Source organism: Pseudopipra pipra, chromosome Z, assembly GCF_036250125.1.
Source record: "Pseudopipra pipra isolate bDixPip1 chromosome Z, bDixPip1.hap1, whole genome shotgun sequence".
In the NCBI taxonomy this organism is placed as follows: domain Eukaryota; kingdom Metazoa; phylum Chordata; class Aves; order Passeriformes; family Pipridae; genus Pseudopipra; species Pseudopipra pipra.
Window position 1 is genome coordinate 38,336,277 of NC_087581.1, and position 109,412 is coordinate 38,445,688.

The 109,412-nt window shown below is 40.8% G+C and overlaps 5 protein-coding genes across 15 annotated transcripts; 2 read left to right on the forward strand and 3 right to left on the reverse strand.

Annotated features, from left to right (window-relative positions):
• Window positions 1-9,629: 9,629 nt before the first annotated feature.
• On the reverse strand, window positions 9,630-25,376 carry LOC135406546 (fructose-1,6-bisphosphatase isozyme 2). 2 transcript variants are annotated; one of them, XM_064640862.1, is made up of 7 exons: window positions 25,088-25,375; window positions 22,316-22,478; window positions 21,324-21,416; window positions 15,657-15,797; window positions 14,305-14,442; window positions 11,558-11,677; window positions 9,630-9,940 (listed from the first exon to the last, which is right to left on the reverse strand). In XM_064640862.1, the coding sequence occupies exons 1-7, from the start codon at window positions 25,366-25,368 to the stop codon at window positions 9,746-9,748; spliced, it is 1,131 nt and encodes a 376-aa protein (XP_064496932.1). In that variant the 5' UTR covers window positions 25,369-25,375; the 3' UTR covers window positions 9,630-9,745. The 2 variants fall into 2 exon arrangements, with proteins under 2 accessions (XP_064496932.1, XP_064496933.1); XM_064640863.1 differs by having other exon boundaries at window positions 9,722-9,940; window positions 11,652-11,677; window positions 25,088-25,376.
• A 4,483-nt stretch (window positions 25,377-29,859) lies between these two features.
• On the reverse strand, window positions 29,860-39,672 carry LOC135407878 (fructose-1,6-bisphosphatase 1-like). Its single transcript, XM_064643295.1, has 7 exons — window positions 39,453-39,672; window positions 36,905-37,067; window positions 35,147-35,239; window positions 33,982-34,125; window positions 32,556-32,693; window positions 31,258-31,377; window positions 29,860-30,283 (listed from the first exon to the last, which is right to left on the reverse strand). Exons 1-7 carry the CDS (start codon window positions 39,620-39,622, stop codon window positions 30,092-30,094), a joined length of 1,020 nt encoding a protein of 339 aa, XP_064499365.1. The 5' UTR covers window positions 39,623-39,672; the 3' UTR covers window positions 29,860-30,091.
• Window positions 39,673-62,212: 22,540 nt separating this feature from the next.
• On the forward strand, window positions 62,213-88,089 carry ZFYVE16 (zinc finger FYVE-type containing 16). Of its 6 annotated transcripts, none has more exons than XM_064642932.1 (18): window positions 62,213-62,334; window positions 67,711-67,819; window positions 67,992-70,144; window positions 73,307-73,403; window positions 74,224-74,397; window positions 75,221-75,372; window positions 78,298-78,676; window positions 79,404-79,526; window positions 79,608-79,763; window positions 80,335-80,559; window positions 81,436-81,518; window positions 83,382-83,486; window positions 83,897-84,047; window positions 84,234-84,314; window positions 84,833-84,995; window positions 85,332-85,437; window positions 85,852-86,016; window positions 86,266-88,089. In XM_064642932.1, exons 2-18 carry the CDS (start codon window positions 67,750-67,752, stop codon window positions 86,425-86,427), a joined length of 4,545 nt encoding a protein of 1,514 aa, XP_064499002.1. In that variant the 5' UTR covers window positions 62,213-62,334; window positions 67,711-67,749; the 3' UTR covers window positions 86,428-88,089. The 6 variants fall into 6 exon arrangements, with proteins under 6 accessions (XP_064499002.1, XP_064498998.1, XP_064499003.1 ...); XM_064642928.1 differs by having other exon boundaries at window positions 62,218-62,453; XM_064642933.1 differs by having other exon boundaries at window positions 62,219-62,375.
• A 1,034-nt stretch (window positions 88,090-89,123) lies between these two features.
• On the forward strand, window positions 89,124-98,041 carry FAM151B (family with sequence similarity 151 member B). The gene is made up of 6 exons (XM_064642947.1): window positions 89,124-89,221; window positions 89,438-89,563; window positions 90,688-90,853; window positions 93,072-93,289; window positions 94,824-94,959; window positions 95,927-98,041. The coding sequence occupies exons 1-6, from the start codon at window positions 89,203-89,205 to the stop codon at window positions 96,078-96,080; spliced, it is 819 nt and encodes a 272-aa protein (XP_064499017.1). The 5' UTR covers window positions 89,124-89,202; the 3' UTR covers window positions 96,081-98,041.
• Window positions 98,042-101,411: 3,370 nt separating this feature from the next.
• On the reverse strand, window positions 101,412-106,567 carry ANKRD34B (ankyrin repeat domain 34B). Of its 5 annotated transcripts, none has more exons than XM_064642945.1 (3): window positions 106,469-106,567; window positions 104,815-105,037; window positions 101,412-103,487 (listed from the first exon to the last, which is right to left on the reverse strand). In XM_064642945.1, exon 3 carries the CDS (start codon window positions 103,452-103,454, stop codon window positions 101,949-101,951), a length of 1,506 nt encoding a protein of 501 aa, XP_064499015.1. In that variant the 5' UTR covers window positions 103,455-103,487; window positions 104,815-105,037; window positions 106,469-106,567; the 3' UTR covers window positions 101,412-101,948. The 5 variants fall into 5 exon arrangements, with proteins under 5 accessions (XP_064499015.1, XP_064499016.1, XP_064499014.1 ...); XM_064642946.1 differs by lacking the exon at window positions 106,469-106,567 and adding an exon at window positions 106,349-106,462; XM_064642944.1 differs by lacking the exon at window positions 106,469-106,567 and adding an exon at window positions 105,930-106,462.
• Between the last annotated feature and the right edge of the window lie 2,845 nt (window positions 106,568-109,412).

The window sequence follows — 109,412 nt, forward strand, 5'->3', positions numbered from 1 at the left end:
CTGCTCCCAAAACAATTGTCTAGACTGTGCAGGTTGCTGCAGATTCCATTATATTGCATTGAGCTATAAATCAGGGCATGAGTGCTGCCTGTTTGCATGTAATACTGACTGAAAAATTCTGTAGCCTGTATGTTTCCTTAATAGCATGCAGTTTGGCAATGTTATATAACAGAAGAAACATTTTTTTTTTTTACTATATGTCTTTTGTCAGTTTTACATCTTTTTTATCATGTTTTAAAAATATTGTAGCAATATGTAAGCTTCTAACTTTTAGTGTTATGGAAATTTGTTCGGTCATGGAACTTTGTAGCAGTTAAACGTTTCTGTGACATGAAGATGAAGTTAAGCATATTTAAACTGGGAATGATGAACAGTAAAAACTCTAATAGGACAAATAGGGAGTTAGTTTACCCAGTTATAGTTGGTAGGTAGTGTCCTTCTGACAGTGTCATTATATCCAGATCAGAAGTCTTTGAGTATTTTGTCTCAGAACTTACTGACTTGATGTAGAAACTTCCAGAATATCTATGCATCTCTTACAAAGGCCAGACTAGGTAATCACAAACAGAACTTCCAAGTTGGGAATTCAGATTGCCTATTTGTTTTTATTGTATTTATTCTTGACATTTTATATTAAACATAGAGGAAATCTTACAGTATTTATTACTAATGACTTTCATTAAAGAGCTTGACTATGTAGACAGTGTTCATTTCAGCCAATAGCTTTTTTTTTTTAAGACATAAGGAAACTTTTGAAGATCTGTCCAGGACAATGATGACATTTTAAGAGACAACAGTCCAAGGTTTTCAACTTGAATGACATCAGTGAGGGCTCCAATCCAGAGGTTATCCAAGAAAAGATAAGAAATGGTCAGAAGTTCCACAAAAATTAACGTCTTTCCTCAGCTTAATTCTCTTGTATTTCTACCTCAGAACTTAGCTCTAAATTCCTATTCATGTTTCTGAAAGCACACATTAACAAATTAGTGTTACTGTGTTCATACTTTTAATTTGATTTCTAAAAGAAGCAAATTCATCATTTGGTCTCAGAGCCTATTGCTACAAGCAATATTCCTTTCCAGCTGAGCCACAGCTAACATAGATTTTGTTCTTTTTGTGTCTCTTATATCGCTTTAGTGTGCTCTTCCATGTGTTGCAAAGAAAGTACAGATGATGAAATGCTTTGGGTCATGCAACATTGTCAGTTAATCCTTCTGTGAGCTGTGGTGCCAGCTAATCCCCATTTTTTGATTTCTGGTGTGTTCTGTGTAATAACTTTTTTGTTGTTTAATTATTATGCCTGAAATAAAGAATAACTGTTAACAGCAAAAGTCAAAGGAATTGAGTCAAATCTTTCTTCCACAGACATCAGTGCACTTAATTGGCACCACTAATACAAAAAAGATTAGCAAAAAGAAAAAACTTACCCACTGTTTTACACAATGATAAAGTCTTTACAAATATGAGAAATAAAGCTACATGAGACAGCTACAGAATATACAGAAGAGTACATGCCCCAAACAGATGTTCAAATGTACTTGGTGGGTATTACAGTACAAATAAGGAAAGAAGCAGTTAGTTACAGAGAGGCAAGCAATATTAATAGGGATGTAGGATGTAGGTACATGGTATTGTAGTAAATGTTCTAAAGCATTCTTTTAGCCCAATATTAATTGTATGGAGAATACTAATCTGGGGGAAGAATATGAGGAGGAAACTGTTCACCTCACTTAATAGTAGCACTGGTGAAGTAACCCAATTAGAATAAAACAGTAAAATTACTAAAACAGATATGCAAGTTCCTGATATTGGGCTGCATCCAGATACTGAGCTTTCCAAAACACAGCTTGATAATGAAAGGTGAGATTCTATGCATTTCAAAGGCATAACCATACAGAAGCTGAGCTTTTTCACAATGAACAGTGTCGTCTTTTGGGGTTTTTTTGCTACCAGATATGGTGGGCAGTGGGTGGTTGTCCTAGTTAGAACAGCTGGGACCAGTTCATTACTGGATGGGTGTAACCCAAAACTGTTTATTCTATAGCCTTCCATGCCATTTCCCAGAAACTGTTATCAATGAACCATTTACACCATCTGCACATAGAGCCTGACTCCTCAGGCTATAAACTGGGTGTTAAGAGGCCTGCGAGATAGAAGGTTGCCCTTGTCCTCACACCCATTAAGGAGCCCCCCACCTTGAGAGAGGTACTGAGCATTCCTGCCTGAACTGGAGGATATATAATCTTGGAGTCTTGGGACTTTTTTAACCACTCGTGGGATCCAGAGGAAGACTGCAGCTCACCGCTCTCAACCTGACTGCAGACCACCACTCTCGACTGGACTACAACCACCACTTTTCAACCAGAATAACCAATGCCACGAGAAATGAACTGCTAATTGTTCCTGCTGTTTTAACCAAAACTGCCCAAGGTGCAGATCTTCAGTTTGTTTCAGGAAGGATCCAACGACCACAATTCTGGACTTGCCATGGAAAAGATAACACAGCAAAAAAGCTCTACACAGGTGACACAGCTCGAGGTAAAAAACATTTGTATTTACACGAGTTGCAGAAACCTCAGAAGGCTACCAGTTGCTTAAAACCAGTTTTAGCCATAAACAGAGGGAACCTACAACCTCTCTTTGTGTTGCTAGGGGAGAACTCCAACTTAAAGTCTGACAAATTGTTGATTATAGAGGCAAACCAAAAATTAGAGAATTATACCGAGGTAATGAAAAGCAAACAAAACAGGGGAGATCCTGAAAAGCAAATCTGCCTAGTTTTTGTTTCCAGCAGGTATGAAGCATTGCAGCTTTGTTTCAGTGGGATCAAACTGAGAGAAGCCTGCTGTTGGTTCTAAAACAGCCTTTTCAGTCATACCCCACCACCTAAATCTGTGTAAGTTGCTATTGAGTTTGTAAGCTTGTCATTTAGGGCAGACCACGACTGAAGATCTGGACGGAAGAAATCCTGCCTTTACCAACATTCCAGCTTTGAAAGGACAATTTGGATAGGATGACAGCTGAGGACGCTGGATTTCAAGATGCCCTGGCAAGTTTTGGTGGTAATATTTTAATCCATCTCCTTAAGCACAGATTGTGACAGAAATCAACAGTTTACCTTTAAAGGCCACACCAGATGCAAAACTGAACCAATGAAAGGCCTCAGAGCCTTCACATATGCATCTAGGAAAACACAATATGCTGCAATAGACTTAAATAAATCCTGCCACGGAACAGTGAGAAAACTACAAGCCATGAACTAAGCTTCTGTATAGTTCTGGACTGATTGTCATTTCCTTGAGAAAATTTTAAAACAATCCTTTGATGTTATAATTGTGCTTATTATACTATGAGGTTGATAATCTGTTTTGAAAGTTAATTTCCTTGAGATATTGTTAACCCTTACCTGTTTTTTGAAATGCGTTCTGGTTGGTTCCTGTGAGTTACAAAAGGTATGATTTGTATACAAATGCACGCAAAATCACATCCTGACCTGCCACAGCCAATGACTGACAGAAACTGAAAAGCTGCTAAAGCAGAAATGTTTAACACTATACCCAGAGTTTTAAAGCAAGCAACTGCTTCATTCATTCTCCATCAGAATACAGGTTCTCTAAGAGACCATTCAAATAACAATCAATAAAGCTACATCATCAAAGTATGCCACACTGTCAAAAAACCACCCTAGAGAGTTAAATGCAAATGAGGCTTGGCGATCAGAGATATACATTTTGAATTGAACATATTGAAATTGTACATGCAAATAGATATACATTCACAAAACATAACTGCTACTACATTCACTAGACAAAACACAAAGGTGTAAAACACATGAGTTAGTTGCTTAGCAAACCTTTGGTACTCTAAAATGGATTAACATTAAAATTAAGCAGTTACTTCCTATGAAATAGGAAAATTCTCATGTCAAGCATTTCACACTGATCCATAAAACAGTAAAAACACATATTGAAAAACGTGCTAAGTTTAAACAAAAGGGGGGAGAACTGGTGTAACCTGTAAGAACATCTGTATAAAACCATGTATGTTATCAATTTTTGAGTTGTGACAGTGCTGAAAGAAGCAGGTCTGAAAAGCAGCACGCACCTCAGGCGTTTGTTTCTCCTAAGTTACTAATCATAGTAAGATTTGATTTCAGGACGATGGATGAAATACCTAGGTTTGTGACATGGAGAGAAAGCTATGCCTAAAAGTTATAGAAAAGAACTCAAGCAGGTTTCTTCCAGGTGTGTAAAACCCTATTTAATTATGTGACCACAGCAACAGGAACCAGAGCAACGCAGAAGTTTGGAAAAGAGTTATGTTATGTTTTCAAGTTTACATTAGGAAATGACCAATGTGGTGAAAAGCAATCTCTGGAATGTGTGTGTGTGTGTGTTCATGTGTGTGTTCAGTACGGTGGCCACCGATGTATGATATGAGTGTGTGAATGAAAATGGTTGTGTGATTGGTCAAATAATAAAAACCAAACACCTCACAAATAACATTACCTCAGCCACAGGTCGCTTTTGAGAAATTGTAGTTTGCTAAGATTACCCTGTTCTTAAATAAAGTTTGAAATCCCCAGTTATAAAAACCCTCAGATTAAAAAGTTATAAGTTTATAGACAGTTAAGATAAGCCCCAAGTTAATAAAGTAATTATCCAAGTTGCACTACCCTATAGGAATATAAGAAAGTTTTAAAAGGTTTACATTAGAGTTAAGCAACTGAGCAAGCAATGTGCCGGATCACTGCGAAGCTTAGTAGTTTTATAATGTTTTGATTGTTAAAATTGTTGTTTGCATTGTTGTTTGCATTTTTGTTCATACTGTTTTTGTGACTTCTTAATATAATTAAAAGAGGGGATGTGTAGGGGCGGGCCAGAGGTGGCACAGAGGATGTGCCAGGTACAGAGCCCAAGGAGCATGCCCCAGAGTTAGTAAACTGGTTGGTTAAGAAAGTCACATGATCTGTAAGGATAAAAGGGCGCGCGAGTTTGAATTAAACCTCTTTGTCTCACCACCGCACGAGGAGCATCACTTATTCCTTGTTATACAAGGGTCACATGCTACAAAGCTGAGCTTTTTCACAATGAACAGTGTCGTCTTTTGGGGTTTTTTTGCTACCAGATATGGTGGGCAGTGGGTGGTTGTCCTAGTTAGAACAGCTGGGACCAGTTCATTACTGGATGGGTGTAACCCAAAACTGTTTATTCTATAGCCTTCCATGCCATTTCCCAGAAACTGTTATCAATGAACCATTTACACCATCTGCACATAGAGCCTGACTCCTCAGGCTATAAACTGGGTGTTAAGAGGCCTGCGAGATAGAAGGTTGCCCTTGTCCTCACACCCATTAAGGAGCCCCCCACCTTGAGAGAGGTACTGAGCATTCCTGCCTGAACTGGAGGATATATAATCTTGGAGTCTTGGGACTTTTTTAACCACTCGTGGGATCCAGAGGAAGACTGCAGCTCACCGCTCTCAACCTGACTGCAGACCACCACTCTCGACTGGACTACAACCACCACTTTTCAACCAGACTGCAACAGCACTCTCACCAACAGGTTTTTCCTCTCTCCTTTTCCCTTGGACTCAGGGGGCCCAAAGAACACCACTCTGTTCATACCCCAGGGTGCTGGGTTATACATTTGGGTTTTGTGGGTTAATATTCTCTCTTCTGAGTTGAGTTCATTTCCTCTGCTGGTTTACCTTTAAACCAGCACAGTGGTGTTGAATCAGGGTATTTCTCCCAACGCTGCTTAGGTCAATCCAAACAGCTTGCTCCTACTGAGATGAGATTTTGTTTCTTCCATTTGCACCCACACACACATACAACCACATGCAGCTGCTTCTATCCCTTATCCTGCATCAGCTCTGAAGCTTGCTAGACTCCTTGTCTGAGCAGATTTATCTTATTAATCAAGTGATTAAAACTGTATATATAACTTTTTGATAAATTGGGAGATTAATCAATACATAGACAGAGCCTCTCAGTGCACAGAAACATCACAAAAACATCTTAAGGCACCTGGTGTGAACAGAAGAGTATGTGACATCTCTCATTTTCAATAGTGATCAGTTCAAGCCACCACCGGTTACATGGTTCTCTTTGTCCCATTGGTTGTAATCTGCATTCTTCTGTTAGTATAACCTTTCATTTGTTTTTCTCTTAAACTTTTTTACGAAGCTTAAAAATCAAGCACTTTTTTGAGTAATTTCTCTTCCAATTAGAGGAGTTAAACTACCTGGGCAATATGGAGGATATTGTTAGGAAATATGATTAATGGAAAGAGTTTCATCCCCTACAACCACAACTAAGCAAAAGGAAGCTAAATTGTGTTCTACCTGTAGGATGTGCCTCTCTGCTTTCTAGTATTAAAAGACATTCTAGGGATGGATACATTCTTTAGAAAAAGTACTGCTAACAGTATTCAGCTTTTTTTTCCTTCCCTTTTTTTGGTGTTCTTTCTGAGAGAGATGTCACATGAAAACACTTTGAATTTATATAGAAATTAAATGAGCTGCTGTGATCTTCCCTAATATCCTACAACCACAGCATTCTTAGTTTCCCTGTAAAATTGTTGTAACTATTCCTACATAGTAACAGTTACTGTATCCTGCAAAATTGTTGCTTATTTGCAGTAGCATCCACCAAAGATCTTGGTAAGCCAAAGGAAAAAAGAGAAAGGGGAAAAAAAGAAACGCAAACAGACAGGATGCTGACAAGGCACTGATAACATTGAGTATACCCTATAAGCCCTCATAAGACTTAAACAAATTATTTCAGGACCTTGCCCCAGCATTTCCAGAAGGGACTGCCTTCCCCTACTCCAAGGTGAAATGAAACACAAGTTAGGTCTGACAACTATGGCAACCAGCTCTCGTGAGTGTCACTACTGGACATGCTTCAGATTTATAGTAGTCATCACACTACAGTAATTGGTGACGTAAGAGCAAATGGCAGAATGTGTAGTTTACGGTTTAGGAACCTGTGAAACAGTCTACTCCAGTGTGTTGGCATGAAGGGAGAGAGAGAGAGGGAGGTGGGGAGTGAGAGAAGGAGGGTAGGATAAGGGAGGGAGGGAGGGAGAGAGGGAGAATTAAGAGAGAGAGGGAGGGGGACAGGGGAGGGAGGGAGGATTAAGAGAGGGAGGGAGAGTGGGATTAAGGGATTAAAGGAGGGAGGAAGGGAGGGACGGAGATAGGGAGGGAGGGGGAGGGGGGACCGAGGGGGAAGGAGGGCAAAGGAGGGAGGGAGATTAAGGGGGGGAGGGATGGGGGGGAAGGAGGAGGGAGAGGGACAGGGAGGGAGGGTGGGATTAAGGGATTAATGATGGGGAGGAGGGGTAGAAGGTGAGATTAAGGGAGGGTTGGAGAGTGGGAAGGGGAGGCAGGGGGAGAGGGTAGGAGGGTGGGATTAAGGCAGGGAGGAAGGTTGGATTAAGGGAGAGAGGGAGGATGAAGGGAATAAGGGATTAAGAGACTAAGGGATTAAGGAAGGGTGGGAGAGAGGGAGGGAGGACGGGTGGTAAACACCCGCAGAAAGAGTGGTTTGATACCTGAAGCAGTACTGAAATCACATCCCTACACCTGGCATAACAATAACTAAGGGTAAATACTCACCCTGAATAATTTTCTCTCCACATAAATTCAGCCTGCCTCTTCTTTGTGAATAATAGAACACAGCTGGAAGTTAAAAATAACTATTGGAGTTTCTTGGCAGGAGTATTTTTAATTCCTCTCTATGTCCTAATGTAATTCCTAATGTGTTCTTAATAAAGTCTTGTACCAGCACAGCTGAGAGCGTGGAGCAGGTGTGAAAACGAGCAGAGGGCATAAGAGTTGCTTACATTAAGGAGATCGCCTAAGAAAGTTCATATAACAGGACAGGAGGGTTATAAATGTGTCTAATATTTAAAGTGACTTAAAGCCCAATTTTCACATCCTTATCACTTAATGTAATCACACATTCCTTTTAATTGCTAATTTTTGCTCTTATTGGTCAATGAATGCCTGCTAGTTTCAGAGGTGATTTCTGATCTCCTTAGGCAATGTCAAGTCTGAGATATAGCACCAGAGGACCAACAGGATGGGTGGCTGTAGAGGATGTCAAAATCATAGAATCATTAGGCTTGGAAGGGACCTCTGGAGATCGTCTAGTCCAACCCCACCGCTAAAGCAGGATCATCTAGAGCAAGATACCCAGGAACATGTCCAGGTGAGTTTTGAATGTCTCCCGAGGGGGAGAGTCCATGACTGTGGTGCCAAGCAAGGACTGTTGGTAATAACAACAAAGGATTGTTGGTAATAAAAGGATTGTTGGCAATAACACAACGTGAGAAAGAGCAGGATGTAGCTGAGCTGGAGAAGGGGGCCATACAGAGGTAGAGGGACACTTTTCCAGGGCAAACGTCCTTGTTGTGGCTCCTGTAGATAAGCACAACACAGTGCAGGAATGAGGCTGAGAAGTGGGCATGGACTGTAGGGCGAACCAAGACCAACAAGACACCCAAAGCCCTATGACCCATTTCCAGAAAGGTCTAGAAGAAAGGACTGCACATGATAACAAATTTGCATAGAAAGCAAGAAACTTATCTCCGAGGCAAGGAAAGTCTTTCTACAAAAAGGTATCCCCACAAAGCCCAGGCACATGTGAGCCCTCAGGACCCTGGATTCCCCCTCAGCTGGATCAATGCTGGAGCTAGGACTCTCTCTCCCTCTCCCTCCCCCTCCTCTTTAATTCACTCCTCTCTCTCTTTCTCCTCTTTCACCCTACCTCTTTACCTGTGTGTTTATACTGGGTGATCAGGGACTAACTTGTACCAGTTTCCATGCCAAGTGTGTAATTTACTAATAAAACTTTGTAAGTTTTTGTGGACTATTTGACTTCTGTTGTTTCTTTTGACCATGAGCATCTATGAATCTTGGGTGTTTCCTTCCCCTTAAGGGTGGGACATCACAGCAGTATGATGTGTGTAAAAGGGCAAGCTTCAATCTGAAACAAGAACCTTTCAAAGTAAAAGAAAGTGGACATGTAAATGGCTTTGTATCATCTTCAGTTGCAGAGAACAATGGATTTACAGGGAAAAGGCATGGTTTGAGTGTCACATTGATAGCAATGGTTTATTGTAATTTGCACCATTGAAAGTTGCCTGTCTGTAAATAACACAAGATATTTCCTGTGCTTATGAGAAATGAAATACCTTGGCAACACTGCAGCCTTTTCATCTCTATTCATTACCTAAGGCACATATAATTTGGAGCTTAAAATGCCTCTGTTTCAGACAGCATGAGACTTTTGCTCTTCTTAGGGCTGTCAAAATAAAAAGGATCAGCAAGAAAGCCTCTGGCAGAAAATCCAGATAAGGGCATTGCAAATATTGATGAGGAAATCCTGTTTCAAATTACACCATCCATGCAATGTCAGATGTAAAGCTTCAGATCAAATGGGGATACTGACACAATTCACTTCCTTTTATTACTATTATATAAATTAGTTTCTGTTTGGAATCAGGACTCCGCCTCTACATTTGCACTGCATAAATCAGAGTAAAAGGATTTCTACATTTTCCTGCAAGGAGAAATTAAATTTTTGCTTTTTTCCCCATCAACTATTTTCACTGTTTTTCTTGTTCGCATAAAATGGGACTTTCACTGTGTTAATTGCTAGAATCCACTATCTTGAAATGTATGGCTTTTCCTGTAGACTGAAAATGGACGATCAAGGTCTGATGTGGAAAAGCCTTTAGCTGCTCTTCTTGTGTTTCTGTACACAAGCAAGGTATTCTTGCACATCATCTGGAGACCCAAGTATAAGAGGAACTCTCTGATGAATATTCTCAGGTTTCACATCCAACACTGCTTCGGTCCCTGTAGTTGCCATCCCACCCGCTTGCTCAATGATGAAAGCCATAGGGTTGCATTCATAGAGAAGTCGGAGCTAGAAAGAAAGAGGAAACACATGATTGCCTTTGGGGGAAATTATATCAACAGACTTATCAAAACCCAGCCTTCCTTTTGTGATTTTGGAAAATTTTGTACCAAACTTCAGTTGACCTACGTAGCAGTGTCTCTCAAGCCAGGCCCTTCTTCTTTACTCTTCTCTTCTCACCTTATACCAACCCTGCATCCAAGCACCACCACTCTTGTTTCCAAGCTGACATACTGATATGCAGCACCAGTGAAACTGCATTTTGTCAAAAATGTCAAAAGTAACTGGCCCACAGACATCAGGAAAACAGTTAAGCCAGCTAAGTTAATAGTACTGGGGAAAAAAAAGCCAAAATATCTTCCTTTATGTGCTACCTCAGAGCTTGGGACAATTGTGTTATGTTTGGTCAGGATATTTTAGAGTTTGAAACTTGATGCTCCCAGCTTCAAATTTCAGGTATTGATTGCTTCTCTTCAGAAATATGCATAGATCTTAGTGACCTGAACTCACCCAGATGGTGGCTATGTTTTCAGAAGTAAATGTAGTTATTATTAAAAGCAAATTTCCCCTTTTAGTTTGGACCCTGATATCTGTTTACATTTTCTAAAATATTACCTCTTGGGATGACTGTGCTCTGGTGGAATGAAAACTGATTTGGGACATATGCCAAAAGTTTCTGTATTTAAATGGGCCTAGATGATAGCTGGTCATTTTTTGAGACATTATTTCTATAGGTTTATTTGTGAAGTGCTCATGTAGAACTATTAGTACACATTTTGTTTAAAGGGCTCTTCATATGTGCAAAAGAGAGAATGTTTTCTGGGGAAAAGGAAGTGCGACAGAATGTAACTCTATCAAGACAGAGAAATGGGTTGAACACAGGATTTCACTACCCATCATGTCTTTAGCACACTGTAATAAAACCATAATATACCACTTAAAGCTTAAATAGTGTCAAGGTGAGATTGACTATGGTTCATGGCCCACTCAGGGACTCACTGCATTGCATTGCACCTCATTAAGTCACAGTGTGTTTTGTACAGATGTTCAAATGGGAAACCACCTTTTACCAAAATACTGATATCAGCATGCATGAAACCCATCTTCCAATGACAGAGTTTTTCTGAGCAGGTATTAGAAGCCTGCATTTGCAGAGGTGGTGATAGTAAGCTCAGTGCCCTTCGGAAACATTACGTAGGAAAACTTGGTTTCCCACCACTGGACAAAACCCTCTCTGGAGTTCAGCATATCCCACTCTTTCATGGGATAATTTCAGTTGCCAGTTTAAAGTGCAGAGGTCTTCCTTAGATCTGTCTTGTATCTGCCAGTTATGCACAGATATGTCAGTGGTTTTCTATGATGTTTATCTTTAGAAAAATTGAAGTCCTTGGTTGCAGTGAAAACCACTTGAGTAGTTCGTAATATAAAAGTACACAGGAAGATTTATGGCCTAAATTGGCAATTGCCTAAATTTCTTGCCTAGATTGGATTGCTGACCATCATATACATTAATAATTTTTTTCAGAGATGGAAAATTATTATCTGTTAATTTACCTAAACTATTCTTTTACACCTCTGGTAGTACCAGAGTTATTAGGCTGGCAGAACGGAAGTATAACTATATACCTTTCCTTTAGGACTCTTCTTATTAGCAGGATACATGAAGATCCCACCATACATCAATGTACGGTGAACATCAGCTACCATGGAGCCCACGTACCTGGCACCATATGGGGAACTGCCATCCTGAAAAACATAAAGTAAAACATTATATTTACCAGGCTAGACAGCTAGTAGCGTGGCAAAATGTCATTTTTTTTTTTATGGAACAGAAAGAAAAACTGCTTAAATCAGTGGCTGCTTACAGATACTGTGAATACTAAAACCAGCCTGAAGTGTAGCCTTTTGTAAGATGTAGTGATCATCTACAGGGTTCTCAAATAAGTGTTTTGAAAAGCTGCATTCACAGTGTGCAAACTGGGGTGCCTGTAATTTGAGTGCACAATTTAGAATCAACCCCCAGTCTGTGAAAAAAAAGGGAGTGAAAACTACTTCACATTAACAGCACAAGGTACATATTTGATTTTTGATTCTTCACTGGTTCCTAAGCCAGAGCATGAAGAGGGATGCCACTTTTTACTACATGTCCAGACAATTTCCAGAGGACTCCAGCTTTTACCTTCTAGCTTATTTGATAATGGTGAAATTGGTCATAGCATTCATTCTACAGTTTAGCTTGAGAAATAGCAATTTATTCATGAATGTAGTTTTCCTTGCTCTTAGCTCAGATATCGATGTTGTTGAAGGACAGGTCATTCTAGCAAGAGCTATCAGGGAAGCATTCATGTCAGTCTCAGGTTTGCTGGTCATAAGAATGATAAGGTAGGAAATGTAGAAGACAAGCAAGGTGTCTTGAACAAATAGAAGCACATACAGTAGACCAAATGCACATTTAATACACATGTATATTTATGTACTGCAATGCTAAAAGTTTGAAAAGATATCTGCATGGGTTTTTTTGTCTGGATCAGTTTTCTAATAAAAGATCTTAGTGCTTTCTAGAAAGTTCAGCCTGTGCTGATACTGGGTCCAGAGAAGCACTTGTTCAGCAATGCCAGCTCCAAGACCTTCAGATATCATGTTACTCACACTTCTCCCAAAAAATCACAAGGTTAGCTGGTAGAAAAAACACCTTGGAGGAAAACACATAAATAGGACAAAAAATTGTTCTATTTTAAAATCACTTTTCCAAATTGTTCTATGCAATTGTGAAGTTTTGATAATTACTCTCTTTTAAAATGGGAAGAGATTCTCATGAAATCACACATTATAATGCAACAGAACACTAGGAAGTTGAGTCTTAAGATGCTTAATCATATAACTCAGGTATTTCATATAGCTGATAGTAAAAGTGGAAGACAGACCTCTTCCAGCCTGTGTAATAACATAGGAGAATATTAGGAGAACTATAAAAAATTCAGAAGAAAATAATACAAACTGTGGAAGACGCGATGGATAAGACACAGCCTGGAGCTTTTATACTGAGTTTTGTTTAAATCTGGTCCTGTTACTTTAAGGCACAAATGAACAATACTTTTAAGTGTTTGCTCCCTTGTTTTTCATAGCTTACACTCAAAAAATTGCATATTTAGACTTCAAATGATAGCTTCTCCATCACACTGTTTGCATTTGTGACACTACAATTGTGAAAATTTTACATCAGAAGAAAACAACACCTTACAACATATTAAAGAGAGATCTAAGCACGTTTGCCGTTAAAGTCTGGGAAAGATGTGATTACAGTCTCAAAATAACTTGAAAAATACTATCAAAAGAAGAACTCTCTTTTATAGTTTCAAAAGGTAATGAACGAAGTCTTAAAAAAAGTTTGTTTAACGTTAAGAAAAGTCATAACGTATCAACAATAAGCAGCCCCTGAAACAGATCGCTAAGGATTGCTTCTATGACATTATCAAATAAGGAGTCTGCAACTCACAGTTATAAAATTTACTGAGCATGAGCTGCACAGCTGTTCCACCTGTGTACAAATCATCAGACATGTTTGGAACATAGCAGATTTCCTATTCACGTGCAGATTATTTACACAATTTAAGTGTGAACATGGGCAGTATTGTGTGAAAGACCCTTTGTGGGTCCCCTTCAAACTCAGGACATTCTAAGTTAATGCAATACCACTGACAATTTTAGTTGCTTCTTGCCCTGACAGAGACACACTTTCTTAAAACACACTACTGAGACTGTGATGAGAAAAAGATACAAGACAAATTTCTCCATTCTGTTAAGGTTATTGCTTGACCCACAGAATGAAATAAGATTTTTTAGTTCTCTTGGCTTCTAGTGGCCAGAGGAATATAGGGTGAGTGACCTGTCTGAATAAGAATGTATTGTCCCATGCCCTATACGTCAATTCCTCTTCAAGTCCCATGCAGGGTTGTGATGCCACCCAAATTGCTGCAATCACCTTCTAGGCAGTACGTGGAATCTAGCCCTAAGTGCCCAGGTGCACACGACTGAACTGCATATTCATATAAAGCTAGAAAACAACCATACACTCTAACTTGGCTAGCACAGTTTCAGAGCTTTGTTGAAAAATCTAGTTCTTCAGTACATTTTTTTTCACACATTGATGAACAAGCTATGATTTTATTTACTGAAATATAAGTCACAAAAGATGTCAGGACACCAAAAAAAAAAAATTAGATATATACCCAAAATTAATTTGATGGCATGAAAGGGTTAAATGGGTCTGAACTCAGGGAGGCCTTCAAATCTTTTCCCATCAGCCAAGACTGCATGGAATGCAGTGCTTGCCAGTGCACAGTACATTGGGTACAATGCTAATATTTTCTTACCTCAGGGAATTTCTTCTTTTGTAAATATTCTGTCATTGCAGGATCAAAATACTTTGCATAACCTTCATTGAGACTGTATACCTTCCCCTTCTTCTTGATTTTAACATCTCTGTCCACTAAAATAAATTCACCAAGGGCCTGCAGGACAGGATAGATGAGGTATTAGCAAGCAGCAGAAAATTTCGTTGACTTTCTGTAGCAGTTGTCACACTGGATGAGATAGAAATGCTAGAACAGCTTGGTCCTTCCAGCACCAGGCTGGTGTATAATCCCACAGTATTTCAAAAAGAGCAGAAAGCAAAATATCTGCATTAAGTTAATGAAAACTTGTCACATTAGTACTACAAACAAAAAGCAAACTGACTGTAATAGTTAGCATATCAAAGAAACACCAGTCAGCTCTCAGAGTGGATGGATCATGAATCTCTGTCTACAATTCATAAGGCTGCAAATTAAGAAATTACACTGTCTTGTGATTTTTTAACTCCTCTTGCCTGTCTTGTCTAAATATCTTGAAGTGAATGTGGTCAGCTACCTCCAGGTGGTGCTGTCTGCAGTTCGAGTTCAACATCCATGTTCTCTTTCTCTGTCTCTTACCAGAACAGTTCAGCTCCCAGTTCTTTCCACTCGGAATGAGACTATTTATGAAGGTTAAAAGAAGTTTTGATAATAATGCATCCTTTTACATAAAAAAAACCCAAACCCCAACCCTCCTACGTTGTTGTCCACATCTAATGCTGGTTTTACAAATGAATGATCTTCCTGTACTCCCACAGTAATACTCGTTTGGCTCCTGGGCTGGGCACCAAGGAGCGGCACATGTCCAATTGTATAGGCATGGTTGTGCTTTTGCAAATTTTGGGACATGCAGCTTAGGTGACAGCGATAGAACTAAACTGCATTCAAGAAATCAAACATCACTGTAAATGAACTATATAAAAAAATGGCCCTTGCCTCAGGCTAAATAGTGAACATACTGATGTTTTTCATCAGACAGAAAAATCAAGAAAAAGGTAAAAGTGGAGTACTTTAAGTAGAGGCAAAGGCACTCTTCAGATTAAATTTTCTTAAGTGTTGTTTTGAATGAACAGGGTTTCAAATGCTTAACTAAGAATTTAACTTAATTTGCCCTCTATTGAGTGGAAAAAAAACAAATGGGTATTGCAACCAACATGGTCATTCATGTATTATTAAATAAATACTTGTAAGGAGGAGATGAGATGCTCCAGGGCATGAAAAAAGAATTGCACAGAGTGTGTAGATTACAGAGACCAGGACTAACAAAAATAAGTAAAGCCAAGCACAGAAAACTCTAAAAGATAGTGGCAATGTGATTAACACCACGACTGTACCGGATCAAGCATGAAGCAGTCCACTCCTTGCCCTGTGGAGAGGGCAACCAGTGTAGCACTACCATACAGGGCATAGCCTGCAGCAACAGTATTCCGTCCGGGCTGTAAAGCATCTTTTTCAGAGGGCTCATCATCTGTTTCCTGAGGAAAAATTACCATTGGACTGAAGGTTAAATTCTGATGATGAACACTAAAAACAATATTTCAACAATAATATGACAGATTTCCTTTTCGTGTCTATGCAGGCCTTTGAAACAACAAAACAGAGATTGTTCCCACTAGTTCAGAGCAAGTTTGATACAAGTACATGTGCATGCTGTGACAGGACGTTTAGAGTTTGTTACTTTATACATGTCACACAATCAATACGTCATCTGCAAGAAAGTTGACACCTTAGCATTACAGCCCAGGCTAATAATTCAAGATCATCAGAAATCTGAGACCAAACAGAGGTACTAATTTTCTGTAAATATAACATAAGCTATCATACTGATGCGCCTCAGAGGGAATTACTGAGAGATAAATATTGTAATTAACATTACAGACAAAATGTTTCAAATAATACAGAATAAAAAGGTAGATGGTGCAACATGATGAAACAAAGTTTGTGTACTGGTCTCTGCTAATGAAGAGATAGTTAACTGAAGGGATATAAATGTTCATATTGTATATGAAATAGCGAAAGTATTTGATGATGTGAAGTGTGCATGTGTGGAGATATGCATATATGACTCTATGTAGAACATACATTGCATTTTACTTCACACTTTTATTCAATTTCCAACACTCACATTTGGATTTGGCTCTTTGGTTATCACTGAACACCAGTAGCCCAAGCAGACCTGGTGCAAGTATTTCCAGCCAGCTCTAGGGTTGTGCCTCAGCTACAGCTTGAAAGAGTTTGTCTGGCAGGGTAAGGAGAACAGCCAAGAGTACTTGGGAAGGCTGGTTTCAGCCTTCACCTCCTGCAACCACAAAGTGGGTATGCTTCATATTAATATTTACTTAAAACTTTGCCAGTTGTGGTGGGTTTTCTGTGTGTGTTTTGATGGTGGTTCATGAGGAATTAAAATGAGAATCTCTCCTCTTTCTTCAGACCCTGGTTTAGTATTTTATTATCCCAAACTCAGATAGTTTCTCAGTGATTGCATGGGCTTAATTAGATTGAGTAGCAGCTCAACAGAAATGGCAGGCCTAGCCCAGAATATCCGCCTAAAAAAATAAAAAAAAAATAAAAATCAGTGAAGACTGTCTTGTGTACAAAATAAAATATTTGATGAATATTGAGTAAATTCTTTAAAAAAACAAGAATGCCTTCCATAGATATTTTTCAAAAGAAAATACCTCTCCTTCTACAGAGAAATTCTCTGGTGTGCCCTATAGTGAGGAGCTATCAGGGTGCCCATCAGGGCAAGGTGATCCCATTCATTGTTATATGCCAACATGTAGGGGAAAACTGAAATGTAGGATGCTGAAACTACATCTTTCTTGGCATATGAAAACAGTAATTTCACATCAAAATGTTTTTGTTTTCAGCTGAAAGATTTTGCTAGTTTTGTTACTTCACTTACAATTTTTAGCTGTATTTTTCTAAAATCTTTTTGTTATTATTGTTTGCAAGTTCTTCTGTGGAAAAAAAAATCCAGTTGCCAACCAGCACTTCATGAGAGCTGAAATACAGCTTCTATAAATACATGTGGTACAGTCACTTGAAATTATGTCAGGCTGCTTATTCAGAGAGGTTGTAATGCACATAGTGAAGGAAGACTACTTAAAACTTTTTCTTGTATACTTCAGAGCTTTGAATATTGATGGATAGTGGCTAATACTTTGCTAAACAATCTTTACAGAAAAAACTATTATGCCCTACATCTCTTTCAAAAATACATCCCCATGGCACATACATCCCAACATCAAAAAAAATGGTTGTATAGTAGACAAATTATTTGCACCATTAAATGCAGAATTAAACATATATTCACACAACTAGTTGCAAACCTATTATGGTTGTCATAGATTTCTGTATACTTTTCTCATTAAATAAAAAATAATTCTATATAAATGCAGCAAAGAGGTTTGTTTTCTAGAACATGGTACATATACAATATATGTAGCTTTTGTTTATATATGATATTCATTTAAAACGTTTATATGGCTGAAAAAGTATGTATTTGTTGACTATCCTGAAAAAAACCAGAGGAATCCTCCTTCAGGAGATAGGCAGTTGGGCAGAATTCGCTTGTTATTTTATTCTTATTCACAACTGTATTTCCAAGACCTAGCTTCCAAAAAGTAGGAAAAAATTTCACTCTGAAACAAACATTTTGCAAAGGTTGTTAATATGAAAAAACTACAGATCAGCTGATATATCGTTAGGACTGTAGGAGCTGATATATCATTGTTAGGACTGTAGGAGTCCTGTCCTGCCAAGTACTGTGAAACAAACCAGGGGATTAAGCTGGCCAGTCCACTCTGAGAGCTGCTGAGTGTTTTCACTTCCTTCAGGTGCTCAGATGGATTTCCTTTCTATTATGTTTTGACTATGATGGCGGTAGTAAATGTCTTTGAAGGTCTTTATGCAAAGCACTGAAATAGGCAGATGGACTGCAGAAAAGCTCTGACAAGCATTGACACAGTCACTTTCACTCATTATTGATGTGAAGCAGATGAAACAAGGTCTGCAGAGTTTGACTATAGGGATACCCTCAGGTGATATCTGAGTTTGAAATTTTTGCATGTATGGTTTGTCCAACATCTCGTGAAGGAGTTCTCATCAGCACTGGGAGACCTTGGTTTCCAGGTCTCCATTTGTATCATGTGTTTTGTGAATATCCTTTGCGTTTACACTGAATTCTTATACCTTCTCTGTAAGGGACCACATGAAGGGGAGGACATTGTCCTCGTGACAATGAAGGGTAGCAAATAAAATACAACAGAGGCACTGGGAAAAGTTCCAAATTAAAACCAGGATGAAATAAAGCAAAAAAGTTTCACAGCATATTCATACAGCATGAATTAAGAGTTGTAGATTCAGCTCAGTGGCATGAAAATCTGGGAAGAATCCAAGCAAAAAACACTTATTATCACCACACCCCGACACTCCAGCAACTGAGAGGCCCTCAGTGGCAGCGACCATCAAGGACTTATCCCTTGCTGGTTCAGCAAGGCTTCTCCCTCAGCCCCACTTTTTGATGTTTCTCATCTTTTTAACACCACCACCTATGTTTCCAAAAGCAAAAGCCAGGTGAAAAATTAAATAAGCCTGAGATGGCATTTATTTCTTAGTGGCTTTCTCTAAGAAACTGATGCAGTGCTTTTCTGACAGGAGGGAATGGTACCTTCCACCATGGTGGATGTTCTGGATTGGGAGCAGCCAGCGAACTGGTTTCACCTCTAAATGTTTTGGCCAGGTCTGGCCTTTGTATAAAAATGCTTATTACCTTTTTTTTTCCCCCCCCCTAAAATGAGCCAAAAGTTTCACTTCTGAGGAGTGTGCCTTTGGAAACGAAGGTAAGGTAAGACATGGTAGAAAATCAGTCACGCACTCCTCTGAAAATTGGCAGGTGCCAAATATCAGATAGGTGCTAAGGTTCATCCTTTGGAATTACAATTGTTCTAGCTTTTCCAAAATGTTGTTCGTGAACCTTAAATGGCCTGAGATTATGATTTCTGTCTTAAGTGATTCTTATCCACAAGGATAAATATATCACTTTTATACTTTTCACACTAGCCTTTAGTAACAATCAATAGAGCACTTATTATTATTTAATAATTTCAAAGCTTTTGAATTTACTAGTGTTTAAAGGTAATCATGTTGCTATGATTTTATGTTGTCTGAGATGAAGGCACATTAATTAAGACCTACTTTGTAATTAGCATTCTAATGGAAAGTGTTATGCAAGTGAAAGCCAGGAAATTCAACATTGTTTTTAACTTTCCAGGGAAAACTGAAAGTTTTCTTGTAGGATTGTTCTTATAATTGACAAATTGCTTCGTCCTAACAGCAGCATTTTCATTTGGATATGAACTATTTGTACAAAGCAATGTAATTTCCTTTTTAGGAAGCACTGAAAAGTATCCACCCACATGGAAACCAGTAACTTAGAAACAGTATTTACAGGAAGTATGTTAACATGTAATACAATTGTGAAAGGATCAGAAAATCATTGGAAATCTTGAGAATTTGGAAGTTTGGCAAATGCTCCTATTTTGAAGCAGAATCTTAGGGAACCTGGGCAGTCCATAGTCTTTTCACATATTATAGGTGAGTTCAAGGTGACAGAGAAATTTAATCTGTATTTCAACCTTCTAAGCTGTATTAATCACTGGAGAATTGCCTTTGCAGTTACATAGAGTAAGTTAACACAATATTTCTAAAGAGAAAAATAGTATTTAGTATTTGTAAGATGGTTCTTACCACCCTTAAAATAGTGGACAATGCAGCTACTGCCTACTGTAAATGTAGGGAGCTGCTGTTGTCATTTGGGTTATCTCTTGAGAGATAAATGAAAAGGGTGGGGGCCCCTTTGCTTACCAAAAGAGCATGTTTCATGGATTGCATCCACACAGATAAGCTTTCTTCCCTGCAAGAAGCAAGATACTGGATGGTACTGCAGGTAGTCTGTAGACTGTTCTTTCCACAAACCATACCTAGACATCCTCTTAGTGTTGTCTGGCCTGTGTTGCATGTGTGGTGTGGGTTTGCACTAACCATTAACAGTGTGGACAGCCATATGCCAGGGCTTGCCATATGCCAGAACTTGGTTGGTGCCACTACCCTCTTGTCCCTACTTGATTCCCTAGTATATGTATATTCTCAACAGTGATGACTAGTGTATTGCCTAAAAGAAAGGTAAAAACCAAGGACTAGCCAGTTGCAAATTATGAGTTAGTAGATGAGACAGACTTTAAAAACATATCTTCATTTGTTTGAAGTGTAGCGTTGAGGTCTGCGAAGACTTCTTTGAAGTCACAAGTATTGTAAAATGTTATTTCACAACAGTAATGGCTGAGGACCTCCCATAGTCATAAGACCATGAGCTCAGCCTTTGGGAAAAACACCAACTGCTGGGAGATTAGCAAACAAATCACAAGACTTGGCATGACTGTAACTATTAACATTTGTAATTGGCTGCACAGCTGATGTTCTGTGCAGCCCCATGGGAGCAAACGTGCCGGCAGGGCCCCGATGAATGCAGGTGTTTGCTTGCTTCAGCCTCCATCACTACCATGCTTATAAATTCCCATCCATAACAGGCTTAGCAGCTTATGCTGGGAGGTCACCACACTGCTAACCATGATATGGTCCAGAGCTGCCAGCCCTCTCCAGTCAGTGTCCAGGAGGACAAATACTGTGATTCATCAGCACCAAAACAGCGAGTCAAGGATCACTGAAGCTAACCAGATGTCCTGGTGGAGAGAGGGTTTGGTGCCTGTGTGATTGGAGGAAGGAAGTGCTGCCACCTAACAATTTTGTGGGGCTGAGTGTCCCCTTCCTGGGAATTCAGGCAGCATTTTAGCACTCACAAATCTCAAGTGTTACCTCTTCCACTGTTTTCCCAGAGACATATAAAGGACCTAGGAAAGAAACTAGGCAAGGTGATGAACCCAAGACATTTTGCTTTCACCAAGTGTATCATGCCATGTGTGCTTCATCCATCCTCTTACCTTTTTGTAGATAGCAAATATAGTTCCTACTGGTGCCAAGCAGTCTATATTGGATGAACCATCAAGAGGGTCAAAGCAAACCACATATTTGCCCTAAGACAGAAGTGGCAAGGAAAGCATTAAATGATGTGTTGTTTTGCATTATTATTTCCTTTTACTTGACAAATCCCATGTCTTTATGGCTGCATTTAGTCCTGATACAGCTCATCAGAGAACTCCGCACTGCTGACTCAGCTGGTTCTGCAGTACAATACTGACTCCCTGAGGGCCTGCCAAAGAAACAGGAGAAGACATATTTCTGCTCAGACAGCACAAAATCAGATGATAGAAAGGAGCAATCCTCTGCTGCCAAGCAGTGCAAGAAACCGTTTGAAAGCAAAAGGACTGACGCATTCTGGAAGTATGTAACTTCCTCAAGCAAATATGTTTTGTTTTGTTACTTTTAGTTCCAAATGAAAGGATTTCCCTGTGTTGTGAAGTTTGAGGGAAAGAAGGCAGAAAGAAAAAGTCTTCGGGAAAGGGTAGGTTACATCAGCATGAGCAGTATCCTGCTGCAATAGAATCCCCTCCTGGGGGAAGCCTGACGAAGCAGTCAGGTGTTTCCTTTGGACATGTAACATAAAACCCAGTTCTGCCAGCCTGTCATCTGATTTTATCTTGCCTAAGTACTAATGTAATCCAAAACCAGGTCAGGCATTGTAATAGTACATTTACACCTGGAATGTGGGATTTGTTAACAAGCTCAAAAAAAATTATTCTCCCTGCTTTGCAAAACTTTAATAATAATTTTATCCTCCACATGTCTTTTAGTTGTTGAAACCATGCCATCCACCACAGTTATTAATCAAAACAACACAGAAATTATGCAAATTTTCTGAATTCCCCCGGGAAGGGTTGGTTTTGGGGCCAAGCCCAGGTTTCATACTTGAAGCAAGACTGCCACCTGCTGCTGCCTGAGCCCATAACCCCCCTGAACGTCGGATTGCACAGACCTGCTTGTCTTTCGGGGTGAGGATGGCCTCTTTGTTCTCCTCTGTGACGAGGACGCATGTGCTGTAGGAGGACTGGAGCATATTAATCACCAAGGAGTTGGATAATACATCCAGCTTCTTCACTTCATCACCGGTTACGTTTACAGTGCCAGCTATACCAAACCTACAGAATAGTAAAAATGTCAAGAAACCTGAGGGAGGCCAACATTACGGGTTTTTAGGAAAAAAACCAAAACAAGTCAGGGTGGCTCCTTCTTCTCATCTTCCCACACCTTTACCTAATCTGTGGATTAAACTACTAAGGTGCATTATAAGACTGTTGCTGCTGCTAGAAAATAAAGCATGCATGAGAAAGAGAAAGGGCGACGGTATTATTTTGGGGCTTTACCTGGGTCCTTTTGCTTCTGCTTGGATGTTCTCCAGGCCAGAAGCAGAGCATACAGCCCAACAAGCAGGGGTCAGGCTTCCCTAGCAGCCCCACAAAGCAGTCAGCACCAGCTTTGAGGAAGCAGAAGGGGCCGTTGGCATCTGCATTATTTTCTGCTGCTGGCTGCTCAGAGCTCTGTCTCCTTTAACCCACATTCACTCAGTCCCCAGCCAGCCCAAAATCAGAGACTTTAAAGATATCCCCAGGTAATTTGCCATACAGAACTGTATCTCAGGATCAAGGTCTTTTACATTTTAGCAATGTGCATATTTTAGCAACATGCTAATGGCACAGAAAACAGTGTATATGTTTCTGAGATTTCCAATTGACGAAGCACTGCTTAGACCTAATGTGCATAATCTGGGCATCTTAGAAATACAAAAACCATGCAGGGAATAGATAGAGCTTTTTTATTCATTAGGGAAAAAAAAAAAAAAAAAAAGAAAAAAAAAGAGAAGGAGAAAGGGACAAGTGATTAGTCCCTAGGATGATGCTGGTGAGTGGTAGGCCTTAGCTGGGACCAGGGTAGATGTTTTGTCTTACTCAAAGCTGCTTGAGCTTTTCAGAAGTATTCCATGTTTTGAATACTTCTCTACACTCTATTTTTGAGTGCCAAATTTAGGGTACTAGAAAGGACCATGATTGCCAGGGAGTACTAAGTACATATTCTTCAGTCTGTGTGTTTTCAGGCACAATTTCAGCTCAGATCTATGACTTTTGAATTGAAAATTTGTTAAAAATTCATGTTGAACTCTATAACATTAAAGAAGACACATCACAGGAGGGGCTAGAAAAACCAGATTTCTTTAACTGCACAAATGCAGATGGATGCAAATCAGTTACCTATGGTGAAAGTTTGCCAAGGGAACTTCTGAAATTTCATAGTTAGTTTCAGTAATTTAAACAGTGCAAGTTACTTGTTTGTGGTTTGGATACTTTAGATATTTTTGATTCAACATCTGAAGCTTTTGTTTATAGAAAGAAACATTTGCTTCTAAACATAATGGATGGGTTTTTTTCTGACTGGAAGAAGGCTATGTGACTATTCTACCCCTAGTCTACCAAATAGTTTCTCTGTACTTACTAAATACTTCAGACATTGCCTACTGAAAGATAGAAATGATATAAAAGCAACTGTTCTTCTAAGACAGGGAGGTAAAACAGTTGCAACTAGCAAGGACTAAAGCACAGTATAACGGTAAGGGTATAGGAGCCTAATGCTGCTGTTAATTCTGGGTATGTCTCATGTCCTCTCTACTTATTATGATCTATGCCTGTAAAGTCAGGGTGATAGTGCTGACATTGAATTCATGATTTGCAAAGAGCATTGAGGACTTGGACCGTATAATCAACAGGAGCACAAAAAAGAAAAAAAACCCAGAGTGTCAGGCATTTTGGTGTTTCCAGGGGAAGGAAAAAAAAAAAAAAAAACCAACCCAGAACAAATTACAAATGTTGCCTTTCTTTTACAAATATGTTCCTTATTTCTTTCATGCATGCATGTATATGTACATACTCAGGCATGCCAAGAAACATATCTTTCAATACATATCAAAACCTTTCTATTTTAAATACATAACTTTATCAGGACATTCCATATCTCTGAAGAACTTCAGATAGATCACCATTAAAAAACTCAGACTGATGTCTATTTCACCTGGCTGTGAGGAACAGCTCAGAACATTCCAGGCTTTGCTTAGGCAGTTCTTTATTCCATTTGCTACAGAACTAGATGACAGTGGTTACATTGTTTTTCGTATAGGGCCCATTAAGACTCCCTGCCGGTAACCCTGATTGAGGGATATTGCTTGAGGAAGGAAGGAGAAATGCATGGCAGCAGAGGGCGTTTCTCACAGGGCTATTGCTTTAGACCATTGCATATACAGCAGACAGGTAGAAAATCAGCTAAGATATAAGACAAGTTCTAATTTGCACAGTTCAGCAGAGGACTTGGATCCTAGCAGAAAATATCACAGTGAGATATTCTACATTAAAAATATCATGGTCTGATTTTCAGCAAATTCACAGTAGATTTTAAAACAGTTCAATATCAACAAGTACAAGAGATAACAAGGTGAGCAGTACATTGAAGTTCTGACTTCCATTTTTAGAGTAAAATATTACAGAACAGCAGTTAGTTTAAATGTCTATCTTGTGCCCAATATTAAAAAGCTTCAGAGAGATCTCCTGCTTCCCACTCTTGATAATCCAGGCTCTGACCTCACTCAGCTTAAAAAAAGACACTTCCAAAGTATTTGTGAATTGCTGCCCACTCCCCAGCCTTGTTGTGCAAGTAGCTGTCTCTCTATCTCCTCTTCCTCCCTGTATCTCAAGGTAGGACTCACATGTGGGCAAGGCCTGCCTTTCTGACAGCAGAGGAAATGGCCTTTATGGCAGTCAGCATGGAGTTGAGCAGTTGTGTCAGCTCTCCTGTTGCTCCTTTTACACGGCGTCCCTTCTCCATAACAAATCGCGTGAGAGTCAGCATATCCGTTTCGAAGGGGGTTTTGTCAGTCATTTTTACCAGGTAGCAGAGTTCCTGTCTGCTCAGCCAGACAAGATGCTCTTTTGCTGTGTTGAGATCCCGGGGAGCTGTTTTATTTTGAGGCAAAGCTCTTGGCTGCATTGCTGGTCAGAATTTATTAAGATGCTTCTGAGACCATGTGATTGAGTGCTCAGAATAACAGCACCCCAGGCAGGCTCCATGGCTCCACTGAGATGCAGAAAAGGAGCCTGAGATGGGACTACAGCTTAGCAGCCACTGCTTGCATGGTCTCCCCACACACTGAAAGTAGCTATGTGCAGATCTAGTTACATATTCTTGTTGTATGTTAGACTGATTATAATGCAAAACTCTTGCTGGCTGCTTAGCTGGAAATGGCTTTCCTGCAGATGCTGCTCAGCAATGGGCTCAGCATAACCAAGGCAATGTGCACAATTTGCAAGGCATCAGAAATGAGGGCAGTGGAGCTCCCTTACCATAATCCCTGCTTCTTCACCCTCTTTTGGCTGCTAACAAAAAGGAGAGGGGTTTGAAGGGGTATTGCACATCCCAGGGCAATCAATGGGAAGTTCAGGATGCATCTAGGCATGCATTTATTAAAGACGGTTTATGTTTCTAGTTGGTCTGCTGCAATCCCTTTTTAACAATTTCATTCCTAGTCTGATCTGCTTGTAATTATATTATAGAGTTTGGAAGAACAAGAATTATTGGTGAGCAGTGGCTCAACTAGTTACAAAGTAATTATGTCATCAATAATTTACAAATTAGGCTTCTCTGATAAAAACATGTCAGTGTCATAACTCACAAAATGAAATTTTATGTCGGCTTTCATATTGTAGTGCACCATGTAAATATAGGTATGTCCAAATTTGCAATTATGCTGCCAGTAACTCCTCACAAGCAATATACTTGGAGCACATGAAGCTAATGCGAAGTTAGATAGAAATGTCAGTGAACTAGATACATGCTATCTGGAATGCTGGAATTATGGGATTTAATGACAGCACTGTCTTCCCATTCAGATAAGGCAGGAAGATTTTTTAGCAGAAGATCTGGAAACCCGTAAGGCAAACCAAGAAATTCTGGAATTACAGATGAAAAGTTTGAGTTTCCTTGTTATCATTCCTTTAACCCAAATTACTGCACTAAAATCATGCAGGAGAAAAAGCAGAAACAAAATTCAATAACAAAACATATAACTAATTTTTTTTTGTCAATAGGAACTGCAGGTGAAGGCAAAGAGTCTTTTGATTTCCTTTTGCATTCCTTTTTTAATCTTTAGTACTTCTTTGAATTTTTCTAAAAGTGTCTGTTCACCTATTAACAATACATTACTTGTAAAGTTTCAAAGGAATTTGAATGCTAAGGTTTTCTACTTTAAAATTAGCCTCAAATAAAGGTTTTAGAGACTGACAGCACTGAACACTAGCCACAAGGAGGAAGACACAGTTCAGTGCTTCCTGTATGGTTAGCTTTGGGGATGTTTTCTCAATCCTGTTTTAAGATGGAGGAAGGACTGGTGAGCAGAGCTGCTCAGGTGAAGCAACAGGCAGGTTTTGCACTACATCTCTAAGGCAATGTTGGAAGAAGAAAGCAATCTTGAAGATTTTTCTACCACTGTGATCTAGTTAAAAGTATATGACACCACCCACATCACAGGACAAATATTCCAGAGCAATTTTGCCTTGTTAGGAGACTTTCTTTGAACAGATTTTACAAAAAAACCTATATTTAGGGAGCTGTGGGATAGCACATGGTGCAATTAATAAAGGAAAGAGACGGGATTCACATTATGCATGCAAAGAGATTTGCTGCCTAACGTAAAACTATTACATTCTGCACATTAATTTTATTATCATGGTAGCTGTCAGCCTGACCAGTACTCCTAATGAGTACTAAAATGCTTTTAATGCAAAATCTCTCTTCTGTGTAGCTAGAATATCATAAGCATACCAAAACAAACTAGTAAATAAGAAATGGGGGGGGGAGGGTGTTGGCCTATGGCTTCTAACATTTATTAAAACATCACATGTAGATCTTCTGTTGGTTCCAAGTGATCTTTTACATCAGTCAAAAAGACAAAGTTCAAATTATCTTCTAACAGAAGGTTTGTTTTAGAGTTAGTGGTTCAAAGGGTGTTTTTCTCAGAGCTAGTCAGTCTACTATTTGCCTTCTTTTTTTTTAACTGAAAATTCCCCAAATGTTTTTTACTGGATTTTTTTAGTATATATAAAGGACAATGCTTTGAGCTGCTCTCAAATAACACTCCTTCAGTAAGAAATTAACCTACTTACACTAATATGTAAAGGACCCAGACTCTACAACCAAGCTTTCCTTAAATATCACAGTGTACAAAGATAAATGAAAGAATAAAACATGGATAAAAGCACGTGATTGGATTGCATGAAAACTTCACCCTGTTTTGATAAATACTGTGATCCCACTGAATGATAAAAACCTGAACAATTATACTCAATGATTAAGCTATATAAATAATTACCATTTTGGGGAGAGGGGAGAAATCATATTGTTTCAAAAACGTGTGATGAGTCCCTATAAGTCTGAGAACCCCTCAGTGCAATGGATTGGAACAGCATAGAAAGGTTAAAAAAATAAAAACCTCAATTTGACAGATCTCTGGGAGATTTGCCTTCTAATATAAATATTATACAAAAGCTCTTGGGGATGATTCACACTTCCACTTGTGTATAGGCCAGTCCTGTGTCTTAAAGGTGACACCTTTTCTAACAGATATGAAATGTTAGTCACTTGGATGGCACCAGCTGAAATTGGAGCCATTGACCTTTCACCAAAGGCCATAGTGCAGCCTCTGAGCAGGGCAGCAGGAAGTACTGCCACAGGGGCTGGTAGCGGACACTGTGGCAAACTGACCCTCCTGCCCCGCGCTGATGGTCAGGGAGAGCTCTAGGAGGGGGGATGTGGAAGCAGATTACTGAATACTTCTCCCCATTGGTGGCCAGGGATATTGTTCACATGTGGGCTTAAATATTCCTGATTGGAAGAAAAACCATCTGACAATGTGAAAAATGCTAACTATAAAAGTCAGCCTGAAGGCAAAACCAAAACACTGGGAACTGACCTAGCAAATACGGGCAGTATTAACTTTCCTCCTATAACCTTTACCTCCTGCCAGCACAGTGTATTAAAAATAAATATATGCAGTCCAGGGATTCTTGTCAAGCTTGAGGGCAGAATACAGACAAGGAATTACTGTAATTAGACAAAAATGGCTGCTGTGGATACTGTCTGCCAAGTCATGCTAACACACTATTGAGGCACTGTAGTTCAAACTGACTATGGCCAGCACTGTCACAGTCCTTTAAGGGGCTCAGGTCCCTGAAAGCTCTGTCTTCACAAGTAAAACCTCATCAGAAACATTTTCTGCAGAAACTAGGCCATTCAGTCCCTGTCAGAAACATCTTGTCCCTTGTCAATTTGGAGATGCATTTATTCAGCTGTCTAAGGTTTGACAATATGCTTCCAAATGTCTCAAGGGACCTGTCAGAACAAGGGTCCCAGTTTTTTTTCTGTGTGAGCCCTCACAGAGCATGCCTTTGGCACCATAGACTCCAGGTTCCCCCACACTCCCTTCTTGTTTTACAAGAAGAACCAGGCTCAGTCAGGCTATTTGCACTGATGTATGCGAGATCCTCAAGAAGACAGGTTTACAGCTCATGGCACTCACAGACAAGGCCTCCCAGACCATGGATTGAGTCAGTGTTTGCTGCCAGTCTACCCACAGAAACGTCCACATGTCCCTTAATTTGAGTTTGGCGAAGGTAAGTGGGCAGTGAGAAATATCAAAGGTTTGCAGATTTCAATTAATTCAAAAAGCTTGTGAGTAACAGCCATAAACTGTATCCAGACAGGTGGACAGGCATCTGGCTTCCAAGCACTAGAGTTCTGTTCCCAGCAGCATGCTCTGAATCAGCGTATTGAATGTCAGTACACTTTGTGGTTATTTCGAACCTTCCTGCTGCTTGCATGGCAGAATCCTTTTCCATGGTAATCCACAATCCCAAAATAATACAAAGAACAGCTGGGAGGGAGGGGGGGGGGGGGTGTTCTAGCAACACATGGATTCATGTTTTCATCAAGTAAGCAGGTTAATTTCTGGCAAAGATAGCCAGCTCACCACAGCAGACTCTATGTACAAGCTGTCTACACATACTCCTTATCCAATTAACCCCCCCACGTCCCCCAACATAGTATTTTCCATCCTTGTGTAACCAGATCTGATAGAGTGACAACTGTCAATATTAACAGTATGTGTCAGAAATAACATATACTAATGCACATGTTTCACAACTTCCTGGTCAGAGCAAACTGAGACTAAAGTACACTGAGCAACTTCTGGGATCTAGACATCAGCCCAGAAAAGGTCACTCACTGTAAGAGGCTGCTGACTGTTCCTCACAAGATTTTTAGAAGAGGACAGTCTCAAGAGGACAGAGTCAGATACACTGGCGATAGTCTGTAACTTGTCTGAGAAAGTGGAGTCTTTTCCCCCTAGTTATTGAATGCAACACACTATTTCCTTGCAACACAGTGGCTCTCATGTAATCACAAGTGACAAATGAAAAAGAAAACATATTTTTTCATTGCTTTAACCTTTAATGCTTTATTTATTGCAATCTTTCAATGCTTTCCATTGCATAATGTAATTACACAAGATTTCACTTTAAAAAAATCTTATGAAAATATGGCTTATTTGCTCTTTTGCTATAGAGGTCAGACAGTTCAACTTCACAGTGCTGCAGTGTGTTCTTTGGTTCAGCTATAAGACATTTCTTCCCCTCTGCACAGTGACTCCAGCAAGCTTTCTTTACTTAGCTGAATGCTTCTTGACTATTTCAAGGTACTCCTTTACATCATCAGGAGATCCCAAGACAACAGGCACTCTCTGGTGGATATCCTCAGGCACTATATCTAATATTGCTTGGTGTCCAGTTGTTGCTATTCCTCCAGCCTTCTCAATAACAAAAGCCATAGGATTGCATTCGTAGAGCAGTCTCAGCTAGAAGACAAAAGTCAAATTGGCAGTAGTCAGCCCAGACAACATTGAAAATCATGAAATGTAAATATATTTAGCATTTGATTTTAAATCAATCAATGTTACAAGCATTCTTTATTTCATATAAACTTTGACTCAAGAATGAAACTGTGTCAATTTTTCTGTTAAACAAAACACAGCGAATGCTGGATTTGCCCAATTTGAGTTCTTTCTTCATAGCTCATGTTTGCACTACGCTATTTACAGAGAGATAAAGTTTGCAAGTTCAACACAGCCATTAACAAGGCAGCAGACCACACAGGACTGTGCGAAAAGAAAGGAAAACACTGGCCCTGAGTGTGCCACTAGGTTTCTCTAATGAATAACTGCATATTATCTGCAACCTGAAGCAATAATTTACGGACAATTACAAAACAGATGAAAGGTCTTTGCTGAATAAACAGTGCCCCTGTCAGCCTGTAAGCATGCGATTTTCCCTGACTGACCATCAGACTGACCTGCTGCAGAGGAAGCCAGGCACAGTTCCTCCAGATGAGGCCCTCTTACCAAGTACAATATGCAGATGGTTTTCTCTTTGGCAGACCTTCTCCTAATGGCCAACTACATTTAGGCTTCTTACAAAATATCTTGTAACAGGAATCTCAGGGTTATATGGATTGTTTGCTTTGTAATGTTCTGCTTGATTGGGGCCAGCACATTTTCAGCTGAGATGGTACAGAGAAGCCTGTTCGAACAGCGCATCTCCTGGTATGTTCCATAATCCAGATATGTTTGCAGATAAAGAAAAGTCAGTGCAGCTGAAACAGGTTAGCAGTGGCCTTAAAATATGTGTCTGACAAGTGACAGTGTGCAAAGGGGGGCCATATCCACACACAAGAAATGCAAGCTACCAGTTATTAAACACAGGTTCTGCAATAAAAATATTGATCTTGATAGTGAAATGTCTATATAATGTAACTGGGTTTATTCAGGTTTACCTTTCCTTTGGGACTTTTGGAGTTAGCAGGATACAGAAAGATTCCTCCATACACCAGTGTGCGATGCACATCAGCCACCATAGATCCTATGTACCTCCCACCATATGGTGAACTGCCATCCTACAGAAAGACATTTAAAGAAAAGTAACTTTTGAGCATACCAAGTTAATCTCTCCCCTTTAGCAATCCTAACATCTAATTTCTCCATACTGTGCTTGATTGATAATATTCGAAGTAGTTTCGGAGAATATGTCAGTATCCTCTTCACTTTCTAACTAAGAAAATCCAAGGAAAAGGACTGACAGAAGAATTCAGCATAGATGAGCAGTAATGTCAACAACAGAAAATGCATCTCAGCTCTCACCCTTGGAAAATGCTGGATTTACAGTAGCAAAAAAAATCAAGTGCTAGGAATTGATGTTGGGTTTTTGTCTTTTACAGCAGAAAAAATATCAAAGAGCAAAAGATGTGATCTTTCCTACTTTTTCCAACCATTTTTGCAGGCTTCTACAACTTCTTGTTGAGAAAAAGTTAATAGTTGACTACCAGTATTATACTCCAGAGAGTAATTTAATTTCTAAATAAACAACATCTTAAGCCTGGAAAAATATTAGATGAAAACACCAGTCTTTTTCCAAAGCAAGATCAGGAAGTTAGGAAGGGATACTACCACTTAACAGTAGGAAGTGTCAAAGTAATAACTCCAGTGATGACATAAGTAAGGCATGAGAGCAGACATGCTTGTATGGGCACTCCTTGGAGCTTTGGGACTCTTGACACCAGGAAGCTGCACAATCACAAAGCAGGCCTCAAAACTACACTAGATTTCCAAGTGAGAGGCACCCTTAGGACCCAGTTTGAGTTACCACTGAGCAATGACCCACTGTCATCTCCACTTGGTTCTCCATGTACTCGGATGTTGCTGTGAGGAAGCAGCAATCTAACATGTCAATAAACCTTCTTCATCATCAGATGAGCCTTCCTCTCTGTTTGATTACCAAATGCCCAGTTTTGCCCCCAGTACCATTACTTGGGCCCCCTCCAGGAAGGAAGATTAAAAAAAAGAAAAAAGAAAGAAAGGGAAAAAAAGATGTAAAAAAGGTGCAGTGCAGTACTAAGAAATAGTGAAATATCTGGCCACATCAACTACTCCTGTCATTATCAGTCAGGTTACATTATAAACAGACAGCAAAGGAAAACAAGCTCTGAACAGTGCATGAGAGAGTGATTGATCATAAAGTTGGAACTCATGAAAGTTGCTTGTCATCAGAAAATTTCTCTGAAACAGTATCTTTTACCTCAGGGAATTTTTTCTTTTTGAGATACTCTGTGACTGCAGGATCAAAATATTTAGCATAGCCTTCATTGAGACTGTAGATATTTCCCTTCTTTTTTATTTTCACATCCCTTTCCACCAAAATGAATTCTCCAATCGCCTAATGATAAGAAAGAAAAACTATTTGTTAACATTAATTGCTCATTTATTTACAAACCAAGGCAAAACCCAATAATACACATAATTTAATAAAAATCTACTAAAACTGCCAATTTTTAAAAATAATTTGGTACCTACAAAAACATGGTCTTTGCAATCCACATGCATAAAACACAGACAGAGCACGAATCCTGGGCTCATGCAAGCTTCTTCATTCTACCATTCCAAGCTATCTATTCTTTTTCTATGCCAAAAAATTGCTGCCATCTGTAAATTTGTTTAGCTGTCCACTCATTTGTTAGACTTATAATAAATGTACAGTTCTGAGGAGTTTGGAAACTGAGAGTGCTTGGTGAACCAATGCATAAGCATCTTCAAATAGCTGTAGATATAAAAAAATTCCAGTTCATTTTAGCTTGGAAGCCTGTGGTCAAGAAAGCCAATCTCTATGACCAAGGGCTGGTCTGTTTAGTTTTCTCTATAGTAAATTTCTAAGTCAGTGCTAAGAGTAAACAAAATAACATGCATGCATGCTCAAAGTTAAATCTGTTACCTGAATATAGACACAAATACATGCATCTGCTTAAGCTGCTACTAAACAAAGAGCACCAAGTTATATTTCCTGCAGCTTGACCTCTGTGGGTTATAAAAATTCAAGACCAGCAGGTGGCACAGCCTGACTGATTACAAACAAAAAAGGTCACTAAAGCAAGGTCACTTTCTGCTGTGATCAGCATAACTTTTATTTTAAAACTCATATAGTAAACGCATGCTAGAATGTCAAATGCACCTACACACATCACTTACTCTTTTACACATCATAGTGGGATCTGAAAACACAAGAAAAGGTTAAATATTTCTGACTCTTTTACACATCATAGTGGGATCTGAAAACACAAGAAAAGGTTAAATATTTCTGCTCCTCTGGTTTATTAAGGTCTTAGCATTAAGGAAAAGACAAATAAGGCTTAAAGGGCATTCTGCACTGCAGAAACCAGCTCATTTTCAGTATCACATGATTATACACGCTGTGTATTTGCCCCGCTGGCTTTGCTGTCTTCCTGTTGTTGAGTCACACATAGCAGTACTGCAGTGGGCCGGCACAATGTAAGTCTCTTGACATTATTGTTGATGGGTTATAAGTACAAGCACAAGCACACTTATACTTCATTGCTTCATGTTAGCCTGAAAATTGCTCCTTTGTTTGATTTTGTTGGGGACAAAAACTTCTTATAGACAGTACCTTGTTACCTCTAATACAGAAACAAAGAAACAGATGACATTCTCACCGGATCCAGCATGAAGCAGTTGACACCTCCAGTAGAAGTGGCCAGTACCAGCATTGTGGCACTCCCATAGAGAGCATAACCAGCTGCCACAAGATTACGCCCAGGTTGTAAAGCATCTTTCCCAGAAGGTTCAGAAGGGGAGGCCTAGAATAAGAAGGAGCATAGTCCATTTTACTTCATTTCGATTGCTGGTACATAACTAGACTACCTGTGATAGGGACCAGTCTTGTACTCCACATCTATACACGAGGTAGCACAAATGCTTCCATGAGCCACAACTGAGATTCCTATTGGATGCACTAATACAAATTATATCGAGGATACAAACACATTGATAGAGAAATGCTCTTGTATAAGTCTAGCTGGAATGCAGGAAGCAGGAAAGGATTAAGGAGATAATAAAGAGCTGTGTACCTCCTTGTAGGTGATGATGAACACAGCTCAGAGGAAAACTCTGACGCACAGTTGAAAAGCAAGAAATGAAACATGACTCACTGAGTTCAAAGCAAACAGAAAGTACTTTGTTTTCTTTTGCTTCATACAAAAATGAAGCTGAAAAATAGCTACTCTGGGATATATGACAACATACAAAAGATAATTGAAATGGACAATTGAGTGTGTTTTATCTGACTTAATTTTTACCCCATGTTGTGACCTGTTAAGTCTGGTATTTCAAGCTCCTCCAGACAAGGTTCTGCCTTTCAGATTGAATTAGACACTTCAAATGCACACAACGTGTTTCAGCTCTGGTCTGTGTTTGAAGCCTCTCCTCAGGCTAACAGGACTATTAATAGAGAGAACAAGAAAACCTGAAAGCACATTCCCCAAGTGGATGACAACTACATGGTATTTTGTCTCAAGACAAATACTCATGGAACCTAAGCTGTGATCTGTTTGCAAGGGGTAATTGCTTTAGCTGGATAATTAAATATCAGCTAGGCTTCTATGTACATATAGGTATTTAATCTTCTAAGAGACTAATGCAAATCCTTCACAAATGTTTTATACAAGTGTCTGTGAAATAGTAGATTTAACTTAAAGCTGACTCTGAAAGTCTCTTTTACAAACAAGTCTAGTTAGATTTTATTAAGTCTTCCCACACAATTATATTTCATCAAAAGATGCACAGTAACAGTTTTTCCTATCTTACATGAAAGCATTTTACCTTTCTATAGATTGCAAAGATGGTCCCAATGGAAACAAGACAGTCAATGTTTGAAGAACCATCTAGAGGATCTATGCAGACTATGTATTTACCCTAGAAAATACAAGAGAGTGAACTATATTAGTGACATTATTTACCCACTTTCCCCAAATAAAAACATTCCAGGAGATAAATTTTCTCAAAGACTTACACAGCACTACAAGCTAAAATGCTTTTATAGATTATAAAGGAACTGAATTTAACTGTTAGGAATTCTTTGGCTCCAATTTCATTCTTGATTATAACTGTGATTTGTAACAAAGCAGAGGCTGAGAAATTTTTAAAGTACCTAGCAGATGATGACACAGGAAAGGTGAAGTTTTCCAACACAATTTTTAATATGAAGTAAAAAAATGGGAATACTTTTAAATTATTAGTTTAGCTTCATCTATGCAATTAAAGCCAATCCATTTTAATAGACATCCTGTAAAATCTATCATCTAAGCTAAGCTGCACTTGCTCTTCTGTAACAACATGGCTTTCTGAACCATAAGGAAAAAGACAAATGAAGATCAGCCTTTTTCAAATAGAGCTAAAAATCAGAGATATTAAAAAGGCCTTTAACAGGTGACATGCCTAAACTATACATTTCACTTTATCTGTGCTCTGAAGCACATGTGGTCAGAAATTACCTTAGTCAGGCTGGTCTTGCTCTGGCTTTTGGGGACTCAAAAGAAATGGTCCCTGCCTATTGTTGGATTAAGGATTCCTGTAGGTATAGGAAATTGCCAGTACAGGGAAAAAAGTTGAATTAACTGTACCTTTTAAGTATCTTGTTCCCCCCTCCTTATTTTATTCACAGTCGTGTTAATAATAATGTATAACAAGAGTGTTTATTCACTTTTCATTTGAATTTATCCTGCATGCCAGAAATTTATTTAAGTCCAGCAATGCTTTACTCTGCAAGTAGGAATTCTGGGTAGGAATTGATAAAAGCACCATATTAGCTCATATTTAATTTAGAAAAGCAGTAACACTGAGCCTCCCTCAGTGATCTTTGAGAATCGTTGATAATATTTGTTCAGACCTAAGGCAATCTGTGTTCATGCAATGCCTATAAAATCAACTTTGAAGGTTTCTCAACAGGAAGAGAAAGAAAGAACTGCTTTTCAAATTATGCTTTAATCATTTATTTTTACTAATTTTTTACTCAAATTTTTACATGATCACATCAAAATATTAGATAGGAAAAAGGAACTACCCCTTAAGAAATGCATGCAGATTTGTCAACATAAATAATAAATATGCAAAAATTACTTTTTTTTCATTGTTTGTAAGTCTTTCAGGGGCTTCAAGGAGAATTTGTATGAATTAAAGACCTCAACATTTGTCCTGCATAGAACAGCTCCTCAGTGTCCTACTGACAAAGTGACTTTACAACAGGGCTTGACTGACTCAGAGCATAGTTCCAGAGATCAGATGGGGTACAAAGAAACATTTCTTCCACAACAAGTAAAAGGTGGGAAAAAAAGGAAGGTGGGGAGGAACAACAGAGAAAAAAAATGAAAACAACAAACATCAGTCTGGAGAGCTGAAATGATAGAAAGGACAGGTGTTGACTCACACCCTCTCCACCTACCTGCTCCACCTTCATTTGCCAATATAGGAAAGTACCTGTTTTCTGAAACTTTTAGCAGGTTTTACTTTCTCAGATCTGAAGCAACACAGCTTTAAAGGCTGATCTGAAATCAAGCAGGGAGAACTTTTAAAGCTACTAACCTGTTTTTCAGTTTCCACTATCACAGCATCTTTGTTTTCTTCTGACACAATAACACATGTACTGAAGGATGACTTGAGCATGTTAATCACCAGGTCATTGGAAAGAATATCCAACTTTTTTACTTGATCTCCTGTCACATTAGTAGACCCAGCAATTCCATAGCTAGAGCAACAGCAAGAGAGAGCATTTCATGAGAACAGAGCACTGTCTTCCAAAGTGTGCTGTTTCTGGCAAACATATACTTGTAAAGCCTCTGTAAAATATAGAGCACTTTTGGATGATACCTCAGCCCTCTAAGCCTGCTTTTTATTTACTGTCCAGTGAACTCTTGCTGAGACCTGTTAACTTTAGCTGTGGTGGCAAATCTAGAAGCTGCTGAATGTGAGGAATACAAAACAAAGAATCACTTTTCAGTAGTTTGTAAACTAGGGGCAAACACAACTGGAGCAGGCTGTGAAGGCTGAATTACAATTGTGTTTCTTAATGACCTCTTAACTTCAAGACTTAAATACTGTCCCTGAATCCTAGGCTCCTAAGACTTCATTAGAAAACTTATACTTAAAAGTATTATATATATATATAATATATATATATATATGAATATATGTGTGAATCTTATGACACAAGTTATGCTATAACTTCTGTATGTAATATACATACAGACTCCTGATTAGCAATATGATGTGCAAATTGCAGCAGAAAAACTTTGCTCACAGATAAATCAGCTTTTTTATGGTTCATTGTTTTCAGTTTTGATTTTAAGTAGTAAACATTTCCTTGGGAAAAGAATGGAAAAATACAAATAAGAAACACAAATAAAACACTATGAGCTAACCAGAATCAAACCATCTGGCATCTGGAAGTACCAAAGACCATATGACAGGTGATTTTGAAAGCATGCAAAACCAAGAAAGGGGAAGTTTAATTCTTAGAAGAGAAAAACAATAGCCAGCATACATTCAGATGACTCTTATGCCCTTCAGCTGTGGTTCATTGATTACACTGAACACTGGTATTTCAGGGTTTTTTTAATAACACCTAACACATTACTTTAGGAATGCATTGCATTTCTTCAGTTTAATGTGTGAGACGAAGAAAAATTCTGTCTTTTTCTCTCTCTCTTTGTTACAGTGGCTTGAACATTTTCCTGCAATTGTGAAAGTGCTTTTAGAAAAAAAATGTACTCTGAACACCGTGCTTTAGGAATGGAGGCACAGCAGCAGCTACAGCTCTCACATCTTGCCTGTTGGGGACTCCCGGGTGGGGAAGGCAGAGTGTCCATTGTGGGGCCTGAAGCTGGGAAGGGTCTGTACGTCTTCCCCAGCTGTTCTGCACCTTCCCTGCTGGGCAGCTCTAAGCATATAGTTGAGCCTGGATCCAAAGAAATGGATTCCAGTGATCCCTATTTGTTCACATTCCCCAACAGCAAAGCAACGTCCTGGTTATAAAACGCAGTCCCACAGTGGGAGATGCACTGCTCAAGGAGGCTTATGAGTTTGAAGCCTGGCACCTCAGCACTGCTGGAGAGTCAAACCCACTGCATATGATAAGGCAAGTCTATTTGCACAGGTATTGAACCTGTGGGCAGCTGTCAAGAGACACACATGTAGGACGCAAAAGGAATGGGACCTTAGACTTACAAATCAGGTTACAGATAGGAAACCCTGGTCTTTACCAATAGTCATGAAAGGGCTAGCACATAACAATTAAAAATTATCACAGTTACATGATATCTGAAGTCAAAATAGAAATATAGTTCAAACATGCATAAAGTGGAGGATTTTTGCCTTTTTCTTATATTTTCCACTGCATGGCTTGTAGAGGCAAAATCATTTTGTCTTTACAGTTTCCAATAAGTGCTGAAGCTGCCCATGTCTGATGCCCTGATCAACAGACAACTGGGCATACGAACAATAAGTAAAATACTTAGGAGGATTAGTTACCTACAACCAGTTTCAGTTATTTCACATTTCAAGAGTTCTAATTTCCTAATGATGCATCTCCAGAGCAACTTCCCTCTGGCTGGCTGACTACAGACACTACTATTCCTAACCAGTGCACTTTCTAAAAGCCTTAGACATCCAAAGTTTCACAGAGAAACTCTGCTTGCTGTGATGTAATAGGAAAAAAGCCACACTGAATTTGATAAACACCTCAAAGCATAAAATGGTGCTTTGATACTAAGCAATATGCAATGAGCAATAATTCAGCTATATTTTGACAGGCTTTGTATTTCAGTCTCTTTGTTTGGTCTTATGGTTCAAAGCACCCGAACTTGCTGAAGGTTTGCATGAAGTTCTATTACTGGGAGACATCGCTCAAAGACTGCATGCCTAATGCTATTAAAAAGTCATAGGAAATGTATTACTTGAGAAAATCAAGAAACCAAGATGCTAATGGAGTTACAACTGGGTGGGCTGATGCAACCCCACTCACAGACCTTCCTGGTAACCCTCATCCCCACTCCCATCCCCATCCCCGCCACCCCGGAGGCACTCCTGGACCCGCGGGGATGCGGGAAGGTGCGGGGCGCATCCCGGGACTCACAGGTTGGCAATGCCCGCTTTACGGACGGCGGTGGAGATGGCTTTAATGGCCGTGCAGAGGGCGTTGAGGAGCTGCGTGAACTCCCCGGTGCTTTTCGCCCGCCTGCCCTCCTCCATCACGAAGCGGGTCATGGTGATGACATTGGTATCGAAGGTAGAGCGGTCCGTCATGGTGGCGGCGGGCGACACTGCGGACGAGGCCGCCGCCGCCGCCACTTGCCCCAGCGGGGCGGGGCGGGGACACGGGCGAGGCCATGGGCGGGGAGCGGCCCCGGCCCCACCACCCCCCACACCGCTGGGCTGCAGGAAGGCGGGGACGGGGGTGGGAATGACAAGCGGGAGCCCATCTCATCATCCCCCCGGTTCTCTAAAATATCGGGGAATAGCGGCGGGGAAACCCCAATCCCCGCAAGTATACCTTTTTTTTTTTTTTTTTTTTTTTTTTTTTTTTTTTTTCTTTTTTTTTTTTTTTTTTAAACCTAGTCTTATCTCACTCTTTTACATTGTGGGGGTAGAGGTGGGGGAAGGATGCTTTGGGCATCCGTTATGTGAGCGGCACAGAAAGTCAATCGAGACAGGGGTACTGGTAGCTCTTAGTGTTTGCAATGGTCACGCTTCAATGCTAACGCTCTTGGAAGCGTGCCCAAAAATTCAGAAGTCCGCTTCTTTCATCACTTGATTGCAAAACTGCATGTGGCATGTGGGTTATGGTGAACTGCACACAATCTACAAAGTAAGGTTAGTATTTTCTGCCTCACAGGAATGTTCTTATCCTGACCCATCAGCACAGGAAAAACACACATTTAGTAACCGATTCCATCAAGTATTAACTTATTCTGTGTACAGAGATCATGCTAATCCCATGTGCCCCAAAATATCCCACACTATAAAAAAGCTGCAAGGAAACAGCCGCTGGCAGCTGGACTCAATGAGATTTTTATAACAAATTCTCCAAGTCTGTTCAATAGAAAGATGTAGGTGGAGTTCCACTTCAAAAGTCAGAAATCAATGCCCCTCATACAAATACTGCTGCAAGGGCATCTAGACCCTCCTTAGTCTCTTTTGATTCCAGACTAGCTGTTTTTGCTGCAAAATCAAGTAATATGTTTTGCTGCTAATATTTGATCAGAAAAATCCAAGCACTAGTGTGGGAAACCAAGCTCACCCAACACCTGACCCTAGATCCACCTTTTCACACAATAACTTGACAAACACAAATCTGAATATGGGTGATTTACTCTATACAGTGCAGATTTGTTGTACTAGCCATTGTTTTATATTTCCACTATCTAAGGAGATCAATAACTAAAAATCTTAATTTTTTTCAGTAGAATACATCCATGAATTGAATGAGCACAGTCTCAAATTCTAAATGGAAATCTCAGACTGAAGTCTTTCCAGGCTGTGTCAAACACAGGGCAAAAATCTTCTAAAAGGCACACCTCTTTGCATATACATACATTCTATCTTCATCCAAAGCACATTGCACATCTACACATTACATACTTCAAAGGTATGCATAAATGTCTTCTCCTTAAAGCCATGCCCAGAATTACAGAATGTCCTAAAGACATCAGGTATGAGTACTTGAAATGCTCTTCTGAATGGGATATTTCAGTCTTTGGCAAGTGGTTACCAGCCCAGTAGGATAAAAATGCTCTTGGAGTGGCAGGTGGATTTTGGAAAATTTATGAAACATTGAAGTTAGCTCTTTTTTTAAGGGTAAACAATGCTTTACAACGATCTACAGCAGCTACTTCAGTCTTAATAGTTGAGAACAACTAATAGCAAAAATCCCATAAAATTTTGGATGAGTGCATTTAAACTGGGTAGAAGCAAGTAGACAGAACAGCCTGGGAATATGTGAGTCATGGTAACAGACTCCAGAATTTCTGATTAGGGACAATTCATCTTAAATGTGAAGACTCTAGCGAATACATCAGTAATCTGCAGGAAGAGCTGTACTTCAGTATCAAATAGTCAAGGTCAGTTCAAAATGGACACAACCTAAAGTTTTAATACCCATGCCTGAGGATAAACTCTTTCATTTTACTCACAGAGCTATGCATACTCTCCTTGAGTTCTAAGATGAAACCTCAGCTGAGAATTTTGGAGTTTGTGAGATGAGCGGGACAAGAGTTTTACTCCTCCGTTCCTGCCATGGAAGCCAGGTAGAAACGAGTAAACTGTGAACTGAAATAGAAATCCTTTGAAAGGATTCTGGTTTCTTACAAATCCATCCAGATCAGCATTTTCTACTGTGGGAGCAGAATAATTATTTTTAGCATATAGAGCATGTTCTTAATCTTCTGTACTCAAGGCAACTTGTTGTACTATAGATTAACCCATTTCCACACCCCTTGCCTTAGAATATATGCACACACTGGTAATTTCTGGAATTCCACCATAGTGTAGAAAGTTGACTTTGCATTAAATAATTAATACTTTATGGTAGAGTGTAGACAAGCTGTGCAGCCTTACAGCAATCATGCTGTGTGGTAACAATAAAATCAGTGTAAGATTAAAAGTAGGTTCTACATGTCCCTTTAGAAAACAGTAGTTAAACATTTATTGAAAATGAATTTGTGGATTTGAGAAGGTCAGTGCTGGTTGACTAAACATTGCTGAAACAGCTCACTTCTATATAGAAGAAAACGCGATCTTATTTGCGCACAGGTGACGTCAACCAAACAACACGGTTCACAGCAGTTTTAGAACTCTAAGCTTCCAAAGCCATGTAACTCCTTTGGAACAAACTTTTCACCCAGCACATAAAATCCCAAATGTGTAATTATTTTGAAACTAAGACAAATGTTGATGAGAAATCCCCAGGTATTCTGTTATGAACGTTGCACCTTGTAGATTTAAATGACAGCCAAAAAGACAATGGCTGTGAAACTCCTTCTCAAAGGTCTTTTTTCCCCCCTGAAGTAAAAGTGCCCATGTGGGAAAGGCAGCTTTGGATACCACTTTTTCTGAAGAAGAATCTTCTTTTTGCAAAGGTCTCAAAACAGCAGAAGTTGTGTGCTGCCTGGGCAGAGAAGAGGGTAAGATCCAGCAAGTCACACTGAAATCATTTGCAAGGCCATGTCACTTCACCAGATACTCTCTATCTTCCAATGCTATGATGATTAGGGCTGGAACAGTGCATCCTGCCTGCTGCAATACCTGTATGAGGAGGAAATAATCAGCCTGATTTCTAGATGAACAATCAATATTTTGTCTTCATTGCTTCAGAAAGTGTTTCCTTTCATCTGTGTGAATTTCTGGGACAGTATGCACACATAGGAGATAGAATAGAACATTTATTTATGACTATGATAGCAAATCACTCCACATCTCTGAACACGAGTGAAAGATACCAGATGCCACAAACTGATGTCTGAATTCCGGTAATTATGAGTACAAACTGGCTAAAAAATAATTTCTCCATGTAGCAGATGTAAAATGGGCTTTATTTGATACTATGCACTATATGACTCTGACTGAGTAATAAGTAGAATTAAACTGCAAGGTTGAATTTAACTAACGTGAAGGGATTTTCCCCTGCCGTGTTCGCCTGGTGCCCTCTTGTGGGAGTGGGAACACTGACAGCATTCCTTTGTGAGACCAGCTCTGGGAGTGTACCTTTGCAGTTTTCTGTAGGGTGACAAAGCACCTAATGTGCAAACAGTAGATCTCGGAAAAGAAGTCTACATGCCTCTGAAATACAAATATAAATATTGAACCATAATTTTAAAATCTTTGTATTTTCTTCTTATCCACAAGATTCTGGTAAGCAGAGCAAAGAGTATGCTACCTCAATATTGCATTTGCTACCACTTCTCATCTTGTAAAATGCATAAGTTAAAAGTTTTTTAAGTAATCACTCCAAGTTTGTGTCAAAAAAATTAAAAAAAAACCAAATAAACAACAAACAGAAACAAAATGCAAAATTACTGTTAAAAACACAGAGATTTCAATGCACTCAATACTAGGCTAAGAAGGTAAGCAAGATGTAGTTAAAATTTTTAACAGTTCATTTTGCAGAAATAAATAACCTCTGTCAACACTGAGTGACATGTCATGATTACGATACAATTTGTCAGTGTAACAACCAAGTAAAGAAAAAAAGAAAAAAAGATTGTTTTTTGCATTTAAACTGGGAACCTGCAAAATTCAAGATTGACAGAGGAAGAATGGTTGGTATAAACAGTCAAACTCCATTCTCAAACCTTGATCATAGGTTGGATTGCCAGGACAGGTCTTCCATTAACGTCCTTGCAGATTTATTTGCTGGCTCAAATACCTGTTTATATTGCTATAATTCCAAGTACAGTCTGTCCAGACTTTTCTTCAGGTTGAGTTACATGGACAGTGCCACAGAGGTTCAGCTGTGAAGATCCAACTCAGTATTTTTCAGCTATGTCAATTTCAACTGTATATGATCCAATTCAGAATTTCTAGATAATCTCAAATGTTTATCAGCACAATTAAAAGTATCTTCTTCCATAAGGTTTGATGCCTTTGAATTGTTATGATTTTTAGCTTTTTGTAGATTTTAAAGTAGCTGTGTAGTAAATATAGATTTTTAGTATAGCTGCGTAATCTGTCACACTTTAGAACAGTAGTTATACACTTACCAAACCCTATACCCCCATTTCATATTGAATTTTCTAAACTCTTTAAGTTTGTTAAGACTCCTTTCAAGGCAGGCCTTCATTCTGTTTAAGAACATTTGTACCCCAGGCCTGAACAACAAAATACCATCATAGTCAAAGCAACCTTCAAGCCCAGAACCTTGGAGAAGCTCCAAAGACTGTACATGCCATGAAGAAGAGGAAGATGAGGAAGAAAGGGGTCTTAGGACCTCCTGACTCAATTCCAAAGAGACATGTGAGGGAGAGGATCTGAGGATTGGTTAGTTCTGGGATTGGATGGATAATACTATATATTGTGGAACCCCTGGACATGGGGGTGCACACCTTTTTCTGTACTCCTGTGGCCAGAAGGCCTTCATTAAAGACCTGCTCTCTTATCTTATCTCTATATTCAATTTGCTTGGAGTTTTTTCTGCTCCCGATCTTTAGGCAACAAGTTACAGAAGAAAGAGTGGTTTGATTTTCCAGCTGTATTGACAGTGTGAAGATCTGAACTTTCCCGATAGTGAGATACATACTATAGCATGATGTAGAAATGCAACATTATATTCACAAAAGACTTTTTGTATAAGCCTCTGAAAAATACGGCCAATAAATCAGTCTGAGTGACTATTTATATGGTTGTTCCCTGTTGATCTTTACCTTGAGTATTCTGCTCCATGTCAGAAGTACAGGCAATAAACCTATTTAAAATTGCTGATAATATCACATTTTTAAAATTCATTTTATCCATAGTTTGCATAGTTTGTCACAGCTTCTGCTTTCTGACTAAGCATTAGCTAATCATTATAATTGTTTGTGATGTAGGCAGGCAAGTAAACAAAATCAAACAAAAAAACTTCATCCTGGGTCACAGAGGAAATTTGTGCCAGCATGAAAAGCTGACTGATTACTTTGGGAATTAACACAGTTTGAGAAAGAAAATAGGAAATTAAGCATTTAACACAAATAAACATGTAAATGCAATAAGAATTGCATTTACATGTATTTTCTTTTGCTATACTAGTTTGGTATTTCTTTGATGTGGACAGTACAGAAGTGGAAAAGGGGCATACCAAGTACATACTGGGTAAGCTCTGGAGAACTGAAAAGAAAGTTTAACACATACAGCTAGAACACCACTGCAAGATGGTATGACTTTAAAAACAGGAATGAGAGGTGAGTAGAAAGAAATTTATACTTTAGGTAGTTATAGAGTCCATTTGATTGTGGTAGGATTAATAGATAATAGCTCAAAATCCTCTTCCATTAACTGGTTATTGAGATAACTATAAAATCCAGTTCTAAAGTCACATTTCATCTTAAAACTTCCTATCATTGTTGCAAGTAGACTTTCCTTACTGATGGCAGTAGTAGCAAAAACATATCCTTTGGTAATGACAGTATCACACATGCATGGGCATTTAGTGCTTTCTTTGTACAGTCTCTAGTATGTGAGGGATCTAGTCCACAACCGAACCTTGTAGGCCATAGTGCAATACAGAAAAGGCAGTCATCAGTCTTGCTTCAGATGCATGTTGATCAACTTTATCTTAACATTATATGCTTTTGTTCTGATTAAAAAATCTATTGTAAAAGTAAATTCACCCGCACATGAGTCCACGAGAAAAGGATCATTTTTAAGACTGCTTGAGAATTTAATTTCATGACTCAGGCAAGTGTGAAAGGGTTCTGTAGGCTAAACCCCAGCCCTTGCCTTTTGAATGTGCTAGAACAGGTCCCAGTGCCAGTTCATCATACAACATAGAGCTGATACCCAAAACACAGTATGTGTTAAGACAGGGAGGAACCAGTCTAGATGTCAATGCCAGAATCAGGTTTTTGATCACTGGGAAAAATATTTCTGTTTGCTTACCCTCCTGTATCCAGGAGTACTGGTTCCCAGTTGATTTCAGAACTGAGCGGCATATCTAGCCCAGGGTCCACCTCCTGCAGTAGCAGCTTAGAAGAGCGTCTGAACCTGGCCTGTATCCTTTACCCTCCTACTCCGTTCATACGTAACTGGACTAGGGGTGATAGAAGGTGCATCCCTGTCTGTTGCTTTACTGTTCACTGTCCAGGTATTTTTCTGATCAATAACCTAACAGGAAACCATAACCCAAACGCTGGTGTATTGCAAAGCATGGTCCTACCACCCTAGGAGCCTGATATTATTGTTAGGCAGGTTTCTGGGAATCTGAGAAAAGCAGCGTGAACACACAGAGAAGTTGGCAAGGATACCAAGGATATGGCTGGAGAAGCACTTCTTTAGTGTGACTCTGAGGAGATCACAGAATCACAAAATGGGTGAGTTTGGAAAGGACCACAGTTGGTCATGTGGTCCAACCTTCCTGCTCATGCAGAAGCACATTGCATAGGATAGTGACCAAATGGTTCCTGAATATCTCCAGTGAGAGAGACTCCACAACCTCTCTAAGCAATCTGTTCAGTGCTCAGTCACCACACAGCAAAGAAGTTCTTGCTCATGTTCAGGTGGAACTGTGCATCAGTTTCTGCCAGTTATCTCTTGCCCTATTGCTTGGCACCACCTAGAAGAGACTGGCTCCATCATCTTGGCACCTTCCTTTCAGATACTTATAGGCATTGATGAGGTCCCCTCTCAGTCATCTATTCTTGAGGCTGAACAGGTCCAGCTTCCTCAGCCTTTCCTCATAGGACAGTCCCTTAATCATCTTTGTTGCCCTCTGCTGGATTCTGTCCAGGAGGAGTACAGAGGAGTACAGAACTGGACACAGTACTCCAGATGAGGCCTCCACCATTTCTTCTGCCCCTAGAAACAGCTTACAACACGTAGTAAAATGTCAAAGCCAGCATCCGAAGTAATGATGGAGTGAGGCTTTTAGAGTCCATAGCACTGAACAGAAATTTTGTAGTGGAAGTGGTATTCAAGACTGCTCATTGCTGCCTGTGGCATTCTCAGCATGGACAGGAGAGACCAAAAGGGGTTGCTAGCCCATTGCCTCAGAACACAGACATGTTATCATTGTGGAGTTAGGGTTTTCAGTGTAGAAGCATTAAAGTGATCTCTTTCATGCTTCTTAAATCCTGCTTAGTTCAGGAAAACAGGATTCTCATAATGAGAAAATCACTGTATAATGGTTTCAGAAAAAAAAACTAAAATCAGATGTTTAGCCATAGACATTTCATCTGTGAAAAAGTCACCTGCTCTAGTGTCAGCTTTCTCCAGGCAGAGAGTCACTCTGCAGTACCAAGGCTCTGTCATCAGATGGCAATGCTTGTTTATGCCAAACTTGTTTACGCAGAACTAGAGCCTGGCAGGTCTTTGGAGGCAGAAGCTTGTCTGGGCAGCCTCATGTGTGTTTCCCTTCAAAAGAAGTGGTGAAGCTCTTAGCATTGATGATGACTAAGTAAACAGGAGAACTGAAAGGTTTGCTCTCTTCTGTACCTGCTCTATTTCTGTTTCTACTGCTAATGAAAATCATAATTTAAATTCTACTGGAAACAGTGTATTCATTACCCCAAGGTCTCTGCTCACACTCATCAAATACTTTACTCCCACATTTGCGTCAGTCCTCCTCGTTTGGTTGCTCCCAGACAGTTTCCAGTGGTTTATCAGTAGAGAATTAGACCTTCTGCATTTGACAACCCTAAGTACTGCTGTTGCAATAGCTTTGATTATTAGTTTTAGTATGGTTCTTGTTTAGGATGAAGAGCATGATTTTGTAGCCTAGAAGTAATTATTGACAGTGTACAGACAGAGAAATAACAGTCCTTGCCCTACCCAGTCCACAGTCTGAGAATAAGAGGAAAACAGACCAAAACAGGCATATAAGGATGTCCCTGGTTTTACAGACGAGCTGCTGCAATACTTGTATGGACAAAACTTCCATTGCCATTCAAAACTTCACTGTCAGTTATTCATCTTTTCCTCTTTGCATATTGCTGTCTAATGTTGCTCTGTGAATGGCATTTTGCTTGTGTATGCTGAATATGCCACCTTCAGAAGAAAAATAATTTAAAAAAATAAAAGTATTGGGGAAAAAAAATAACCTGCAAGAATATCGTCTATTGAGTTGGAAATAACAATTTTCAGTGCTCAAATTGATTGAGGTTGCCAAGTAACACATCCCTAACTCTTCCAGCTTACATAGAGAAAGGATGGCAGACTCTCCTTGTGCATTCAGGGCTTCCTTCCTTTTGTAAGCCCAGATTACAGGTTCAGCCATTTACAGGCTGAATACCAAAACCAATTAAATAGGTCCTATGTGTGTTTTGTGACATGAAACCCTTATCAGACAGCAGGAGTCAAAATATCATGCCCTCACCTTCCACTGTGTCTTAATCGCAAAGGATGAGCAAGAACTGCAAAACCAGGCACAGCTGGAAGTTGATTTAGTTTGTTTTTGTAGGGTAAAGAAGATATTTGCTTTTATCATGGCTAATAGGATTGATTGCTCATTCATACCACAAAGACTGGCCTAAGTAGAGGATTATACATGTATTTTATTCATTATAGATGTAACACCTTCAAAGTGCTCAAGGTGAGCTATATGGTCTAGAGCAGAGGTCTCTGAACATGTTTTTCATTGTGCATCCCCATCAGTGAAAAATTCTTCAATATGCACTCCAGTATAAGTATGCTTATTTATAAATTACATACATGGAATACTATATTAATGTTAGGTACACTAATAAAATATATACAAAATAGAAATTTTTAAAAGTATGACATAAACAATATTTTTTATTTTATTTTATTATTTATTAGTAGAAATATACTTCCTGCACCCCAGTGGATTGTCTTGAGTACCCCCTGGGGTGCAGGAACCCCAATTTGTAGGCAACTGCTCTACAGACCAAAGCTGTGAGGTCTAATATCCACTGTCTCATATCCAGCCAAATGGATACTTCTGTTCTGATTTACACAAGATATGAGGTGTCTCTCCATATCCATTTAACCTGCTAAATTATCTTATCAGCAAATGTGCGTGCCCTGATTTTACATTAATTGCACAAATATTTAGCAAGTGTATTCTTGCTTCCCACTGAACTCCTTTTGTTTGAATGCTTTTTATAAAAGCATTTTATAAAAAGCTTTTAGAAAAAAGCCTTTATAAAAGCTATGTAAAAGTGGCTTGGGGAATGTACGACATTACTTTTTAAAGAAAAGAGACTGGGCATTCTAAAGGAGGAACTGAAACTCTGGTGTGCCACCTTTGTTGACGGTCTCATGAAGAGTCTTACATAGTTGACTAGTACTCAGTGGACAAAACTGGCAGGAGAATGAATGCAGCGTTGCTGCACAACACTGTTCACACTTCTTTAGCCTGTGTTCCCTGAGCTCCTTATCTTCCGATCCTGGTCACAACTGCCCTTTCATTCTTGAAACCAAGCTGGGAATGATTCATAGAGGCAGACAGAGTTTGAATAACCAAGTACTGATATGTTGGCAGAGCATTGCAACAGGGAAAAGGCAAAGGGTTTGGTTTACTGATGGTCTGAATTAAAAAGAGCTCTGAAGAGATTTGAAGTAAGAAAGGAGGATCTACAAAGAAAAATAGAATGTTTCTCTAAAATAAGGACAGTGTTTGTAGACCTATGTAGAACATAGGTTAGTGAAATGTTGGGAATTTCACTCTTATTGAATGCCAGGCCACCTCTGTACTAGAATGAATTTAAAGATCTGGCTGTGAACACTTCTTTTGGAAATATAACTCTCTATTGTCTAGATATGAGCTTTGATAGCAGACATCCACTGCAACTGTTGGGAATACTCTTACTAATTTTTTGAATGAGCTTCACTGTATTGCTGGCTAAATAGCCCTTGTGTTATATATAGTCTCTCCTCTTTCTTCTCTGCCAAGAAAATCTGGCAAGTTATTGTCTTTGCCTTTGACACACTGTAATTTTGTACAGTCACTGAAGATCTTGCAGTTATATTTGTCCGAGGTGACAAGTGTCTCAGAAAATCTCACTGCCATTCAGTTTTTACTTTGGTTTCTGTTTCAGATGGGTGTTTGTTTGTTTGCTTGTGGTTGTGGAGTGTTTTTCTTACACTGCCAGCCCTGTAAGTTCATTCTGCTACCTAAGCTGTGTTCTTACGTCACTATTTATAAGGAAGACTCCACAGTTCACACTCTGTTAACATCTCTGCAAACTGGGGAAAAAGATAGGATGCTTGGTCTTCCTCTTTGCTGGGAAAAGTAATTTTATCTACAAAGCTAAGTAGGTGGACTTATAGGAAAAAAGGAAAGTATAACCTTGATGAATGAGTGGTTACTGCTTTGGCATTTTTCCTTTTTTGGAACTTGTAATTCTATTTTCAGTCTGTTAATTTCAGTCTGCACAACAAAATAAAGACAGAAGATTGTTGGAAATATCAATTGCTTTCAAGAAACAGAGTAGAGTTATAGCCAAGATAAATGTGCTTTAATAAACATGCAGAGTAAGAGCTATCTGGTGGCTATAATCAACACATGGACTAAGGTAAATAGTGGCACATTTTGAGTTCTACCACACTACAGGAACTTTGGGACTTGTTATGTATGAGCATGAAATAAAAAATTATATACTTTAATGTGAAGCCATGGGCTTTGAAATGAGAAATTGTAACACCTCATAAATCAGGGACTCATGGTTACCATGAATAATATTAGTGTAAGATATTTGAATGAGTTAGTGGTCAGGCCTCCACAAATGTTGTTTTGTTTCTCTGTATTCAGTGTAAGTCAAACCAGCAAATTATTGGCGGAAAGCTCCACACTCTACGGTAATCGAAAAGCCAAAGGCCACTGTATGACTGACTGCTAGGAATATCCCCTGAGCAGTCCGTTTCACATTTAAGCTTCCACTAGAATTAAAAATGAAGAAAAATGGAAGCAACAGTTAGGCAAAACATGCCAGTATGCTATGTTATTACAATTTTTCTTTTTTCTTACACAATTATTGCACTCAAAAGATCAGACTACAAAATGCCAAGAACATCCCCATGGCTGATATGTTAATCTTGGGAATGCTTAACAAGGACTGCATGGGCAGTCATAAGGTTTTAAAGAGCTACGGTAAATCTCTGCAAATACTGCCTTCATTTTTACGGTGAACTAGTTAAGCGAAACAGAAACAGGTCACTCATCTCCAGTGAGGAAGCCGTTTAGGCTGTAATAGTACACCTTATTTTAATCTCTCTCTTCCAATGCTTTTTGACTTCCCAGTGGTATCTCGGAAAGCACAGCTGCTTAACGTGCCAGTTCAGAGGTCTCTTACTAAAACTCAGCTACAACTCCTCTTTGGTTGACCAAACCCGATACTTATGTGCTAAGCAAGAAGTGTAGTTCATATATAACACAAAACATGGAAATGAAAACTAGGAGAAATAGTGTCATCATATTCTCCTTGAATTATAACTGAGATCTCACATGCAAAATAACAATTACATTTACAAGAACAGGCAAAAGATTGAGTGATGTTTTTCCACTGAAAAAGGTGCTCTTAAGCAACACTCTTTTTGTGGTTAAACTTTTAAGAATAACTAATTGTGAATGAAATTGCACAAAATTGCTGTCAGCTGTTACCTTTTCTTTAGAAAAATACAAATGCGTAACAAGAAGGTTTCTTCTAGGACTTCCATTGCTTCTCAGGTTATTTGGGAGTTTCAGCTCCCTCCCCAACATTAGTGATATAGATTTATATAGGTATATGAACTGAGACAAGATGGCTCCCTTTTCCTTAGCATTTACAGTCTTTGCCACTTGTTCTGCAGTCAGATCCATAGGAACTGATTTTTATACAGAAGCATGATTCAAATTCTGAATGTACAGCATGGCTGTATGCTGACCTAAAAAGACAAACATCAGTATGTACCAGATGTATCCAATTATGGGCCCTGGGTGTAAAGAGAAACCCAAAGTAAAGTACTTTCCCAGCTAGATTTCAATACTGAAAAGGACTCTGCCTGAGTGATCAAATTCAATTTCCTCACAGCTACACACCACATTTAACAGTTATCAAATGCAGAACCATCCACAAATACCTGCTCTGAACCAACCTTCATCATGTGCTCATTTCTAGCTTTCAACAGAAAGATGAGGTTGGCAATTGGCACAGATGTTGTGCTGTGCGCATGCAACAGCAGAGGTCTGGGTAGGCAAAAACACTCTTCTCGCCTCAATGCAGACCTGCTGTGGAGAGGTACAAGGTAGCCCATCTGACTCCCACTGGGATATGGACAGCAGTGAAAAGAGTGTATGAGAGAAAGATAAAAAGTCCAAACATAATGTCACTTGACTGAACGCAGAAAATTCAGGAGCTTAAACATAACAGAGACGTCAGTTTCACTAATTCCCTCACATATTGGAGAATGTATCTCACGAAGTGCACTAAGCAGCGGAAAAACAGAGGGGCAGGAAGTGTTGTTAGGTGCCAAGGCTGGATATGAATCCAACCCACCATTAACTTCAGTGTTTGCAATGATTCACTGCTGATAACAATGTACATTCAGAGGGTTGCAGGATAAAGAATCTTGTCATTCTGATCCTGTGCTGCTTGTCAGCTTCATTCTTTACCTTTGGTCAAGTTCCTATCCCATTAAAGCCAACAGAAATTATGAGAGGAAACACATCAGGAAAAGCTCTCTATACCTTTTCCAGTGACTTTTTTCTTATTTGCATAGGGGAGAAAAAAAAAGGCCACCAAAAGTCCAAGGTGTTGTCCAGTTCAAGAGGAGACAGATCTTTCTTTCTGCTAGAGAAACATGGAGGTGATCATCAGAGAAATATGAACTCAGAGAAGGATATCTGTTAAATGTTATGGGGGAGTTCACAAAACTCAGTTTTGAATTTTGTTTGCAGATGGAAAGTTTTGAAACGTTCTTTTTTAAAGTAATCTGTTAAATTCACTTCCATTAATGAAAGAATTATCCCACAGATATCTGTGGGGTTTGTTTTACAAAAAAATCCAATATAAAGGAAAGATAAAGGGAAGGAGGAAATAAAGAGATTATTAGTGTCTTTGTTCATGGAAAGAGGACAGATGAAAAAATAAATAAATGTTATGGCAATAAAGAAGAAGCAAACACGGCAATTTTAAGTTATTATGACAAGCACCAGTTTTGTGAATACTTCTGTGTTATGACACATGTGGGTGATCCCATGAAGAACTACTGGTAAAATGATAAGTTCTCAGTATTTGACAGTTGTCATTTGCTAATATAAGAGCAACAGAACAAATTCACCACAGATGTAAGCATACATTCAGAGCTATAAATCTGAGGTTTCCAGAGCTGTGCTTTACTGTATCAGGTTAATTTGGACACAGCCAAGTGATTATAATTCTTTCTGGAATAAATATGTAGAAAATTTGCATAAGATAAACCTGATTTTGAGGCTTTGCTCTCTTACTTTCTTAATACTTGCAGCAGAGTAACGCTGCTTTACTGCAAAATACGTATTATTTTAATCCATTTGTTTATATCTTCCCTCTTACAGGAATTAAAACCAGTTCAATACTTGCATTATAGTCACACAGCATTTGTGAGCTTTCTGCCCCCTTGAAAGATAAACGTCTAGAAAGAGCTGGAAAGGCACCGTCCTTCTGTAGTTTGAGTCTCAGCATGACACTGCAATATGAATATTTAATAATAAATTAGAAGTTTCAGAGTTGCCATGACTGCTATTGCCTGGACACAGTACTGCCTGTGGCTTTATGCAGATTGCTATTCGAGTTAGCATTTAACGAAAGCATTACAGATGAAGGTAATGTGCTCTCCCAATATTAGTCTTTTAGAATACATTAGTTAGCTCATGACTAGACAACAAGATTTTTAGTGTACAGTTCTAATAGTTTAAGGCAATGTTGTAAAACAGCTTGAGTTATTTTAGGATTTGTAGGTCTTAAGTTGTACTTGACTATATTTACTATAAATATACATGCTTATATACAGATTTAAAAGTGCTATTAATTGTGCGTATGTGTAATATAAACATGGTTTCTATAGATAGGGAATTAACTTTTAAATAGAGAAGGATGGGAAATTTATTTAACAGACATTATGACATAATAATTTCAGACACAGATGTAACATCAGTGAATTTATGATTAGCATGTGAAAATTAAACCTTGAGTGACCTACATCATGGCCCTCAATAAATTAAATTATCAGCATTGCCTTTCTTCATTGTGTATTTTATTTATCTCAAATAAAATATTACTTTTTGCGCCTTTTTCCTTTTTATTAGATTTTGTTTTCCTACATCCTTAGGCAACTTACTTAATAAAACTACTTGATTATTCTGCTGTCTTCAAGTCAAAATGTTGGTCCTTACTTTTACATTGGCGTAGGTTTTCCTAAAATATTAAATTTTACTTGCATTTCCTGAACAGCAGAAGCTCAAGGACTAATCAAGGTTCATTTCCTCAAAGATTTAACATTCCCAAAGATAGTATATATGCAAAAATAGTCTCCTTCCCCACTGAAGGTTTTTTACAAGTTGCTATTGACCATGATTGCAAACCTGAACATATTCAACTCCATATTTGGCTGGGATCTAGAAATGTTGCCTGTGATGTCATTTCCTAGTGCCAAACTTAAAAATCAGTCACCTCACTGTTGCCACATAGTGAGCTAAGTCACCTCTTCCCTCAAGTACAAACTGGCAGCAACAAACCACTACGCAGAGAAGATGAGTCTGCTTACCTAACACCTCCGGACTCACGACATTCCCACAAGCAGCAAGTTCTTTCATGAGCTCTGACTAGTGAAACAATATGTTTGGTAAGCAAAGTGCCTAGGAAAAATATAAAATTCTCAAGGATAATCTTCACATGCATTCAGATCATAAAAAAGCTTTAAAAACCCTTCTTATATGCAGCTGCATCTACTGCATGTCAATAAAGTACAACTACATCAATTTGCTTAAGACATGCAGAGGCATTACAGAGATTTCTCAAAGCATCCCAGATTCTCCACAAAATATGCTTATGTAGCCTACTTTATCCTTAAAACAGATCTTGTGGGAACAACAGAAAACTTCCTCCAAGATAAAATTATATCACTGGGACTGCTCACTGATTCAAAAGGGGACACTGAGTTTTATCTACTACCTAAAGAGCTGGACCCCATCCTACACAGGCAGTGAAGTCCAGTGGGAAATACCTACCATCCTTGAGAAGTGAGGCAACCAGGTCCTCTATCAAAAAGGCAAATTGTCAGAAATCATTGAAAGAATATCAGAGACTAAAAAAAGCCTGTATGTCAAGAACACTTAACAAATGACACCCACTTTCCACCTTTCTTTCGTTTGGTAAGATTGTTGAAAGCTTGAATTCTTGCAATATCACCATAGTCATGCAGATTGGCCAATCATGCTTTTCACCCATGCATGCACAAATATAGTCTCAGGAACCAGTAGTCCTGTGACTTCCATGAGAAATAAACATGCTTCTTTGGTGATACTTTCAGATATCTCTGCAGCCATTATTGTATGGTATTGGTGGCAAATATATACTTCACCTGCAGAATAAACAAGACAACACAACACACAGAATTCATTAATTGTTAAAATATAGGTTTCAGAGAGTCATTATGGTCACCTTCTCCCTGCAAAAATTTTCATTTCCCAAGTTTACACCATCCTATATTTACATATGATTGACAGTCTCTTCACAACAGCAAACTGCAGAGAAGAAGTTGTGAATTGCAAATTAGCTTTGGGACAGAGATTGAAGTCTTTTTTCTGACTCATCAAATTTAGCCACAGAAACTTAGAGTCAAAGAAACACAAGGCTTGTAAACGAAGCAAAACATGAGCAAGTGATAATTCCAATTACACTTACTGTTCTCTCAGACAAGCCACAATAAGCTGAGCTATCTTAAAATTGCCCCTACTTTTAAATAGTGCTAGCCACTGTTGTGTTGACTTTGGTTGCTGAAAAGTTACAATCTTAAAATAATCTCAAAAATTAATTTATTTTTTAAATCAAGATGGAATTGTTTTCATTTTTTTTTCAAAGGAAAATATAAAATATTTGTCCTTATTTTCTGTCTTTACATCTGACCTTTTTCCTCCATTTCTCTTCTTCAGCTGTGAGCACTGTATGTGAAGTTAGTATTTATGTGTGAAGTTAGTATTTATGTATTTCTTAAATCTGTTTATTAGGTCCAGATGAAAAAAAAAAAAAACCACAAGGATGAAAATTCACTTCTGCATTTTATTGGTTTTCAGATTAAAGCAAATTCTCATTTTTTTTCTTCAGATATTACAGTATATCCTATTAATCCTACAGAATCTAATACCGAAGAGTCAAATGAAGAACTAAAGCAATAACTTCAGGAAGCCCTAGAGGTTGATAATGGTGCTGAAGGTGCCGCTCTCCAAATCTGCATTTCCTTTTAATGTACCAAGAGGATATTTGCATATTCAGAGACTTGGATGAATCCAGGTTCTTGAAATTAGAGTGGTAGTGGGAACCCTCATTTAATTTTATGGCAGGAAATCACAGTGTGAGGTGCCGTTTATACTCTGGGGTTTTGTTGGTTTTTTGGGGTTTTTGTTTGGTTTTTTGGGGGTTTTTTTTGAGGGGGTGAGGAAGGTTTTTTTAAAGAACTGGAGAATATTGGAAGTATACTTTTTTAGCAGGTGTTATTTTATTAAGCTTGGGGCCTGAAAATCTGAAGTGCAAACAATCTTTGGCTTTTTAGTCTGCATTTCTGTTGAGAAATGGTTAACTCCTCCATTTTGGTTTTACTGTGGTTAAATGTGTTGGTAACGAGGTTTGGCGGGGTGGAAGCAGGGGTCCAGGTGCTTGTGCTCAAACCCAAACAAGCCCAGAAACACTCAGCCACCACTGACACAAACTTGGGTGTTTTAAAGCCATAAGGGATAGCACAAATAGTGTAAAGTTTGTGATGCTTGTGTATTGGGTCTGCCTGAGCTGGAGTTCATTTCCTCACAGCAGCCCTCACAGTGCTGTACTTTGCATTGGTAGCTAGAAGGGTATTGATAACACATTGGTATTTTGGCTACTGCTGAGCACAGCATCAGCACTGTAACATTCCTTCCTCAGTTGAGGGCAAGATCCTGGGAGGGGATTCAACTGACCCAAACTAACAAAAAGGGGTATTCCATACCATATGATGTCAGCTCAGATATAAAAGCTAAGGCAAGGAGCAGGAAGGCAGGCAGTCATTGTCTAATGGCTGCCTGCTGAGGAACCGTCACGTATGCTGAAGCCCTGCTGCTCGGGAGTGTCTGACCATCGCTGCTGATGGGAAGTAGAGAATGAACCATGTTATCTTTCACTTTGTTTTGCACACATAAGCTTCCCCTTTGCTTTTTGCTTTAAATAAACTGCCTTATCCCAACCCATGAGTTGTTTTTCCACCTTACTCTGTCCCCTGTTCGTCTGGGAAGGGGAGTGATAGAGTGGCTGGGTGAGCACCTGGTGTCCAGCCAAGGTCAGCCCACCACAGGTTGTAATGCCCTAATTTTTGCTGGTAGAAAAATTGTAATTATGTCTATTCGGCTTTACTAGTAAGAAAAAAAACCACAAAAAATTATCTTTCGCATTCTTTTTCCTTATTTTTGTATTTTTTCTAAAAGGAAAACACACCCTAAGCGTATGCACTCCATAAATGTACATACTAAGTGTGTGGACTGCCCCTGACTCTTTTCCTTTCTTCCTTCCTTGGCATCCCCCTCCTCCCTTGGGTTGGCATCAGCACCCACAGCTATATCAGGAAGCTGATCTTGCTGGAAAATATGTATTTACCTCAGATTTAAATCAATAACATGACTTTCAAGCTCTTAATTTAAAAAAAAAAAAACAAATTAGTTAAATTCTCTGAATTTAGAATTTTTCTTTTAATTTGTATTTGACTCTGGAAATGTGGAAACCATTCTTGTGGTCCTGCTGCAGAAGTTCCTGTTGACTTACTGGTTTTCAAAATAAGGACTGTCCTGTTCCTTTTGTATCAACATAGGTTCCTTTTTCATCAACACAGGTTCCTTTTTCTTTGCTCCTTTTTCCCCCTCAATCTCTTCTGCATGTGCTGAGATGAACAGAGACAAATAGACAGAGATGATTGTCTGTGTAGATGGCTGGTGGTTTGTGCATATGTACAGTAAGGATTTAATACATGTCAAAATATATTTTCTGAACATGTCAGGAAAACTTTTCATCTGGTTCCTACTACTTCCTTGATCATATTTATTTTACAAGCTTGATATGCATTTTAAATCTGCTTTTGCTTCCAAGTTGCTCAAAGTACTTTAAAGGTCTCCACCCACATTCGTTACAAGCGCGCTGGTGATACAGGGCTTTGCAAATGCAGGTAAGGCCTTCTAGCCTGCACAGTGGATTTTTTAGGTGAGACACAGTGTGCACTGAACTGAGCCCACCCTTTAATCCTAAGGTTCATCTGTCGGGGCTGGCCAAGCTCGGACGGTGGCAGCGAGGTCCTCAGGACGTAGGTTTGTTTAGAGTGACCTTCTCTTAGATGGATGGCCTTACAGGGCTGACGAGCTCCATCTGCCCGGGTTTAGAGTTGTCCTTCTCTTCTGTGTGTTCCAGGGCTCCCCTCTCATCTCCCACAATGGCACTGTCCGCACAGGCGAAGCTCCCATTTTCTCGCTCCGTTCCGCGCCCGGGGCTGCCCGAGGCCGGGCCCCAGCGCCTGCAGCCAGGCTCCTGAAGACAAGTAAGGATGAAGCATTTCTCATGGTAGATGCCTTCAGAATTGCCTTTGAGCAGCAGCTGATGCAGAGGAAGCACTAGGCCCTGAGGCTTGCAGAGGGGATAAAATTGAAGAAGGAAACTAAATTTGAGAACTGGAAGTGTCTGAGGGGCACTGGTACCTGGGCAAGTAAAGGGTCTGGGGGGGCTGGCTGGAAAAGGAGCGAGCATGTGGCTTGAGCACCTTCTTACTGTGTGAAATATGTGGCTGCGGCTCAGCTGCTGACTGGGGTTTATGAAGAGTCAAGAAACAAAAAACCTATGTCAAAGCTGTGAATACACAGTGTAATATTAAATAGTGTGTTTTGTAATTGAGGAATTTTACATGTGAAATGCAGAGTGTGCGTGTGTGTAAATGGAATATACAGGTCCTGTAGGACACTGGAGCACCCAGTCCAGGCCTTTACAGCACCCTGTTTTAAATTACACATGCATGAACTCTACTACCTGACTGAAAACATGCTGGAAGAAATAAGCTGTTACATGGGATGATAATAATATTCTGGATATTAAAGATATTTGTTATAACAACAGCAGAGAAAAGACAAGAACCGACCATTTTAAATGTCACCAGCAGCTTACGTTCTGGGTGTTATTCTTTGCAAATGAGCTCTATGAAAGAATTAGGGAAGGAGGAAAAATGAAAAAATATATAAAATATATATAAATATATAGATACTGGGATTTTTTAGCCTGGATGGGGCGCTGAGCAGCCTGGTCTAGTGGAAGGGGGTGGGACTGGATGAACTTTAAGGTTTCTGGGGGATTTTTTTAGTGTTTTTTTGTTGTTGTTGATAGGGGAGTTTGTTGTTGTTTTGGTTTTTTTTTTAAAAAACATTTCTAGCTTTTCATTTTGCTTTTTATTATTATTCTTACACTTCATATGTAACAGAGTTACAAAGCCCTCTGCAAAAGAGGAAGAATTCGAATCTGTAAAACAGGACAAATTGTAATAATCCTTCTATTCTTTAAAAAAAGGGTTAAGTTCTCATGTCCTGGTCAAAACCATCATAGAATTTAGGAATGGGACATCAGGATATATTTGTATTGGTAATTGAGCTGGAGCTGCCAGGATTAGAAGTTTGGGGGTCTCCCAGATTCCTTGAGCACTCTAGGGATGTGGTACTACAAGAGCAAACACCGACTTCTGCTATAGCAACATCATTGCTTTCAAGCTCTGTAACCTGGTGCATATGCCCCAAAATTTTAACATATTTTAATATTTTTAGAAATCTTACAAATGGCCTGTGTCAGAGAATCTTTGGTTTTTTTCAGGCTACTTACTGTTTAAAAACTAATTACCATGAATTCCACAGTTCATGTACTTTTGTTTTCCTTAGAGTGTGTCAAGTTAAAAGGGAATGAGAATAATCTGGAGCAGAAGCTGTCCAGCTTGCTCTCATTGGGTGGGGCCTGCAGGATGGTTGAGGCGCTGGACAATCCCCTCAAGATCCTGAAGATGTTTATAGATTTGGTCAGTATTTTGTTCATCACAAACCCTTGTAGGAGCACATGCAGACGTCGGTTTACAAACAGTGCCTTGTTGTGAGATGATGAATGTCTTTCTCTCCTTTCTGCGTTCAACAACCCCGAGGTGAATGACAAGGAGTTGTCCCTGGCCCACCAGAGGAAGGTCAGCTACATGTTGGCCCATGCCATGGAGTCGAAGGAGGATGTTTTGGGACAGGATGAAGGGAAGGGGCTGTCAGGCCTCACTCACACTTGCTGCCACAGCCCCCCTCCCAAGAACAGTGTCCCCTCAGTTCCCAGCACAGAAACACACAGAAATCCAGAAAACTCCCTGCAAAAGTCACTGTCCTGGCCCTTGGGTGGTGCCAGGGGGACAGTGGGGCTGACAGTGGATTTTGTAAAAAAGAAACACTTTGTGGAAGCACCAGAAGCCGCCCTGTGATTGCATCACTGCTGTGATGGGCCCATTGACCATCGCTGTGCTGAGAGGGACAGGGTTGGTCAATTTAATGGTGATTTAAAACTGGATGGAGCATCTGTGGGCTGCCTGAGCTCTCCCCTGCCCTTCCCCAGCCCTACATGGTGACAGAGTAAGAGTGGTGTCACTGTGGGGTGGGCATGTGCTGTCATGAGGATGAGGGGGGCTGATGGAGTGAGAGGGCCAATTGTGTCTAAACACACAGAGTCAGGTTTAGAAAGGAGATATTGTTTATTCTGCACAGAGTGGAAGGTGGATGTTTCCACAAATCCAGCATACCGACTGTCAAAATCTTTTGCTGTTTATACACTTCAGCAAACACAGGTGTTAATGTCCATGGGCTACAAGTTACATAGTTCTCTTATTAATTACAGAATTAATTACAGACTCAATTAGTTTGGAAAAGACCTCTGAGATCACCGAGTCCAACCTATGACCCAACACCACATTGTCAACAGACCATGGCACTGAGTGCCACATCCAGTCTCTTCTTAAAAACCTCCAGGGATGGTGACCCCACCACCTCTCTGGGCAGCCCATTCCAATGCCCAATCACTCTTTCCTTATAGTTATATTTTATATTCTGTTGGTTAGTGACTCTATCACTTCTCATGCTAATTGATCCCATGCTCAGTCATTCTCTTCCTTTGGGTTGGGGAGTTTCTGGGTTCAGCGGTCACACCCTGCCCCTACTGGAATCACCCTGTATCCAGTGGCAGCTGATTCAGTCCAGGTCCTGAGCTGCCTTTGTTACTTCCTTCTTCATCTTGGGAGTTCTGTCCTTGTGGCCCATAAATGCTGCATTCCCTGTGCCCACTCTTAGTGCAAATCCTTCCCCCAAGCCCAGGGCTCAGATCACTGAGACACATCCAGTCCTAAACCTTAACAAGGGCAAGAAGGGCCTCTCTCCCTTCTTGGGCTTGAAAGTTACATAGATCAACCACAGAACAGCCTTTCTTAGCAAAACTTTGACACATTCCACGTTTTGCAGCAATCAGGCAGGATCCTGACCCAGCAACCCCCTCTCATTCCCCCTAACTCTCTGGACAAACTGTTAATCGTTTCTGACTCTATCTGACACATCCACGTCACCACAGGTTGGGGGGGGGGGTGTGACATCACGAGACCCGGCAGGGAGCTGACGGACGGGAGTGACGTCACCGCGAGGTGAGGGGGTGTGAACGCCACGATAACCGGCGGGGTGCTCACGGACAGCAGAGGTGTCGCCGCATGGAGCCCGTGTGTGACGTCCAGCGACGGCGCGGGCTGCCCCTCCGCGGGAGCGGGAGCGCGCGCAGCGGTGAGCTGCCCCGTCAATCACACTGCCGGCCCCGCCCCCTCCCCAGCCTCCATCCCCCGCGCTGTCAGTCACTACGCCGGTCACGCCCCCTCGCGTCGGCTCCGCCCCAGTGGCTGTGGCGGGAAGTGGCGCCGCTGCGCACGCGCAGGGTGGGCACAGCTGGTCACGGTGACATCACGCCTTTCGTACCCGCGCATGCGCAGCGCTCACGGAGCAGGGCCGGAGCCGCCGGCCGGGCCGGGGCGGCCCTGAGGAGACACGGCCCTGAGGAGACACGGCCCTGAGCCGACACGGCCCTGAGCCGCCGGTGAGGAGGGACACGGCGCGGTGCGATCTGCAGCTGCTTCAGTGGGTTAACTGCCCCCGGAGGTTTGAGCGTATCGGTGGTGTTTTTGCTTACTGCTCTTCCGCTTATTTATATATAAGGTATATAGAGTATATATAGGATATGTAGAGTATAATATATAGAGAGAATGTTATGTAGGGTATGTAGTGAATAATATGGAGGCTGTTATATACGGTGTATAGAGTATGATATATATTCAGACAGTATTATGTAGGATATATATAGGGTAGATAGAATATAATATATATATATAGAGAGAGAGTATCATATAGGTTATATAGAGTATATATAGGGTAGATTTATACAGTATATAGAGTATAATAGAAAGAGATGATTATATAGGGTATATAAAGCGTAATGGACAATCTTACCCCTACACTTCCAGGCATTAAAAGGTTGCCAGACATTCTGTATTTCCATGGAGTAGGGTCTGGGTCCAGCAGAGCACCCCACTCAGTGCCAGGGCTGTCTCATGAGCATCTGCTCATTAACAGTGTAAATCACAGGAGATGGGAATGCTGAAGGAATGTGCCAGGCCTGGTGCAATCCCATTCTCATGGCTCATTTTCTAAGGCTGAGTAATAAGTGCTCACAATAACTATGAGATAATAACTGGCAGGTGGTGGGGGTGGTGCCCTGGGCAGTGTGTGGGGGCTGTGTCTACGCAGCTGAGACCGTGGGTCACTCACTGGTGGACTGGCTACTGCTGGTGGCACTGAAGGACTGCTGACAGTCCATAACTGCTTTCTGAACCTGCTGCATTGTGTCCAGATCTGGGCTCCTCAGGATAAGAAAGACAAGGACCTGCTAGAGAGGGTCCAACAGAGACCACAGAGGTGGTGAGGGATCTGGAGCATCTCCCTGGTGAGCAGAGACTGTGTGAGCTGGGCCTGGTTAGTCTGGAGAGGAGACAACTGAGAGGGGATCCTGTCAATCCACACAAATATCTCCAAGGGATGTCAGGATGGTCCCAGACTCTGTTTAGTGGCGCCCAGCGACAGGACAAGGAGCAATGGCCATAAAATGAAACACAACAAGTTCTCCCTCAACATGAGGCAGAACTTCTTTCCATGGAGGTGACAGAGCCTGGAACAGCTGCCCAGGGAAGTGTGGAGTCTCCTTGTCTGGAGACATCCCAGACCCACCTGGACATATTCCTGTGTCACCTGCTCTGGATGACCCTGCCTGGGTGGGGGTTGGACTGGGTGATCTCCAGAGGTCCCTTCCAAACCTGGCTGTTCTGGAATCTGTGATTCTCTGTGTGGTGTTAGTGATGCTGTTTTGAGTTCAGGGGGCAAATTTCTTTGGGTGTATGAATGAAAGAGAATCCCCAGGAGCTGAAGGTGATGTTGGGATAGAGCTGTCACAGTGGTGCTGAAGGAGTTCTGTCCTTCTAAGAAGTCTGTGTTGAACTAACAGAATGTTGCTCTTCGAGCACAACAGTTTTTTGTAGTGTGCCACGTATTTTTTTCCTTATATGTCTGAAAACTTCTGCAACTTTTGTCTTCACCCCCTGATTCAGCTCATAGTCTTGCTGAGGCAACAGCAGCTGGAGCTTTTGGGATGGATAGTAAATTGTCTTGCTCAGCAAGAATAATTTTAGTTTTTATTTGTGTTTTCTACACAACGTTTGTTCAGTTGTGCTGAACTTCTCCATCAGGTTGGTTGTTGGTGAGCTCCATGGGCAGTTGTAAGCTTAGATGTTTTGTCTGTAGGGCCTCAAGCCTGTGGGTGGGTTGAGGTGTTGGGGTGTGGGAAGGGGCTGAGAAGAATAAAGCTGGTGATTAAGTCTTTAAATACCCTGAAGGTGGGAGAAAAGGCACCCTGTGCTCCATGAGCTCCTCTGTCCTGGAGCACTGTGAACTTGGTGGTTGCATTTATATCAGAGGCTTTGTTCCAGTTGTGGTAGTTGCTGGAAAAATCCGCTTCAATCCTGAGGATAGCAGTATAATACAGCTTTCTGCTCAGGCTAAGTGTAATGATTAAACACAGTGATGGAGCTGAAGTAATGTGACTTAGCAGTGAGTGGAAAGACTTCCCTGGTGACCAGAACTGAGGTGGCTCCTGTGGTGAGCTCTCTGCAGACCTGTGTGCCCCTGTGTGTGAGTTTCTCTGTCTCTAAATATGTGTTGTTTTAGAAGTTCCATGCATAAGCAGGCCTGGCCTCTGCAGGGGAGATCAGCTGTGGCAAACTGGAGATCTGGTAATGCCCATGTGTGCTGACACTACAGAGAGTGGTTCTCAGGAATTCCTAATTTCCAAAAGGCAGCTTATCTTCAGACCTTGAACTGGTTAGTTGGTAATAATTAACTTACTTGTTCTGGTTTACAAGTTATCAGCATTGAAAACAGCTAACTACCTCCATTTAGAGAGTCTATCTGTAAAAACAAACCCCTGACATCCATCCTGTTACCTGGCCACTCGGTATCCCAGCAGCTTTGTGCTATCTTCTCCTTTAAATGAGAGTGTGTTGAGAAATCCCCAGTGGAATGTTGGTTCTGAACTCTAGAGATTGTTACAGTTTTAATGTGGCACAATTATTGCCTCTGTTCTGTGGGGTAGTTGTGTGCAGTTTGAAGTGCTGTGTTAGGAGTGTTTCAGACCATGTGTCAGAGACCTGAGAGGAATCTGTTCAGACACACACGAAACATTTACGTGCACAAGTGACACGTCCAGGGTGCTTTTTTTTTTTTAGTACATTTTATGCTTTTATTATTATTTTCCCTTTTTGTGATGGACTGATGTTTTAGCTTCAAGTCTCCTTGCACATAAATATTTAATTTATCTTAATCTCAAAGCACGCAGTCTTTAACAGAAAGTTATTTAAATATTGTTTAAAAGTTACTTCTACTTTGAAAAAAAAAGTCTATAAAACGGAGCTGGTGAGAGCCTGAACTTGTATGTTTCCCTACACTGTCGTTTTAGATAATGTTATAAGCTTATCTGAGGCTTAATGCCTCAGATAAAGTTATAAGCATTAAGTTTTAATAGCTTATTTCTAAAAAATGCTAATCTGTGAACCAGTTTGGAGATTGTCTAGTGAGTGGATTCAGAGCTGTAGAAAACATGTTTGGAAGACAATAGTTCTGTCTACTTAAAACCATATATAGTGGTGGTGCTCCTGATTTCTGATAATTAGAAGTATAATTCTGTTGTTAGGAGTATGATTCTTAAAAGAATACTTTATGGTGATCTAGTCTGCCCTTTTTTGAAAGGTTTTGATTTTATTGTGCAATTTTGTTTTTTTTTATTGTAGGTCTGTTGTAGAAAAGCTGAAAACCTATCAAAAACTTCAAGAAAGAGTAGTGAAATTACAGGAATAATATGCTAGTTATTCAAAGTCAGGTTAATTACTCAAAATGCTTTATTAAGTCAAATGGAACTATTCTATTTCAAAACCAGATTTAATAAAATGTAACTACATTATTGGGTCAGTAGACTGAGATGTGATAATTTCCTGAGCTAGGTGTAGAAGTGATTTACTCTGTATTAAGTAGATGAAAATATTTGCATATGATTTCAGTTCTACAGTTCTTTGAGTTCTTTCCTTTTTCAGAGGTCAGTGGGCCAGTGCTGGACAACACAAATGCATCCTAATCTACCTATTTAGCATTGTAATCTGATAATGCACTTGTGCTTAATTCAGTATTTGTGCCACTCAAGAGTGCAAAACAATGAATTTAAGTCTTTTAAAGTGTAAGATAAAGATAGATGCAATAATTACTTACCTCTCCTCTGTATTTTTTTGAATTATGAAAGGGTTTTTTTTATAAATTCTGGTGTCATTAAGGTATCTGTTATCTGTACTTCGATGTCTCTCAGTGGACCATCAAAAGCTGTTAATCTTGTAAGTCTCTTAATTGAAATTACTTCCAGTTCAAGTTGTAACGCCTCCAGTTACCAGGAGGTTGCGAAATGGGGTGATTGTTCAGGCAAGGGCTGCATTCAAATGAGTGAGAAGAAGTGGCATTAAGTATATATCTCTGCTGCTTGATGCCCTCTAGACAGCTGTGAGAGACCTGGGTTATGGTGTAGTGTGAAGACCTTTGCTGTGACAAATGAATGCAAGTGGGTATCAAAAAAATAGCGTATTCGGATTGTTCACTTCTGGTTTATGCACAGGCACAAAATGCTGCCCTGCTGCATACTATTTATTTCACCTTCCTTATGCCTTGCAAATCTGTTTGAACTACACATTGCCTAAAAGTATTCTTGTCACATGCACATTAATGTGGTGAATAATTCCATATTGATGTAAGTGAACGCACCTGATCTGAAGGATTCACTGAAGGAAAACCTTACACCTCAACAAAGGAAGTTAAGGTTTAGAGTGTGAATCTGTACCTGCAGTGTGGCATAAGTGATGTGAGTGAATTTGAGTATTTGTTTGGTCTCTAAGCTTTTAGAAGCAGCAGTACTAGATGGTCAAAATACATTGAATTGGGGTGGGAGGTGAAGTCAGCCAGTGCAGAGATTGAATGCACTGATAAAAGTAGAAGGAAAACTAGAGAGACCTCCACAGGTGTAGTTTACAGACATTAGACTGAATGGATCTGAGTCCCTTCAGTTTGCTCAAAGGAAGTGTAAATATTGATTTTATTTATACAGAGTTGAACCATGTGAGCGTTTAGCCATGAAAATAGATGTGGACTTAGGAAGCAATTCAGAGTGACCAAAAAGGCATAAAATTGAGTGGCTGGAAAGGTTCATTAAGCAAATGAACCAGGGTGTTTTGCAGTGTGGAATGTGATTGATTAACAAGTAGCTTTCTGATGAACTGGTAAGTCTAAAAAAAGTGTTTTATGTTCTTGGGGTCTCAGAATTTCATTTGTTTTTGTTTTTTGAGTAGAATAGAAATGATAAGCTGAATTACCATGCTAGATTTTTAATTTTTATTATTATTTATGCCGTTCAGTCATGTTGAAGGGTAATAATGGCCTATTTTGTTTTTTGCCTGTGAACTGTGGTATAAAATGTATATGGAGACAAACTAGAAGATCCTAATATGCCTTCTGGTTTTAAACTTGCTGACATTGTAATGCCATAGTACATGCTTTCAGATGCACTTGTTTTTTATAAGGAAGCCTCAATTTTGTGATTTAAAGTGGATTTTTGGGTGTATTGTTCATAGTGTGCTGGGTACACTATGTGTAGAGCATATTCAAAGTACATAGGGGCTGCAGCCCTGTTTGTACTTAGGTTTTGTCTACATTGAGGAGAGAAGATGATGTTAATAAAAAAAAAAAATACCTTCCAGAAGTTGTCTTCTGATACTAACACTTGGGCTTTGTAGACATCATATTACTGTGAATGAGATGCTGTTGTTGTTCTTTGTAGGTTTAAGGAGGGTAAAGCTTCACTCGAACTGAGACTAGAATGGACAGTTACTTCAAAGCTGCAGTGTGTGACTTGGACAAGTTGCTCGATGAATTCGAGCAGAACACAGGTTGGTTCCTGCACTGGCTTGTTCTCCAAGTGGTCAAATGGCTGTTACCATGGAATTTGAAAATAGCATATACTAAGTATGGATGGATGAATAGATGGGATCTAGAGGGAATACAATGTGGAAGGAGAGGAGTCTTACAAACTTTGCTTTGATCTCTTCTTCCTTAACACAGATGAATATGACTGCCTCAGAACACCTCAAAACCCATGTGACTCAAAGCACCGTTCCCTCTTCTCAGTCCTGGGGTGCTTACAACATGCATTCCCAGCACCAGAGCTGCCAGAGGATGCTGACAGCTGCCTTTCCCCAGAGAAGACCCCTCTCGTTAGCCATGCTGGGACGAGGGGCGTGCTGCTCAGTCAGTCACCACCGCAGGAGCAGAGTGTTGCTGGACCTGATCTTCTGTCCACTGTGGACAGTGGTTCCTTAAATGAAATGGAGGCTTCCAGCCTGGGAAGGTGTGGCGTACCTGTGTGTGATCTTGTTAATGACACGGCTGATTTAATCCATGCTCACCAAGGTTCTCAGAAGTTGCAGCCAGCTGACTTCCAGTGCAGCCAAGGGTCAATTGGCTTTGGCCTGTCTTGCATACCTGTTCCTATTTGCGTGTCATCATCTGGTTGCAGGGATGCTTCCAGCACAGAGCAGAGTGATGGGGACTCAATGCTTCAAGATTCAGGATGTCTTACAACAGAGGAAATGAATCATTTAGCTTTAAAATCAGACAGTTACACTACAGGAGAGATCTCGGATTCATGTGATGATCAACACAGGACAGAACCTGTAAAGTGCAGTGAAGTACTTGATCAGCCTGAACAAGCTGCTCACCTTGATATCGAATGTGTCCTTGTAACAACACAGAATTCAAATGCAAATGGTCCCAAAGATGAGAAAGCTTGTGAAAAACTGCTTTGTGAATCACAAGATGATAGTGCATGTTCTGCAGTAAGCAAAGAGATGCATGGAGGAAATGCCATAGGAAAGGGAGACCCAAAAGATGGGAGTAATGGTATATCCATGCTTTCAGATCTGCTCAAGAGGCATCAGGTGCACAAAACCCATGCAACATTACCTGGAATTTGTGTTGCACCAGGCTTCTCATGTCAAACAGGAGCTGAAGTACAATTGGAAAAGAAAATCACAGAAGAGAATGTATGTAATGAAGAACTTAACAGCAGTGAGACACTAAGGAGTGTTTCCAGTTTGCGTATTTCAGAGGATGTCCAGACCTCTCTGTCATGTCTCCCTGTGTCCATGTGCGGCTCATTAGTTGTAAGAGAAGAAAAGGTTAATCCTCTACCTCAGAATGCAGTGGCAGAGGTTATTAGTGGTACTGTAGCTGTTCATTCTGGAGCATCTAAAACTGATTCCTCTGGCAGGGAATCCTGTGAAAATACTGACTGGCATGAGCAGGAAGAATATTTAGCTGAAATCAGCAAAAGTATTGTGGAAAACAGTGAGGATGGAGTGCAGTGCAATGCTCAGAGTGTAATTGATGGTGGTGACTCTCAGGAAATTGAAGCTTTTGCTTCTGCTTTTCTAGACCTTGAGGTTGAGCCATATGATGTAGGTGTGGACAGCTTCTATGATGAAAGTATGAGCCCAGTTGTGGCTGACCTTACTGTGGAGGACAGTGTTATTAAAAGTGATATTCTAGTCAGCGACAGTGAGCTTGATGATTTCTTATATGGACAAAGTCTGCAGTCCAAGGTGTTGAAATCAGACAATGATAGTAACTTAATAGAAAATAATGCAGATGAAGGAAATGTAACAGATGTGAACAACCTGGATTTCACAGAGGTCACTGAAGAACTTATGCAAGCAAAACTGGAGGAGACAATGAGCATTAATAGTAATGTTAAAGTATCTCTTTCTGCCAGCTATTTGGAAGCTGCAGCAGAAGATAATGTATCTCATGGTCAGGACGTAACTGAGAGTGGTAGTGAAGCTCTGGCTTCTGATGTTCCTACTGAAGGTGCAAGACCAAAGCAGTTGCTTGGCCTTTCCCAAGCTGCTGCTGGTCAGAAACAACTGAACAGAACAAATGTACTTGAGAGAGAAAACCAGGAACATGGTTCTGTTACCCCAGAAGTTCCCCTCTCAGGCAGCAGTGTAAGTGTTAGTAAGAACTCTGACCCTGGGGAAGGCATCTCTGAAGCTGGAGGAAACCAAACATCTGAAAACACAGAGTCACTTAAAACACCTGCAGCTCTGCTGTGGAAACAGCCACTGTGGGTCCCTGATTCAGAGGCCCCCAACTGCATGAACTGCCAAGTGAAGTTCACGTTCACAAAGAGACGACACCACTGCCGAGCTTGTGGGAAGGTGAGTTATGGGAGAGGGATCCTGTGCTGCTGAAAGGAAATGGATTCTTGATTTAGGGATAACCAAAGCACAGGAGGGAAAGGAGATTGACACAGTTTTTCTATGGTCAAAGTATTTATTTAACAAAAGATAATTTTCATTTTCCCGTCATAGAAACTTAAAGACTGTTGAACAAGACTGGTATCTTGTCATATTTTTTGTGAAAATTCTAATTAAAGGGAAGTACAAAGAATATTCTTTATCTTTCAATGCTGGCTTGTCTAGTGTTTTGCATAGAACAAGGGAGATGAGATGATGGACTACTTCATAGTAGTCATAGTGAATCAGCTTTTTGCTCAGCTTTTAATTAAAGTATCTAAGTTTTAAAAAATTGAGGTGATGCTGAGAATTCAGGTAAGTGGTTATACTATCTGTAAAGCACTGTCCATGAACCTGAAAGGATTGCAGTCTTTCAGGAGCTGTAACAGTAGTACAAGTGTAAAGGATTTATAGCCTAAATCTGTCCTCCTGCATGTTTAGATGTATAATTTTCCAGGAAAGTCGTCTCAGGGGAAGATATGTGACTCACCAAGAAAGCAAGTAGTTGTAGAACTTTTTTCAGCCTATGGTCTTCTGCAGTGAGTAAATGATGCCACATCTTGTCCTTAATTCAGAATTCCGTTGTGAGCTATTGTGGCTTACACTTGTAGTGATGCATAAATGGAAATACTGCCAATACTAATGAACTTATCGTTCAGTGTTGCTCTGTAAGATTTAGGGATGAGGAGATAGAGCAAAGATTAGTGTCAGTACTAACTTTTTGCATCCCTGGTGCTAAGAAGCATCTGGAGAGGCTTGGTATGTTTTTTTCCCACCTCTCTTCTAGCACTGTGTGTTCAAAGCTTGGTACTCCTTTATTTCAATTGCAGTAGGTGTGAAGTAAAATGTAGGTCTGAATCTTGAGTGCCAAGATAAGGAAGAACTCATTATGCCAACCTAGAACTTGTTGAACTTACTGCCAGAATATGCTGTTGATGTTCTGTGATGGTTTAAAATGCAGTTCTTTGGAGTGGGTTTTGTTTTGTCATGAGACTGACCGATTTTAGGTTCCTGTTTTACATTTTACTGTGAAGTTCCTTGCACCTTGTTTGGAGATGGGGATGGAAGACCCTTCACTGCACACCCTGTTTACAGCTGTAGGTGTGTTAGCTGAGGGGCTTTTGGCAGAACAACAGTGTAGTTAGAGGGAGCATCACAATCTGTGTTCATTAGGAGAGCAAGTGAAGGCAGTATAGGTTATCTATACCTTGCAGATATTCAGTGCTATGCAGTTGTAACTCTGGCATAGCTTTTCTGAATGTGCAATAGTTTAACTTTTAGACAGACTTTTTGTCTTTTTAATAGTAACTGTTTGTCTTAGAAAAAAACAAACATTCCTTGTGAAGCTGTTGTGTGGTATTATGCCACTTGGGACATAAGGAAAAACTGGTAGGAATTCACAGTTGTCCTGTGTGGCCTATTCTAGAAGACAGTTTTATATATTCCTATTATCCTACATCTTTTTTTACCCATGAATATGGCAACACTCACGGATTCTGGCCTCTGTGCTGGAGGGAAGTGAGAGGTTAGTGGGCCACACTTTCTCTCCCAACAGCAGCACTTTTGAGGCCAAACAGCTTTGCAGTTCCTTTACTGAGGTGTTTGTCTCTTGTGGTATCCTTCCTAGCTCAACCAGGATCAATTCCTTCACTCAGCAGCCCCATCTTTACCTCCTTTCCCCTGTCCCTAGTTTGTCTTCACCTTTTAGATGCATTAGGATTAATCTTCCTGCAATCCTCTGTGGGTCCCAGTGTCACCAACGGTATGAGGAGAATCCCCATTGCAGAGGATTGTGCTGCCTTAGCATTTGAAGCCTTAAAATGGATTGTGACTGATTAGCGATTAATCCTCATCAGTTACTCTGTTAATATCTGTACTGAGCATGTGTGTTTTCAGTTGAGGTAAATTACCTGGGGCACTAATGCAGAAGCACTTGAAATAGTTTCTTTTTTCAGCTCAGATTGCATCTATCAATTATTACTGATTTTATAGTGACCTTTCCTACTTAAACGAGTTCACTTGTAATAACTTGATTTTTTTTCTCTGTCACCACTGTTTTTGGTTCGTTTGTTTGTTTTCCAATTGATCCACTTTGTTTTCCCGGAAATAATTAGGAGTAGAGAAGACTTTGAATGTTCTTTCCACTTACTGAACTCTGGTCAGTGGTAGAAGGGTTCTGTCAGATCAAGGTTTCAGGAGACTTTTTGTAAGGCTGCTACTCTAGAGTCTGCTTATGGCTAAAAATGGTGTGACCTTCTGAAAACTTGCAGATCACCCTTGAAAGAACATAAGCTGTAGTTATTTATGTCAACTCTTGCAAAGACCCAGCTTTAGTAAAGACATAATTTTTTGAAGGGGATTGTGCAGGTGTTGTCCAAGCTAATGAGACACACTTTTTTCCCCATCTCTGCTTAAAAATAGACAAGACGTATATGCTTTTGGAGTAGAAGAGCACATTCTGTTCTTTCAAAGCAGCTTTCTTTTCAAATACCCTGCTGAAGGGAGCTTGTGACATAAAGGGAAGGATGCTTATTCTTCCTGAGAGAGTAGGAGAGCCTACTTAGCTGACATGGCACCTGAGCCAGACTGGGTGACTAGCTCGGAAAGCTCTGGCTTACGTTGTTATCCATGAGGTGGAAGACGCAGCTTGTAATTTTATAGCAAACTGGTAACACGTGTTATGGAGAGATTTGGTGCAGCTGCAGAGATGATTCTAAAGCAGTAAAGCAAATCTGACCCCAGTTCTGGGGCTCAGTCCTTGTTGCTGTTGTTTAATGTAAAATAGTTACGGAACTAGGAGTGAATTTAGGAATAGGTGTTGCAACCTGAAATTCTTTTCATCACCCCAGATAAGAATTTTAATATAATGCCACTTGGGTCCTCCATGTTGTTGCTTTTTGTTGTGAACATATTGTGGGTTTTGTTCTTGTTGTGGTTTGTTTTTTTTTTTCTTGGCTTGAATATAAGGTTGCAGATGGTTTAGAATGAAACAAGTGTATTTCTCAGAAGAGTTTTCTAATTCCTGTGCAATTGTAGACCACACAATATGTCTATAATATTTGATCCAGTCCTTTTCTGATTCAGGTTTTTTGTGGTAGCTGTTGCAAACGAAAATGCAAACTACAGTACATGGAGAAGGAGGCAAGAGTCTGTACTGGCTGTTACAATGACATTAATAAAGGTAAAAAGTTTTCTTTGAGTAATTACAGTAACTAGTAAAGTATCCCTTTAACCTTTGCCCTTTTGGGGGAGCTTGATTACTTTAATTGGTGTATGCTTTCCTGTTGCTGAGATGGAGGGATGAAGAGAATAATTGTACCTCCTCGTTGGATTTCAGTTCTTATTTTAAACTTCAAGTAGCAAATTGGTGATTTTTATTAAAGAAAAAAAGTAGTTTTTAACTCTGTAGGACTAAATATGAAGCTATACTGTTGGGTCATCTGTGACAGGGGTTCTAGCAAAAGTGATCCTCCCCCCACAGTAGCCTTCTGTGTGTTTAAAGGCCATGTCCCTGCTTGTTCTCACATGTTATTTGCCCATTTTATGTAGCTTCCTGTCCTAATGTTTTTACAAGTCACATAACAGCACTGCAGTAATTGAACCATCAGATAACCTTTCCTTAGCTGGAAGCTAAGCATGGGTTCTTATGGAAACATCAGGAGAAAACACTGATGTTCTGTTGTTTCATATTTAAATAACAACATATCAGATTTTTAATATGCCACCTGAATAGAATTTGACCTGATAAATGTGATCAGTGTGTTTGCACCAAGATATGGTCACTGCAGCAGTACCAGGAGGTACAGGGGGTTTCTGTCATGAGAACCAATCTGGCAAATATGCAGGCAGAAAACAAATGTAAATTTTCTTCCCTGCAATAGTCTGGGTGTGCAGATCACAAATTGTGCACTGCTTTTGCCAAAAACCCCCACCCAAAGTACCACACTGCAAATGAAATCTAATCAATTGAGAGATCTGAAAAACTAACCACATTTTTTTAGCACAGGCATTTGAAAGGATGATGAGTCCAACTGGTCTTGTTCCCAGTTCCAGTGTCTCCTCTGAACATTCTGCTGTTCCACCAGTAGAGGAAGCCCAGATGCCTGGCAGTGCCAGCTCCCCTTCACTTTCTGCATTGTTGCCTATCTCAGCCCTTAAACAACCTGGTATTGAAGGTACAGATGCTATAAACAGTATAGATCTAACACTTCCGGGGTCTCTTTGGAAAGAGTCACTTATTGCATGTTGGATTTGTACTTCGTATATTTTTTATACATTTTTGGTGGTGTTTTTTGTGGGAAATGTAAACTCTGTGAATGGGACACTGAACAGTTACTTTCACTTCCTAGTTTTGGTGCCAGGTCCAAGTTGGTCCTAAATCTCTGTTTATGAAATGTGGATGTTGCTTTTTGCATTGCCTTCTCTTTTTTATTATAAATCTTTTGTGTAACTTCTATAATTTTTACGTATCTTGGAAGATTTCTGGCTTGTGTTGTGACAGCCAGTCTTACAGTAAAAAACAAGAAGTAGCTGTTTAGAGACAAGTTGAAAGGGAACAGTAGAGGTTCATTGTCTGTGTAAATAAAAATGATTAGTGACTAAGTAGTGTCTTCGTTCCACTTTTATTAAACATCTGACCTTCTTCAATGGAAATAAATTTTTAAACAAAGTGAGAAATTAACTTTTTTAGATGTATTTCATCTTTTAGCTGTAATATGCACTTCATTCTTACCTTAGTACAGTGGGATGATTGAGGAAGTAGCCTTCCTTAGATATGGATTAATAGATTTAATTGTAACACGGTAGCTCCCAAGTAGGAGATTTTTCTGCATGTATTTGCCTGACTGGAGGCTGGCTGGTGTCAAACTCTACTTCTGCTTAATTCCACTAAACAGATTCTCCATGTATTTGGTGGGGAGAAGGGACTTACTTTTTATCCCTTTCAGGCATTGGAACAGTGCAATAACATGCAGTTTTTGTTTTCTTACCCTCTCCCAGGGCTGTGCCCCAGAGAGCAGAGGAGGGTCTGGTTTGCAGATGGTATTTTGCCCAATGGTGAAGTGGCAGACACGACAAAACTGTCCTCTGGAGCCAAGAGGTTGTCGCAGGACTTAAGTCCAGTGAACCCTGACTTGCCAGAGACTCATACGGTATGAGTGTGGAAGTGTGTGAATGTGCATAAATTACCTATTAAATACCTCTGCCTGCTATTGATGGGGCCTCTTACATCCATAACAGTTCTGCTTTTGGAATCTGGGACAGTATTTGAGTATTTTTTTGGAGGTGGCTGTGAAGTCCTTGGATTGAAAAACTCTGTAGTAGTTTTCATTTCTAGGAAAACTGAAGGAAGGTTTTCAAAGGAAAGCCTTGTTTGGTTTGGGGTGTCTGTGAACTTCAAAAATGGTATGGCAGAAAGTTTTCCAAAACTGGTCTTTTTTGTACACAGCCTTTGATTAATTACTTCTACGACAGTTCTTAAACCTGTCACTAACAACAGGCTTCTAGCAGAAGTTTGTGTTTGGTTTTGTTTTTTATTTTTTCCCCAGTGGTTTGCTGTAGTTTTCCAGTTGGATTAGACTAGCCGGAATTTGCATAATGCCCTGGAATACTCCATTATAGGGTGCAGCAAAATCTGTGTATTGCTTCTAACATGAACTAATACTAAACTGAGAGGGGGATTGGCTTTTTTTATCATGGATCACATTCATGGTGTTGAACTAGCTGCACTTTACAAAAAAAGTCCAAAGAAGAGGTCTAAGTTTGCTGTGGAAAGATTTGGAGAGGTTCCGCAGCTGAAGCCTTTTTAAGATAAAACATAGCTCCGACATGCTGTCTCAAGTGATAATATAAATTCTGTAATTCTCGCAGGACTCAAGAGTTTTTAAAATACATTGGTAAAAACCCAGACCAGATCATTATTATTTTTATATGGAGGATCTGGACACTTACCAGGTACATAGCATGTAAATCAGCTTTTATTCATGAAGAACAAATAATAGTAGATGTGAATTCATTTGAACAAGTAAGGACTCCAAGAAGTTGCAGTAATTAGATTAGTGCAATTAGATTAGACAGGTATAGCCTGTCTCACATTTTGGGGAAAGAGTAGGATATTTTCACTTGCAAAATATGAGCAATGTCTAAAACTAAAAGCATCACGGACAAAGTGAGCGGGATACAATTGGTTGATGGTTGGTGTAAGCAGCCTCAGAAGCTCAAACAAAACCACCACAGTGCAGCTGTGAAGCAAAGGTATCACAAAATCCTGACCATGAAGGCAAAAAATGCAAGTGATATGAAACACCAGCAAGCAAATGCCTGGGGAAGAAGTCTATTATTGGCCTGTGTAGTCATGTTTCTGTCTGCGTGTTTGTGGGGTGGTACTTTTGGGGTTGGTGTCCTTTTATTTTTTATTCTCTGGTAGTGTATTCAATAAACTGAGGATTTGCTGGAAGTTGATGGGACATCAGGAGAGCTCCTACAGGCAAGCATAGAATTGTCAGATGTTTTCCTTGTTGCAATATAAAGTTCTTCCCTATGGAGATAGAATGCAAGTCTAGTGTACTTGATAGCACACCTCTCAGGGTTTCTTTTGCTTGTTTTATTTTTTAATGACAGCTGATATCCTGATGTGCCCATGTTCACAGCTTGTGTCTCAGTTTGAAGAGACTGGAATGTTTGCTAAAGAGGATGAGTTATGACACAGACCAAACTCCTCTCTCTCAGCAATTGTAAATTCAAAAATTAAGGGGGCTTTAATCGAGGAAGTGTGGAAAAAAAGAAGAAATAACAACCCTTTATTAAAAGATATATGTATACTGGCAAGAACAGTAACAGAACATAAAAACAACTAAGCAATAGTCCTGTACCAAAAGTCCCCTTCAAACAAAAGAAAAAGTCTGAACACTTCTCTGTCCTTCAGCGCAGTTCCAATCACGGCCGGCAGGGGGCGCTGTTGGGTCACTGGAGGTGCAGAGCCTGCAGTGCTCTGTGTTGGCCTGCAGGGGGCGCTGTCGGGCTCTGGCGGTCACCGCGCGGGAAGGGGTCTGGGGGGGGTCTGGGATCAAGGGAGAAACTGAAGAGAAAATGGGGACCCTTCCCCCAGTGGAAGAAAAGGGGAAAAGGAAAGCAGTCCACCCCCAACGGAACTCACTGTTGTTCCCAGATGACGGTGTCTCAAGGCTCCTCTTCTCTCTCCCTCAGTGGGCACAGAGCTCTCCGATGAAAACACAGTAGGCTCCGGCTGGAGTCACGAGGCAGTGTGCAAAGCCAGCCGAGACCAGTGATCCGGCTTCACCAGGGCGAGAAGCCAGAAAAATAGGCCTCTAGGCCTTTTCTCCAAATGCACCCACACAGACTCCCATCTCCATCCCAGAGAGAGCTCAGCAGTCTGACCTGTCCTGTGTGAGGGCAGCCAGCAACCCCCCGTGAGCCGGGCCAGCTACCGAAATCCCAAACTCCTTCCCCCCCCTCACTCCAGCCTTCGATGGGCCATTAGCTAGGAATGCGGCCTTGCTGGCTAGACTCCCTTCCCCCTTCCCTATTCAAACTCCATTCTTCCAAAAGTGGAGAAGGGGAAGAAAAATTCCACTCCTGGGATTTATAGCCTATAACAGCTTGTCACACCCATCTCACTGGGGAAGCAGCATAGATTTGACTCCAAGCTCGAAATTAATCAGATGTAAAATCAGCTATTGGTATAGAGGGTAGAAGTATGTTTGCAGTACTAAACTACTGATCCAAGTGATGCTCAGTAGCTGTGAGTGGCAACACCAATAGCAGACAGATTCCTGAAGTGGCACCTAGTGTGTTGATTGTGTCAAATCTGACTGTCTATGCTAGAACAACTATTTGTGTTGCCAAACAAGTAAATTAATGATGCAGCTTCACCTATGTAATGCCTAAACATTAAAGGCAGGATCCAGGAGAGATTTGGTGGCTTTCTTCTTGTTAGGAGGAAATGCATTCTCAGCATTTGTGATAGCTTTCTTTCTCTTTTTGCATCTAGAATGCAGATAATGAAAGTTTAGCTGGTTGTGGGACAGTGTAGAATTTTTGTTATTTCTTCTTCATAGGCTGCAAACCCAGAGGAAGATGACATGTTAACTGATGTAAATCAAAAATGGAAGGAAAAAATTGATATTATGACAAGAACAGAGGAATCTCATCCTTCTGTTCCTTCAGACAACGCACAGCAGGGTGTCTCGGGCCAGAGCGAGTTGGTACCTAGTTACGAATCTGTAACTCTAGGAACTGAAGAGTGTTCTCCTGCTGCAGAGGCCAAGAAGACCAGTTGCAGTGCAGTGGATCAGGCTGCACATGATGTGTCTGTTAGTCCTTCAAGTTACAGAGCACTGTGTGGGGTTGAAAAGTGTGTGCGAAGAGACATCAGCCTTGTTCCTGATGGGGATAACCTGCCACCACTTCTGCTGGCTGTGGGTGAAAAAGGAAAAGGTAAAATCTGAGAAAACTGTTAATATTTAGTCATGGAATCATAGAATGGTTTGGGTTGGAAGGGACATTAAAGCCCATCTGTTTCCACCCTCTGCCATGGGCAGGGACATCTTCCACTATCCCGGGTTCCTTCAGGCCCCATCCAACCTGGCCTTGGACACTTCCAGAAATGGGGCTGCTACAGCTTCTCTGGACAACCTGTGCCAGGGCCTCCCCACCCTCCCTCCTCACAGGGAAGAGTTTAAATCACCTAGTGCAAGTTTTCTAAATATGAACTCACGAGCATATAATTTGTATTCTAATACAATTCTGCTGTCATTTATTTGTTGCGTACTGGATTCTTGGATAATTGAACACGCATTATTAACAGGATTAATGTGTTTTGAAAAGGATGCTTTGTCATTTGAATACATTATAGTGGTGTCTATGCTCACCAGTGGTACCTGACAGTATCAGTGCATGGATGAGGAGCCAGAACACACAGTTAGTTAGTGGTTTCCAAAGCAATGGTAGCCCCAGTTTGCACTTTTGTTAGAAGCTGCTACTTCAGTGTTATATGTTCCTCGAATCTTAGAGCTGTTCATGGTTGATCTGCAGCTATTCTAAATTTGGGAATAACTACCACCCTCTTAAGGGAGGAGGGTGGGACAATGTGTCATATGCTATGAACTAATGCTTGGTTTGGGTCCCTGGCTCATGTGTTGAACTAAATTGTTAATTTATTTAGATCCCGTGGTGGAGGAACATCCATCTCACCAAAAGATCACCTCGCTGCTTGGGGAAGGAGGTCCTACTCCATTAACTTTTATCCTAAATGCAAACTTGCTTGTCAATGTCAAGCTAATAACATGTAAGTATTGCACATTTTCTTTTCCATTAATCCAGCTTTGTTTTTCAAACAGCATTACTGTGGTGTCTTATCTTCTTAAAGGTTCCTCAGAAAGGTGCTGGTGCTTCTCAACCAATGGACTGCATGGTTTGGGTCAGGCAGAAATTGTCATTCTGTTACAGCGTTTGCCAGAAGAAGATGTTTTCCCCAGTGAAATGTTCAAATTATTTCTTGACATCTATAAGGATGCAATGAAAGGTGTGTAATTTTTAATGTCCAACTTTTTATTTTATAGCAGTATTTGTAAGTGTCTAATGATTCTGATGAAAGACCTTGCAGTGTTAGGCTTGGGTTCTAAATAACAGAAATAAAAGAATTTAAGTTTATTTGTTTCCTATACTTCTGTACACATCCTGTTTGCAGGCTCTCTTCTTGTTGTTTAGTTACATTGTGTTGGAGATCCTGCCTATAAGCCCTTGGGTCTGTGGTTTAGAGCATCTGGCATGCTCTTTGTAGAATTGCAGTATTCATTTATGTAAATATTTTAGGTCTGTTGATGGAAGTTCACCAACTGTTGTGTGCCAGAACATTGAACACTTCAGGATTTCTGGAATTTGTTTGAAGTAAAACTAGTTTTGTATTCAAATTCATTTAGTTACAAAATACAGAGCACTTATTCTGTGGATTTAGATGTCTGACAGACTTCAGGAGGGTCTGAAATCCACCACAGACCTGCAAATCTGTCAGAGGTCACTGGTTAGAACAGTTCTCTTGGCACTAATGTTTGGCTGACCCAGAATGTGCAAGCTCTCTGTCCCTCTTTCTACAGGAAGGTTTGTAAGAAACATGGAAAACATTACTTTTACTGAAAACTTTCTCAGCAACAAAGAGCATGGAGGATTCCTGTTTGTTTCACCAACTTTTCAGAAACTTGATGATCAGATTCTACCGGATAACCCTTTTCTTTGTGGCATTCTCATCCATAAGCTGGAAATACCCTGGGCTAAAGTGTTTCCAATCCGTTTGATGTTGAGACTGGGAGCAGAATACGGGGGTAAGTTTTAACACTTTCAGTAGCTATATAAATGTCAAGTTCCCTTTGGAAAATACAAGGGATTTTTAGACAAGTAAAATATTTAAAATCATCTTTGCAGTATTTTATGGTACACCTGGGTAAGACTGATATGGGAAGCCACCTATTGAGACACTTGGGAATGTTTACTGTCCCGCCGGACTGACTCCCTTAATTTTATTAGGTTTTTTCTTAGCTGATGAGAATGCTAAGAAGCCAAAACTGATATTAAAAAAACTCTGATATAAAAATGTCTGACTTTTTTTGTTGTAGGAAGAACGTTTGAAGGGACATTCAAAAGCCCAGTTTACAACTCTGACAGAATGGTTTTTTTAAATTAAATTACTGAAATTAAATATATTGGCAAAATATTACTGCTTCATAAACTGAGTACAGCTTTGATTACCTACAAGGGTAACTTATTAATACATCGGAAACATCTAGGCCTGTGAAAAGGCAGGACCCCACCATTCTACTAGCCACAAGTCTATCAGTATGTACCACTGGCTTGTTCAAGGATTTCTGGAGTCCACAATAGATCACTTCTGGCCAGGCCCATGTCTGTGTGGTGATGAGGATGGTAGCTGCTTTGTTCTTCTTTCTCCTACCAAACTACTCGTTGTGGTTTGGTTTTTTGATCAGTTTTGTAGGATTTAACCATGGATGGGGAAATCACCAGGTGGCTGAAGGACAGCCCATGACAGAGAATGAGAGAGGGGCTCTGCTGGCTTTGGCTGGTCAGATAATGAGATTAAGAAACACAGGTTATAGCTGAAAATATACTGTATAAATACTTGGATTAGGAAGTTTTATAGTTGTTGATAGGTAAACATGCCCTTTTTCCTTCCTTGTTCCCAGCCTATCCAACTCCTGTGGTGAGTTACAGGCACCGGAAGCCACTTTTTGGAGAGATCGGGCACACAATTATGAATCTGCTTGTTGTGAGTAAATGTTTTATTATCTTCCTCTTGTAATTTAAATTATGTAAAATATTTTCAAAATTCTGAACCTTGAAAGCAGTGGATTTTGGTAAATTTAAAAAGCAAATGTTTTTGTTCTTCATACTTGACTTGAAACTTTCTTACCCAGAGAGTGAGTGAGTTAGGAAAGCTGTTTGTTTCACCTGGTATTGTTATACATCAGTTCTGGTAGTGAGGAATGGCTTTAAATGATTGAGAGAAATGTTGACATTTGCATTGAAGCTGGTAGTAATCATTGTTCAGGTACATTTTTCTCTTCCAAGCTTCAGTGTGGTGCAGGAATTCTGGTCTTAAGTCTGACAATATTAAATGTAAAGAAAGACTTGACAGGCAGATGCTGTGGACTAACTGTAGGAGGACTTACTTACCACAATTAACCAGCCTGACTGTCTTTTGTGAAGGAGTTTTTGGTAAAATCATAAGACTAAGTCAAGCCTGGAATTCATGGCATTCCCTGTGGAAGTTTTTCCTCTGTTTGATTTAAACTTCCCAGTAGGCCTGTGTTCCTGGCTGGGAATGTTCTGGTCTGTGTTCCTCTTCTAATACTTACAATAGAGCTCACAGCACTTTTTATCCCAGCATTAAGGGTAAGGCCATGGAAAGAGCTGCACATCTTATTTAGGCAATCCCTGCATCCTCTCCTGAGAGTCCCCTGGCCATCAGAGCTGAGATGGAACTGAAGCCTTTTCTCTGACATTGGTGTCCAGGTCACTGCTTAAGGAACCAGTCAGAGGACATGCACCATCTGAAAACCAGCATGTTGCTTGTTAGTGTAGGAATCTTACACTGTAATTCCATGAGCCAGCTCCCAGCATGATTGGTGACATGACAGTACCAATGTCTAACTGCATTCTCAGACTCTGAGGAATCTTAATGTTGTGCTGCTGATGATGGGGGGTTCTATGGAATTCTACTGGCCTTCCCCTTCACAGCTGTGTCAGCTTGAAGCAGGCAATGGGAATATGTTCTCCTTGGCACAAGTTTTTATCACTAGATGACTGCAAAATAATCTCTTGGTGGTGCCTTGGCACCTGTGATGCAGATGAAGATCGTACAAAACCTCTCACCATACAAGTGACTGAGGCCATGGTAACTAATGGAGGCAAAGGGCACCTGTGATTTACATCCTTACTGTTGCTCAAACTATGCCTGTTCCATGGCAACCTGGAGTGCACTGAGATGTATTTGTAAATGCCCTACTTGTGCTGAATGAGGAAGGTACTGATTGCCTGGCTCAGCTGGTGAAAAGAGCCTTTTTATACCTTTTTTTCAGCTGAGCTAGTGAAGGCAAATGAGACCACTTCATACCTAATGTTGTTGTTCTGGGAAAAAAACAGAATTTTGCAGAAGTGGATGAGATGATGGGCGATGTCAGAGAAAGGTGTTAGAAATGGTGCAGTGTATTCAATTTATAGGTCAGCCAGTTAGAGCTGTAGGGGACAGGGTGTGAGCCTGGAAACAAACTCCTCTAGATGATGGCTTCCATGCTTCACTTTTCTGTCAGAGAGGGAGGGTGTTGAAGGTTTTCCTTCCCTAAAAGAGTAAAATCGTAATGTGTATGAAGTAGCCATAATCTAAATAACCCACTGGTAGATAGACTGACCTTGTCATCCTACGAGTTTGTTAATACATTCACTAAGGTACCTGTCACATACATCCCAGTAGGAAAAAAGGAATTACTAAGTTTTTAGCCACTCTTAATGTCATTACTTTTTAGAAGTCCTAGAGATGTATGTAAAGAACTTTTATCTAGATGATTTTTTTGTAAAAGATAAGAAAACAATAATTAATTGTCTCCTAATGTAAATACTTTGTCTGTTATAGGACCTTAGAAATTATCAGTATACTTTGCATACCATAGACAACCTTTTTGTTCATGTGGAAATGGGTAGAAGCTGTATTAAAATACCCCTAAAGAAGTATAATGAGGTGAGTAAACCCATCTCGATTAGCTTTCTAATCCAAGCTGTTTTAATCGTTATTTTTCATATAATACCAGTCACACCTTTACCATCAGTTCTTCTTTAAAAAAACCTCGCTGAACTTTATACTGACCTAAATATGTAAGGGGGAGAGCATAAAATTACCTGAGCACACATCCTTCCTTCCTGGATATGCTGGAAGGTGAATAATGATGAATTGAGATTTAGGATAACTGGTAAGTGCTTAAAAATCAGCAGTTTCTTCCAAATCTTTCAGTATTTTCTGGGATTCTCTCATACAGATTTCCTGGTGATGGTGTGTTGCTTAAGACTAAAAAAAAACCCCAAACCAAAAAAAAAACCTACTTGAATAGTGAGTGCAATTTGTCAGTGTAATGACAAATTTTGTATTGACAGATAATGAAGGTCATAAATTCTTCTAATGAACATGTAATTAGCATTGGAGCAAGTTTTAATACCGAAGCAGATTCTCACCTGGTGTGTGTGCAGAACAAGCATGGCCTCTATCACACACAGGCAGTCAGTGCCACGGGACATCCCAGGAAAGGTAAGTGCTCTAGTAGAGAAAAATCACATTTCTAGAGCAGAAATGTAAGTTCACTGTTAGGCTGCAAGGAAAATGCAACTCTGGTGGCACACTGAAATGTGTTTAAAAAGGGGTGTTAGTGGAATGTTAGTAATGACTGACTTGAGCGACACGAAGTGGTGTTCACTTTGTTCCTACTTTTTCTAGTTACAGGTGCAAGTTTTGTGGTGTTTAATGGAGCCTTAAAAACATCTTCAGGATTTTTAGCTAAATCCAGTATAGTTGAAGGTAAGAATTTTGTCCTGTGTATTTTCCTCTTAAGAGAACTTACACAAAAAATAAAAGCAGCAGTCTTGTGTAAGGTTTTATGCCTCAGTAAGCTAAACTCTTCAAGGTTTTTTAACTTTATAGAAAACCTGTTGCAAACAAAAGGCTGTGTAAAAAAATACATGTTAGTTCAGATACTTGTTAAAAAACATACAAAGTTTTAACTCTCTTTAGTCAGTTCAAGTCTTTCCTGTTTTCATTGCCATATTGCTCAAGTAGATATATTGGCACATAAATGAAAAAAAAATTCTAAGATTAGTCTAAGAATGATGTTTTAGCTTTAGTTCTGTTGACAAAAAGGTTTTCTTCCTCTTTCATGTAACATTTAACACTGTAGTTGGGGGATGGAGTCCTTTTGTGGTTTTATTAATTAGCTGTAGGGGAGGGTTGATCCCACTAGAATTTAAGCCATGATTCTACTAAAAAGCTGTGCTGCTCTTCCTGTAGATAATTTGGGATTTTAACTGGATTTGTTCTAGATGGACTAATGGTACAAATAACACGAGAAACAATGGAAAGCCTACGTCAGGCATTGAGAGACAAGAAAGACTTCAGAATTACCTGTGGAAAAATGGATACAGGGGATGTAAAAGAATACGTGGATATTTGCTGGGTAGAAAATGAAGAGAAAACAAACAAAGGGTAAATGTACTGCCAAAGCAGAACATCTTAGAGAATTCATCTTTCCAATGTTCAGATTTTTGCCTTCGGTTTCCTGAAATTAATGTAAAGTATTTTTATTGAAAAACAGTGGTCCATACCTTAAATGGTTTATAGCTTCTTAAACCTGCAAGATTGGCTTTATATTAAGTGCTTTTAGTTTCCTAATTATTTCTTTTTGTAGCATCTGTATTTTCATGATGCAAACCCTGTATTGTGTTTTGTTGTAAGGATGGATAAATATTATTTCATAAAAATTACTCAATCTAAACCATAAAATGTTGTTTTAATTATTAATTATACTATTGTCTTCCACAGAATTTTAAGCCCAGTAGATGGAAAATCAATTGGAGGAACTCAGAGTGAAAAAGCACCACAAGGCAGAGACTTCGAAAGAGAGGGAAAAGTTATGAAGTGCACTGAAGTTAGTGAATTACATTGTTCTTGAGCCTTTTTTGGTACTTTTTGAATAGTTAAGGGGTAAAGTGGATCGTACGAAGTGATACTACTAAAAAATGTGGCTGCTTTGATGTGTAGCCACGCTGATAGGCAGAATGTTCTCTGTGGCTCTTCGGTGAGTTTACATACTTTTCATTTTTCTCCCCTGAAAAAGACTAGAAGTCTGTTAGCATTGACAGCTCTGTAAATCCATAGCCCAGGCATTCCCATGGGCACTGAGGTGTTGTGATTGAATAACTGAAACACTTGGGTAGTTTGCCAGCCAGTAAGGCACTAGAGCTTGCTCTGTGCTGTGTTATGTGCACACTGAATTACTCTTTTTCCTTACTTTAGGATGTAACCAGGCGGCTCACTGTTCTTACCCTTTTTCTGGTTTCAGGTTTGCTATTTTGTGAAGGACAATGAACTCTCCAGTGCTGTTCCTCACCAGTTTGCTAAAGAGATTGCCACTGCCTGCAGCACTGCTCTCTGCCCTCACCTCAAAACCTTGAAAAGTAATGGAATGAATAAGATAGGCCTGAGAGTTTCCATTGACTCAGATATGGTAATCTTTCAACTTTCATTGCAGACTCCCCATTTCCACTGAAGTATCCCCTTGCACAGACTGTGGATCTCTCCCTGAATGTTTTAAATGTTTTGCGTACATACCCCAGGTGAAGAAGCTGCATTAGTGACTAGTTTCTCACTTCATGCTAGTTGAGATACTCTTTTAGCGAGATACTACACTTGTAGTGTTGTCTTGTTAATATAAAAAGTGTTAATTAATATCAGTATTAATGTGTTTCTCTCCTAGGTTGAATACTTAGCTGGATCTGGAGGTCATCTTCTTCCACAGAACTATCTGAATGACTTGGACAGTGCTCTGATTCCTGTGATTCATGGTGGAATGTCAGATCCTACCACACTACCAGTGAAAATGGAATTAATATTTTTCATTACAGAACACTTGTTTTGATAAGGCTGATGACAGGCAATATACTGATTTGCTAGATCTGAACACCAAAGTTATAATGCCACAAACACTAACAATGTTAAAGTTTCTAAACCTGTTGCATTTAATAGCTTTTCAAACTGTTTTTTTAACCCCCTCAGATCCTCCCTGGTTACTCTACCACAAAGGAATTGTAGTTTGTAATGTTCCTAAAGTCCTGAAAGTTTACACTTAATACAGGTGCAGAAGAGGGCAGGTTTTGTTAATCTTTACACAGCTGTAGCATTTACTATACCTAGTGTAACTCCAAGCCATACTGCCTTGCCTCAACCTCAGATAAGTGTGTTACTACGAGTTGCTACGGTTAAATGTAATCTCTGCAGCAAGTGCTTCCCACCTGCAAAGGAGCTGAACACTGAAGCAAAGCTGGCCCAGAATTGTTCCCCTGCCCTCTGAGGTGCAGACACGAGACCCTCTGTAGCTGACTGTGAGCCCCGTGTGTCAGGACAGGGCGAACTCTGCAGGTGTGTTGAAGACTTTGTGGGTGAGCTCCTTAACATGGGGATTGATGCTGGTGCTTCAGAAACATATGCTCTGCATTAATGTTTTATAGAATAACTGATATCTTTCTTGTATTTTTAACGTTTTAGCTAACTTAAATTGATGCTATTTTTATAAAAAGTGCTTTCTTTTTTTTCCTTTATTGTGGTTTAGAAGTCCTGATAAAATTTGACCTTTCAAGGATTATAAAAAAAAGATTAGCCTTGATATAATCTACATGTAGCAATAAGTCAGACAAGAATTCTGCAGTATTTTTTTCTGCTCCTGTCTGCTGCTTTTGCCACCTTCTAGTAGCCACCTTTACTTTCAGGGAGAATAGATGTATTAAGTGTGAATTTTCATGAACAGATCGATTCTAGTGGAAGGTGTCCCTGCCCATGGCAGGGGTGTTGGAAGTCCTTAAGGTTCCTTCCAACCCCAACCATTTGGGGATTTTTAGTATACTTGAGGTTCTTGCATAGTACGTATTTTTGATACTGGGTCACTTAAATCTATTTATGTATTTGTGATGCATGTGATTTGTACTGAGGTTCATGGAACCACAATGCAGGTTTGGTAACTGCCACAGGACTGTTTATCAGGAGCAGAACCAAAACTAAATATATACAACATCTATATTGTTTTCAGTAGAAATGCTGGTACAATTTTATAATGAAAGTATTAAAATTTTGATGCCATCTTGATGCTAATAGGGGATATTTTATGTTTTTGTATCAAAAACGATCTGTAAATTAACCTTTAACCTAATCTGCTCTTCTGTTACCTGTGCTTTAACACACTGGTGCTAGAAGGGTTCAGGCTTCAAGATCTTACCCTGGAGGAAATTGAGCTGCATTTCAGCTTCTTTGTGCTGACTTCTTCAGAGATACTGCCCTTCTGGAGAAGGGCTGGACTCACACCATGCACAGCAGGAACAAAACATGCCTTTGTTGAAAACAAGCTGCCCCTGGGCCCTCGAGGCCAAGCAGCATTTCCAGGCTGTGGTGGGGCTGGGGTGGCTGTGACCAGCACCCTGCACCCCACGGGTGTCTGCAGAGGTACCCAAACCGACAGCTGTCTCTTGGCACTTACCCTCTACTAACCCCTTTTCAGTAATGATCAATAAAGTTAACTACAGTGCTTGCACTCTCTGTCTCTTATTTATAATAAAGCAGGAAAAAAGACATGATTTGGGTGGATGTGTCCTGTCTTTGCAGCTTTCTGGGAACTCCTGATATTGTCCACAAAATCTGATTTGTCATCTGGTGTGCAACAAGCCAGTACACACCTGAGAGACACTGAATATTTATTTCAGAACTTCACAGGCCACGGGTTCGCAGTGTGTTCCACAAATCCAGCACAACAACTGGACTTTCTGTGCCATCATTTATACACAGAAATCCAGAATTAGTAACTTCCCAAGCGCAGCCCCTCTATCAGGATGAATCGGTCATTTCCATACAGGTTACACAACACCAGCCACCTTCTACATGTGCTCAGGGGAAGGGTCTGCACCTGGGCTGGGTCTTTTTCGGCCTGTAAGTGTGGGGTTTGGTATTATAATGAACACAGTTCAGCCACAGGATATACAGACCTTGAGTATTTTGCCAATTAGCAACGTGTACATAGGCACACATTAACATCTTCATTTCACACAGAATCAAATTAAGTTGGAAAAGGCCTCCCAGACCATCGAGTCCACCCTGTGCCTGATCTCCACCTTGTCATCCAGCCCAGAACACTGAGTGCCACGTTCCTTAGACACCTCCAGGGATGGGAACTCCACCACCTCCCTGGGCAGCCCCTTCCAATGCCTGACCACCCTTTCCAGAGAGAAGTTCCTGCTGATGTACAGCCTTCCCTGGTACACCTTACGACTGTGTCCTCTTGCCCTGAGGACATCCTTTACTGCGCCCTTACGGCTGGTGAGTTCCAGGATGTCCTCCTGTAAGGGATGCAACTGCTGCCTGTCCCACTAACCAGGTCTCTTTCCTTGCTGATCAGGAAAGTACGTGGAGACCAAACAGCAAAGAACATCCTGATTTAGAGTAACGTTGAAATATTCCCCGTTTTGCAGGCACACTGTCGACCCCAGGGCTACTGCCCCGGACGTGCTGTCCCTTCCCTTCCCAAACATTCCGTTCCCGAACCTTCCCTTCCTAATCCTGTCCTGCCCCGCCCCCCCGGTCCCGCCCCGCTGTGGCGGCGGCGGTGCCGGAACGGCCCAACCCCCGCGGGCGGGACGGGATAGGCCGGGCCATGGCGAGCGGGACCGCGGGTGAGCGATGGTGGCGGCGTGGGCGGGCTCGGCCCTGGGGAAGCGGGGACAGGGGCTCCATCAGCCGCCGGTGAGGAGCGGAGACAAGGGAGCTCCACCGCCCTGGGCCCCGCGGTGGAGGAGCCCAGGCGGGGCTGGGGCGGTTCCAGGCGGTGCTGAGGGTCCCGCCGTGTCCTCCCGTGCGGGCGGTGCTGAGGGACCCCCATGTCCCCGCAGGCTCTTGGAGCGAGTGGCCCGTGGACCATTTCCTCCGCTCCGGGTGCATCACGGCGCGGGACGGGGCCGCCGTGCGCTGGTTCCACGCCGCCAACAGCAGGGCCCGGGCGGCCGCGGCTGCGCGAAGTGAGTGCGGGACTGGCCCTGCCAGCCCTTCCCCTTTCCCCTTTCCCCTTTCTCCTTTCTCCTTTCTCTTTCCTGCCCTGCTCAGTCATTACTGTTGGAAAAGCCCTCCCAGGACCATCGCGTCCAGCCTTCGTCCGTGCACCACCGGACCCAATAAACCGTGTCCCCAAATGCCACATCTTCACACCTTCTGTACACCTCCAGGGATGGGGACTCCACCACCTCCCTGGACAGCCCCTTCCAAGGCCTAAACTAAACTTTCCCTGGTACAGCTTTGAGGCCATTTCTCCTCGTCCTGTCCCTTGTTCCCTGGGAGCAGAACCCAATCCCCACTGGCTCCACCCTCCTGTCAGGGAGTTGTAGAATGAGAAAATCCGTGATGCCCCAGTCTGGGCAGCAGGGAATTTTATGTGAATTTATATGAATATTTGGGAAATATTTATGTAATTCCATATGCAACGTGCCTTCTCTTGAATATCATTACTAGCTTTTTTATTAGTATTCTAGTCTAAGGAACTGTATGTATTGGATTCTCTGCAAAGCTGGTAGCACTGCCCAGACTCGTTATATAAAGCTGTTTTCTAGAGCTTGCAGCATTCCTAAGACTCCCATTCGCCTGTCTTGTGTTTCAGCTCTCATTTTCCTGGCTGGCTGACTTGTTTTTAAAGTTTTGACAGAGATGGGTGGGTCAGGTTTGAGAATGAGACAAGGGGAGTGCTCAGTCTCTGCCAGTGTTAAATCCCGTGCTCATCTTTACTCTGAAAGTATCTGTCTGGAACCCTGTTTTGAGAGGAAAAGATTTGAAATTTAACAAGAGTGGATTCACATGCTGGATGTCCATTTTTCTGTTTCTCTGATGAAAAAAAACCCATGTGGTTACTCAGCCAAATGTATCTACAAAAATCAATTTTCACATGCCTGTAAATCTTTAAAGAGTTCGTGAGTTAAGTAACCAGAGAAATGTATCTTTCATGTCACAGACAGCAGTTCCCACTGGGGATGACCTGTGTGGAGTAAGTGAACACAGGCTGGTGTGGGAAGACTTGCTGAGTAATTGTTGCTGTGAAGCAGACACTGAAACTGTTGGTTTTGCACCTTAGAGCTTCAGTTTTTGTCCCCCCCAGGCAATGTGCACATGGTAGAAGCTGATGTTCTCCTCCGTGGTGGGGAGGGAGGGAAGGGAGACCCGATCCTGGCTCACCCCCCTGACACAGACAGTGACATCACACTGCAGGAGTGGCTGACACAGATGGTCAACACCAATAAAGGCATCAAGCTGGATTTTAAGAGGTATCTCCACAAAAAGATTTTTATGTTGTTTGCAATCTTACTGGTTAACAATTTTACAGGTGATGTTTGACCAGACTTTTTCCTATTGTGCCATTTTGTGTGATGCATTCCTTCCTAAGCAAGAAATGAGGAAACATCATCCTTTATTAATAAATGCATCACAAGAATAAAAGCTTTGAAAGTGTTTTGAACTGCAAATAATATTTTTTTAGTTACTTCGGGCAGACTTTTTCTGTTGGGAAAAAGGGAAATGGTGGTATCCCTCTGGAAGGCTCCTATCTTTGGCCTGATTTATTAACTAGATTTTCAGAGGTTCATTCAGAATTTAACCATTAGCTGTTTCATTGTCTTGAATGGAAAATACACCTGAAAACCCCATGAGATAGCCTTGGAAGTAAGCTGTGATTTCCAGACATTCACTTCTGCAGCTCCTGACTTCCTGACTTTTGTCTGAATTTCCGTATGCAAAGTCTGTTTTGGCAGCAAATTACAAAGAGCTTCATCAATGCCTCACTACACTATAAAAGTGCAAAAAACCCCAATAGATAGTTGCAAAATGTGATTTATGCCTGTTGTTCTGCGTAACACAGTTACTGTTTTTGTGTAGAAGTTCTTGAAAATGCGAAATATGTGGGCAGGCTAAATCTGTTTATTGTTACAGAATCTGTGTATGTCCGTCTGGGCAGAGAAGAGAATAAAGCAAAGTAGGCATTGGGTTTATTTCTTGTGGGTTTGGGGATTTTTTTTTCTATTTTAATTATTGTTTAAATTAATTTTAAAACCACCTACTTTTTGTTTTTCCATGAGGAATTTATAGCCAATTGCAGTGATTTGAAAAAAGCTTTTAAAAGTATGTTGCATTATAAAAGTCTAGTTGTATAAAAGCATTTAAAAATACATTACACAGTGCAGATGGAGTCAAATGAGTGATAACAGAATTTGATGTTTGCTTTGGTTTTTTTTTTCTGTGTTGTTGTTTATTTCAAGAGATGCTGCTTTGGGCTTTTTTCTCTCTACAATACCTTATACTTTGTAGTACAAAGGAAGGCTCTTCGCTGTCCTTGACAGATGTGAACTGTCCTGGCCTCAGACAGTGCAAGAAATGCTGAAGCTCACACATTAACTCAGGCCATCACTAATTTTTCTCCTGTAAGACTTGAGCTTATCTCAGCTGGAAGCACTGGGTCAAATTCCTACCACTATACAGAAGTTAAAATATACAAAATGACTTTTCAGAGAAAACAATGCAAGCAGCTCAGGGGACAGTTTTTGGCTTTAGAGCTGACCTAATATGAGAGCTCTGACTATAATGATTTTAAATTCCTGAACGTTTTATAAAATGTTAATTCATGTGCTGTAAGAGAAAAAAGGTTTTCTTGGCATTCGTTCCTTTTCCTCATTGTTCCACATCTCCTTCTTTTCCAGAGTACTGGTGCTTTGAAAGTTTTGATGGGATAGAGGTAGAAAAAGCTACCTGTGCTTTTTCTTTTGATTTGAAAGAACAGTCAGAATACATGACTCTAGATTTTGTTAAATGCTTACAAGGTGTGCTGCTCTGGTTGCTCAAATAATGACAACTCATATTTAATAATTTAATCATTAAATGTGGGGTGGATGTCTGACAGGCAGATTTTCTCTGCTGCCACACTTTTGAACTGTAGGGAAAATCATGACCAGGCATAAAGTGCTGAAATGGGCGTCCTTTTACTCTTTTAGTTGCCTGAAAATGTTCAGTTTGGGGTTTTTTATTCTCCTAGTATGGGTGGATTGGCTTGCAAAGGTGTGAAGGTAACTTTCAGTCTGGATCTGAAATAGTGATAAAATCTTTGCAATGCTGAGTGTGGTTAAGGTTGGAAGAGATTACTTTCACCCCTTGGATATAAACCACAGGAATATATATAAATAAATATATTTACAGTATCTATGGATTTCAGGTCTCATTAACAGAAGTGTTGGAGCCTGCAGTAGATTCCTTTTTTAAAACCCTTCTCAAGCACCCTTCAATATGAAGAGGTGACAAGCCTGGGGGGCTGTGAGGTGACACCAGGAGGTTCTGGGAGCAGAGGTGTGGCAGAACGGCATCCTGAGAGGTGTAGGACAAGTCCCCTGCTGACAGAGGGTCGTCAGCATTCACTTAGTGTCTGAGCAGGACAGTTAAGTAACGCACCCGTTCTGTACGTGCTGTGCCTTCCCTGGTTCCCCTGGTGGTCCTCCACAGCCTGGACGCCGTGGGACCATCCCTGGAGCTGCTGGGGCAGGTGAAGCAGCAGCTGAGGAGACCTGTGTGGATCAACGGGGACATCCTAGCGGGGCCTGGTGGGAGCCGCCCGGCGCTGAATGCTCAGAGCATCCTCGGCACCGTCACCTCGACCTTCCCCGACATCACCCTGTCCCTGGGCTGGACCACAGGCTGGCACGGCCACTACCACGGGCAAGGTACATAGCTCTAGCCAGGCCTTCACCCTGCACGGCTGCTTTTCTTCACATTTGTCTCTTAATTGACTCAACACAAGCTCTGCAACAGCCTCTATTTGAAACTCGTAGTGAATGACATGAGAATGATTTTCTTTGCTGGTGTGTGAGATGCAGTGTGATCCTGCAATTACCTCAGTGTTGGACTGGCAACTGGACTGCGTAAAAATCTGATCTTTTTGTTGTTAAAATAAACTCTTTTGTTCTTCCAATTCATTCTCATGCACTGAGGAGCTTCGGGAGAAAAACTCCTCAGCCCCTGTTTCAGGTAGGTCTCTCCCTGAATCCTTGAAGGATTGGTTTGGTAATTGGAATTCTGGCATGTTTCCTGAGGAAAAACAGACTATCCAGAAATTTAAAACCCTGTCTGTGCTTCTTTTGATCACTGAAATCAAATTGTTAGTTAACCTTGTCTTCATTTCTATTGAATAATTGAATTTTTGCAGTGAATTTTCCAGTTTTCGTTATTTTTGGGTCCTTTTCACAGTATTCCTCTTTCTTGTAATTCTCATTATGATCAGCAGGGTCCCCACCAGCATTGTCTGTGGCCACCAGGGCAAAATTATACACTGTTCCAATTGCTGATTACTCTTTAGCAAGATTTAGTATTTTGCTGTATGATGCACAGTGATTTTATTGAACTATTCAGTGCTTTCTCTCAAATATTTTCAGCGCAGGAAAAAGTTGGTGGAAATATGCATTGGAAATACTGAGAAACATTTTAAAATTAATTTAATGTTCTCTCCATTCTAGGTTTCAGTTTATGGTAACACTAATTAAGGGTATGCTGGAAGACTTGGGAAAAACAACTCATTTGACTGATTTCAACTAAAAGTTGCTGTTTGTCCAACAAGACTATTTTTTTAATATTTGGTGCTTTTTTATTCTTTCCAGTCACACATTGCATATGAGTAATTGAGAAAAAAATTTAACTGTTGTTTGTAAGATTTTCATAACCTGTGGAAACAAAATAACAGTTAAATCGTATTTTAGGTAGCTGCAGTGCTTGTAAAAATCTCAGCAGAGGCACTTGGAGTGTTTTAGATTGCTTGATGTTTGCATTTTTTAAGCGCAGAATGTTTTGTGTGCTTTGTTTGTGTATAACTCAGTCCTATGGGATTCATTCAAATTTTTTCCCTAATTTTTCCTTCCTGTTTTTGTTTCTAGAGGGTCCCTGTCAATGTCCGACGAGTCCATACTGGAGTCAGTGGCAGTGAATTTAAAAACATCACATTCTGTAGCTGTATGTGAAATAACAGTGCAGCTACTGCAGAGGAAGGTTTTAATAATCGGTTTATTTTCCCATGTTAAGATTACCTTTCTCCTCTGGGATTATTTTTTCTTAGAACCATCTGGAAATTTCCTTTCAGAATTCCACGATTTTTGCCAGTCCCTGACTTTGCTCGTTTTGTGTCACAGCTGAATCACTCTGTCAAGCTCTGGGTTGGGTGGGGGTTGTTTGTGAAGGGTTTTTTCAATCCAGTGTTGTTCCCTGCAGGGTACGACTGGGGGATGGTGGAGGAGATGTCCCAGCTGTGCCAGGCCCTGTCCCAGCCCGTGACATTCCCTGTCAGGGCCGTGCTAGTGCCATACTCCCTCCCTGCTCTCCGATGGCTGATCCAGCAGTCAGACAGGTTGGTCTGGGAGCCTCCATTCCCACCTGTCCTGTTATAAACACAGCTGTTAAATTAAATACAACACACTTATTCCAGTGACATTGGAAATATTTTCCCTTTCAGTTCTTTAATTCCTTCAGCTCTCACGTTGTTTGTTTCATTTGACAGAATTGGTCAGTATTAATTTCTGTAAAATAATAAGTTTCCAAAAGCTTCGTTTTCATTACCTACAGTAAGAATTAATTTCACAATATTACTGCATTAAGAATATGTCTTATGAATTGTGCCAGTCTCAAATATATCCACATTGGATACAAGCAGTATTCCCACTGAAATATTAGGATTTTCTCTTTCACCTCAGAATAAAAGTCATGATTTTTTAGTGGCATGATTAGAAGTCAGAAATTCCTGAGCCAGTTTTACTGACATACGATTAAATTCTGATTTACCCATATTTTAAATTAATATGGTTTTATTATACAAAGGGGAACATTAAGTATATGTCATGAGGAGATTGTGGAGAGTAATGCTTTTAACTGTGGTTGATACTGTGGAGATTTTCATTTTTTTTGAAAAGTTACATGCAATTAATGACAATTCAGTTAATCAGGTGGCATCACTGCACATCACTGAGGCGACAGAACAGAGCATGACAATCACCCACATCTGGGATTGCATCCTATTTCCTGTTCTGCAGCTCAGCCTGTGACTATTGATTACTTTGTCAAAGCTTAAATGCTCAGCCTGGTAATTTCTTTGCTGTATATCTGCCCAAGATTTTTTATTTAACTACTTGCTTGTTTTGGCAGAACACTCACACAGATAAATTGCAGATAAATTGTTCTAGGGGTTGCAATTTTTGGTATTTAATTACATTACTAAAATTGAGATGTCGTGAATATTTTTTAGGAGCTTATTAGTGCAATGTCTTTCTGATTTATGTGCTTTTTTCTCTTTTGCTTTTTTCCCTTTTTTTTGCATGTAGGTACAGCCTCACTGTTTGGACAGGAAAGGACGACATATATTCTGTAGAGGATTTGCTTTCCATCCGAGAAAATTTTGATAAAAGTAGGGTTTATTATGACATTTTCGAGCCGCAAAATTCTGAATTCAAAAAAGCCATTGGAATAGAACAGTAAATGCAAAGCAGGCAATGCCTGATGTTACAATGCTCTATATTGTAATTTCTTTCAAATGTGAGGATTTCTTGTTCAGAGAAATGCATTTTCCTTGCAAGAGAAGCCATATTGAGCACACTTCTGGTTACTGGAGGAGATTTTATACAACACTGGGGAAAGGCTTCTCAAACAGAAATCCAGTGCCTTCTTCAGTGTTCCCTCCTCCCCACGTGGGATCCTGGGGTCTCCACATCCCAGAAGGGGAGAAGGGCTGTTCGTACTGAGTTAGCCCTGGTGGAGTTCTGTGTCCTGTGGTCACTGTGCCCCATCAGAGCTGAGTGGGAGTGGGGAGGGGGCTGCAGGAGGGGCTGGGACAGCCCCGGGGGTGATCCTGACCTGGCCCGGAGCACAGAGAGGGGTCCTGGCAAGGAGCACATCGGGCACAGTCAGAGAGCTGAGCTGTGACAGAGCAGTGCTGGTGCCTCTCTCAAGGGCTTGGAATCTCAGAACTTGCGTGTGAGATGTTCCTCTGCCATGTCTCTGGCACCAGAGAGCAAAGGAGCTGCAGGGAGATCAGTGATTCCAGCAAAAACAGCTAATTTCTGTGATCACAGGTATTTTCTGCGTTGTCCTGATTTTTGTGCATCCCTTTAACTGACAGGACTTCACAAATTTGCACAAGTGGAAGTTCCCTCTGAGAAAAGCTAAAGCCCTGCTGACTACTGCAGGAAGAGCCTGACCTGCTTCATTTAAACCATTTGTTTTGCCCGTTTTGCTTCTACAGCCCTCAGAATTCACTCAGACTGAGGTACCAGCTGTGCGTTGTTGCCTCTGCCAGACATTACAAACAATACAAACAAAACCACAGTGTCAGAGGAGGTTTTGATTTCTGGGTAAAAGCTGATGCCCTGAGCAGGGATTGCCATTTCTTCTTGTCCTCCTGTTCCCATTCCTCTCACATGGTTCCTGTGGGAATTGGGTTGATATGGATGTTGAACACAACTCTTTTTAGGCTGTTAGTGCTGAAGTTAATTACAGCAGTTTTTGCTTCTTACATAGCCCTGGTACAGCTGTGATAGAAAAATTAGTTACATTTTCTAATCCTAAATTTTGAAACATGGTGATTTCACACAGTCACTAAAATCCAAGACTCCCTGCTGTTACCTATGGCTCCTTTGACAGCTCCATCTAATAATTGTTCTGTGTTATTGAGGGGTAGAGCCTTCCTCATTTTTGTTACCTACTAAGGTATACATGGGTAAAATTAGCAAAAATTTTTCTATATAAGGAAGAAACTATCTGGTTGTACTTGGGATAGTTAAACAAAGTACTTAATTTAATTTATTCCACCAGGCAAAGTGAGTGGCCATAACCACCAAAGGGTCAGGTTTGCAACTGTGATTCCTTTAATGAGGTTGGGGAAAGTACTTATTTTTCAGCCACAGTTTGTTGCAGGCAGTTGCATTCATTGACTTAAGGGATTTCATCTCTCAGTGTTTAGGCCTTTTTGGGTCTACACACACAGACTTTTCTGTTATTTAGAAACCTTTTTCCCATTGACCAGTTCCCACCTGAAGTACTGGGATTTGTTAAAACTTAGTAAACTATTGAATAAAAAACATCAGCAATTGCTAGAAGTATTTTTAAAGAAGATATATCTCTCAGTAACATCTGTGGATGTGAATAAACAGGGATATTCAGATAAAATTAAAAGAAGACATGATCTGGATTACCAGGAAAATTGATGTAGGCAATTAATTTAAGACATGTAAAACTAGATTAAACAAATGCTAGGAATTAGTTCTATGAAGCATTCTTGTGAAGACAGAAGAGTTTGGCTGTGTGGTGAATTGTATAGATTTTCCTACATATCTAAATTTCTGTATGTATTTTTTACCCATAGATCTCTGCTAGTTCCATGTGAACTCGTTTATGTCAGTCTGGTCTGAGTTGCGCATAAATAAATTCATTTGAATTTCTTACTCTGTCTTTATTCAAACGCTCTCCTAAAATAAGATGATTTACGTGTGTGGCTGCAGTGAGACAGTAATGCTGAGATGAAGCCAGGTTTTATTCTGGTGGGAGAGCCGGTCTGTGTTGTTTTAGCTGTAGCTGTCTTTTTATTTTTTTTCTTTTACTTTCTGTCAGGGATGTGTTCCTTGTATTATACAAACACTGGTAATTTACTGCAAGTGCACTTTTAGCTTTCTGTTTCTCTGTGAATTTGAAGGACCTTAGTAAACAGATAAAATAACACGGTACGGAAGAGAGATGTCACTGCGTCCTGCACGGTGACCCAGCTGTGTCCTGTCATGACACAGAAGCAATGGGAGCAAAGCACAAGCCATTTGTTGGTTATTTAAATATACTGTGGAATGAAAGAAAATGCCCCCAAAGGCACATTTTTCAAATGCGTTGTTCCATCTGATGTTCTCCACATCTCCCTCTTCAGCATTCATTCAAAAAACCAAAAACCCCCCAACAAAACCCGTCCTTTTTTTCAATTCAAACCATCAAAAGCTGAAATTACACTAGGAGTCTTTATAACTCATTTAATAACTTGGTGATTGAATAGTCCCATCCTTTAAGGGAAAAGAAAAAGTTACAGTGTTGGGGAATTAAAAATGTTTGGTATTTGGTTCTGTCTCTGGATTTCAGGAATTTGGGGAATAAACTGGCCTGTGTACAGTTAGAAAAAAAAAATCTTTGGTGTTCAGTGTAAAATCTTTGCATGATTTTTAAATGGCCTTTCTAAAGTTACCACGTGGATTTAAAATCCATTTTCTCATCAGTTGTGTGCCTGGGTGGAGCTGTCACTGACATGCATGGGGACACTGATCACGTCAGTGCCACTGCCATTGTGTGTAATTTCCACATTGAAGGTCTTTGTGACTGTGATGTGACATTGACTGAGAGTAAGAGCAGTGATTTTTGCTGCTTTTTCACCGGCAGGTGAGAGATGGGAAACCATAGCTTTCAACACCAGCAAGGGGAGACTCAGCCTGTGGTATTTTCTGTGCCCAGAGACAAAAAAGGAACCTAAAAGGTCTGTTGTTTTTTTATCTCGGGTGCCTTGGGAAGTGAGGGGTTCTAACATTAGAAACTCCGGTTGTGCTGACCGTTCTTCACTGAAAAGAACATCAGGGGTGGCTGGGAAATGTCATGGATTAAGGGCTTCAAAGATAGCACAAGAGCATCTCCACGACTGGAACCACAGGAAGCTTCCGGCAGGTGGAGAGAGCCTCTCTCACACCATACTTTGCACAAATTGAGCTATATTGGATTAAATCTAAGTAACTGTTCCCATTTTCTTGCATAGAGACAACCTGAGAAATACTTCTAAGTGAGAACCTTTGGCAGTGACTCATCATCTACTGAGTGGTGAATAAAAGCATGTGCTTATTTCCATGTTCCCTTGGTGGGGGAAAAAAAAAAACTTTTATTTATTCATCATAACAACATCAAGAGAACAAAGCTTCTTTTCTTTGAAGGTCACTTGTAACAGTAATGCAAAAACAAACAGTAATATTAACCCTTCACATTATTTCTGCGCCACAATTAATCACAAAATACTGGTAACACTACTGAAAAACTTCCCTTTTCAAGACATTTGCCATTTTCCTCCATTGTCCAAGTATTTTGTGGAAAAATTACTCTTTCGGTTAAGGGAGAAATAGTCTCATATACATAATTAATTTTAAAATCAAACCAGCATCAATTGGGTTTTATACCCTCAGCACAGATACCAGTTAGAACACCTGGTGATGGTAGATTTCTTCTAAAAAAGGACTTCTGTGTTTTTAAAGATCCATTTTCCATTGCAAATATTTAATTTCATTATGAGATGAAGAAATGACAAATTGCCATTTCCATTTTTAATGCCATGAAAACATTTGAAAAATATATTGTATGTAGGGACCAATTTGTACCCAGTTAATAAAGACATACTCTGTTCCATGTAATTTCTCTGTCATAGAAAGATTTCCACATAATCCCTGCTTCTATCTGATGTACACAGGGGCTGATCCAACAACATCTGAAGGAAAAGGCAGAACTTGAATGGCAACAAATACTCTGAAAAAGATATTTACACAGAGTGTGTTTATCATCCCCTTTAAATTGTTTATGTTTATCATCCCCTTTAAATTGTTTTTATCATCCCCTTTAAATTGTTTCATGTTTATCATCCCCTTTAAATTATCATATACTAAGTGCAAAGCTAAATAACATCACAGTTATTTGTTAGGCAATGTCAGGTTCGGTGAACTTCGACTGAAGCTGCAAGCAGACATAGTACTGACTGAGCATTTTCAGAAAAAAAGTATTTCAGTATACTGAAATTCACATTACACAGACACAATTTCAGTACAACTACTTTCTGTAAACTATGACAACATAGAACACATTCACTTTTTCTCAATATTTAGAAGATGAGATCTAAAATGCTAAATGCAGTCCAGTATCTATGGTATGCACACAAAGACAGAACCATGTTTGGAATTGTAGAACACTAAAGGAAAGCAAAGAAAGATGGATTTTTAGATAGAGATGATAAAAAATATGCAGTAGCTTAGAGTCTGCAGAGGAGTGTTTTCTACCCCTAAGACATTCAGTCCTCTGCTTCAAATTAGGCAAAATGTGAATTTCCATCTCCCAGGGGAGTTTTGTCATTAAAAGCACAGAACAGTTTGGGTTGGAAGGGGCCTTAAAGCCCATCTCGTTCCAACCCCCTTGCCATAGGTAGGGACACCTTCCAGTAGACCAGGTTGCTCTGAACCCTGTCCAACCTGGCCCTGGACAGTTCCAGGGATGGATATTCTGGGCAACTTGTGCCAAGGCCTCCCCACGCCTGGATTGTCTTTTTTTAGGTCTGTCTGAGCAGGAGGACAGAGCTTTTCCCTGCTCCCAAGCCTGTGTGTGAAGTGCCCTTGCTGAAGAACACTTGATGTGCCCCACCATCTGTACCCTGGTGAAAAGGGCTGTGACTGGGGCCGAAGAGCTCCTGCATGACCTGGAGATCTCTTTTGGGGGGAGTCCAGAACTGCAGACAGTGATAGACTCTTGTTTAGATATAGGCTCTGCCTCCCCCACCCTTCCTTTTCTGAGGAGCAGATTCCAGCAGGCTAGAACCTTGAGCAGGCCCAGGTGGCTGAGACACCTCGTTGACAGTGTGAGCAGTTTCTTTGTGTCACACTCAGGGCTCATTGTGCTCCCTGTGGGCTCCTGACAGGGCTGGCAGGCTTTGTGTGCTGGCCTGCAGCACCCCAGAGCTGTGCACCACCTGCCCCAGGGCCAGCTAGGCATCTGAAACATGCTCCCAGTCTTTAGCTGGAATTCCCTGGGCAGCACAGCTCTGCAACATGACTTTTATTAACTGTTTACATGGAGTGAAGTCATAGAAGCAGGAGACATTGCCTGTGTACACCTGGTGTCTGAGTTTTTTGGGTATTGTACAACCTGGACAGTCAGGCTGGTGTCCAGCATCACAGTCAACTGTTTCAGGTTCCCAAACTCCATGTGTATGACCTCTGTTGGTGCAAAAAGAGTACATGTTTGGGAAAATCTAGGAGTCATATTTACAACGTACAATTACAACTGCAGTGCTTAAGAGGCATTGTGGGTTCAGTCTGTCACAGGTAAGTTGAAAATCTTAGAAAACCAGGAAAATAAATATTCCTCAGTTTGCAGAAAGCAGCCTCATTCATTAATTATGTCTTCATGTAGTCTTTAAGCTGTTCGACTCATCCCAAGGCACAGAGCTTTACATCACAGACCGGCTCTACTTTGTGATATGCACCATTACAATCAGGGAGTGCAGTGAATATTTACATATCAAAGAGTTTGTAGCCCCTTATCCCCCATTAAAGATTCAGTAATTGCTTAACCTGCTCAGACTGTAATCTGCTCATACGGCCTCCTGCGCAGCAGATTGGTGTTTTTGGTCATCCTAGGAAAAGCAGGTGCTGCTGGCCCTAACTGTGTTTGCCCACAAGAAATCATCCCAGAAACTGTGTTTATGACAGTGAGCTCTTGAACTGGGGGGCAAGGGTTCACACTCAGGGGTGGCAGAAAATCTGGCCTTGTCTGATCCAATGCTAAGGCTCCTGACCCTTGTCCTTCTGGGAAAGCCTGATTTCTGCCTTTCACAGTAACAGAAGGCATTTTCTCCAGAACTTCTCTAGAACTTGGTAACAAGGAGTGAGATGGAGAAATAATCTCTTTCTTTCCTATTGCTGACTTACTGTCTTCTGCAGCAGCAGCAGGACTTAGACCAGCAATTAACTGAGAATCAGAACTGTTGTGACCTGTTTTTGCATTTTTGTTCCTGAAAAAACCGCTGAGGTTTGAAATTAAGCTGATTTGTCCCAGACTGACACTCTGACCCATGGGAATCACACTGGGGTTATGTTTCTCTTCAACAAAAGGAGTCTGATAGTTTATCTTGTCAGGTGGTGGTTTCCTGGACCCAGTTTCATCAGAGGTTTTGAATACATGAGCAGTGTCTTTCCTGTCAATACTTCGGGGACTGGTGTTGACTCTCTTTGATAAGCCAAGGCCACTGACTTTACAAGAGAGCTTTTCTATGGGAGTGATACTCTGAAGTTCCTGTGAAGAAGCAATTTTCCTCTGGTGAAACACTGCTGGGCAGCACTTTACCCAAGGCTCACGCTCCAGCTGCTGCACATGGGTCAGCTTGAACCGGGCCTGTATCGGGCTGGGCTTCATCATCAGTGACCCTGTTTGAGATAAGCTGTCCTCCTCCCGTGGAGGATACAGCTCTCTGAAGCTGAATGGTCCCTCTGGAGTCTCACTGGGTTCTATTTCCGATGGGGAGGTGCAGGCAGTTGGGTACTGACACTCCCCGAGCTCTGGGGGAGGCATGTTCAGGTACTGTCTAGTTTCCTGCCTCCCCGATGCAGATTTGTCCATGGTGATGATGATCACCTCTTTCCCTCGTGCCTTACAAGCGTTGAGCAGAACCTCTAGGGTCTCTCTGTCTGCAGAGTTTATTGCGTACACGAGAGCAGAGCAGTTGGAGTGGTCAGGCAGGCTTGGGTCAGCCCCACTCATGAGCAGCAGAGACACCACCTCTGGGCCCGCTCTGCCCAAGCATGCATGCATCAGGGCCGTCTTCCCGGATTTGTCCTGGATGTTCGGATCAGCCTTGTTGTCCAGCAGGTACTTAACCATCTTGGCCTTGCTGGCACTCTGCAAGTCCACATGTTCAGTCATACAAGCAACCATGAGGGGGGTCTCGCCTCTGCTGTTGCTCTCATTGACGTAGGCACCCCCATCGATCAACAGCCTGGTGAGGCGGAGGCGTCTCTGGTACACGGCTTTGATCAGGGAATACCCCTCTGGCGGCACCTCCACCACCTCCATCATCCTGCTCATCTCACCTACACCCTTCTAGGGGCTATAAAAGATCTGCCTTCCATAGAAAGCAAAGAGGTCCCCCAGAGAAGAGAAAACAGAAAAAAAAAAAAAAAGAAAAGGTTTAACTGTACAAATTGCTCCTGCAAACACCGTCATATTTTGAGAAAAGAGTATGAAGGGAAGAAGAAAAAAAAAGTGTTCTCACCCTCTAGACTTCAAGAAATACATTAAAAACTTTAAAAAATACTTGAATATAAATACAACGTTTGTAGAAGGTTAGAGTATGGCTGTCACCTTTTTATTTCTGACAGTCTTTTGTACAATCCTCTGCCTGAGCAGACAGTATCAGCTCTACAACAAAAGAAATGTTTGACAGAAGGAAAGTAAATCAGGAGATTTCACACAAAAAATCAAGAACTTAATGTGCCATAAATAACAAAAGGCCTTGTATAAATGTATACCTGCATACACACAACTAACACTTCTTACATGTGCTTGCTTACCTATGTGTAGGGAAAACCTTTAGAGAAAAAAAAAATCAGTATTTAACAACTGGCAGAGTAATTCCAATACAAGGGTAGACATGGATATGAAAATTACATTTGTTTATTTACAGTGTATTTCTAGAGAAGTAAATATGTTTAACTGCAAAGGAAATGAATAGAGACTCATTTTTATTCATCACTGAAAGCACTAGAAAAGTTTGATGATTAACTGAAGAGCAGTAAGTTCATTCTGTTTTACTTTGAATTCAAAAATCAAAATATGATCTCAATATAGTTTGTTCCAAAACTCCAACAAGCAAAACTAAAAGCATCAGATTTCCTCCCTGGAAATCTGAGGAGAAAATCTGACTTTGACTGGTGGTTGGGCTTTTACCCCTATGTCTTGATAAAACATTTTTTAAAGGTAATTGCATTGAAATTACTTTAAGGATTCACTCCATTATACTGAAATTACAGGATGCAGTACTGTCTATCTCAGCTTTCATTGAAGTGCAAATCATTGTTATGATTTTTATGTGTACTTTTGACAAGTAACGTATACAAGATTTTTATAAAGTCTTTTCTAAAAGTATCCAATCAATTTGCGCACTTAGATTTCCAGAAACAAACTGCAGAGAAATATCTTGCCGATAGCACACGTGTTGGAATTCTGATTGTGTTCTGCCTTGATTTTGACTTACCTGGAAGTCCTTGGTGGTTTTACATTTCTTTCCTATTTATCTAAAGCTCTTCTGACACTTAACTGCTCACATTACTTACGCAATGGCAAATAGCTCTTCTTACATAGGAAGAGCCTTTTCATCTGTAGAGATACCTTTTATGGCCAAAAGAACATTGAATGTTAAACAGGCATGGAAAGAGAATAATGCTACCTGAGGTCATGCAGCAGGTCAGTAATGAAGGTGAGGCTGTTTTTCTGACATCTCATCTAATGCCTCCTGTTGCTTAAATTTGCTGTTTCCATGGACTTTACCAGGACTGTTGATGTGAGTGAGGACAGCGTAAGGCTGGCCTAAGACAACAGCTGAAGTTTGAGAGTTAGGAGTAGATGGTGTTGCCAGGTACAAACCTGCCTGGAGAAAGCCTGAAATGTTTCTGTGCAGAGAAAAGTGCAAAAAGATACATGAAATGGGGAAAAAAAAATCCACAAATACTTCAGAATCAGACACTATATGAACAATAGGAGGTGTACAGATTCACAACAGGAACAATACAATGCAGAGCATGTTCCTGAGTGCTGGATGACAACCACAACTTCATCTGGAGAATCTGTTAATCACAGGAGAGCACCTGGGGCTGTGTCATCCTAAATTTGTCACTGTGGGAACAAAGTGCAACTAAACTTTCACAGGACCCACACTGACTCTGGGAATACATGTGCCACACCTGGACTGGACCAAAAACCTCACAGCTCAAGTGAAAGACCACAGTCTAAGCAGACCTCCTAAAAGAGTAATTTCTGTGATAATACATCACAGATGGGTGCTCAGCAGATTGCAATTATAAAACATTCCTAAATGTAATTAACTGCAATGTCAGAACAACTCCATGTGTTCCTAAAAGTAAACAGTCACTTCTCACCTGTGAAGATAAACTTTAAAGGCAGTTTAAAGTTTTAAAGCAGTTTAAGGAATGAGGAACTATGCAACCCAGTGTGTGATACTGAATCATGGATTGGTCTTTCAGATAACCCAAAAATTCCTGTTGTCCTTGTAGAAATAATATTCCTGCAATGCTCTTTCTGTCTAGGAAAAGCTGAATTTTATTTTCAAAAAGTAATATTGTCCTGGAAAGTGCTCTGAGACAAAGTAGCTCAGGGTACCTCATAGCATGAAAACATGTTTTTGAATTTAACAGTCAAAATAATCACAACACTGAGGGAGGAAGGAGCACATCAGTGTTAGACTGTATAGACAAATATAAAAATAACCAACAGTTTCATGAATGCGTGATACGAATGAAGGAGTTCTTGCAAAGTGCTCCTCACCTTTATAATGTGAAAGCCTGATTTTCTGCCGTCTGTGTTTCAGCACCCTCAGAATTAATCAAGCTCTCACAGTTGTGTTTAGAGAGTCTAGAATCATTCCAGTAAAATTGCCATTGATTCTCATCTCTGAAAAAAGACTTGCTTACAGGCTTAAAGAGCATAAGCATCTAAATATTTCTGTGACTCTTCGCATCCACCTTAACCCTGGCAAATTCTCTCAGTCAGGGTGGCAAAAACTCTTTTTGTAGCCGAAATTTAGCAAATACGAATAACTTTGATTTAAAAAAAAATTACCGTTCCAACTCTGCCAAAGCTACTCCACCAACACCCTCCCCCGAAGTTGCCACCGCAACTTGTAACCCGAGGGCTCCAAACAATTCCCTGAGGGACAGCCGGTGAAAAGCAAGGAAACTACTTACGGAGAAGTGGCAGCACACGCTCTAACACCACAAACACGATAAAGCTATTAAAATGGCTACAAAACAGCTATCAAACGCCGTACCCGACATCCCGCCGCGCCGCCGGGGCAGCGCCGTTACCTGCGGTCGGGATGGAGCGGCCGCTCCTCGCGCAGCGCCGGGAGCGAGGGACAGCGGGACCTTCGGGAACACCGGGACATCGAGCGCCTCCCCCGGCACCGCCCTCGGTCCCGGGCGGGCACAGCCGGGTGGGTGCCAGCGCCAGGCCCCCGCCCCCCCGCACGGCCAGTACCACAGCCCCTACACGCCCCCAGTACCCCATCGGACCCCCAGTGCCCCACTCACACCCAGTCCCACAGCCCCCCCACATCCCAGTGCCCTTCTCAGACTCCCAATGCCCCCCTCACACCCTCGGGACACCTCTCAGACCCCCAATACCCCCCTCACACTCAGTCCCACATCCCCCCCAGATGCTGGTGCCCCCCCTCAGACACCTAACACCCCCCTCACATCCAGTCTCACATGCTGTTATGCCCACACCTGCTCCCCCTCACACCCATCACCTCAAACCTACATCCCCTCACGTCCAGTCCCACATCTCCCCCAGTATCCAACCTCAGACCCACAATACCCCCTCACACCCAGTGCCACACCCCCTTATGCCCACACCTGCTCACCCTCACACCCATCACCTTAAACCCACTTCCATACCCCCTCACACTCCCAATATGGCCCCATACCCCCAGTACCCCCTCATGCCCGGTCCCACACCCTCTTAAGCCCACACTTGCTCCCCCTCGCACCCCTCACCCCAAACCCACACCTCACTCCCACACACAACCCTGCTCTTACCCACCCCCTCACACCTCCTGACCCCCCCACGTACCCTCAAACCTGCACATCCACCTTCACTCACAACCCTCACACGGTCCCTCAGCTTCACAGCACCCACACACCCCCTCGCTGCCTGATCCCCAACCATTACACACCTTGCACCCCTCCACTCCTTCCCTTTCCCCCTGCCCTCCCTGACAGCACCTCCGGTCATTTCCCTCCTGGGCAGGAGTGTGGCCACCCCCCTCACAAGAGGGACAACACTGAGGTGTGTTTGCTCTGCTCAATCATCTCCTTCAGGTGCAGCGAATGCTAGAAACAACCCACCCAAGACCTTCTCCACTACCACACTGCTTCCCATCACCCAGGGCGTGGGTTTACTGGCCTAAATGGGAATGAGAGGAAGCTGAGCCTGAGGAAGTGCTTCCCTCAGGTATGCTTAAGTTTGACTTCTCAATAATTCTGGTCTAATTTCACTGGCTAAAATCCTGTGAAATTTCAAAGCACAGTCAAAGAACCTTCTTGATTTCCATGCAAGTTTAGGACACCTTCACAGAAACACAGACTGGTTGAGGTTGGAAGGGATCTTTGAAGGATATCTTGTCCAAACCCCTTAACAACCAGGAACACCTGGAAGCCACTTACCCACGATGACTTCTGACATTTCTTTACTGTCTCCAAGGATGGAGTCTCCACAACCTCTCTGGGGCAACCTGTGCCAGCACTTGGTCACCCTCACTGAAAAAATGTTCCCTGGTATTCAGAGGGAAACCCTTGTTCCAATTTATGCCTGTTGGCTCTTGCTCTGTCACTGCTGGAAAGGGTCTGGCTTTGTCTTTGCACCCTTCTTTCAGGTTGGTAAGACACCCCCCCCCCAGCCTTTCTCCAGGCTGACCAGGAGCAGCTTGTCTCAGTCTCTTCAGTTCTGACAAAGGTCCTGTGAGGTTCTCCTGGGAGGCAGTGGCTCTACTGAAATCCAGGTGGACATTACTCACACTCTCCCATCACAGGCCAGTCAGTTCATCACAGGAGATCATGGGGCTTCTCCAGCGTGACTCCCCTTGGAGCAGCCATCCTGACATCTCCATCACCCTGCTGTGACAGGACTTTCTGATGGTATCCCAGGGACTCCAAGGGTGTTTTGTTGGAACGCAGTGCTGTTACCTGCGAACGCTGTTTACTGCAGGGGCTGCAGTGCTGCTGTTCTGCGAGGGCCTGTTCTCCCTTTGAAAAGGCACTTGCTGCCTCCACAACGTCATCTCGGTATACAGGAAAAGTCAGCAGGTGAATGCAGCAAACCAAGCGCAGAGGTGGGAGCAAACTGACAGTAAAACTAGCCACCAGCTGCAAAGGGCTGTTTTAGGAGAGAGAAGTTTCCAGGAGGAATGCGAAGGAGATTTGTGCCATGCTATTTTTTAAAAGTCAGAATCAATGAGAGACCATCATGACTAAGAGCTGGACAAATGGTATGAATAAGCCACTAAGAAAAACAACATTCCAAGAGCAGGTTCCTCAGTTACTCTTTAACCTTCTGTTTCAAAAATTAAGTTGGGAGAATGCCCACAGATGTTTTGGGGTTTTTTTCCTGTGGTAAGATTCTAATTATCTTTGTTTTCTTTTCCTCTCTGTATCTCATCCACATTCTTAATACTCAGTCTTTGCCATGCAGCCTTGGAAAGGCATGTGCATTGAACACCCACTCTGCAGGAGGTTACTGCTCTTCTCAGACCTGTTGTTGGGTGAATTATATGAATTACAGAGGCAGTGTACACTTGAATGTCAGCACTCCTGCAGCTGAAACATCTTCACTTCTGCAGTTCCTGCAGCTCTCAATGTGCTCTTCCTTATTCCTCTGTCCATCCTTGCCTGCATTGTGCTGTCGTGTTTATGATAGCCAACATGAATCATTGACCAAAAAAATAAAAAAGTGTATTAAAGCAGCCCTTGGAAGACCACTTTTATGAAGATAATTAGAATTTTTTCTTATAAATGTCACCATGGCTACTTTTGGCTGGATATAAAAACAACTGTTGGTAACAAGTTTATGTTAACAGTGGAGGAGGGTGAAAAACCAGAGCAGGGAACACATCACTGCAGCACAAGTTTTATTATAAAACATAGAAGATGTTTGCATATGCACATGGCATATTTATCACACTCTTTGATATCCTTCTCCTACATTTCACTGAGACTTGGGCTAGATGGATATCTGCCAGGGGAAAGTTTTGTG

Excerpts from the sequence above, each read along its gene's own strand:
- ANKRD34B (XM_064642945.1), bottom strand. The coding sequence starts at position 103,454 with ATGAGCAGGATGATGGAGGTGGTGGAGGTGCCGCCAGAGGGGTATTCC.
- LOC135407878 (XM_064643295.1), bottom strand. The coding sequence starts at position 39,622 with ATGACGGACCGCTCTACCTTCGATACCAATGTCATCACCATGACCCGC. Across the intron at positions 35,240-36,904 it reads TAGTGGAAACTGAAAAACAG|GGTAAATACATAGTCTGCAT; the intron begins GTTAGTAGCTTT and ends TGTATTTTCTAG. Across the intron at positions 31,378-32,555 it reads AAAAGAAAAAATTCCCTGAG|GATGGCAGTTCACCATATGG; the intron begins GTAAAAGATACT and ends GTCTTTCTGTAG.
- FAM151B (XM_064642947.1), top strand. Across the intron at positions 89,564-90,687 it reads GGCGGCCGCGGCTGCGCGAA|GCAATGTGCACATGGTAGAA; the intron begins GTGAGTGCGGGA and ends TGTCCCCCCCAG. Across the intron at positions 90,854-93,071 it reads ATCAAGCTGGATTTTAAGAG|CCTGGACGCCGTGGGACCAT; the intron begins GTATCTCCACAA and ends GGTCCTCCACAG.
- ZFYVE16 (XM_064642932.1), top strand. The coding sequence starts at position 67,750 with ATGGACAGTTACTTCAAAGCTGCAGTGTGTGACTTGGACAAGTTGCTC. Across the intron at positions 75,373-78,297 it reads ACTTGCCAGAGACTCATACG|GCTGCAAACCCAGAGGAAGA; the intron begins GTATGAGTGTGG and ends TCTTCTTCATAG. Across the intron at positions 79,527-79,607 it reads CAATGTCAAGCTAATAACAT|GTTCCTCAGAAAGGTGCTGG; the intron begins GTAAGTATTGCA and ends ATCTTCTTAAAG.
- LOC135406546 (XM_064640862.1), bottom strand. The coding sequence starts at position 25,368 with ATGCAGCCAAGAGCTTTGCCTCAAAATAAAACAGCTCCCCGGGATCTC. Across the intron at positions 11,678-14,304 it reads AAAAGAAGAAATTCCCTGAG|GATGGCAGTTCCCCATATGG; the intron begins GTAAGAAAATAT and ends TATGTTTTTCAG. Across the intron at positions 9,941-11,557 it reads AGAAGAGTCCTAAAGGAAAG|CTCCGACTTCTCTATGAATG; the intron begins GTATATAGTTAT and ends CTTTCTTTCTAG.